General features: G+C 40.1%; 2 protein-coding genes across 3 annotated transcripts in view; both read right to left on the reverse strand.

Annotated features, from left to right (window-relative positions):
* Positions 1-2,737: 2,737 nt before the first annotated feature.
* STK33 (serine/threonine kinase 33) lies at positions 2,738-69,021 on the reverse strand. Its single transcript, XM_075065159.1, has 16 exons — positions 68,893-69,021; positions 67,491-67,549; positions 60,568-60,657; positions 49,316-49,593; positions 44,710-44,826; positions 42,908-43,021; positions 41,301-41,405; positions 40,056-40,194; positions 38,504-38,592; positions 23,409-23,493; positions 19,051-19,126; positions 15,473-15,585; positions 15,113-15,198; positions 6,427-6,672; positions 4,799-4,882; positions 2,738-3,557 (listed from the first exon to the last, which is right to left on the reverse strand). The coding sequence occupies exons 4-16, from the start codon at positions 49,523-49,525 to the stop codon at positions 3,390-3,392; spliced, it is 1,632 nt and encodes a 543-aa protein (XP_074921260.1). The 5' UTR covers positions 49,526-49,593; positions 60,568-60,657; positions 67,491-67,549; positions 68,893-69,021; the 3' UTR covers positions 2,738-3,389.
* Positions 69,022-108,518: 39,497 nt separating this feature from the next.
* Positions 108,519-144,179, reverse strand: part of TRIM66 (tripartite motif containing 66) — a 76,998-nt gene continuing 41,337 nt past the window's right edge. For both annotated transcript variants that reach the window (XM_075065151.1, XM_032796808.2), the window contains 16 exons: positions 142,948-143,064; positions 139,663-139,777; positions 138,729-138,875; positions 138,146-138,263; positions 135,108-135,997; positions 132,688-132,849; positions 122,297-122,569; positions 121,853-122,078; positions 118,909-118,969; positions 117,325-117,499; positions 116,119-116,423; positions 114,256-114,388; positions 112,841-112,915; positions 110,572-110,724; positions 109,686-109,904; positions 108,519-109,378 (listed from right to left, as the gene is read on the reverse strand). In XM_075065151.1, the coding sequence (XP_074921252.1) occupies positions 109,319-109,378; positions 109,686-109,904; positions 110,572-110,724; positions 112,841-112,915; positions 114,256-114,388; positions 116,119-116,423; positions 117,325-117,499; positions 118,909-118,969; positions 121,853-122,078; positions 122,297-122,569; positions 132,688-132,849; positions 135,108-135,997; positions 138,146-138,263; positions 138,729-138,875; positions 139,663-139,777; positions 142,948-143,064 (3,229 nt within the window). In that variant the 3' untranslated portion in view covers positions 108,519-109,318. The remainder of the gene's footprint in view (positions 109,379-109,685; positions 109,905-110,571; positions 110,725-112,840; positions 112,916-114,255; positions 114,389-116,118; positions 116,424-117,324; positions 117,500-118,908; positions 118,970-121,852; positions 122,079-122,296; positions 122,570-132,687; positions 132,850-135,107; positions 135,998-138,145; positions 138,264-138,728; positions 138,876-139,662; positions 139,778-142,947; positions 143,065-144,179) is intronic.

Consider the following 144,179-nt stretch of genomic DNA (forward strand, 5'->3'; position numbering starts at 1 on the left):
AGCAAGAACCACGTGGTACGGTGGCTTCAATGGGCATGGCAACACCGCAATGGTACCCGGACCTCCTATTTTAAACAGTTTTGGTCTCGCACCAATAGGCCAAAATTTGGCTGTAATTGTGCTTGGAAAACAGGAGCTGTGGCATGGAAATGTGATTACTGTGATTCTGATGGTTTACCATCAGCAATAACGGGAGGGTCCTTAGGAGGGCCCTTGGGGCCAGGTGACCATCTATATTATAAACAGCCAGCGGACCCCAATACCTGGGATGGCCCTTTTGCCAATGGGGCTTGGGCCCTGAAAGGCCATTATTGGATCTGTGGGTCCTACGCTTATCGCAAATTGCCTCCAAATTGGTCGGGAGTATGTTATGTTGGATATATTAGACCCCTGTTCTTTCTGCTATCTCAAATACAGGAAAATAAATTGGGAATCAAAGTATATGATAATCTAATTAGGAAAAAGCGGTTCGTGAACTCCACTTTAGCCGCCGGGAGCTCCCAAACCTGGGGAGCTCAGGAATGGCCCCCTGAAAGGATCATAAAACATTATGAACTGGCCACTTGGAACCCAAATAAGTGGATAGCAGGGGCAAGAAAACCCATTTATAACCTAAATCGAATAATTAGGTTACAGGCTGTTTTGGAAATATTAACCAACCAAACAGCCGCGGCTCTTAACCTTTTGGCCGATCAGTCGACTCAAACGAAACATGCAATCTATCAGCACCATATAGCTCTTGATTATTTGTTGGCGGAGGAAGGAGGAGTTTGTGCAAAATTAAACGCGTCTAATTGCTGCTTGCAAATAGATGATAATGGGAAAGTGGTAAAACAGCTAACAAGGGAAATAAGAAAGTTAGCCCATGTTCCAGTCCAAACATGGGGTGGGTGGAACCCAGACTGGTTCACTTCCTGGCTGCCACAATTAGGATGGCTCCAAAAAGGTTTTCTCCTCTTTGTACTCTTTATTATAGCCCTACTAATCTTAGCTTGCTTTGCTCCCTGTTTAGTTGCGTTAATCCGACGAATGGTTAGTCAAGTTGCCTATCAGCAAATGATGGCGCTATACAGGCCGGTAAAGGCCGACGATTGGGGGTCCTAAGTGCTCTCAAAATGCTTTTAAGGGGGGAATTGTCGGATCAAAGGTCAACCATCCTGTTTGGTCAACTATTTTGTTTTTCAGAAACCTGACAGGTCAGGGGTTGACTGCCTGTTATCTTAGTTGCTCCCTCCCTATAAGCACGTATGCTATTTTCCCATATATGTATCCACAATAGCCGGTAGCAGATGTATCCTGATGACCCCTAGAATGGAGTTCACAAAATGTATAGATTAACAAAATGTAAGCACGTAAGGTTGTTTGTCACACAGTATAAAAAGGCTTGCTCTGTGCTATTACGGTGTGTTTTCTCCTCTCGCACTAGCTGAGGGAAACACCCAATCGGCTGATTGACAATAAAACGTTGGTAACCGTCCCTCTGTCTTCCGTGCCTCCTTGGGGTAATTGAGTAGCTCCAGGGAGAAACGAGCCTATTTGGCTAACAAAGGAGGTAAGGCTTTGTGTGTGCTGTTAGATTTGGTTGTTGTTCTGTCTGGGTGCTCAGAGGACCAGACGTGCAACCAGGTTTCTCTCCAATCTCTCCGATAGAGGCTCTTATAAGTTCAGAATAGTGAGTACTAGGTAGATAAGGCGAGTTAGGCTTATGTTTGTTTTCTTTATTTGCAAATGTGTATTTGGCTGGAAGGAGTTCAAATTTGTTTTTTGCTGAAAGGATTTTAATTCGTACTTGTATACTTGGCTGGGAGGGTATTCCCAGTGTCTATAGCTGAAAGACCCTGTAAAATATTTCATTTAAATTTACAAAGATAATTTTTACGTTTTTCTCTCTTTAATTAAAAGTTTCTTGTTTAAGAACCTGATTATTTTTTATTCTGGTGTAGACCCCAGGGATGGGTCCAGATTCACCAGGAATTGGTGGGGAGAAGGAGGGAAGGGGGGAGAGAGGCTAATTTCCCTCTGTGTCAGGATTACTGTCTCTCTCAGGGAGAGGGAGGAGAGAGAAGGAGGGGGAAGGTGCATTTTCCTCTCTGTTTAAAGATTCAGAAGTTTGAATCCAGTGAATCTTCCAGGGAGGGGAAGCCTGAGAGAGGCAACAGTGGGGGAAAGGGTTTACTTTCCTTGTGTTAAGATCCAGAGGATCTGGGTCTTGGGGGTGCCTAGGCAAGGTTTTGGGGGGACCAGAGTGTACCAGGCACTGGAATTCCTGGTTGGTGGCAGCGCTACAGGTTCTAAGCTGGTAATTAAGCTTAGAAGAATTCATGCTGGTACCCCATCTTTTGGACGCTAAGGTTCAGAGTGGGGAATTATACCATGACAGTGTGACATCTAGGTTCTGACAAGAACAAAAGAAACTCAAGTATTTTTGTGGGAAATAAGAGAAAAAAATCTATTTGGTCCCCCAATACACAGTGAATGTCCTGAGCATAAGTGATTGAATAACTTCTAATATAAAGTTTTAACTAACCAAGAATTTGTATAGTTTGCTTCCCCAGTGGAACAATGTGAAGGTCTACAGGTGAGTCTTACCTTCAGAGAGAGGCACTGATTTTTGAACAATAGAATACATTCTTATTTTACACAAATGCACAACAAGCCTTAGCTTAACAGCACACTTCACTGTCCTTTTGAACATTAAGATAAATTACCATGTAAAGGCCATTATTCTAACATCTGCTTTTATTAGTATTTCATCAACACATCAGAAGTTTATCAGCAAGAACCACAGCAATTTCATCATATTTCAAAAATAAATCTCCCATTTGTCAAGTTTAAAATAAGTTTTGTAAGCAATCTACAGTGACCTAAAATAGCAGTAACAAATTTCATTGACCCAAGTATTTGTGCTGTAATGCCTAGAGCAACTTTATAAGCCATTTCCTAGAAAATTCTTATAGTGCAAAGGGCACAATGTTATTAGGAACTCCCCATTACAGATTCTGGCCTCTCATTTTTTCCCCATATGGGTTTGTGGCAAAACTAAATAATCTAAAGTAAAACATAGCAAGTGGATTCATATTAGTGAGCTACTCACATGCACAGTGCCTGCTAGTGTAGAACAAATAAGTTACATACCTATTTAGACAATTTGATAATCTGCAGTCTGACAACAATACTACCAGTGGATGTCCTCTTACAGGTTACGAGTTCACACTGCTTTGGAATCTTCTTCAGTGTTAGAGGAAAGCCAGAGCTTTCTGCTGATTACAGGGCTCAGGAGAGCATCAAGGTTAACAGTTCAGGATGTAATTGTCCATTTTTAAGCAGTGTCCTCACTTTGGCACAAGTAAGTTGCCCCATTTGTATGTTGTTCAAAGTTGATGGAAACCCTATGATTTCTTTTTGGTTCTAAGTACGGTAGCGGGTTTTGATATGTTTTTATTTCCCATTCCTTGGCTTGAAGACACAAAGGACTTTTCTGTCTCCCCCCTCTTTTCTTGACTGTCCTGATTTCGCCTTGAATTTGACACTGGAGATACTGACCTACCTGCAGAGGACTATAATTAAAAAAGAAGTTTAATATATATGTGTTTTTATGTTAACAAAATAATGGTAGACATCATAGTACAAAAAGCAGATGAGTTATGTAGTGGTACCATGCCAGTATTATTCTACCGCAATGTAAGTTATAAAAAAGTGGTTAAAGACAGTAAAGGACATTATAAAGTGCAAGAGAAGCTGATCTATGAAAAATGCAATTCTTTTCTTCTTCTATGGTATATTTGCACAGCTTTCATTCCACTAATCTAAAATCCCATGCTTTGGGGACAACACTACATTCCTAATACCTGTTTAGGACTACTTACATCCAACTGTAATTATCTGATATTAGTCTTCACTAGCCAGACTTCTGTAACCAAGATTTATGATTTTAAGGAATATAAGAATCACTATTATTGTTATTCAATTATCATAACAATCCAAATAATTTTAAAGCTCTTACCTTTATCCTTTATAAATGTGGTAACAAGGACTATTTTTTCTGTTCTGGGTCTTGATTAAAACTTGGCCAATGCATGAGTGTACCAATACTCTTCAGTTCACCAAGTTTTATTCTCTAATTTCCAGGTTTCTCATCTAACTAGAACTGATTTTTTTAAAAACCGGCTAAACAGATAAAGCAGTCAACAGCCATCCCATAAATCTCAATCATTTTATTTTTACTTTCTGACAAAGTGCAGTTAACTATTGTAAGAGCACTCTTTGGGCCACAGTCTCAGCTAGTATGAATCGGCTGATGACTTCAACGGAATGATGCCAATTTACACCAGCTGAGGAACTAGCCCTTTATGTTAATCTTTATAAATTTTCATTTTTCTTCTGCAAAAATCTCATCCTTCACTCACTTGCGCTGTACCCTTTTTAAGTCACAGAAACTTTAACATAGATAACACAGGATTTACCACAAAAATTTTAAAAACTAGGTGCTTCTTTAGGAATCTATACCTAGGAACCTACAACAAGTGGTCTGATTTTCCAAGATGTTAGGCACCCAAACTACCACTGATTTCAATGGGAGATGGTAGGTCTTCAAGCACTTTTGTTTCATAAGAGAAATCAATTATAAATTTTATTGCAAAACACTATTTTAAAAAGTGAATAAGAACTCACCTGTCCCTAGTTAAACACTATTTTTTCTCTTATTCTAAAAGTGTCTTAAAATAAAATGTCAGCAAAGAAAACAAACTAAGTAAAACTGAAGAAAATTGGAAAAAAGTGTTTCTGAGAGAACACTTACAGCAATGGATGGCTTGGGGGTTATACTCTTCTTTTTAAGTGTCCCATTTGGTAAAGCACTTGAGTTATTTTTTTTCTTGTTGACCTGTGAAAGAAAAATCAAGTGGTTGGAGTAATAAACCAAGTATACTTAGGAGGCTAGAAAAGGGCCTACAATATGTCTACGCTGTGATAAAAAGACCTGGACTGGAGCCTTGGCTCTGAGACTGGTGCCACACACTTTTTAATCGTAGCGTACACATACTGGATAGCCTCAAACACAGCTCTTTTGAGAGACAGATAGATTGATTAAATATTTAACTGACAAAAGTTAGACCCATTTATGAAGATTTTTATATACATTTTTTACTTGCAAGTTTACCAGCAGTAAACTTCGTACACAGCTCAGCTCTTGTGTGTGTGTTAAGCACACCTTTCCCTTCTGGCAAAATCCAGCTCCTTCCTCCAGTGGGGACCCCAGATCATATGGTTTTGGGAATAGTTCCACTGTATGGACAAGAGGGGGTTAGCATTTGGGGAGCCCAGCTCTGCATAGCTTGTGTATGTGTCTCTAGGCAGTTGGTTTGGAGGAACATGGTGATCTTGATAAGTGTGTACTCCTCAAATCCACAAAGCATTGCCACCACCCCTCTTCCCCCACTGCAGCAGGGGCGAAGTAGCAGTAGGAGCTACCACAGCATCCAGGCTACAGTTGCAGCTGAGGAGCAGCTCTGCAGTTTGAGTGAGGAGAGCATTTCTTCCCCATATCCCTATGGAGCTACCTATGCAAAGTCCAGTTATTCAGGGGGGTGGAGGAGCTTCTAATTCAAACAAGAATATTCTGCTCTGATATAGTCACAGCATTGCAGCTCCATATTCAAGGCGGATTCTCTGCTAAGTGGAACCGTTTCCAGAGCAGGAACCATCCTGTATAACAGTGAAGACTTCAGCGTGCTGCACAGGAACAGTCTGCATTTTGATCAATAAATCTAAGACACAGAGGTCATAGCTAATGCAGAACCACCGGCATTTGCATTATGGCTTTTAATCTCTTCAGGCCAGGGATTCAGCTGCATGCTATGAAAATTCAATATTTTAAGCAATAAATCATCTGAGAAGTCAAAGCAATGCCTATTATAAGCATTATACCTTGGGTTTCACTATGTCACTAGTGGTTTATACATATGTTGCTTGCGAACTATTGTTTACCTTACTTCCCCCAGGATGGTTTCATGTGACTCCGACTTACAGAATGCAGAAGGAATGTGGAAGAAAAGAATAGAGTGTCCATCAGAGATTTTTCCTCATCTGCCCATAATATAAGTTTCTTAATATCCTATTCCTTTTCTGTTAAGTTTCTGCATACACACCAGCTTAAGGGAGTGAACAGGAACAATAGATTCTTAAGGAATTGGTATTCTGGGTCTGGTTTTGTTTCTCTTCAGAGGATAATTGTACAGTACACAGCTCATCCTGTATCCTTGTATTTATTCAGATTCTGTACTCTATGTATAAATCTTTCACTAGGTTCCAGTGATCCTCTATGGCACTAGGTCATGTTCACCATTCCTTACCTTACCGATGTATTGCCCCCTAATAATACTTAGCACTTATATAGTGTTTTATTTGTTCAGAGTATTGCACATATACCTGTTTTGTTGGTGTACAGGGTTTACTGCTCCCACTCTCTTTTTCAGTCTCTGCACCAACATCTGAGTTGCCATTGCTGCTAACAGGACTTTCCAGCTCTTCAATCATGTTATCCTGATTCAATGCAGTAGATGGACTATTCAGTTCTTCTTCCACATTGCAAACTTCACCAATGTCCAGGTTGTTATTCCATTCCTTCATCAGCTCTAGGACATTAAATGGTCTCTGGACAATATGTGTTTCACCCTACATGGTAACAATTGGTTGTGTTTTTTTTTCACTTACTGACTCTAGAACACACAACATTAGAAAATTTAACACCAAAGTAACTTGCCTATTTGCTGTAAGCTCTATATCTGAAAACATGTGTTTTTGTATTGCTTTCTACCTGACCCAGATCCCAAATACAGTAAATAAATGCCAGAATGTCCTCTATTTAATACTATGGCACTGTTTTCTGAAGAGAGGGGTATGGTTTGAACCTCACCCACCCCAATGCAAGCAAAATATTAGGACCAGAAACAAACAGTAGAGCCTGAACTTCTATGGAACCTCCACAAAGAGTGGGGGAACTTCTATGGGGTCAGAGGAAACAGTGCTGTGGAGGCAGCACTGCCCCTTTTTAGATGCATCAGGTTCTTGTTCCCTCTGCTCAGGCAGGCAGAGGAGACTATAGAAACCTAAATAATTATTCTATTTACCATCACTTCACCTTGCTTGTGCAACTATGTAAAGCCTATACCATTCATTCATACATTCTCTCTCTCTGTGTTGTGATTCTGAAAGTCTGGAGAGAAGTTCAAATGTATGACGTGTGCGAGGCAGATTTGCTTTGAACAGTAAAATCTGTCTTTCTGTTGAGTTTTTGAAAAGAGTTCTAATAATAAATAATACTCTGTACATATACCACCTGTCTTTTAAGAATCTCAGTTTTACTAGCATTAATTGGAAATACAGAGTTGTTGTGTAGTTTAATTACCTCCTCTGAACAGATAGGTAAACTGAGGCACAGAGCATGTGATTTGTCCAAAGTCATATAGTGAATCAATGGCAGAGTAAGAAGTAGAATGCATGAATCCTTACTCCAAGTCCTCGATCTAATTGCTAGACACAATATGTCGATTAAGAGTTCTGACTAAGACTTTATCTTTTTACACTTGAGTGATAGTGCCTGGAATGAATTTCTTTTGTGTGAAATAGGGCACATGTGCAGAGTAAACTCGAAATGGATTCATTTACTTAAATCTGCAATTAAATGTGGGCAAAATGGATAGCACAGACACTAAACTAACTACCTCATTTGCAGGCACAATCAGGCAGTTAAATATGTAAGTATATTGAATTGTACCCACAAAATCAGGCTGAGTTTAGGCCTTTTAAAAAAAAATCTAGGCCTTAAAGAGCTCCAGATAATTATATAGCACATAAAGAGAAGTGGGAGTTTGTATTCTGACAATTTTTAAGAAAGTGGAATCATTTAAGTTAATTGTCTGTGTTGGCTCATTTGAACACCTGTTGAGTTTAATTGGCTAGCATCTGGTGCTAATTGTGGGTAAAGAGAGTCATGGATTACTAATTGGCTGTCTTTCCATTGTTTCATTTTCTTTCGTCTTCCTTTTCAGCTTTTTCTGTTCGGGTTTTAAGAGTGTGTATTTCAGTAAGATTCAAGACAAAAAATGAAGAGATGTCCAGTTATTTGTGAATAATGTAAGATGCGGTATTTCCTCCAGGAAGACACCCAGCACATATCTAGAAGGACACACAGTTTCAGCTTAGTGAGCACCACTAGACTGCTGATCTTAAAAGCCAACTTGCCCCACTACAGAAAACGCAGGAAAATTAAAAGCTCATCAGTGAGAATTTTCAAGAGGAAGCAGAGAGGTCTGGAGAATGTTAATCAGAAACCACAGTGGGAGATAAAATCTGGGTTACAGTAAAAAGAATGAGTCACAGATATAACCAGAACTAACAATTTCACTAAATGCTTTTCAGTTTAACTGGTTCTGTGAACCTGAGATTTAAAAAGAACAAAAACTCCACACAAAAACAATTAAAACACTGAAAAATACACTTCTGCACACAATAAGGGCAACAGAACTGGGCACAAGAAAAGGCAATGGCAGAAGGGAACTCGATAGTTCAAAACATAGGCTCTGTCCCTCTGATGATAAAAAGAGCCACATATCTGCAGCAAGTGCTGAGTTCCCTCCATTCCTATAAGTCTTCAAGTCATTAGGAGTTAACACAGGGCAGCACTTCTTTGGATGAAAATATGGAAGAAGTCATGACTGAGTCTTTATAAGGAAACAAATTGTATATTGCCAGGGTAGCAAACTCCTGTCAGCTGTTGAGTCACATTATAGAAGCAACAGTGGAGTCTTCAAATCAGGTTCGAGATGTAGTAAGTTGAAGAAAAAGATGTCTAAACGCTACTGACACCATGAGGAAAGTTGACAGAGGCAGCTAAAAACTTTAAATAGACTGATAAATGCGGTGAACCCTGAGGAATTTTACAGTTAAGAAGCTATGGAGCATTTTTTTTTAAATAACTAACAGAATACCTGTATAACCAAGCATGGGGGAGCAAGAATGTTGCCTCACACATACTTAATATGACAAAAACACTCGTTTTTATGATTTTCCATTCAGAGTGAAGTGAGAGACAATGATTAGCTAAGAGAACTCTGACTACATCTGTAAATATATAAGAGATATGTTCATTAAAAAGGAAGCAGGAGCTTCTCACCCACAGCAAATGCAATATAAACATAAAATAACTAACATGGGATAAACTTGCAAGGACAGCAGTAAAATCAACTAGCAAACGTAGTTCATAAAAGCAGAAGGGAAAGTAACTGGAAAAATTATTGTAGAGAGCACTGTAAAACTGCTTCTCTTCTTGAAATGTGTTATTAATAAAATACACTATTTTGTGTCTAGTGGAAAAATGTGGAAACCAAGTTCTGAACTCAGTTGTAGCATAAAAGATGTCTATGAGAGACCAACCCCCATCTCTGTTTTAAATGCTTTGACCCTCATCACTCTTTTCAAATGCATGCTCTATAGAATCACAGAAGTCATAGGGTTAAAATGATTGTCAGATGGGTCATTTAGTCTCTCTGTAAGCTGGTGCTATTTCACCATCCCAGGAAAGAACTTGTGCCATGCCTGAGTCTATTCCAGGCGTCTGCTTCCGGGCACAATTTATTGTTCAAACACAAAACTTGTAACACTAAAACAAAGCAATTTCCCTGACCAACACAGGATGCAGTCCCCAGAGACTTTTCCTTGGCCTCTCTCAGCCCCCAGAAAAAGGACATACCTTTTCCTTAAATACCTGGTTGGGCTATGTTGCAGACAGGTAGTCCTTATCCCTTTCCTGGACATTTTACCCTGTCACATCACTCCTTTGCATTTTTCCAGAACTGATAATGTCATGATCATTATTCCTGATAGAGATGGATCAAGTCTAGTAGTAGTAAGTATCAGTAATAATGGCAATTCCACCAACTCCCTTGGTAATCTGTCCCATTAGGTAAAGGGTTTTATTATTTAAGTTTTCCCACTTCACTTTTTGTTACGTTCTCTTTAAGTATTATGTAATTCTTTATTGCTCTCTGTCCATCTGTCTAGCATCCATTTGATATATAGGGAGAGGGTTTTTTTTTAACCCGGCATTTTGTCACTTCCTTCTGATCTGCTGTTTATTTGATATAATTGTCTGTTTTCATCATCTTAAACTCTGTTAGGACTATTCCAGCAATGACTGCACCAGTGTAAATACAGAGGTAAAATAACCTCTCTACTCCTACTCGAGATTCTCCTGTTTTTGCATCCCAGGATTGCATTAGTTCTTTTGGCCACATTGTAACATCAGGAGCTCATGTTAGGCTGACTATCCACCACAATCACCAAATCTTTTTCAGATTCACTGTTTCCCAAGATAGAGTCCGTTGTGCTGGAAGTGTGCCCAATATTCTTCGTTCCTAAATGTATATATTTGCATTTAGCCGTATTAAAACACATACTGTTTGCTTGTGCCCAGTTTACTAAGTGACCCCCTGAATCAGTGACCTGTCATCTTAATTATTTACCACTCCCCCAGTTTTTGAGTCACCTGAAAACTTTATCAGCGATGATGATGTGTGTTCTTTCAGGTCATTGATTAAAATGTTAAGGATAGGGCCAAGAAACAATCCCTGTGCGACCCACTAGAAAAAGACCTGCTTGGTGACGATTCCTCCTTTACAATTAATTTTGAAACCTATCAGTTAGCCAGTTTTTAATTCACTAAATGTGTGTCAGGTTAATTTTATATCCTTCCTGTTTTTTAATCATCATGTTGTGAAGACAAATGCGTTACAGAAGTCTAAATATACTAAATCAACACTATTATTTTTAGCAACCAAATGTATAATCTCATAAAAAAAAATCATGTTAGATTGAGAGGATCTGTTTTCCATAAACCCATGGTGATTTACATTAATTACATTACCCTTCTTTAATTCTTTACTAATTGAGTCCCATATAAGTCACTCCATTATTTTGCCTGGGATCAATGCCAGGCTGACAGGCCTATAATTACCCTGGTCATCCCATTTACCCTTTTTAAAATTTGGTACACCATTAGCTTTTTTACACTTCCCCAGTACTCCATGATTTATAGAAAATCAATATTAATGGTCTTCTGAGCTCCTCAGCTAGCTCTTTTAAAACTCTTGAATCTGGACCTGCTGATTTAGAAAGCTTAGAAGCTTTAGTAGCTTCTGTTTAACATCCTCCAGAGATACTAGTGGAATGAAAAAAGTGTTATTACCGTATGATGAGACTATATCATCTGTTTCTTCCCAAATAAAGAACAGGAATATTTATTGAACAACTCTGCATTTTCTGTATTATTATTTATAAATCTACCATTTCCATGGACCAATATCATTGTCGGGATTATTTTTGTACCTAAACTATTTAAAAAACTCGTTTACTCATTGTTCTGCTCAGCATTGCAAAAACTAGCTGATTTTGGAGACTACAGTATAGGCTCCTAAATCACTTTTGAAGCTCACAGTTAGGCTCCTAAGGCAGTTAAATGCATTAATTGCCATAGGAAAGCCACAATTTCTCTGTGGTTCAATTTGCCCATCTATATAATAGATATAAATAATACCAATCTATTTTACAGAAATGGTGTACGAGTTAATCAGTTACAATTTGATCCTTTAGCTTCCTTTCTGAGGCAATGCCTAAATAATTTAAAAATCTGGGCTTTATGGCATTGTATAACTTTAGGAACATGCTTAAATGCCATTGACTTAAATGGGAGTGAAGCACACCTTTATGTAATCTGCAGAATAGGGATGGGTTTAAGCATGTGCTTAAATGTTTTGCAGAATTGGGGCCACAGATTAGATACCAGAGGTTTTTTTAATGAAGGTTGATTTTGAGAAGTTTGTAGCCAAAAGAAATAAAATATCTCATTGTGTGTGTGGAAGTTTATACTCAGAAAAATGCTGTGCGTCCTTGTTCTGCGTCAAGTAAGATAATGTACTGGTAATTTCACCACATAAAAATTGTATCGCAGTACCAGAAAATGATAAAACATCCAAACTGTGGAAGAGTTCACCTTCAACAGTGCTCACAGACTGAACCAAGAAAAAAAATATTAATAGCAGGGGAAAATCCAAACCCCTTGTTTGAAAGGAAACAGCACCCTCTGCCAGTCTCAGTGCTGAGCAAACACATCAGACATTCTCACAGTGGACAGTGAAGCAAAAAAGAGATGTAGTACCTTCGAGCTTAAAATATACAGCACTAGACAGAAAGGAAATGGAATATAGGTTATGTGCAAGTATCAAGGTTGAACAGTTGATAAGAAATTATAGGATTGCACTAAACTATACACATAATAATAAACTATATTGGTTCTAAAAATTCCTAAAGAGAATTATATCAATGATGTGCAAAATATAATGTACCAGCAGATCCTTTAAGCACAACATCCTAGTTGCCATACAACTATTCTCCTTCATCTGACCTTAACAAGATTCCTCTACTCCGGTCTCTTTTTTGCCTATTTTTTCAGACGATGAAAAGGGAAAGTGAAAAGGGTTGGGAAAAGCAGCAAAACGATGTATATAAAAAATAATCAAAACTAGAAATAAAATTGTATTAATAAGTATTTGTAAATAATTAATCAGCAATCCTTTGCACAGCCTGAAGCCAAACTACATATCGTCTGAATCAAACAGATAAACTTCTGTGATAATTACTATCTAAAACTGGTTTTAAGGTTTGCTGATTTAACTGTAAATGCAATGTAATTCTACAGTGAATTTTGTTCATTATTTTGCCACATTTATCTTTGACATGTCTCTTTCTGTTATGCAGGATAACTTGTGACTGTATAATTTCTGGGTACAGGTGGTTGAGATTTTCTGGTGGGAAATTGTAATGCCAAATGCATTAACTCTTACGCAGGAACTCATGTGTCACTTGGCACCGAGGGGTTAATTTTTTATTTTTTTATGCACTACAAATCTCTACATGATATTGCACTTTCATGTTACCCATCTGGACACTTCAAAAATCAAAAATGCTATCAATGCACAAGCATGAAGTAGAAACTAGTGGCCTGATTTTCAGCATTGAGCACCTACAACTCCCACTGAAGTTAAACAGGAGCTACAGATCCCTCAGACATCTTAAGGAACACTGAAGACAACACATAAGTAGTATCACTTATCACTGAAAGTCCTCACTTCCTCACTCTACACTCCTTAGCAAATCTAGCGAGTTTCTTATTGGAAACTGAAAAACATTTAACTACTCCTCTTCTAATGCCACAATATCAGAGTCTCATGTACAAGACAACAAATGTTTGGGGCAAATTAAATAAACAGTTTACTAATAAAAAATAGTTGCAGGACTCAGGTCTGAACAGAGATAGCATATATTCAACAGAAGTCCCATCTAAGTTTAAGGGAACAGCCATGTTAAATGCACCCATTCTTTAAACAGAGTCAGTTAACATGAGTATTTTCTTAGAGGTCAGTTATGCATTCCCACAGCTTGATTTATAAGAGGTGGTAGGAGAGAGATTGCTGTCTGCAGCACTACTGGTTCAAGAGAGTTTTGTCATGAGAGAACAGCTTTGTATTACGCTTGGAACCTTGTAGCTGGGATTCTCTTCAATCAGCACATCCCCTGGTCCCTACTTTTCAGTACACTCATCCTTGACAGAGGAGTGATTGTAGATGCCTTCTGTAACTACACTTCCCTGACCAGTGGACTTCCTTCAGGTGGGGGGTTGCTGTCAGGGTCTGTGATAGCAGAAGCCAATATGATCTTGGGCTAAAAATCCATCCCATTATCTATAAAAATCCAAACTTGACAGAGAACCTGGGTTACTGCCCTGTGCTGAAACTAAATTTGCAGGTGTTGGACACATAATTACTACCAGTAATTATAAAAATAATTTACATGGAGCTTGTTTGTGGAAAACGCATAGCTAGATCTGAGAAAAACTAGTCTCCTGCCTACTTTTTACATGAAAAAGAACACAGTAAATTAAGTCTAGTGTTCAAGAAACATATAGTATGAAAAGGAAAGGTTTATTATGAATTAGAGGAATGTTCTGTTTGAATTTTGTAGCTCCTATACATGATTTACACTAGAACTCCACTAATGTACAGTTTGGTAAGCCACAAACCAACAATGAAAGCAGATTTCCAGGTCCACAGTTTACTGATGCACAGAACAGAGAGGTTCTCTTGGTATGTCAAGGCAGAATTAATATAGGTGTCATCACATTTCACAGGCCACTGAGGGAGTGTCAGGGTCAGCCACCGCCCTGCCCCAAGAATTCACATGACAGCAGTTGGTTGTCTCCTCTGAGATCTCCGTGCTGAGCTAGAGCAGGGCCATTTTATTGCTGCTGGAGTGGCTCTGCTGTGGCTGAAGGAGTGACGAGAAACTGGTAGCTCATTCTGAGTAATGTATAGAAGTTCTACTTCCCCTACAGAGCCAATGATTCTTGATAAGCGTCAGATGCCTCTGTGTCCTCTTAGCATTGAGCCCAGCTACAAGAGCAAATAAAGATGACTATCACTACTATTTTGTTGCTATCTCCCCATCTCCATCCCTTCTGACCTTCCAATGAGCTGCATAATGGGGTGCATGTGTTTTGATAACCACCTCAGTGTTCAATATTCTCATAGTGTAGATGTTCTGCATCATAGTGCAGTGATAACAGAACTTAGAGAATAGGTTTGGAACTCCTAGGTTTTCTTCCTGGCTCTGTAACTCATTTGTCTAGGGAAAGTCACTTTTGTTCTGTGGCTCAATTTGCCCATCTAAAAAACAGGCATAATTATATTGACCAACATTACAGGAATGATGTGAGATTTAATCAGCTAGGACCTGATGCTGTACTTCCTTATGGAGATAAAATACCCTTTGAAGTCAGCATAAATTTGCCAGGGTAAGAAACACGGTCTCAGACCCTGGTAAGAAACTAAGGGCCTTATCCAAAGCCCACTGGTGTCAGTGCATATACTCCTACTGACTTCATTAGGAATTGGATCAGACCTAAATAGGAGGCTATGTCTGTTTATTTATTGGAAAGGACAGAGGTGACACAGCAGGCATGGCTGGAACGTCAAAATTCAGTTAGAAAAAACTCAAAACTTACTGTTATCCACAGGTTATCAAGCAATTCATTAGCAGTGATTCGGTGGGCAGGATCTACTCTCAGAAGTAGCTGCAGTACATGTTTAGCTATAAAAAGACACTTTGATAAATCTCCTTTCTGTTAATTATAACAAACCCAACACATCTCCCAAATGTCTCTGAGTACTTTAATTCAGTAGAGAATATCTTACTTATAATGAGATGAAGTTAGCTCATGAAATCATTTAAGTTAATTTTTTTTCTTAGACTCACTTTTACTTTTATGAGAAAATTAGTTAAGGACATCCAAAATACTGTAATTGTTTGCTGAGTTCATTGTTGTACTATTGGTGTTTGTTTTGTCAGATAGTTTAGTACTTACCAGCCTCACTAACTGTTTGCCAGATTGGATTAATAAAGTGCAGTTCTCCTTTCTTTATTAGTTCAAAAAGTTTTTCTTCTGAGCTTGCTATAAAGGGTGGGTCACCACATAATCTACAACAAAAGTAAGGTCAATTAATAGATTCTTACCATTGTCCCCTGACAAAATAACAGATAAGCAAGATAAAACAGACCAGTATGACTGGAGAAGGTTCAGAAGGGATCTACAAGAATGTTTCAAGAGCTGAAAAATATATTTAACTAGGCGAGATTAAGGGGTTTATCAAACAGCAGGTTAAGAGGTAACTTAATCACAGTCTCAGTCACAATCCACAAAGGCAGAAGATGACTAATATCTCATAGATTTTTAACCTGGCAGACAATGGTGTAACAAAATCCAATGGCTGGAAACTGAAGTTAGAAAAATTCAAATTGGAAATAAGGTGCAAATTTTTAACAACGATAATAAACTATTGAAATAATTGACCAAGACACGTGATTGATTCTCTATCAGTTAAAGTCTTTAAATCAAAACTGGATGTTTTTCTAAGAGATATGCTTTTGTTCAACCACGAGTCATTGGGCTCAATTTAGGAATTATTCTTCTGTGGTCTATGTTATGCAGGTGGTCGGACTAGATGATTATCATGGTCCCTTCAGACCTTTAAACCTAATAAATTGTTTTGCATGAGATTGTTCAAACAGTGAAAAACACAGTCTCAGCCCCCAAAATGCATGAGTTAGAAAGAGCCTAGTTCAGTTCTCAGAGCCCAGGTTGAGTTTGTGGCACTAACATTTTTTTAAATCTCTAAATTGAAAAAGATTGACAAAAAGTCATTGAGAGAGAGAAACGTGAAAATTCATGATGTACTTTGAGCAAAGTCAATTTTCAGGAAAGAACTGCACTATAAGAAATTAAGTAACTTTGATCTTTTTAAATTTGACATTTACTATATGTAGTCATATCTCGACACTTTATTGAGCTACAGAATGTGGATAATCTAAACTAATGTGTCAACAGAAAAGTGATTTAAGAAAATAAATCTACAAAAGTGTCAGAAAAATATCTAGGAGATATATGTATGTGTGTGCGCGTGCATGAGTGTAAATAATTTGTGAACACAGACATCCCTGGCATTTCTCTGCATCAGATAAATTATATAACAACTTTCTTGATAGTAGAGTAAGTACAATATTAAAACAAATGACTAGACTACATGGTATTGGACTTCATGTCTGCCAATTCAGTTTACACTTAAAGGAAATAGTACAACACAGTATTACTACATTGTGTTATTTTTATCTCCTATATTCATTATATACTGACTTATGTGGAAAGAAAGAAACAAATGAACACATTTAAAACAACGCTGGGCAAATAGTATGAAAACATTTGTGCAAATATTAAAAAAAATGAATTTCCTTTGCCTATGTTCTTGACCCTTTTGTGTTTGGTTTCTGTGAACAATCTAGTTCACCGGCAGGAATGTTCACAGAAACACCAAATTCTAAGAGATCACAATATAATTTTCATGGAAAGTAAATTTTGGACTTGTAAATGCGAAGTTTTTACCATGGAAACTAAAGTCTACAGAATGATGACCAAATCAGATAGTTTTTATTCAAAACATAGGTCATATATTTCTGCTAACAACGAGAAATTAAATTTCAAATATTCATAACAAGTTGCTTGTGAACAATCTACAGACAAAGATTTACATGGCAAATAATTTCAAATAGTGATTAAATTCTGCTCGTGGACTATTTGAAAAGAGAAATAAAGCCTAAATTCATCAAATAAATTATTTGCCACAAATTAAGTTTTTAGCTCTATCTCAAAACACAGAAATAGCAACTGAAATGTAGTTGGCATCTCCTAATGAAGGATGTCTGTCACTTTGTATCAAAGTACAGAATTATTATCCTGGGATTTTTTTTACTTTGTTTTAATTTTTAATTTTGTTAAGGTAAAACATAAGATTAATATTTTAGCACTTTTTCCTCCACTAAAGCTTTAATCTCAAAATCACTTTTAACAAAAACTGCTCTGTTCTCTTTTATCCTCCACTATTTTTTCCTCTTCCTTCCCCAGCACTTATCCACATAGAACTCAATTTCAAGTAAAGAAAGAATTTTAAGCATGACTTCATTTTAATCTATGATGCTATAAGTACTGGACAGTGACAGGGTTTGTGTACCCCATATCTGCTGTCAACTATTGGTTAGCTATGAGCAATGTATACACTATCCATGGGGCATGGACGAGAGAAGGAGGGAGGCTATATTTGCCTCCTTAGGTAAAAGCCTTACCTATAGGGTAACATGTTAGCTAGCTGTCTATATTAGTACGCTCTGAACTGCTTCAAAGCAGTGCTGATTGCAGATAGGAAAGAAAATCGTTACCCCTACCCAGTACACAACTGGATTTAGGCATACACTTAGCATACTGAGCAACAAGAATCCTTTATTCATTAATAAACTAACATATTTCTACACGTTAATGGACTCTCCTCATTGATTACTGTTGTACATGATTCTATCACTACATGTTAAAATAGAAACGAAACGGAAAGTTTAAAGTACATCTCCACTTAAATTATATATAAAAATGCATCATGCTGGCATTGTGCCTTTATTCACAGACAGTCCTGTGCATTATCATTCATGAAAACTGAGTTCATGAGTCACCTTATTCCCTCCAGATAAGTAGAGATCAAGCCTGTCGTGGCAATAATACACTTGGTGTCAGGATGGAACATGTCAAAGGGAGGCATTAATAGTAGCCTAGAAGGGTCAAAGTTGTAACAGTGGCAGTAATAGTTGTAATAGCGTCTTCAAACCCATTAAGGGAAGACCAGAAACTTGTGCCATAAGGGAGAGGGAGGTGCCACTAGCAAAAACAGAGTTAACAGAAGAATATCCTACTGCTTTCTCTAAAACTATTTTCAAATTAAGCAATAAAAAGAAATGTGAAATGGATTCTATTAACTCACGTACAGTGTGTTCAATCTTGTGCTGTCTACACAACTAGGTGTGAATTAATGCTACATTGGTCTAACATTGTTGCGATTATAAAATGCTAATTTAAAAATATTTATATTGCTAATTAAGGAATAAGGTCAGAAGTTCTGAGCTGTGACTGTTACCAACACAATTCACTATTCTGAATTTTACAAGTTCTGAGCAGTGGATTGTGCTGATTGCAGACACAGCTCAGAATTCTTATTAGCCAATCAAATCACCCAATTTCTAATGCCCATTTTAGAATACATTCTATCGTATTGAGTTGTGCAACTATAATTACTGCCATGCCAACATTAACACCATAAAGTAGGACCATAAAACTGATGATGCATAAACATAAAAAAGTTCACATAACACAATACACACTAGAAATTAAAATAAGAATACAGGAATAAAAACTACGATGAGGCCTTCATTATGTTGCAAAAAAAACAAAGGTGGGTTAGTTGCAAAGTAAAAAAAACAATTAAGTTTACTTTTTATTTTAATGAAAATTCATAAGCAGTTTTATTATAAAGGGACAGTAGATTTATATTGATTTTACAAACTACTTACAGCATGTACATAATGACGCCTATGCTCCAAATATCACACTGTTGGCTATAGTCATGGGCACTGATAACTTCTGGGGCTACCAACCAAGCAGAAAAAATAATATTAATAATAGAAAAAATTACTTTTAAATGCTTAAACACAAACATGAAAAATGTGCTGGTGTGTTATAATTTATTCCCCTATGAAAAAAAGAACCAACAGCAGATATTTAAATGAATAATGTACAGGCTTTAACAATTCATGTTGATGTGTCCTCACTTTTATCATTTAGCTGCTAACAGGATTGTGACATTGTGACATTAACTTGTGACTAAATGTGGTATTGTTTTTCAAGTCGTAAATTGTTAAAACATTATTTATAAAATACTGATTTAAAGTACTGCATGATACCACATAAACATGTTTCTTTTCTGAAAAATAAGTGTAATATATAAGAATATTCACGTTTTCTTCATAAGGCATAAGGGTTTTTTTGGTAGCATATTGTCTAAAATATATTGTGTACAGTGTACAAAAAATTGTAAAATTAACAATCCTGAAAATAAAAATGTTTTTGAATACTTCATTGGCTTTACATCTTTATTTCTGTGTGTACTAGATTACAAAATGCATACACTGTAACCTATTCACTAATCATTTTTATGTTGATATAGCCGTATTTTTAAAAAAAATGCTGCTTTGGAGCCAAATTGGTGGTGGTTTATCTACTACACCATGGGACTGAAGGTCATGAGTTCATTGCACTCATTCCCAGAACCAATGAAGATGACATGTTTTGGCCCAGAAGAGAAAGGAAAGCTAAATGCTTCATGCATCAGTACTCCAACCTATGCAGCACTGAAGCAAATTGACACTGGCTGCCTTAGTAGCTATTCTCCCACCATTTCAACAAATTCTGATCAACTATCTCAACCTCAATAACATTTTAACATACTATTTAACATTCTGTTGTCATTTAAAGTATCCTTTTCAAAGCATTTGCCTCTTGGTTTGAAGATATCAAGCTACAGAATGTACCTTAAAATACTGTCATATCATCACAACTGGTACACAAAATGTTAAAGGGAGTATTTCCATTGTCAGTATTTGCCAAATTTATCAAAAGCTATAAATCAAAATATCATCTCATCCTTATATTAGCTAATCTATTATACTTTAAGAATATTTTAATACTACCATTGATCTATTCTATTAAAAGCAGAGAAAAGATGGCTACATTGCAAAGTGCAAGAGCTGGAGAATTCATACAGTTTCACGTCTCCAAGAGAATAAAATATAGAGGGGCAGATTCTTCGCTGGTGTAACTCCAGTAAAGGCAATGAAATAACATCACTAGAGGATGTGGCCCAAAGCATTTCTAAGTGCCTAGCTTGTACTTGTTACACACACTGAACAGGAAGAACAGCTATTTCTAGATTAGCTATAAGGGTTAGCTACTGATCACAAAGTAATTTCATCGTACACAGAACCCTCTTTTTAAAAAATATTTTGAGATACCATTTTTTGAAATGCCGGTGGGGCTAAATTTTTTATTCTTCATTATCTTTCCCAGAAGGAGATCTGTTTTTACTTTGTTAAACAATTCACAGTCAGCTAATCAATCTGTGAAATTCATTGCCTCAATGTATCATTGAGGCCAAGAGCTCAGTAGGATTTGAAACAGAATTAGATATTGGATGATGAGGACATCCACTATATACAAGATAAAAAAAATGTTTAGACGGTCATAAGACATCTACTAACTGATTTGGGAGGAAGAAGGGAGTTTTAACAAATTTGACCTACGGGCAGGTTACTCCATAATTACCAACTTCAATATTTCTTTCAACGTCTTCCGAAGCACCAGATACCAGTCACTGTCAGAGATAGGAACTACCTTATGGGTGGTTCTATGTGAAGCAATATTAGGCCACGTCTACATTAAAAAGGTAAGTCAAACCAGTTATATCACTCAGGGGTGTGAGAAACGTATACATTGATCAACATAGTTATGTTGACCTAAGTCCCAGTGTAGACAGCACTAAGTTGACGGAGAATTCTTCCGTTGACGTAGCTAGCGTCTCTTGGGGAGACAAATTAACTACAGCAACAGGAGAACCCTTCTTGACGCCCTAGTGAATGTTGACACTAAAGCGCTGCAGCGGTACAGCTTCAGTGCTGCAGCTGTGCTGCTGTAGCAGTTGAAGTGTAGCTAAAGCCTCAGTGTTTAATCCTTTTTCCCTTTGCATAGTTTAGGAAGATTAGGGTCTCCATGTCCTCCCATTTTATCTGAGGGAGGTTTGGGGTGGTGGTGATGTACGTGAAATTTTAGAAGCACAAGTTTCCTGTTTCTAGTTAGGACCTTTAATTTTTAACAAGTAATGAGCATGCTGAAGGCCCAAGAAAGGGTTGGGATTCTGCTTTTGTGGGAATGGGGGATAAGTCGATGCCTCTTTCCCTTAGATCCACAGTGTGAACTCTCTCTGCAAGACCTCAGACCTTTCTAGCCTGCTCTCCAGCTGACTGGAGAGAGGAAGGACATCTGAACAAACATTAGTCATGTAATCTGTTAGTATCCAACAGCTGTGTTACCTTTGTTACACTGGGTGCAAAAATTCAGCAAAATGCATTTCTAGCCTGTGGAATTCAGTGCTACAGGAGAAGCCATGTGTCATAAACAGATAGCTAAGGGTTAATGTCTCTTTCACCTGGAAAGGGTTAACAAACAACACCTGACCAGAGGACCAATCAGGAAACAAGATACTTTCAAATCTCAAGGGAGGGAAGCCTTTGTTTGTGCGTTTTTTGGGTTTGGCTTTGTTCTCTCTGGGTCCTGGACAGGACTAGAGGTGAAACCAGGTTTCTGCAATCTCCCTGCTACAGTCTCTTATCTATTCAGAATAGTGAGTAAGTAAAGGCGGTTATAGTCTTGTATTTGTTTTTTCTTTATGTGCAAATGTGTAGTTTGCTGGAAATATTTTAAATTGTATTTTTCCTGGATAAGGCTGTTTATCCATTTTTTGTAAGCTAATAGACCCTGTAATATTTCATCTTGAGTACAGAGACAATTTTTATGTTTTCTTCTTTTTATTAAAGTTTCCTTTTTTTTTTTAGAATCTAATTGATCTTTTGGTTATCTTGTATAGGACACCAAGGAATTGGAGGGAAGAAAGGAAGAAAGACAGGGGGGAGGGAAAATCTGCTCTCTGTGTTTCTCTCTCTCTACGGAAGAAGAGGGGGGAAGGGAAGTGGGTTATTTCCCTTTGTGTTGAGACTCAAGGAATCTGAGTCTTGGGGTCCCCAGGGAAGGTTTTTGGGAGACCGGAGCTAATCAGGGGCTCCACCCAAAGTCCTGATTGGTGGCAGCACTACAGGATCTAAACTGGTAATTAAGCTTAGAGGATGCATGCTAGTATCTCATTTTCTGGACGCTAAGGTTCAGATTTGGGAAAGAATAAATACTATGACACCATGAACTTAGTAGGATTAAAAAAAGTGAATTAAACATTTATATGGATACTGTGAACATTTACATTACGCAAAATAGGATATGAAGTTTTTAAGGAATATAAAGCCTCATGCTTCAGGACACAAAGTTGGTCACTATAACTGCCAAGGGTTAGAAAGAAACTTCTCCGCTATTATTATTATTATCCATTATAGTTACTTGCACCTCTTTCTGAAGCATATGGTACAGACTACTGTCAGACACAGGATATCAGACTAAACCAGGGGTGGGCAAACTTTTTGGCCTGAGGGCCACATCAGCGTTCCAAAACTGTATGGAGGGCTGGGTAGGAAAGGCTGTGCTTTCCCAAACAGCTTGGCCCCTGCCCCCATCTGCCTCCTCCCACTTCCCACCCGCTGACTGACCTCCTCAGAGCCCCCGACCCATCCAACCCCCCTGCTCCCCATCCCCTGACTGCCCCCTGGGACTCGCTGCCCCTTATCTAACATCCCGCTCTCCATGCCCTTACCACCCGGCCTGGAGCTAGCCACGCCACCACACTGCCCGGCAGGAGCTCGCAGCCCTGCCGCCCAGACCGCTGGCAGCACGGCGAGCTGAGACAGCAAGGATGGGGGGACAGCAGGGGAGGGGCTAGGGGCTAGTCTCCCCAGCTGGGAGCTCAAGGGCCGGGCAGGACGGTCTTGCAGGCCAGAAGTGGCCCACGGGCCATAGTTTTCCCACCTCTGGACTAGACTGGCCTGATCTAGTATGCTGTTTCCTATAAGGGAAGGGGAAGCACCTGACAAAAGGAGCTTAGAAATAGGCACCTCTACATGGCTATTTGTGGGCAAGAAAGAACACAGAGCTATAATTGCATTTCTTCATGTGATAAGAATAAACATTCATAAATTGTATGAACTGCTGAACTTACCCATGTAGGTAGGAGTCCCACACGTAGACTGAAACATGCTTTCGCTACCACCTGCTTTCTGTACAGCTAAACCAAAATCGGTCACCTACAGGAAACCAACACAGTAGTGAAACTATCCATACTGACATGAAGCTGAAGTTCTTCTGTCCAGCTTACAGTTCATTGTTTGTTGCAAAACTGCTGTAGTCAGAGATAATGGAGTTTGACTGGACCTCTCAAATCATCCCACTCAATCTCCTACCTCAAGCTGGAAGGACTCTACCCCATTCCTTTCATACATGTCTGTTACTTTGTATCAAACACTGCTAATGTTTGTTACATAACTTGCTAGGCAACCTGTTCCACTATCTAAGCCTAAGATATTTAAAAGGTTTTTCCTGATATTCAAGATAACCTTAGAACCAGAGGTCATCAAAAAGGAATACACCAAGGACAATGGACAAATTCCTGTTAACCATTTTGCTTTCACTGTTGATAGGGCAGGCTGGGAGGCTAACCTAAAATCTAGTACAGATAGTAGAGGCAATAATCAGATACAGTCCATGGTGGGGGTAAGTAGGGAGAAGGCCAGAAGTCTAGAAGGAAAGTCAAGTGAAGCAAAACCAAAACTTCTGGAAAAATCAAAGAGCTGTTTATTAAGAGCCGCACAGAGTTTGGACTGCTGCAAAAAACAACTCCTTACTCTAGCAGTGACTAGATCATGCTCCCATGTGGGTCCACTCCTTGCAATGATTGCATGTTCCTTGCACAGCAGTAGGAAAGTTGAGAGGGAGGAGGCAGCAGCAGGGGAGAGGGGCTGTTGAAAGCACACTTCAGCTGCCTGAACCAGAGAAAAGAGGGCGAAGGCTCTTCTGCAGCTCTTCAGAAATAGTTGCTTGGCTGGTCTGCAGCTTGGGTCCACTGCACTCTGCTTTGCTTAACACATTCTGCACTGTACTCCATGTGTTTATGCTTGCCTGTTAAGTCACTGGTGGCTCCCTTAACCTCACAGGCTGGCTCTTTAACAAAAAATGGCAGGAGATGGAAAAATAACAATTTTTACAGGAAGTTCTGTGGGCAACGTTCTGTTGGTCTGATCGAGACCTCAGAGTGGGATCCCAGCATTTCTGTTTTAACCAAGAAATGAAGACAGAAGCTGGGGAAATTGGTCTGGAAAAACCTCAAACACCTTTTTATTTATTTAGTTAGTTAATTATTGTTTAAAAAAACAAATTAGAGGTGTATTCTATATGAAAAAGATGGTTACTCACCTTTGTAACTGTTGTTCTTCGAGATGTGTTGCTCATATCCATTCCAGTTAGGTGTGCCCGCGCTGCATGCACGTTCGTCGGAAGACTTTTACCTTAGCAACACTCGGTGGGTCGGCTGGGCGCCTCCTGGAGTGGTGCCACTATGGCACCGGATATATACCCCAGCCGACCCAGCCACTTCTCAGTTTCTTCTTGCCGGCTATTCCGACAATGGGGAAGGAGGGTGGGTTTGGAATGGATATGAGCAACACATCTCGAAAAACATAAGTTACAAAGGTGAGTAATCATCTTTTCTTCTTCGAGTGATTGCTCATATCCATTCCAGTTAGGTGATTCTCAAGCCTTACCTAGGCGTGGGGTCAGAAGTGAGTGTGGCAGAGTGCGAACCACTGAGCCAAAGGCTGCATCATCTCTAGATATGTTGGACAGACATAGTGGCGCAAGCAAAGGTGTGCAGGACCAGTAGCTGCGCGGCATATTTCCTGGATTTGGTACCATGGGCCAGGAAGGCGGCTATGAAGCCTGAGCTTCTTGGTCAGAATGTGCAGGAATGATGGCACCGAGGAAATGAGCCAAGTCATAGCACAGTGCGGATGCATGCCGTCACCAGAGGAGATACCTCTGGGAGGGGACAGTAGGCTCTTTCATCTGGTCATCACATGCAACAAAGTAGTTGGGGGGATTGTACAGAAGGGCTTGCATCCGATCAATATAAAGAAGCGTGGAGCGCCCTACGGACATCTAAGGATGTAACTGTCTGTTCCGTCAGTCGTGCTATAGAATGAGGCTTCGGGAAGAAAACCGGAAGAAATGTCCTGATTGGTATGGTCAAGAGCCGACACCATACTTAGGGAGGAACGCCGGATGTGTCGCAACTTCACTGTCCTTGTGAAACACAGTATAATTGGTGAGTCGGACGTAATGCCTCGAAGGGCTCGGGAGAACTCATCTGGCAATGTTAAGTAATCTAGGAAAAAACTGTCTCCAGGACAGGATGTAGGCAGCAAGCACTTGCCAACAAGCCTCGAATGGGTAAAGCATAAGCCTGGCTTTATTACTAGTGTGGTGAGGGTCCCAGCTAGGGGCAGCTCGGTCATACTGAGATCCGCTCAGCCTTGGCGAGAAATCTGAGTAAAGACTGTATAGGTGTAGAAAACATGGGAGTAGCCAACTCCTCCTTGGATGGAATGTGGAGTATTGGCCGGCCAAGTGCTACCTTCAAAGAAGATACCGCCAGGCCTGCTGCTTAAGGACAAGAGGTAGTCCAAGATAGTGGGGATCGAGACCTCAAGAGGGAGTAGCATCTGCGTTTCACACAGCAGGAGAAATGGTTTCCACTTTGGCCAGATATGTTACCGATGTGGAAGGCTTTCTGCACTCAGGAGTATATGTTGTATAGGAGCGGTGCAGCATAACTCCAACTTGTTTAGCCATGCAGTAGCCACGCTGTGAGGTGAAGGGCCTGCAGGTCCGGGTGGCAGAGATTGCCGTGGTCCTGCGTTATGAGGTCTGAGTGGAGTGGCAGGGTAATTGGGCTGGCTATGGACAGGTTGAGCAGTGTGGTGTACCAGTGCTGTCTGGGCCACGCTGGAACGATCATGATTAGATGCGCTCTGTCCCTGCGGAGTTTTATCAGGACCTTGTGAACCAGCGGGAACGGTGGGAAGGCATAGAGCAGTCGGTGCTTCCACGACATGAGGAATGCATCTGAGATCGATCCTGGTGAAAGACCCTGGAAGGAGCAGAACGTTTGGCATTTCCTGTTCGTGCGAGAAGCAAATAGGTCTATGTGGGGAAAGCCCCACTTCTGGAAGACCAAATGAATAATGTCTGGTCTTATTGACCATTCGTGACACAGGAAGGATCTGCTCAGCTGATCCACCAGAGTGTCCCTAACCCCTGGGAGAAAGGACGCTACCAGGTCTATCGAGTGGGCTATGCAGAAGTCCCAGAGTCAGATGGTCTCCTGACAAAGGGGGGAAGATCGAGTCCCTCCCTGTTTGTTTATATAATACATGGCCATTGTGTTGTCTGTCAACACTGAGACACAATGGCCGTGTAGATGCTGCTGGAATGTCTGGCACACCAGGTCGACTGCTCTCAGCTCTCGGACATTTATGTGAATGGCTAGCTCCTGCGATGACCAGAGGCCCTGAGTACGAAGGTGTCCGAGGGGAGCCCCCCATCCGAGAGATGACGCGTCTGTCATCAGGGACAGTGAGGGTTGGGGCAGATGGAACGGTAACCCTGCACATACCAGGGAGGGGGTTAGCCACCATTCAAGGGAGCGTAGGGTGCTCGGGGGAATGGTGACCATTGTGTCTATTGGGTCCCTGCCCGGACGGTATACCGAATTGAGCCACGTTTGGAGAGGTCGAAGGTGGAGACTGGCATATTTGGTCACATATGTGCAGGCAGCCATGTGACCTAGGAGACCGAGACAGGTGCGAGTCGAGGTCGTCGGGAAGTTCTGCAGACCTCGGATGATTGTTGCCATTGCCTGGAACCACGGCTGAGGTAGGTAGGCCTTGGCTAGACTGGAGTCCAGGGTAGCTCCTATGAAGTCTAGCCTTTGGGTGGGGACCAGTGTGGATTTCTCCCTATTGAGCATCAGGCCTAAGCGTGTGAATAGGTCCCTGACAATGCCTACATGTTGCGTGACTTGTGTCTCGGAGGTCCCTCTGATAAGCCAGTCGTCCAGATACGGGAATACGTGTATCCAACGTTGGCAGAGGTGTGCGGCGACTATGGCCATACACTTTGTAAACACCCTTGGGCCACGGAGAGGCCAAAGGGAAGGACCATAAACTGGAAATGCTGACAGTTGGCTACAAAGCGAAGATACCGCCTGTGCGGACGAAAAATGGTGATGTGAAAGTACGCGTCCTTCATATCGAGGGCAGCATACCAGTCTCCAGGATCCAAGGATGGGATAATGGTCCCCAGGGAGACCATGCGGAACTTCAACTTTATCATGAACTTGTTGAGGCCTCGCAGGTCTAGGATAGGCCTGAGGCCTCCTTTCGACCTGGGGATCAGAAAGTAACAGGAGGAAAACCCTTTGCCCTTTTTGTCTTTTGGTACCTCCCCTATCACTCCTATGGCAAGGAGCGTCTGCATCTCTTGTAGGAGGAATTGCTCCTGAGAGGGGTCCCTGAAAAGGGACTGGGTTGGAGGGTGGGAAGGCGGGGTTGAAACAAATTGGAGGTGGTATCCTTGTTTCACCGTGCGTAGGACCCAGAGGTCTGAGGTCAATTGGGACCACGCCGGGAGGAAGTAGGAGAGACGGTTGGAGAAGGGAGGAAAAGGATCCTGTCCTGAAACTGGTACTCCGTCCTCGGGCGTACCTTCAAAAGGCAGACTTTGGTCCCGCTGGTGGTTTGGAGGGACCGTGGTTTTGGCCCCCTTGGGGTCCTGACTGGCGTCTACGCCCACCCCACCCACGCCATCTGCTAAAGTCTTGCCTGTGTCTAGGCACAAAGTACAGGCAGTGAGTCTGGGGACAGAAAGGTCTGCTTTGGGTCACAGGTGTATGCATGCCCAAAGAACGCATGATGACGCTATCGTCTTTCAAGCTTTGTAGCCTGAGGTCAGTCTTCTCCAAGAACAGACCCTTACCATCAAAGGGTAAGTCGTGGATGGTATATTGTAACTCTGGCGGGAGCTTGGAAACCTGTAGCCATGAGATGCGTCTCATGGTGATACTGGAGGCCAGAGTTCTGGCTGCCGAGTCGCCCGCATCTAGTGAAGCCTGGAGGGAGGTTCTGGCCACCTTTCTCCCTTCCTCCAAGAAAGCAGCAAATTCCTGGCAGGAGTCCGGGGGGAGTAGTTCTGTGAATCTACCTACCTCTGCCCAGGTATTGGAGTTATATCGGCTCAGTAGAGCCTGTTGATTTGCCACCCGGAGCTGTAGGGCGCCTGCCGAATACACCTTGCGTCCGAGTAGGTCCGTTCGCCTAGCCTCCTTTGACTTTGGGGCTGGCGCCTGTTGGCCATGGCACTCCCTCTCGTTGACTGATTGGACAACTAGTGAGCAGGGAGGAGGGTGGACATATAGATACTCGTACCCCTGAGAGGGTACCATGTATTTACGCTCGACCCCCTTTGCCGTAAGGGGGATGGAGGCTGGGGACTGCCATAAGGTGTCGGCATTGGCTTGGATTGTCCTGATGAAGGACAAAGCCACTCTAGCGGGGGTATACGCTGACAGGATGCTCACTACAGGGTCCTCGACCTCTGGGACCTCCTCCACCTGAAGGTTCATGTTGAGCGCTATCCTCCTGAGGAGGTCATGATGGGCTCTTAGGTCTATTGGAGGTGGCCCCGAGGAGGAAGTCTCTGCTACTGCCTCATCAGGAGAGGAAGAAGAGGAAATGCCAGGGATGAGTGGGTCCTGTATGCCTTCTTGCTCTTGCGCCGGTTCCTGCTCCAGCAGTACCGGGGAAACCGGTGGGGGGACTAGCGCTTCTTCCGTCCCAGGTGGAGAAGGACGGCTAACTGTGGCCTCTGGTGCTCGGTGCTCTGATGAAGCAGAGCGGGCAGGAACTAACAGAGCACCTTGGGCCTGGTGGTACGCCCAAGGTGTCCAAAAGAACCACTGGTGGGGTCCTGGGTCCTGAGAGTGGGCTTCTTGGAAAACTCCGGTGGGCACTTCCGAATCGCGGTCTTGGGCACAGTAGCAGTACGTGTGGGACAACATCGAAGTGTGTCTGGATGGCCATGGAGGAGTGGAGAAGCCTTGGGCAGATGTTCCAACCGACCCTGCTCCACTACGTATCAGGGACCGGTGCCAGGAAGCATATCAGTACTGGGAGTGAGATCAGGACCTGCGACCAGATCGGTGCCGGGAGGTCGACTGAGATCTCGAATCCCGGCGTCGTGAATGGCTTCGGGAGACACGGTGCCTGGAGCGGTGCCGAGATCTGGAGCGGTGCCATGAGTAGTGAGCCAGTGAACGGATACCGACCGGTGCTGCAAGTCTGACCAGTATCGTGTCGCGGAACGGTGCCGGGACTGCGAGTGGCGTCGAGAGCGGGAGCACCGCCGGGACCTGAAGCCTCTGTGGGACTGCGATCGTGAGCAGTGCCAGTCCGCTGTGCCGACAGAGGGTGGTCTAATCAAGGTCGGTTTACCTATGGATTGAATTACCCGCACCGGCGGTGCCGGAGGTAGAGGCAGTGCCGAGTCTGTCAAGGCGATCAGGTCCCTCGCCGCTGAGAACATCTCCAGCGTGGACGGTATGGTGAGCTCTATCGCAGAACGCGCCAGGGAGCTAACAGGCGCCGGACTCGACGGCCCTTGTGGGACCGGAATCGACGGTGCCGACTTAGTCGGTGCCGCGGCAGGTGTTGGCGCCGGGCGATTCAACTTAGGCGCACTCTCTGGCTGCGGTGCAGGCGGTGCCAAAGCAGCAGGAGTCTTGGCCTTCCTCAACCTCGGGGAGAGGGAGCGGCGTGGAGCCGACTTCGGTGCCGGTGATGTCCGGTGCCGAGAGACTTTGGCCATACCAGTGCAGTCCAGTGCCGAGGACGCGCTTCTGCTCACCGACTGACCAGCGCTCAGTGCCGAGGGTGGAGGGGTGAGAGCCGCCTCCATGAGAAGCTGTTTAAGCCTGATGTCCTGCTCCTTTTTTGTTCATGGCTTGAAAGCCTTGCAAATGGGGCACTTAGCTGTCAAGTGTGATTGCCCAAGGCACTTCAAACAGAAGTCGTGCCGATCTCCTGTCGGCATCGGCTTGTGGCAGGCCGAGAACAGTTTGAAACCCGGTGAGCTGGGCATGGGCCCCAGCACCAGGTGCGGGGAAGGGGCTAATCCCCGAACCCCTCGAACTATTACTAAACTAACTATGCTTTTAAAGAAGTAACGTAACTATATAGTCACCATCACAGTAGAAGACATCCAGCAGCGGGTCAAGAACATGAAGAGCTGGACAGCACCTGGACCAGACATGATCCACACCTACTGGCTAAAGAAACTAACAGCAGTGCATGAACGCCTAGCAGCACAGATGAACCAGCTGCTAGCAGCAGGCTCCCACCCAAACTGGCTAACACAAGGAAGGACAGTGCTGATCATGAAAGACCCCTGCAAGGGGACAGAACCGTCCAACTACCGGCCAATAACCTGCCTCCCCACAACATGGAAAGTCCTATCAGGCATCATAGCTGCCAAGCTACAGGACCACATGGGCCAGTACATGAGCACAGCTCAGAAGGGCATTGGGAACAACACCAGAGGCTCAAAACACCAGTTGCTCATAGATAGAGCAGTCGCCCAAGACTCAAGGTCTAGACAGACCAATCTGAGCACAGCCTGGATTGACTACAGGAAAGCCTACGACTCAATGCCGCACACGTGGATCTGTGAATGTCTGGCGCTATACAAAGTCAACAGGACACTAAGGACCTTCCTCAAGAACTCAATGGGACTATGGAAGACAACACTGGAAGTCAACTCAAGGCAGCTTGCACAAGTGGCCATCAAGTGCGCCATATACCAAGGTGATGCACTGTCCCCGCTGCTGTTCTGCATAGGCTTAAACCCCCTCAGCCAGATAATCACAAGGACTGGATACGGGTACAGGTTCAGGAGTGGAACTACCATCAGCCACCTCCTCTACATGGATGACATCAAGCTGTATGCTAAGAATGAACGAGACATCGACTCGCTAATCCACCTGACGCGGATCTACAGTGAGGATATCGGGATGTCATTTGGACTGGAGAAGTGTGGCCGGATGGTAGTGAAGAGAGGGAAGGTAGTCAAGACTGATGGGGTGGAACTACCAGCGGGCCACATAGCAGACATACAGACCAGCTACAAGTACCTTGGAGTCCCACAGTCACATGGAAACCACGATGAGGAGGCAAGGAAGACAGCAACATCCAAGTATCACCAAAGGATAAGACAGGTCCTGAAGAGCCAGCTCAGTGGGAAGAACAAGATCCACGCCATCAACGGATACGCCCTGCCGGTCATCAGATACCCTGCCGGTATAGTGAGCTGGCCAAAGGAGGACATGGAGGCTGCCGATGTGAAAACCCGGAAGCTCCTCACAATGCACGGAGGTTTCCACCCCAAGTCCAACACCCACAGACTGTATACCAGCCGGAAAGAAGGCGGGCGGGGCTTGGTGAGCGTCAAGGCCACTATCCTGGATGAAACCCGGAACATCCAGGAGTACATCAGTAAGATGGCCCCCAAAGATGAGCTGCTGAGAGAATGCCTGAGGCAGCAGCAGACATGGGAGGAAGACCAAGCAGAAGAAGTGCCATGGCAAGACAAGACCCTGCATGGGATGTACCATCGACAGATAGCTGAGGTGGCTGACATTGGGAAATCCTACCAGTGGCTGGAAAGGGCTGGACTAAAAGACAGCACTGAGGCACTGATCATAGCAGCACAGGAACAGGCACTGAGCACCAGATCCATTGAAGCAGGGGTCTACCACACTAGAGAGGACCCAAGGTGCAGACTGTGCAGAGAGGCCTCAGAGACAGTCCAACACATAGTGGCAGGATGTAAGATGCAGGCAGGAACAGCATACACTGAACGGCACAACCAAGTGGCTGGCATTGTGTACAGGAACATCTGCACAGCGTATGGGCTAGACCCTCCCAAGACCAGATGGGAGATTCCACAGAAGGTTGTGGAGAATAGCAGGGCTAAGATTCTGTGGGACTTCCAGATCCAGACGGACAGGCAGGTACTGGCCAATCAACCAGACATCGTGGTAATAGACAAGGAGCAGAAGACAGCGGTGGTGATAGATATAGCAGTGCCAAGTGACAGCAACATCAGGAAGAAGGAATATGAGAAGCTGGAGAAGTACCAGGGCCTGAAAGAGGAAGTAGAGAGGATGTGGAAAGTGAAGGCCAAAGTGGTCCCAGTGGTGGTAGGAGCACTCGGGGCTGTGACTCCTAAGCTGGGTGAGTGGCTCCAACAGATCCCAGGAACAACATCAGAGCTCTCTGTCCAGAAGAGTGCAGTGCTAGGAACAGCTAAGATACTTCGCAGAACCCTCAAACTCCCAGCCTCTGGTAGAGGACCCGAGGTTGAGGAAGACACATACCACCCATAGGGGTGAGAGGGGAATTTTTTTTTTAAAAGGATTATAACTATATACACAATAACGAATGAGAAACTACGAGTAGCTAGGAAAGTGAAGGTCAGCTAAGCCGTGCTCCACTGTTCTAACGACCGACACGGGCGGTAAGAAGGAACTGAGAGGTGGCTGGGTCGGCTGGGGTATATATCCAGTGCCATAGTGGCGCCACTCCAGGGGGCGCCCAGCCGACCCACCGAGCGTTGCTAGGGTAAAAGTCTTCCGACGAATGTGCACACAGCGCGCACTCACCTAACTGGAATGGATATGAGCAATCACTCGAAGAAGAACTAGTGAGTGTGAGTAGGTTACAAAAAGAGAAGCTATTAACCACACTTTAGAAAGTCTCTCTAATAGAAAGTGAACTAACATGGAGACTCTTCACTACTGTTTATTTTAGGGAGTAAGCGGCATTATATTTTGTGGTTCCAAAGTACACCTGAGGTTACATTTATCTCTGCTAACTGCTTTGGACTCTCATGGGAATGAGAGGTGTATCTCATGAGATGTTTGCAGTGAGCAACCTTTTAATTTAAAAAAGCATTTCCTTTTATTTCTTTAAACTTAGCTGTTTGCTCTTTTGCATTCTGAGTGTTTAACACTGGGAATCATTTTCACAACTTTACGTTAAATACTGAAAGGGTAACATTATATTCTGTCCCTTTGCCTCCTCACACAATATTTCCGAGCTATACAAATGACATAAATGAGGGTCAAACTCTCTGCAGTGCTTTGCTGTGGGGAGAGGGTGCAAGAAGTCCCTTCTTTCACAGCACAGCCATAATGTGACATCCCTGAGAACAGGGAAGGTTGCCTTTGTATATTGGGGCCATGTTGCATACCGCAGAGGAGGTGTGCTGGGCTGTGAGAGACTCCTGTCACCTCTGCACATCAGGATGCGACAGCACAGCAAAGGCAGCACACTACAGCTTTTTTTTTTTAAATTTGTTATAAAAAGTGCAGCAATTTCTATTTTCCATATATCATCTCTATCACCCTTGGGGCATCATCTAATTCAGTAAAATCACAAATGGAATATTTGTTACTTGATGATTTCTTTTCTGTGAGTGACCTCTCTCTCAGTCAGAGAAATGTGGACTGTGCAGCTTTTCCTGGAAATATGGGGGGCAGTTCAGACTTGTCCAGTGGACTTTGGGAACTGGCCGTATCCTTCATCCCTGAGTTAAGTGTGATGATTTGAGGATCTGTCTGTATACCTTCTGAATTGCTGATAATTTTATGAAATTATATCATGAAATTACTGTGTCATGGAAAGCCTACATGGATGTGGATCCATCAGGAATTAGCAGGCTGCGTCATGTCTCTCCCAGGACAAAGACAATGGGGAGTGATCAGCACTCAACTATCATCATCTATTCAAAGTAAAACATCTTGGGCTAATGGCTTTATTGTAGCTGGGAGAAGACACTTCCTCTATTTCTCTGAAGGGATAGGGCTTTGATAGCAGTGGAAAAAACAAAAGGCAGAACAAAAGAAGTAGGTGACCCCAGAAGTTGTCTATAAAGGGACTCACAGAGAAGGGGAAGTGGGAGAGAGCCATCTTGCACCCAAGTAAGATAAGGGAGGATGTTGCTAGGCCAGGGTAGGCAATGGGGTGAAAGATCCTGTCTGCCAGAACACAGATGATCCCCCAAAGATTCCCAAGGAAAGGGTAAGTTAGTGAGGGACATTGTGTTTATAGTGTTTTATTGTTTTGTGTGATCTGCACTCTCCTATGCTTACCATGATTAAATATAAAGAGCATAAAGTTGACAGACTGAACAGAGAGAGAGAGAGAGTGTGTGTGTGTGTGTGGTACCACAACTACGGTGTGACCCTGAGAGTTACACTGTAAACCAGAAGCTTCGCACCTGTTGGATGGAGTTCTGGGCGAGGGGCATGTTTAAGTATTGGGTAACCTGAAGGGTCAGTGCTCTGCCCAGAGAGGCTAAGTAGGTGGAGAATGGGTTCCAACGCTCCAAAAGAAGAATGCCAGATACAATGTCTGCACCCTGAGAGCATGCATAAGGACTCCTAGATCGGGGCAGTGGCTGAACTCCATTCAGGTTCCAAAACTGTAACACACCCCTGGGAATCCAGACCATAAAAGCTTGGACTCCCCTCACAGCAGTGGGTGGCACCTGCTAGGATCTGTGAAAACAAGCACTTCCAAGGTGTACTGAAATATTTAATTTCTACTAGTTGATAGATGTAAAACTCCTGACAGTAACACCCCAATACAACTATGATAGTTATACACAGTGACCCAAGGAGAGGCCATCACAAAAATAACCCAGTGGGATAGGTCAGTATCAGAAAGGAAATCATCTGGTAAATTGTTTTCCATTCTGGATCCTCACCTCTCCCCTAACGGAAGACATTTGGCATTCAGAGAAGAGTAGGGAAAATTACAGGGAGGAGAAGATATGTAGGACAGAAAGAAGGTTCCTTCTTCCCTAAAATTAGCAGTATTTATCTACTACAGGATCATCACCTAGAGCAACTTTCTGCCCAAGAATGAGACTGTGGAGAATTAAAGATGAAGCTCAAAATGTTTTCTAAAGGATGAACAAGCTAGTTCAGTATCTGGATTGTGAAGGAAGGATCTTACATTACATGGGCTTCATGTAGATAAGCCCACCAACTGAGGGACTGCATCACTCTGGATGGTATCTTTACTTTCCTTTACATCTCTTGTAGACAGATTCTAGGTCTCTAAAATTAATCCCTGAAGCTCTCTCGTTAATTCATATCCATATAGGAATCTCCATGTAAGACTGTCGAAGATGCATGTAAGGATGCCTTGGTGACTCTTGGCTCTGAATCACCTTAAACATTGGTGCTTGAATGTTGCTGAATCGCATAAGGAAGACTGGCTCTCCTTGTGCTTCTCTCAACCCCCAGATTGGCAATCTTTCAAGAGGGGGATTAGAGAATTCTTCATATTACAAACTTGTTTATCCATAGCATGGAGAGACATTAAGTAGTTCCTTCTCACGAGGTGCCTGGTGCTGACATTCTGTCAAGTACGCCATCAGTGGATATGTTCCTAGACTCCTCAGTGGATAGTATCACTGCCAGTTCTTTCATAGACACTCTTGGGGATGCAGACAGAATGAAAGGTAATGTTTTGTATTAGTGACTGACAATGAGAAGGCCTGATGCTAATATGCCTGCCAGTTCCACCAATATCAGTAGAACCCTTCAAGAGTCTGCTATAATCCTGGAAGTTAAATTCTCCATCCTGAATTTCAACTTTTTCCATCAACTTGTTCAGCCTTTTGAGAATTTAGACACACCAAATTCTTCCTGATCTTTTTCTTACTATATGGTATAGACTCCTGTGCACCTTGTGTCTTGAGGGACAGATTCTCTATTCCTAGTCCTAAAACCTATTAAATGCCTTCAGAATGATTTGACGTTTTTCCTTTTTTCTCCAAGGTTGTGTAAGAGCACCTATCTTCACAGCATACTGCCTTATCCCCAGTGTTCATATGTCTGAAGTTGCCAGGAGAAGGAATATCCTGCCCTCTAGTGCTATTTCTGGATGGATGCAAGTCCAGCTGCAGTTTGGAATGGAAGGAGGAATTGGTCCTGTTCCTGGGTCTGGCCTTTCTCCTGGTGTCCCTGGCCCAAGTTTTACCCTGGGAACTTTTACCCAGCAGAGCTCCTCCTTTTGTATTTTGTGGTGGACAGGAATTAAAGGGAGTTTCTATCCTTATACTCAGGACCCTCTCTAAATCCAGGGGTGTGTGGGACTCTGCCTTGTGCAGGCATATACCATACACTGAGCAGAACCTCTTCCTTCACCAAGAAGCATCTGTCTCCTGGCTGCTGCAATAGGCCTCCACACTCCTTCCATAGATGTTACTGTTCTGTCTAGTGTCAAAGGAATAGTGAAGGTTCAGGCAGACACCATTCCTTAGGGCTAGAGAGAGGGAAGTGAAGATCCCAGCATCCATACTCACAAGTCTTGAAAGTCTGGTGATGAATAGAGGCAGAGTATAGATCACAGCAGCTCTCCCACGTCAGGCCGTGGGCTGAAGGAAGCATGTAAAAATCTCAGGAGAGGAACAGGAGCAGCAGCATGAGGGTCCCACAGAAAGATGATAGAGGTTGACAGCAGCTGTAGCTGATTTTGTTGGGTGAGGGGCAATTAATTACTTTTGTGGGGGAAGAGGCAGCAATGGCAGTAATTGATTTTGAAGGGGATGAGAAAGAGAGAAGGAAAAGGGTGAGGAAGGTTATGATTGAGAGGACAAAGGGAAAATGAGGAGCAAGTTTTTTATAAGCCACGTACTTGCTTATACATAATTCCTGCAAAAGAGGAGAGCTGTTCTCCCCTGGTCTCTGTGGCTCCCCTATCCTGCAACCACTTCTACTGCCACTAACTATGAAAGGATCTCCACAGCTCAATCTCTCATTTTCTCCCTTGGTCTTCAGATTGTTCCATCAGACCTATTCTACCATGAGGAGGATAAGGTAAACCGAGGGAAAGATCTCTGTAGATAGCCCTATTAAAGAATGGAGCCTAGAAAAACCTTAGTGCCCTGAGGGACAAGGGAGTGGGAGAGAGACAGAAGGAGAAGAAAGATCTTGCTTGCTGCAATTCTAAACTGAGGTATAAAAGCAAGACTGTCACTGGATAAGCTAGGAGGGCTGAATCACTGCTCTATTTGCGCTGCTGGAGGCAGAGAATTGGGCATTAAGAACAGAATGGATGTTCTGACTCATGACAAGTCTGAAGTGCCTCTGTCATTTGCAGGAAGAGAGGTGCAGCCCACATGTCCCACACTGGAGGAAGAGATCAAGATCCAGAATTTTATGTTTCTCAGAATGAAAATAAGTTATGCAAAGTGGAGACCAAGGTACATGTAGGCTGGATTTTGTACCATGGAATTTTCCAGAGCATTTTATAAAAGCATTGGTATTACACAATGTATGAGATATGATATAGATAAACACAATATAGAACATACTGATTTATGTTTATACAGATAAGCAGTATGTTCTATATTATATATATGTGTCACAATATAGAACATACAACTTTATCTACTGGAGCAGATTAGCAATCCAACACTTCAATTCTGCGAGGTTGTAATAACACATAGCAGCTGCTATTAAAATGCTATTAAAATGGGGAACAACTAGTATATGATCTAACATATGATTTATTAGCCTTCAAGGACCAATTATTACAATTAAATTCTATAGATATAAGTACATGGTACATTAATTGTGTTTAGTTAGTAAATATTTAGTAATATCCAACAAAGCCTAGAATGGTATATAATTTATATTTAAATCAAGGGTTTAGACTACATGTGCTTTTTTCTAAATTACTAACATACTTACATTAAATAGGCAATACACATAATTTAAAAATTATAGCTTAGAATTCCTGCTAATGTACTGTTACTAAGAGTTTGGAACTATTCTAAGGTAGAGCTAGATTAATCAGGTATGCTTTCTTTAAGGTTTGTTTCAACTGAACTAAAGTTATACCACCAATATCTGACCCCCAAAAAAAGTATCTTTCAGGAGTTGCACTTAGCTTCCAAAATGATTCATTTCAATAATATTTGCATTAGGCTGGGCAGGTTTCTTAGTGTTCTTAAAACACAATATAGTGGCTCTCTTCAAAAGCTACAAACAGGCATTACTGGAGGGCTGACTTGGATACCTGGGTATCTAAATCATTGCTCAAAGCAAAAAGTTGCTACAATTTCTAGTCCTACCTTTATATTTAATTTCATTTCATTTTCTTCATCAGTTTCGCTGCTTTTAACTAAAATGTTTTCCAGTTTTAGATCTCTATGAACAATATCTGTCAAGGAAGAGAACAATAAAGAAAAATGTGTTTATCACTTGTAGTCAAAATATTCTGACAAATGTTTTTATCTTGTGGAAATTACTCATTCAAGTGAGTTTCAGTTTCAGTGCATTTAGGTTTCCATTACTGAAAACTTAAAAGTTATTTGCCCTTTGATCCAAGGAGTCTTATACGAAGATTCCAAATCTGGATCAAATTTGGATCTATCTTCCTGATGATCTGTAATAAGAAAAACAGTTTGCATTGCTCTGTGTTATACAGTAGCAGACCTGTGAATATCTTATAGAAAAAAAAAGAGTAGTGGATTACAGATTTACAAAATGTGCATATACACCTCTACCTCGATATAACGCTGTCCTCAGAAGCCAAAAAACTTACTGTGTTATAGGTGAAACTGTGTTATATCGAACTTGATTTGATCCACCGGAGTGCGCAGCCCTACACCCCTGGAGCACTGCTTTACCACGTTATTCGTGTTATATCAGGAGGTGTTATAACAGGGTAGAGATGTATTTTCATAAATATAATCTCGTTTCATATCCAAGAGACCAAAGGGGATGGGACTGTAGATTTCTTTATTCCCCTTTCTCTGCCCACCAAAAATAAAGAGAAAAGAACGAGGAGTACTTGTGGCACCTTAGAGACTAACAAATTTATTTGGGCACTTTGGGTTTTAGCCCATGTAAGCTTATGACCAAATAAATTTACTAGTCTCTAAGGTGCCAGAAGTACTCCTCATTAATTTTGGTTTCAGAGTGGTAGCCATGTTAGTCCGTATTAGCAAAAAGAGAGAGAAGACCAAAGCCCATACTTGCCTTAAAGAAGGGGCCATTCCACAGACAAGGAATCATATGTCTGGGTGAGAGAAAAAGAGGAGCTGCTAATTCCTCCAACTAATTTCAAAATATAGACATGAATAAAATTTTCTGTGTTATTCAAATACAAATCTTCATACTCCTACAATATAGGGAAAAATAACTGGATACACTGAACTCTGGTTTTCTGGCTGAATTGGTTAACTCTGTCATGGACTGTGCAGGATTTTAATGCTTCTCTGGGGTGAATTAAAATGCTGGTGTTGACTGCATCTCACCAAGTGGAGGACAGACAATTAAGGAATATCTAGAGCACTCCATGCCTGCTTCTTTCTCTCTGCTGTAATAAGACTATTTACTTAGCTGCTGAAAAAAGTTAATGCTGTAATGCAAAGTGGTTGAGACACAAGAAGAAATTCATGTTATTGTCAGATGGATGGTGCCAGAACAAAGAAGCAAAAGGAAATGTTAACAGTTTAAATAGTGGGGGGGAAAGCACTAATGTAGGATGCTTCACTTCTAGGTCACAGGGACGCCAGTCTAGGAAATAAATAATATATATAAACAGAGCTCACTGTTACTCTTAAACAAAAAACTGACATTCAGAGCCAATTAATAAATGCAAGAAATGAACATCCTTGCCTTTTTTGTGAAGATACGCTATTGCCGATGCAAGGCTTTGAATTATGTGCCTTGTCTCATTCTCTGTAAAGCATCCTTTCCTGTGAAGAATTTCTTTAAGTTCTCCATCCTCGCACAGCTCCATTACAAGGAACATCCGCTAACATTAATAAAGAATCAAAATAGTGATTTTCTTTTATATACAAGATTGAATATTTTGAGTACTAAAATAAACTCTCAAATTTTCAAGAACATGTACAACAAAAATAAAAAAATACGGATTTTAAAGACTGTTCTAAGAGTTCATTCAGCATATTGTCAACTTCTTAAAAAAGAGAATCTTATAGCAGCATCACTAAACCTAAAGACACAACATGATCTTCTTTAATGACTACAAATAAAGCTATAAATACATATCACTTGAGCAACCTTTGACTAATTAAATAAAAACGATCAAATATATTCTTACAGTTCATCAAAAGTGATCTGTGCCACTGTAATGGACATCATACAGTGGCATCATTACAGTGTCCTTGAGCTTTGTGCTGTCCAACACAGCAACAACCAACCCCCTTTCACAAACTGTGAAGTAAGTGACTAAAAAAAATGACACTAATTCACTCTCAAAAAAGCTTCCATCAAGCTCTGGTCTTCCAGCAATTTCTGAGAAAATGGGACAAATCAAAACGGAAAGCTAGCTTCCGGCTAGGTGTTGTCTGCCACACTACAACCAGTGGTCTTCCCCCTTACACAGTGCTACAACAAACATGACAAGAACAAAAATAAACTTCACTATGACAGTACCAGACTATAAACTAGCTAATCCTGAAAGAAAAAGAAATAATTGGGTTGTGAATTTACAAAAGGGAAAAAAAATGTAAAAACCAAGGCCAAATCTATGCTGGCCAAACAGAAGACTTATCTGCTCCTATTAGAGACAGGCACATAATTAAGTAGGCCCAACAAGCTAATTCCTTTAAACAAGAAATGACAACACATGGACTTTGATTATCTTTTCAACTGCTGGCAGAAGGATTTATATTTACTGCCTAGAACAGCTTAGGAAAAAATTAGGAAGAATTAAAACGTACATTTCTTCACAATTTTCTAGTCACTAGGTGAGGAGAAATGTCCTATAAGAGAGGACAGTGTACAAGAAAGCAAGAGGAATTATCTCAGAATGCAGAAAAGAAAGTTTCTATTGATCTCTGCACCTTTCATTAAATATTAATAGCATTCAGAATATTGCAATTAATGAACCCTTACCTTAGGTGTCTCAAACACCTCTTCTAAATGTATTATGTGCTCATGGTTCACTCTTTTTAAGATGCTCACCTCCCGTTCAAGTAGCTTCACAGCAGAGCTTCCAGCCTTAATTTTAGATGGAAAATGTATTTTACAGAGCATGACAATATTCATGATATGATCATATATATTCCACAATGGTAATTTCTGTTAAAGAAATCTACAGAACATGTTAAACAAATGAACATGTCTTACATTTAGAAAAAGAGTTACAAAATAAATCCTATTGTACTTTGGGGTTGCTACCATTATATTTTAGCTTTTTCAACTAATATTGTCTTATATTTATATATAGTCTTTCCATCATAAACCTTTCTGAAACACTTCATAAAATTGTGTGCAGGTTTACACACATGCATACATGTGAGAGAGAAAATAGTAATTACTTTTCCTAAGATGGGAAAAATGTGAGAACACACATATGTGTGAGACACACAAAAATGAATTACTTTACCTAACATGGAAAGAACATGACCACTGTTTAACATACACAGCAACACTACACAAACATTCAAGACAGAAAATGAAGAAGAGTATCAGGGGAATGCAGATAAACAAAATGTAATTACTCAAGTTGGAAGCTGGCCAGCTCACTGGAGCTAACATCTCTAATCCTGTGAACATTTGCAAGGGGATCTCAGATGAACGTAAATGATTTTTGTCTTGTTCATTAGAAAGTAACAGACAGAACAGCACGTCTTATCACCACACTGGGCTTTGGCTTAGTACCAACTTGGATGGAAGAGTACAGTCTACTCGTCTTGGAGGTCTCCCATCCAAATACGATCAGACCTAAGCTTACTATTCTTGTCATATGATAAGACATGATTATAAGAACCATATTTTCCTAACTTGTTTGCAGTAACTTAATTAAGGAGAATTAATCATTGTCAGTTTAGCAATGTTTGATAATGGCAAAACTATGAGCAGTAATACAACAATAGCTCTAAATCTGGAACAGCTAGTAGCCTGTCACACACCAAAATAACAGGGGCTACTAATATTAAGTTTTAATAGTATTGCACCTTTTCAAGGTCTGTCATTCAGCCATAAAAAAGAGTCGGTTGCTGGCTGAAATTTGGCACGTAAGCTCTCAGACTATGTTCATATAGTTTTTTTTAATGTAAATCATCATTAAAATCAGTTAAGCTAATATTTTGTTTTATTTAGGATTTTAAAAAATTATTTAACAAAAAAGAAATAAACTTTAAATGGTATTCACTTAACATCCAATGTTCTCTAAATAGATCTGGATAATTAAGGGTCTGATCCAGCAAACTTTTTCTTCAATTGTGACTCCATGTAGGAGTAAAAACCCCAATTTCCATTTTTCAATTACATTTTTAATATTTAAAACTTGATGTGACTCACTTTCTGCTACAAGGAAGAGATAATGAGAATATCAGCTAAACAGTGAGAGTAAATACAATCACATATTGCAATGTGAGTTTTGGATACACAAAGATATTGAGGAGAGGCACAAAGATACTGCAGAAACAGATTGGATAGAAAATCAAAGGAGAAGTAAGACAGGTTTAAAATAAATCAGAGATCTACATACTATTTACCTTTTCCCTATTAACTTTTTTTATTGCCCATTTTTTGCCGGTTTCCTTGTGTTTTACTTCAATTACTACCCCAAAGCTGCCTTGTCCTAATTTTCTTCCGAAACAATAGATTTGCTAAGGAAACAGAAACCAGAAAAAGAGATTTTGTTTTAAAAACTTTGACGGCAAAATATAGTTGTCATTGTTAAAAGTATCTGAATTGGAATGTTTAAAAGATCTCTTTAACAGGAGATGATGAATCCTGCTCATGTACACCAAGATTCATTTTTAAGAAAACACTTGTTCCAATTGTCAATACCATTTGATATAAGAGGCTAGACTGTGATGAGTTATGTAGATCTCAGTATGAATTCTCCACCTGAAAATTCTGTGGGCAAATCAATAAAGAATTTTGTTTCAACATCTGACTATTTATTATCCCACAAATTAGAGTGCTGGACACAGTTACAAAAGAATAATAGATAATGTAGGTTAAAACAAACATTATGCAGACCTAACATGGGCAAGACTCCAAGCATGTTTAATGGTAGTTTAGCCTTAGAACAGCAGCATTCAAATATGCTGTGAAATAAAATACATAAAAATCACAATTCTTCTATACTTACAAGAGGCAAATTTAAGTTTCCTGTGTATCTGTGATTTGTAAAATTATATGTAAATAATATGATAGGTTCTCATTAAATGCCTATTGCAATTGCTGGAAGCCTTTCAACAACTTCAATGGTGATTGAATCAAGTTCTTAGTGATGAGATCTTAAACATTTTTTTCTTTTAAACAAAAGCTTAGTACTTCAAACGTGAGCAACAAAGGAAACTACTGGGTTTGTGCTCCAGTTTTATTTCTATTACAAAGATACGATTTCTAAGACAAGATATTTCTAATGTATTAAGGTCCAGTTATGTTAATTTCAACACATTTCCAAAAAGTAACAGAAACAAATACAAGAGAGAACAACAAATGTCTGTTGCGAACCCTTTACAGACTTCTCAGCACACCTACAGATGGATCTTTTGGTTAACTTTTCTGCACTGGCATATAGGCCCAATCAATGAACTGTTTATTTGGGTCTGTTCCTTTTCATAGAGGGGTGGGGGGCAGGAATGTTCTCTTAGTTAAGAGTAAATTCATTGCTCTAACAAATTAATATCCTGAGACACAGAATGGACTGCAAATGAAGTGCTGCACTTCTGACCACACACAGCAGGTCATTTTAGAGCTCTGGTTTCTGCACCTTTGAAGCAAAATTCATGGAGAAAACAAATCTTCATTAACCAAGCATTTTGAAGTTAGATGATAGGTGTTTCTGTCTCTCATCAGGTGTTTTCTTCTTTTAGGTGTGAGATAAATGTGCAAGAATAGGATTCAAAAATAGCAGGAATACCCCTTTTATTTTGGTACTTGTTAAAAAAAAATAGAGTTATCCTCTCACTTAAACAGGAGGAGAAAGACTTTTGGTATTGGCTTTTTCAAAAGGTCTCATAGCTGTACAGTGGTAGCAGGGAAAGGATCTGGACTCCTGAGTAGAGGCGTCTAGCTCCTTGTTAGCTAAACATAGTCAACAGGAGCCTTAAGACAGAAAATCAGGACTCAGGTTCCCTTGGATGAAAAACAGCTGCAATCTATTTTAGGAATAAAGTGCTGAAATATCAAATTGTTCTTTTTTGGGAAAAAAGGGAAGCTCAAATTCCCAGAAATGATTAAAATGTTATACAAACAAAGCTAAAAGTCTGTATCTGCTGACACAAAACAGTTAAACCTAAGGTTCAGTAGGATATTATTAATGATAAAAGTTGCTACATACCTGAATAGCAGCTCCATCATCTATTCGTGTGTGAGGAACTTTGCTTTCTGCACTACTGCTGCGAGTTGACTGGGTGAGCATTTTTCTATAAGATTCTATTAGCTCTGATTTTGGCATCTTTATACAAAAATATGAAGCATGAAATTAAACTACAATTCACTATTTTAAAAATTCTTAGATATTTCAGTATTTTAAGATATAGAATACACTAAATCACAGTATGTAACAGTTTAAAAGATTAACAAGATTTAAAAATCAATTACAGGATTCCACATAGCCTAAGATTAATAGTCAATAAATTGAAGATGGCAAAATATCTACTCAGAATTACGAAAAAACCAAGAATACGTTTTGTCTTTTGCAGGTCTCTATTGCTTGTATTCAATGGGCTATATTCTGTCTTAGTGTAAATGGAACTATTCCATTAAGGGCAGAAGACTTGTATCTGCTTACAGAGGGGCTTAACTGGACAGAAAGTGGCTCAAAAACTTGATCATAATAACCACATTTAGTAACATGGCACCATTAGACACAATTTACTTTACTGGGCTGTTCAATGTGGGGCCAATATATTATGGAAATATCATATGGTCCTATACTGCCAATTTTAATGTGTGTTTTTGAATTTCTCTCACACACAAACAAAATGATCACGCTAGAGTTCCTAGTGAAGCTGGTCAGAAAATTTTTAACTAACCAGGTTTTTGTCAGAAAATACATATGTGTCGAAACCAAAACTTTTTGTGGGAATGCACCAGTTTTGACAAAACTTTCATCAGGAAATGGTTTCACAGGTCCAGGGTGAACTTTCTAGTCAAAACTAGAAGAAGGTTGCGGGGGGAGGGGAAGAGAGAAACCAAAATGGGTCAGGCACTCGCTTAGGATGTGGGAGACCCAGATTCAAGTTCCTAGTCTGAATCTATTGGCTGTTCTAATTGGGTCTCTCAATCTCTCCTGTTACAGCTATTCCACTTTGTATAAATAAAATATTCATTGGGCCAGAGAGAAAAAGGGAGAGAGACCGACTGTAGCCCAGTGGTTAGAGCACTCACCTAGGATGCAGTAAATTTGGCTTCAAGTTCCTGTTCCAGTAAATATTTAATTTATACAAAGTGGGACAGCTCCAATAGGAGAGATTGAGAAAGACCCACCTCAGAAAACCAAATAGTCTGGTGGGTAGGGCATACATCTGGGATGTGGAAGATCCACGCTCAAGTCCCTGGTCTGAATCAACATATTCCAGGATGATGCCTTCTCTCTTCTTTGAAAAACTTCAAAAGGTCTTGGTTTCCTCCCAGTACCGAATAGGAAAATTTCTGAAATCTCAAAGAAGTTAATGGAATGAGCAAACCATTTCCTGTCCAGTTCTAGATCCTAGCAGTTTGATTCTCAAACATTTAATTTCTTGCGTGGTAGAGTACAGCAGTGCCACAGACACATTTAAATCTTTTGTGGAGGTAAACATTACAGCCATTAGCCAAAATTAATGACCAAGGCCCCATTGAGCAAAGCACTTAAATACTTAGCTGTAGACATTCACTGATGTCAATCATACTACTCACATGCTTGAAGGCAAGTCCTTACTCATGTGCACAAAGTTAAACATTTGCCTATGTGCTTTGCTAAATTGGGACCTGAATGAAGAGGTCACAATACTGTTAATCAGAGGAGTTTTAATTGTGTTTAAAAATTATTGTGTGTTGGGCACAGCGCCGTCCTTAGGATTTATGGGGCCCGATGCAGTATTACTGAACTGGTACCCTTAAGCATGACAGCAGCCCGGGCTCGCATGTGTATTTTAAGGGTGGTCTTTTGAAGGATTTATTTTAAAAACTGTATGTCTGAAGATCCAAGCATTTAAGACTAAAGATGAATACTCAGATTGTGCATTTAAAAATCTATGGAATGATTTTTTAGAGATGCGATTTTATAATCTTCAGCAACACACTAATGAAATATTTTAAAGCAAATTTTAAACTAAGGTCCTGTAGACTAACATGTTCTGAGTAAATATTACAGTAATGGATAACTGTTTTTGTCAGTAAATTCAGAAACTGATAGTATATACCTGGGGGTTGGCAAATGCCTATTAAATGGCTTCACTACCACTTGAATTGCTCTTTAACAGTTTAAGTGTTGTACTAATAGATCTGGCAGGCTAGAGGGCTTTTTCACTTTTAAGTTACTAGATCCACTCTGGAGGAAGACTCACCAGGCTGCAGCAGCCAGCTGTGGTGGGAGCCTGCAGGAAGGGTCAGAACAGGGATAGGAAGAGGTGGGCCAAATATTCAGGTGCCCTACGCAGCCATGTATGCTGTGTATGCCCAAGGACTGCCCTGGTTGGCGACACAAAAATTCTTCATATAGAGCTGGTGACTGAACAGGAGGAAAATAGGGATAAATGCTGGCCTTAGTAGGAATGGGTGAACAAGTGCCCTTGACTTTCCTGGTCACAGACTGACCTACAGAAACAGCTTCAAGTGGTAACAACTCTAGAAGGAATTCATTTTACTCACACACTAAGGTGATGGACACTATATAAACGCTTGTCATAAATAAAATAAATAATTATCTGCAGTAATTATGCCTGATAAGAAAAATATGCTTTCAGTTGATGAGATATGTTACAAAATTGTTTGAAGTAAAGTAATGCTATGTGAATCTGACACTGAATTAAATAATAGAAAGGGTTTCTTATATTTTAGAAGATGATGGCCATTCTAATGCAATGTCCTCATTTATTTTCAAGCACCACATATCTCCTGGTAGGTCTAGCATTGGATATTTCCTATATAACAGTGGCCAAATAGTCAGCTACAGGTTTACCATATATACAACTGCTATTACTAACAGAGATTATTCTACAATATTATCAGATACTCTATACTATTTATACAGTGAGGGAATAACTGAGGCTGAATGTATTTTAGCTTTCTTTGCTAAACGCATTTCCTGTTTTGTCCCCCCACTTACAGAAATGCTGCAAAATAAGTCACTGATGGTATATTAAGATATGACTCACTTAAGAGGATATTGAGTTTGCGTCCATCAATTTAGAAGTGCTTCTTTAAAGGGGACTAATTTATGTTAATAAATCTCAAATGATGGATTTTCTTCTGGCATTCAGTTTAAAGTGCTTTTTTATTTTATTCTTTTCAGATATATATTTAATACACACTCCTCCGATAAACGCTTTAACACTTCCAATTGTCCAATTTTAGAACCTTCAATATTAGAGAGATTATGTTCTGAGATAAATATGTCCCCAATCAATGCATTAACTACTGCAGGAACAATAATTAAAAAAAGAAACTCTGTACATCAATAAGAATGGCCTAAAGAGAAACTAAAGACAGATAGTCAACTTAAAAAACATACTTTTGTCTGAATTTTTTACCTACTATTATATAGCATACAATTATTATGATGTACTGTTAAAACATTTAAGGATTACTATAATTGAAAGATATTAGAGGGGAAAATAAACTGACCAACATATTCAAACCTGGATGCCTAGATTCCTAAATCAAAAGCCTGATTTTCAGATGTGCCGAACACAACAGTTCTATTGACTTCAAGGGAATTTGTGAGTTCTCAGCTCTGAAAATTAGACCACTTCCATTTAAAGCTTTGCTTCAGCACAAGCTACTAAGCATGTGCCTAAATCCATCCTTGTTCAGGACATGATTCAACAAACCATCCTTTAGAAAATAATTTCAGCATATGCGTTACTGAATTGGGTCAAGGGGACCTACATATAGAGTTCCCTAGATTGTTTACTACATGTATTACCAGCACCTCATTTACAGTTAATTGCACTGTATAGTCTGACAGACATATTTCTTAGGGCTATAATATAATTTGTCTCAGAGTACTACAGCTCCTTGGCCTAGCTCTTAGGGAGCAAAAAAAGTCCTCTAAAACAAGGGTTTGCTCAACATTTGTTTACAACTTAGGTTAAAAATGATACAATTCTGTATTCACATGGTATAATCTTCACTCCAAGTAAAATGTACATCATAGACCATGAATAACTTAGCACTTATAAACCACTTTGCAGTTTCAAAGCCTTAACTAATTAATCGCATTAAATCCCTTTAATATGTAACCTTTTCGTGTCTCTTGAGGTAAGATATTAACACTACATTTCTTTCAAAAGAAAAAAAATCAGGAATTTACATGTTTTAATATATTACCTTAATTTGTTCTGCAAATGTTCTAATAAATTATTAGATTTTTTTATAATAACTTCTTCCATATAATTGGTCCTATATGAGTATGGTCAAGCATAATGTGTTATATCATACACTTCTCATGAGCTCCACAATTTCTAGAGAACTAGGGATTTTTTAAAAAACATTACAGATTGTTACATGCAGTATATAAGAGCTAGGAATTATTATTATTAGGTACAAGGCTTCAAAAACATTGTGAATAGGGAAGATGTTTTAGAATGTAGTTAGAATCTGGGCCATTCTACTATACACACTTATGAGGGCACACTGGGAAATATAGTTCTTATTGTTCTAAGCAGAAATGAGCACTAGTCATTATGAAATAAAACCTGGGTGGAAAGGAATGGTATCTCTAAACCCAATCTGCTCACCTCTGTTACAAGAGAGATTTGTTCCTCTGACTGGTGAGGCAAGGTGTCATCATGGGACCTTGAAAACTCAGATGTCTCTAGCAGAGCACCTCCGGAGCACATTGGACCCTTGTTGCAACTGGGGCAAAAAAATACAACATCGCTTGGTTGAAATGAAGCGGAGCACTTGGTGCATTTTATGGTTTTCTTGCTCTGGCTGAAATCAGTCATCTGTTCAGTGTTGTAGAACTTGCTGTGCAAATTAAATGGTAGCACAAAGACTGGCAGGAATGTGTCCACTGTTGGAGGAAGAACAAAAAGCTGAGAAGTCTGGGAAGGTTACAATTAGTGAATCTGTGGCACAAAAAAACCCTTATGTTCTGATTATGAATGTCTGCCACACTCACAAGGAACCAGACTGGTACAACAAAGTGTACCGGTTTGTACAGCAGATCTGCAAAAACAAAAGTCGTAGTTAAGAAAATTTTCCTTCAGCTTTTCTACCCACGCCTAGCACATTCAGGGAATCATAGAAATTGGAGATGGGAAAAATAAATTCCTGCTTATTACCAATGCAAGGTTGTTTCCCACATTTATTTTCCAGTTGTTTCTTTTTCATAAATGGATATAATATATTTGTTAAGATACTTCAAAATACTTAATTAAACCTAAATAATTATAACTGGCATGATTATGTTGTTATTTTGACAAATAAATATGCAGAATTTTCCAATATTGTGTGCAAAATTTTAAATTCTTTGGCACAAAATTCCCTCAGGAGTAACTAATGGCGGCGAAAGGGGCATGAAGGAAGTCCTTTAATAGGGGTCATGAAATAGTTTTGCTCACTTAAAAGAAAAATATTTTGCTAATTTTTTTTTTTTAAAAAAAAAGGGCCAACATTAAATGTTATCCTACATTTCCTGCCTGATTCAAGGTTTTTGCAAGCTGGCATACTGTGGAATGGTTCTTATCAGATTAGAGTCCTTTCTCAGCTGATCAATGAACTGAAAGATAAATTTCTGGTTAACATTATCAATTAAACTATGCAGAAAAGGAAGGATTCGGTTTTACAAAACCTTCATGGATCTTTCTATCTGGCCAAAACAGACCAGAGGAAATAGTTTAAAAAATGGAACAGAAAAAGAAAAAAGAAAAGGACCTGCTGCTGCTGTAAATCAAAGCACTTCCAATGGTGGAAAACATTGATCCTACATTGGCTTCTTACTCGAGATGTGTTTTTCAATACACTTTAATCATGTTCTAAGAGTCCTGTGACCTGCCATGCAGCCTTTAGGATATCAATAGAATAGGCTAAGACAGGCCAGCCCCAGAAAGTTTCCAATGCTTTATTAGTTCCTTAAATCCAGGCTATTGCAGGGGATCTAATCAGCCAATTAGAGAATGAACAATAAGTGACAGAGAACTTTATTTATCACAGGTAGAAAAATGAGAAAAGGTGAAAGGGGAATCCATGGGACAGCAATTCTAGTAGAAAGGGTGTGACATTACACTCCATATTCTTTATGGAAATATCCTTGTGATATGGATAAGACATAACTGAGCTGTACTTTATGCAACATGGCTCATGTATGATATCATTGGAAAGGTTATGATTTACTGAATGCAATTATCCAATTTGTATGCCTGTATCATTTCTGCATCTAAAGTTAGGAATATTGACTATGTATCTGTATTTCAAATGGGCTACTTTGGGCATCACCCCCAACTAGCCCTTCAGGTACCACAATGAGAAAGCAAGATAGTGCTAATGGCCCATTAGCAGAGACAATTGACTGTAAGAGAACTTAGACTGCCTATGGACTCTCCAGACAGCTTAAGAGCACCGGCGGCCACAGCCTTGCAGAGACATAGGTCCGAGTCACTTGGTTGTGGATACCTCTCTTCCCCTTTTGGAATACCAGGGTTTTTCCACTGGAAGACAAAGGGTTCCCACCTTACACAAGAGCTATATATGGCTGGGGAGTAACATCATCGAGGTTCTCCTCTGCCTCCCCACCCAAAGAGACACTGAAAAACACCTGGAAGCAAGAACTGAATTGGGGAGAGAAGGGTTGAGCCCAAGCTGGAAGGGCGTTTAGCTTATGAGTCTCAAGCTGGAGACCAGTGCAGCTGCCTTTCAAGACTTTCTGTAATCTGCCTGCAACAGTATCTAGAGTGAAAAAATACTATTTGTAACCAATTTCTTTAGTGAAATAAGCTTAGTTTCTGTGTTTTGTTTTATTTGCTTAGTAATCTGCTTTGTTCTGTTTGCTATCTTTTAACCCGGGGCAGGCAAACTTTTTGGCCTGAGGGCTACGTTGGGTTTCCAACATTGTATGGTGGGCCAGTTAGGAGAGGCTGTGCCTCCACAAACAGTCAGGTGTGGTCCAGCTCCCACCCCCTATCCACCTCACTCCCCACACCCACCCCGCTTCTCGTCCCTTGACGGTCCCCCTGGGATTCCTGCCCCATCTGACCCCCCCTGTTCCCAGTCCCCTGAGGACCCCCCCCAGGACCCCTGCCCCATCCATGCCCCCCCTGCTCCCTATCCCCTACCGCCCCTGGATCCTCTGCGTATCTACCACTCTTCCTTCCTGACTGCCCCCTGAGGACTCGTGCCCCCATTCAACCCTCCTGTTCCCCTCCCTCTGACACCTATCCACACCTCTGCCCCCTGACTACCACACCAAACTCCCTTGCCCTCTATCCAACGCCCCCTGCTCCCTGCCCCCTTACCGCGCTGCCTGGAGCATCGGCAGCTGGCAGCGCTACAGCTGTGCCTCTGAGAACACCAGGACAGGCAGCAGCACCACCCGGCTGGAGCCAGCCATGCCACTGCGCAGAACAGAGCATCGGGTCAGGCCGGGCTCTACAGCTGCACAGCCTGGCAACAGCTTGCAGCCCCACCACCCAAAGCATTGTGTCGGTGGTGGGGTGAGCTGAGGCTGCGGGGAAATGGCTAGTCTCCCCAGCCAGGACCTCAGGGTCTGGGCAGGACAGTCCCGTGGGTCAGATGTGGCCCACGGGCCGTAGTTTACCCACCTCTGTTTTAACCACTTAAAATTCACCTTTTGTAGTTAATAAATTTATTTCTTATTTATAATATAACCGCATTTGTGCAATTCATAATTGTGCATACCTTCCTCCACACTGAGGGAGGAGGCAGATTTCATAATATATCTTTGGGTCTGCACTCCAAGGGAGGTGGACACCTGAGTGCTGGGGCAAGTCCCCAAAGCAGTCTTCCCAGAGCTGATCTCAGTATCTATGTCACATCAGGTTGCATCTCGAAGGTGGGCAAGCCATCACACAGGGTATTTGTTAGATTTATCTATTCTCTACTCTTACCAATAAAAACAAAACATGAGGATTTAAGATCCAAACTCCTAATTTAAAAATATAATGTAATCAAGTCCTCAAATATTCTAACACACAATTCCTGGCATTAATATCCGCTCCTGTTTTTATCAAATCATGAAGAATGTAAGTTTTATATAACTGAAAAGGTTTTTGTAGAGAAAGAAGAGAAATTTGGTTTATTTTTTTAAAATATAGCAGGGCAATGGGGTACATGTGGTGCAAACAGGGAAACAGCAGAGGGAGAAGAAAAAGTAAATAATTCATGTGTGAGTATGCTAGCAATGGACACCTAGAAGTAGGGTGACCAGATGTCCCGTTTTTATAGGGACAGTTCCGTTTTTTGGGACTTTTTCTTATGTAGGCGCCTATTACCCCCCAGCCCTGCCCCCCGTCACGTTTTTTCTCAGTTGCTATTTGGTCACCCTACCTAGAACCATAAGGAACATTTTTCTCACATACTTGTAGCTGTCTATTTTTGCCACTGTGAATTAAAAAAGTGTGATAAAAGCATAATCTGAAATTACTTTTCCTTTACAACTCAGAAGTGTTTTTAAGTGCTTTCGATCAAAGTTAACAACTGTGAGGGGTCCAGGAGAGACTGGAACTCAGGGATACATACAATTGTTATTTGGCAAGGCAGGTATATTAATAGCCAGTTTTTCTGTTTGTGAAAAGAGGAAAGTTCACACACTTGAAATTTCAGCTTTCTAGTGGGTAAAAGTATTAACTTCTAGTTCTCACAGGCCATGAAACATTGGATCTTAAACAGGCATCTCATGAATATGTTGTATTTTCTTTTACTTCAATTCCAACACGATTTTAGCAGCTATGGTACTCAGAACTGAGATTTTCAATGTTATTGCTTTTTAATCTCTAATCTGAGGAGATCTGCTTCTAACCCTCACAACTGCAAACTCATCAATAACTGACTTCCTCTGTGGCCTCAAGAAAGTCATTTCACTTCTCTGCCTCATTTTCTTTATCTGTTAAATTAAGATAATTCTACTTCCCATACTATGTTGTTGTCAATGTTTGGTAAATGTTAATGTCTGCAAAATACTTTAAACAGAAAGTACAGTACTGGTGCTCTATATTATTATTTTAACCTGCTATTGTTATTTTAAATGTAATATGACAGCACTTGGAAACCCAAATTACTTACTAAGACTCATACTAGTGAACTTGCAAATACTTTTAGGTTCAATATGTTTTTCTAAACTTTGGTACTGAGGCATTCATTAAAAAGAGAAAAACTGGATCCTTGTCCCTTGCTAATGAAAAACCTATCAGATGTTCAAAATAAAGCTAGCAATAATCATAGAACTAGCATTCTCTCAGCAGGCTGATCCAAGCCAACAGGGAAGTTGACAAAAATCTTCTTCTCTGAAGCACTGAACAGGAAAAAAAATGCATCTAGTAGCATTTGTTTATCAGTGTGTGATCATGCACTGCAACAGCCGATCCTGCCAATTAATAAAGTAATATATAACCATGCACAGAGGAATACCTGCATTCACGAGTAGCTATGGGGGTGCCTAGTGACACATACCGTATGTACACCTACAGAAAAAGACTGTCCAACTCTATTTTAAAATAAATGTGAAAGTGGCATTTTTATAATAGACACCAACATAACTTCTCCCTTACTTACTATCCATTTTTCTTAGAGGCTTGCAATTTTCCTCTTTCATCTTGGCTCCTTTGTAGGCAGCACAGGTAGAACGTTAGACCAAGAAGATGAAGCACTTCTATATTACATTGTACAAAATCTTTAAACAGGTTCACTATCAGTAATTCACAGCCGTAAAAGTACGTGTAAAAATACCATTAAAACCAGTGAAAGCAGGCCATCCAATCTTTTCAATCAAGCAGGTTAAATTATCATACTTAAGAGATATGCCGAAGCCCTTTAAGGTGCTGTTACTATTCACAATCAATTTTTCTAGGGCAACAAAAGCCAAATAAAAATAACCACAGACAAATCCTGTCATTGATTCCCCTGATCTGTAACAGACAGTCAGGACACGACTCTTGAACTGGAAGATTGTCTACTTATAGTATAATATACTTATTGTCTACTTATAGTGCAACGAAGACTGTCTACTTATAGTGCAATCCTTTGTTGTTAATTTGACTATTTTGATGTCATCACAATTTTGTTTAAAAAGTTGTTAACTGAGCCAAACAAGTGGCTCAGATAGCTGCACCCACAAATCTGTATGACTGGTTTTGAAATGAAGTGCACTGTACTGCCAAGTAAAAGGTTAGGTTTGGGAGCCACACTTTGGTTCCAAGTTCACAAAACCAGAGAGACCAGGCAAATTGTTGATGTACGTCACAGGATGGTTTTGCTCTTTAACAATCTGTCTTTTTTATGTTGTCCCATTGGAATTCTGTTCTTTCCTGTGTTTTTTGTTTTGTGCGGTGTGAGGGTGATATGAAGTGTGCAGTGCAGACAGGGGTTTTTTTCTCCCATTAGTCACTGCAGTGTTCATCTTTTCTCCTCAAAAAATAAGGAAAAATGGCAAATAGGCAAATACATCCTCCTGTGTAAAAGCTAATGCTGGTGGTCAAATTGCTAATGACTGGAACAGCCATTTCAGCAAAGCCCTGGGGTACTAGCCCTGGGGAAAGGAAACTAGCAATAAAAGCTTTAGTTCAGAGCTGACTAGTGGCCATCAAATTATTTTGGGCTAAGATTCCTTTTTCATTATTTAGGGTAATCTTTGTTGTGTCTGGGTACATTTTGGTTTTGGTTCATTTCTCTATGGTGAGATAGAGATGGATTACAAAAACCTATTTTCTTTTCTGGAGCACCCATTTTCTTTATAAGCCACCACCACTTGGTCTCTGTGACCATGATGTCTTTGGATTTCAAAAGACAAAAGACCATTGTCTAAGTGCTGTTTACAAAGTGATTGTTGAAGCAGTATTAACTGCAGCCCAAGATGACTGCTGAAGAAGCATTATCTGCAGCCTTAGCAGAGGCTATGTATTCCACCCTCCCGTAGTGAGTAACCTAACAATACAGGTGATACTATTATGGAAGGGGTTAGGACCAATACTTTGGGGAGAAGGAAATCATTGGCCTCAGCTCACCATCTACAGCTAGAGAGAAAAACAAAGAAGAAAACCCCAAAAGGGGGGAAATGATTAGCCACAGCAAGCCAAAGCAACTAAACCTACCAGAAACTAATTTTATCTTATTAGAGTACCACTTTTCACATACATGCTAGATATGGAATTATTTCCCTTGAGCACCTACTTATTAACTATGCTTGCAAGTGTGCTTGTTACTGTCCAAAAATGACAATATTTTAACTCCAACTTAAATATAAAGAATGCAACACTCAGCCATACAAAGCAATAGAGTGGATCGACCACACAGGCACAAATGAATAATTAACTCAGAGACTTCAACTAATAACTTTTCTCCTACAAAGTGTTACCGTCTGTAGTTTTATTTAAAGTACATAATCATGTCAATTTTTTGTCTGCAGAGATCAAACATTTTAGGGTGCAACATTAAGAATTCCCTAAATATCCAGAGAAGAAGAATAACCTGGCAGTCCAACCAAAAATGAAAGCCATCATCTAGACAAAAAAGCAACACAGAGAACTGACCGTCTCTTCTGGGCAGATTTGTTTTTAGAGGGACAAAGTGGATGAGGTAATATCTTTTATTGGACTAACTTCTGTTGGTGAGAGAGACAAAACTTTTGCGCTTACACAGAGCTCTTCTTCAGGTCTGGAAAACATACTCAGAGGGTATGTCTGCTCTGCAATTAGACACTCACAGCTGACCCATATCAGCCGACTCGGAATCATGAGGCTTGGGTGTAGGAGCTGTTTAACTGCAGTGTAGGTTTTGAAATTGGGCTGCAGCCTGAGCTCTGGGACCCTTCCATCTCACAGGGTCCTAGAACTCAGGCTCCAGCCAAAGCCAAAACATCTATACTGAAATTAAATAGCTTCTTAGCCTGAGACCTGAGTCAGCTGGCACAGACCAACAGTGGGTTTTTAATTACAGTGTAGACATACTCAGAGCGTCATCGCTAAATACAAGGTGGAACAGACATATCTATATCTGACCTATCGGTCCCTGTCCTCAAAGGAAACCTGCACAACATTTTCAAAAGACAAGCCTAGAAGCTTAAATTCAAAACTTTGCTAGACACTAAAAATCATGGACTGACTAGACACTGGATTTATGGCTTACTACAACAACCTGTAACCACTAACAACCCCCTGCAGCTGACTTCCCTCCCTTTCTTTCCCCCTTGACTGGAAGAGTGTTAATGGGACACTTCACCTTGAATGGCTCCTTGAAATATGTGTTAGCTACTTATGCTAAACAATCTGTTCTACCTTGTATTTAGCTGTGACACTCTTGAATACATTTCCCAGACCTGAAGAAGAGCTCTGTGTAAGCTTTGAAAGCTCCTCTCTCTCACCAACAGAAGTTGGTCTAATAAAAGATATTACCTCATCCACCTTGTCTCTCTAATATTTGGGGGCCAACACAGCTACAATCACACTGCATACACTAATAGTTTTTATCCAGACACTGTTAAGTGCCTAAAAATTAAGGAGATTAAATAGAACTGAGGGAAAAGTTTATAACAATGCAAATCTGGAAGGGTTATTCATTAAAAGTTTGTTACAGTGTTTTAGTAGAAGGTACTTTAAACACAAAAATGCACTTAAAAGCAGCTACTCTTTATCTCTCTTTTGTTGCTGTTGCTTTGTTTTACATCTCTGTTTTTTTACATCTCTGTTTTACATCTCTATCTCATAGAACTGGAAGATACTCTGAAAGGTCATTGAGTCTAGCTCTCTACCTTTACTAGCAGGACCAAGTACTGATTTTTTGCCTCAGAAAGGTCATTGAGTCTAGCTCTCTACCTTTACTAGCAGGACCAAGTACTGATTTTTTGCCTCAGAGGGTTAAGTGACCCCCTCAAGGATTGAGCTCACAACCCTGGGTTTAGCAGGCCAATGCTTAAACCACTTAGCTATCCCTCCCCTGGTGCCCCTCCCTACTCTAAAGATGGATTCAAAATTAATATGATCAACTTATTCACAAAACTATTAGAAAATACAACTACTTTACATTTTTGTACAGTAGTACCCTTTATTCAAGCATCTCAAAAAACCGAAGGGGGAGATTTTCAAAGGCACAAATGTGAAATTGTTCCCAGTCACTGCTTATCAGTCAGTGAATCATCTTTTTTCCTTCTGCCATATTTTCACAAGTGGTCTCCAAATTTATCCCAGAAACTTCACCAACGCATTTTTTCAATCTGCAGAATTCCAACAATTCACTCAGTATGTGCAAGTTTGAGTTTTGCATAGACAAATGGTTGTGGGCAAAATACTAGAGGCCAGAGTAAAGCAACTTTCAAAAATGTCTCTTCAATCCCAATTCTGCTGAGCCTAAGTGGTTCAAAATGCAGAATGGAGACTAAATATTAATCACTGCAGGCCTGATCTAAAGCCCACTGAAGTAAAGGGAAACGTATTAATTTATGGGGCCTTTGGATCCTGCCTTCAAGCTGTTCATATAATATTAAATTTACAGTCACTTTGTCAGGAAAAACAAATAAGGTTTATAAAGCCATTTTATAATCTATGGATTTCTACACAGTTCTTGTAAAAAAAAAAAAGTAGAGAGTTTATTTCCTCCTGATATAAAAAAGAAACATCAGAAAACATGCATAAGCAAATAATCTCAGAAAAGTACATAATGAACTTTTATCAGATGATCTTAGGGACAGCTTTAAAAACCAAATTGTCAAACCTCATTAGGCAGAAGTGGATTGAAAAGGTAGGGAAAGAAGAATAAAAAAGAAAATTGAGATATGGAAAAAGTAGGCAAGAGGCAAACTATGTAAACAGGTTATTTTTTCTTTATCCCTGAGTTATATTTAAAAATGTAGCCCGAAATGTTAATAAATTAAGGCCGTTTTTCCATGTAGGGATCCTGTTTGCCAAATCAAACCACTCACACTTCTTTTTTCACTTTGTCACCAGAATTCTTCACTAGAATTACAGCCCTATTATGTACAGTGAACCTATGCTGTTCCTAGATTACAAAATTACAGCAATATTCATAAATGTAATACAATAAGATTTTCTTTTATTTGTAATTTGCATGTATCGGGATACAGTAGTGTATGATATATTTAACTAGAATACCAAAAAATTACTATATTTCAGAACATATCTATTTATTTAGCAAAGTACTTTTATTTAGTGATTATAGTTAGGTAATTGTATTCTATGTCTGGACAAAATTGAAGGATATTTTACAGATTACACACATTCTGCAAATTTAGGAAAGCATTTGACATTGGCAAGCATTGTAATACCAACACTAAGAGAGGGAAAGATATTTCAGGGATGGCACCAAGTTAACAGCATGTTTTAATAGTTCTCATCTCAGTCAATTAAAAAATAATAATTTACAGGTGAAAGTTTTTGGCTAGTTATACTTTGGAATATCTAACTGTTTTCAAAAACAAATTTACTATACTGGAGAAAAAAATCTACATTACACAGACATGGTACAGTCCTCTGATACACGTAACAGTTAGGATGATATTACTAATCAACTCTGCTATGAATTAGTTAACACAAAATTACTGAATTGATGGATTGTAAAAACCCATCCTGGCGTAACTACAAATGCAAAACTTTTGTTGACTGCAATATGAATTACTGCACCCCAAGTTTCAATACAGTTTATTCTTGCATCTTGTTACTTATAAAACGTATTTAAGGGCTTGGCTACACTGGCACTTTACAGCGCTGCAACTTTCTCGCTCAGGGGTGTGAAAAAACACCCCCCTGAGCCCAGCAAGTTACAGCGCTGCAAAGTGCCAGTGTAAACACTGCCCCAGCGCAGGGAGCCTGGCTCCCAGCGCTGTAAGCTAATCCCCACGGGGAGGTGGAGTACGTGCAGCGCTAGGAGAACTCTCTCCCAGTGCCGGAGCTGTGACCACACTCACACTTCAAAGCGCTGCCGCAGGAGCGCTCCCGCCGCACCGCTGTGCAGCTCTAAGTGTAGCCATACCCCTAGATCACTTCCAATTAGTCTACATATTCAAATACATGTAAAATATGTTGGTATCTGATTCAAACTGACTCTAAATTCAGCAATACAGCTAATGAATAATCAGGAATTCTAGTAACAAAGTCCAAGAAACTACAAGCAACTAAGATTGGTTATGATGTAATGAAAAATCAACTACTGTGTGCATTTAGCACAGCAATGACCTTGAGTCCTCTCTACCAAAATGTTGATAGCTACATGACAATTTTAACCATTACCCAAAGAGGAATGCTACTTCAATAAGTGATTTTCATTAAAAGATGTGAAAATTCACCCATAAATTTCTTTGGTGACTTTCTAAAAATCTTACAATGGAACCATAAAAAAAATGAAGCTAGATTCTGATTTCATTTACACTAATATAAACCTAGAGTAACTGTACTGAAGACAATGGAATTACTCTGGATTCACATCAACATAACCAAGATTAAGATCTGGCCCAATATGATTAAAATTAATAGAAAGCATCATTTGCTGATACCCTTGCCCAGGAAAAGGCAAGAAGCCTCAAGCATGCTATTACTAGATTACACAATTTCACTGACAGGTTGAAGGGTTTAAAAGGTAGTTGAGAAGTGTGGAGAATTTCATTTTTCACAGGCAAAGGATCTTCTTCCTCAATTAAAAGGACACTATCATGTCATTTCTTCAAAGTTAAAAAAGTTCTGTCCTTTGTTTCTAAGGAGCTTGACAATAAAATTTTCTCCCTTTATTTCCCCCAAAAAACATTTTCTTATTTTACTATGGTTAGAATATAGCTGAACAGGTATTTTTGTTTAAGAATAAAGTACAGTATCTTATCATGCAAAAATATCCACAGAAACCAGCAACATTGATAATACCATCACAGATGTGGTAACAGTGTTAATAGGTTCTGCTGAGGCAACTGACAAAAGACAAAGCATTGTTTTAGTGCATCCCATAAAAACAGTGTCCACGATTTTATTTACATTTCTCAGTGATAAGTCAAATACCATGTTGCTCACTCTGATTTTAGTAGAGTTTTGACTGAGTAAAGAGTAATGGACTTATTACAGAAGTAGAGCAGCGGCTATATATTGAGATTAAGTCTTGTTTTTGCACTTCAAATAGGGTTTCAAACTTCTTTGTTTTGCATGAGGAATACAGTGTATATTTACAGCACATAATCTGTGACTAATGACATTTCCTTGAAAATATAATGTAATTTAGTTTATAAGTTAAAATTAATTTAAAATGAGACCTTTAAGATAACTTTCTCAGTTGTCTCACCTTTTGCAGAATTCCGTTTGCTTACTAATGAGTGATTCATTACTATTCATACTTTCCATATAGTTAAAATTCATTGCTAACTAGTGATTTATGCACATTTGTAGACATTAGGATGCAGTTAAAATTAATAATAGTTTATTTCCCATTATATTCACCATTTTCCCTTACTCAAAAAGGCCACCATTTCCCATAGTTTACATTGGCACTGAAGTGACCTAGTAAGATTGAATCTACTCATATCCTCAGTAAGGATTTTGCTGAGGCAGAAGGGTAGTACGCCCTTAATAAAAATGGTACCATCTCCCATTCTTGTGATAGACCTAAAGTCACCAGCTATTCTCAGGAAACATGGCCACGATTTCATTAAAACCTCCCTTCCTCAAAGTAAGGCTGTCCCTTATAAAGTTGTCTGTCATTTTCCATTGTCTTCCGTAGAACTTACACATATCTCTTAATCTTCTTACCTGCTGCTATTCAGTACAAGCAACCAATATGTGACAATTGACCAAAATATGGAACAACCAGGGTGGATAAAAATCGATGATTTAAAAAACAAAATTAAAAAAATTCGGATTTTTTGATAAAATGCTTTTAGATGAAAAAACCTATCTAAAAAGATAGTTTTAATTAAGATACATTGCAGCTCAAAGATATCTCATTATGGAATAGGAATTCTACATTCTAATTCTATAGTATGAGACAATATATTCATGTAATGTTTAAGAAAAGTTTTGTAAATGAGCTCCAGTAGTTCATGGATTAGGGACCTAATCTTATGGGGTGCCAGGGGCTTCTGTATAGATTAATCTTTCTATCTACCCAATGGCACTCAGTGCTCAGTCTAGAAGATACCATCAGAGATGCTTAGTTTTGAAGTTCTCAAACTGCAGATTTGTGTCTCCAGAGATAACATACTTGCTAACAGCAAAAATATTTTAAATAAATAAATAATATATAGAGGTGAGAAATAACAGACCTCAACCCTATTGTCCCTCTGCAAATTTGTGTTCACAGAGTCAATCCCTTACCTCTCACTAAAAATGCAAGTTTCAAAAAGTTCAATGAATAGAAGATTGTTGGGGGCGGAAAAGATCTGGACAAGAAGTCTGGAGATAAATGTGAGAAGAAAGGGACAGGCAGTAGAAACAAAAGTGAACCTGTTTGAGCAGCATATTCCAGAAGTCTTTCTGAGTCTAGCATTTATTGATTTGAGATCTAACATACCATTCTCTCACTAGAATGGAAAACCTATAATGGCAGCAGGCCATAAAAGAGACCCAGTTTGGGAATATTTTAATGAAGTTCCTCTCCTTGTGGATAAGACAGGCATGCATGCAAAATACAAATAGTGCAACAAAGAAATGCAAGGCCTGGTTGCCTGAATGAATCATCATTATGAGAAGTGTTCCTTCTCACGAGGAAGCTGTGCTGAAGATGATGAAAGGAACATATCTGAACATGCAGGATCTTCAGGTTAGTAAACTTCTTTATTTCATACTTCTTTCTTAAGGACTGCCTGTCTTGCTCAAACATGAGAATGCAAAAATAGTCCAGAAGGAAAATATATCCTTGTTACTCTATGGTACTATCATTTGAGATGCAGTTGTGATAAAAAATAAATAGCTGAAATTGGCAGATCTTCCTTTTACAATTTCACCTTTAAAGTAGTACTGAGTGTCAGTGAATGCAATGAGTAATACTAAAGGAGCAGTATGGTAATAATAATTAAATAACTGCATTGACTTATTTTATTTAGGAGAATCCATCCTCAACATACAGGATTCTGAAGACTATCCACCTTCAAGATTACCATTATTTTCTATAATTTCAGAGTTACCTGCCAATGACAGTGTTTCAATCACATCATGTATGTCACATAGACACAGTATATTCCCTGTAGGAAAAAGAAAAAAAGATCTCTATCATCCAGAAACTACCATAGATAAGTTTCTGAGAAGAACCAGCAGATTACAAAAAGAGGTAACTGATGAAAAAATTGCCCAGTTTGTTTATGCAACAAACTCTCCTTTCCGTATGATTGAGAACCCACACTTCATTAACATGGTTCAGTCATTAAGACCAGGAGACAGTCCACCCAACAGAACAGATATCACAGGCAAATTGCTGGATGAAGTGTATGAAAGAGAAATTGATCAGTGTGCAAAAGGTCTAGTGGGTGAAATTGTTAACGTGAGTCTTAATGGGTGGAGCAATGTCCACAATGATCCAGTTGTATGTGCTGGTGCGACAACAGGAGAAGGGAATGTCTTCATTACAGAAACAATTTAGATATCAGGAAATGAACACACAGCAGAATACTTACAAGCAGCAGCAGTAAAAGCTCTAACAAACTTAAAAAAATTCAAATGTCTAGTACTCAGCTTAGTCACAGACAATGCTGCAAATGTATCCAAGATGAGAAGAAATTATTAAGAAGAGAGGCCCAAGCTAATAATATACGGTTGCAGTGGTCATTCGATGCACCTCCTAGCCAAAGACTTCAGTGTTCCAGAAATAAAGGCTAATGTTGAAATTGCAAAACACTTCCCTAACAACCACTTTGCAGCAGCTGCTCTGAAAAAAGTGAGAGGAACCAAGCTAACTCTCCTACAAGACATGCGATGGAACTCAGTGGTGGACTGTTTTGAGCACTATATCAAGAACGGTCCTAATTTGATGACCATTTGTGAACAAAATCATGAAAAAATAGGTGACATTGTCACTGTCAAAGTTCTCAACACTAGCCTTAACAGAAATGTTGAATACATGCCGAGTACCTTGAAGCCTATTTCTGTAGCCTTGAACAAAATGCAGGGAAATAGCTGTTTTATTGCTGACGCTATTGACATTTGGAAGGAACTAAGTGAGATCTTAAAAAGAGAAATATGCAATACTGCACTTAGCTGGTTGCTTACACCAATTTTTGTTAAACTGCAATAGAATCTTGGGAATAAGGATTCCTACTTTTTGTTCCTGACTCCTGGAATGCAAGTGACTTAGAGTAGTGGTTATAGCTATGATAGACAAGCTCACAGATCACACAGTCTGAAATGCTGTGTGGCTAAAAAACTTAGTCTGCCAAATTAGACATGATTTTTATTCCCAATTTCAGCAGAAGTGACCATGTGCAACCTCTCAATCAACTTATTTCCTAAGGTTAGGTATGAAGCCTTGATCAATAATATGGGTGACGTAGAGTATGTAATGAGTAAACAAAAATGAGTGAAAGAGGTGTGTTTTTAAGTCATGATTTCCTGACTCCAAGCTCCCCTAAGCTAAAGGCTATTTTGATAGAGATCTCCGCCTCTCTCATGAATTCCAGCTCAGTCAGGAGGAGCAAGTCCCACATGGCCAGCGAGCCAAGTGAAGTGGCTGGTGGCACACACAGAATATTCACTGTTTCCCACTCCAACTATACAGGTTGTGATCTTGAGACCAGACTGGGCTAAGAGAAGAGCTGAAGGTCCCAGGGCCGTTTCCAGTACCAAGCCTGAAAAGCCAATCTTATTTTGAAGATGACCAATCACAATTTTTTTAATCAACTTTTACATTCATATATAACAACATTAATTCAGACCTAACCAAGCCGAGACTCCTTGGAGGTCATTCTTCACACCAAACTTTCTTTTCCTTCTAACTCTCTTGACATGAAACCTTCACTAAAGCATTGCTAGAAATTGTCCTTTCCTTAACTCTGCCTATGTGGAAAACCTTACTCACATTCTAATATTTTCATATTTTGACTATTGCAATTCCCTTTTCTCTGATCTTCCTAAATCCTAACTCTCTAAATTTCAAAGGTCTAGGATGCTGTGGCCAGATAATACTCTTGCTCCAGGCAATTAGACAAGACCACTTACAACTGTATTCACAACTTCCTAGCCAGCTCTGAATTCAATTCAAAATTTCCCCCTGGTTTTCAAATTTTTATATCAAGTTGTTCGATCTGACTTCCCAGTCTTACATACATTCACTCCGCTCCTCCAGCATTAGTTTCCTGTCTTTCCTCAAATGTGACAGAATTGCTGCAAAAAAGTCAGTATTTCCCCTGTGTTGAGCCCACCTTAGCCTGGATCTTTGAACCCTTCTCTCTGGCCATTCCTCTCTTCAGTAATATTTTATTATGGACTACGTATTAAAGCCATTTTAATAGATGTATTATTTACTGAACTGGTTTACTGTCACTCTGTACAGTAGTATCAGAATTGTGATGAGCACAGTGTTTGCACGGCAGGGGGAAATACAGTATTTTTTATCCTAGTTCACTTGATGAGCTACCCATTAGCAATATTTAAAAATGAGTTATTACCAAAAGCACCTGAAATGTATATTTTTTCCATCAGTGTTACTTAAACAGCCATACTTTTGATTTTTTAATGTGTTTATAAAAGAAAGCCTTTACAGTTCAGTTATAATTATAATACCTAAAAAAAAAAAAAAAAAAGGTTTACAATCAAATGTTGACCACAAAAAACACAAAAGCAGGTGCCAAGATTGTAACAGATACATAGTAGTGAAAATTCCAATTATTGCAGTTACTTTAATGTTCTAGAGAGCAGAAGAACGAACATCTAAAAATTTGTATAATGAAGAGTTCATCAACTGTCAAAGCAAGCAGGATGATGCTCACAGAGATGTCTATCAAAAGTTATTTAAAACATGTAGTTCATCAAATTCAAATTATATAAACACAAGATGAATTCAAGATATGTAATATGCACTTTCCCACTCTCACAAAATTTAGCAAAACAGGGAGTCAAATCAGAAAGTGCCTTATTATGAAGGCACAGACACAAAGGGCTGTTTTTTTCGCAGAGATGTCTAAGATATGTGGCTACTTTCATGCATCTCTATCTGGCGACACCCCCAGTTTTGTTGTGCACATGGACTAGGCACTCATCCCAAAGTAAATGTTAAAGCAACCTTCTGATTCTTAAAAATCAGAGCATAAACTTGTATCTATGAAGAAAAATTTATTATGACGTTAAAACAGTATTAGACAATAATAATAACAACATCCTTAGTGGCTACTAACCAACACATTAGAAATAATCGGTGAAGCATATTAAAAAACACACAAGCACATACTCCCAAGGGAATGGGCAACAAACTAATAGAATCATGTTAGAACATGAAGGAATCCTATTGTTTGGCAGCCAAGGATAACAAAAAATACCCAGCTTGGACAAGTGAAATGTACTTACTTACTGCCTGTTGGTTACCTGGCAGACTAGTGCTTAAAAAAAAACTTGGTGGACTGATTAACCAGAATGCCTTAACCTCAGGCTGAGACTAAACACTGGCTTCCTGCCTCATCATTGCAAACTCACATCCCAAGGTTTGACATTATAATATTTATGGAATGTATTTTGTGTTTAACTAAAATCACATGAGCCTGTAAAAAGGATATTCGGCCCTCCCCATCTAGTGTTCTATCTTCAGCTGCTAGGGATATTTGTGAATATCAGTCACAGATGAGCCATACGCCATAGTAGGCAATCTCATCATACCATCCACTCCATAAACTTATCAAGCATAGTCATGAAAAAACAATATGGTTTTTGCCCCCAGTACTCCCCTTGGAAGGTTGTTTCAGAACCTCATGCTTCTGAGATTAGAAACCTTTGTCTAATTTTAAGCCTAAACTTATTGATAGCCAGTTTATGTCCATTTGTTCTTGTGCCAACATTGGCCCTTCACTTAAATTTAACTCCTCACTCTCCCTTATTTGTAGAAAGCAATCCGATCTCCTCCTAGTCTTTGTTTGGTTAGGCTAAACAAGCTGAGTTTCCTCCTTAAGTCTCCTCTTGTAAGATAGCTTCTCTATTTCTCTCATCGTCCTAGTAGCCCTTCTCTGCACCTGTTCCATTTTGAAATAATCTTTCTTAAACTTGAGAGACTAGAACTTCACACATATTTCAGATGAGTATTACCATTACCTGTGCCTTTTATCATGGTAATAACACTTCCATATTTTAACTGGAAATACCTACCTGATGCATCCTAGGATTGCACTACCCTTTTTCATGGCTGCATCCCATTGGCAGCTCACAGTCATCCTGTGATCGACCATACACCCAGGTCTTTCTTCTCCTCTGTCCCTTCCAAGTGATATATCCATAGTTTATAGTAATATTTGTGTTGTTCGTCCCTAAGTACATGACCTTTCATTTTGACTAATAAATTTCATCACTTTTCCATTACTCCAGTTTTCAAGGTCATCCAAATCACCTTGTTTGATATTCTGGGCCTTCTCTGTATTAGCAATTACCTCTCAATTTTGTGTCATCTGTGATTTTGATTAGCACACTCGCATTTTTTGTGCCAAGGTCATTAATGACACTGTAAAATAACATTGGCCCCAAGACCAATCCCTGAGGAACTCCATTAGTAACTTCCCTCCAGCCTGACAGTTCACCATGCAGCATGAGCCATTATAGTCTCTCTCTATATCAGTTCCATACCCACCTTTTGATTTTTGTATTAATCCCCATCTTCTCCCATGTGGAGCTGCATCAAATGTCTTACTGAAAACCAAGTAGATTAGATCTATTGCATTTCCTTTGTCTAGAAAATTGGTTATCTTCTCAAAGAAAGAGATCGGGTTGGTCTAGCAAAATCTAGACTTTTGTAAAACCATATTGTATTTTACCCCAGTTACCATTTATAGCTTTCAAAATTTATTCTAAGAGTTTGCATACAACTGAGTTCAAACAAAAGGGCCTGCAGTTTCCCAGACCCTTTCTTAAATATAGGTACTATATTTGCAATCCTTCAGTCATAGGGTATGACCCATAAATTCACAGATTCATTAAAATATTCTTGCTATTCAGCCTGCAATTTCATGTGCCAGTTCCTTTAATATTTTTTGATGGAGATAATCCAGGACCCCCCGTTTGGTCCATTAAGCTGTTTGAGTTTGATTTCCACTTTCAATGTGGTACTTTCTATTTCCATATCCTTGTTCTCATTAGCTACATGCCACTGTCCCCAAGCTCCTCATTACTGTTATTAAAAACTGGAGCAAAGTAACATGTTGGGCCATGCCTAGATGTCTTTAATTTCCACCTCATCCTCAGGTGTTTAGCAGTCCCACTTCTTCTTCCCTTGTTTTCTTTTTATATATATGGCTAAAGAATCTTTTACTATTTTAGTTTCCTTTGTAAGGTACAACTCTGCTTGGCTTTTCGCAGTTCTCACTTTTCCCCTACACTCTTTTGGGCTCTCTTCTTTCTCTGGATAACCTGACTGAGATGCTTGCTAATCCAATTTGGTCTGCAAGCCATCCCTACAACTTTTTTCCCTTGCTTGGGATGCAGGCTTCAGATGGTTTCTGCAATTTTGTAATTCCAAACCTCCTCCACATTCAGGTCCTTGAATTCCTCAGTCCAATCCACTTTCCTAACTAATTCCGTTAATTTTTTTAAGTCTGCTCTTTTGGAATCAAGGACCATAGCTGCAGACCTATTTTTGTTTATCCTTCCATTCAATTTAACTGAATTAATTTACTATCACTCAGTCTCAAACCAAGATTGCTGTCGACAACCAGTTCTTCTGTGAGGTCCTCATTGCTTACTAGTATTAAATCTAAAATGATATCACCTCTTGTTGGTTCAGCAACTAGTTGGTGAAGAAATCTGTCAGGTATCACAACCAGAACTATCTGGTCCCTATCATTATTAGTAGTACTTGTCCTCCAATCTGTATCTGGGAACTTAAAAGTCTCCCCTAATCGCACAATTCCCAGTAGTATTTATTTTACTAAAAATACTAAAGAGGTCTCTGTCAATATCCAAATCAGATCCTGGGCTGGGGGGAAGGGGATGTCTGTAACAGACCACAAGGACTATCCCTGTGGAGCCTCTGTTACCTTTCTTCTCCAAAGTGATTTTGACACAAACAGATCTCTGTTCGAAATACTTCAAGCAGAAACCTCAGCAATCTTAAATCTGTCTCTCCCTGGACATAATAAGCTTTGAAGCTCTGAATGACTTTTCAGAGTACATTTCCCATATCTTGTTACTTCTGAGCAGAGTCTAGAGAAGTAGTAAGCACAGAATACCAAGCTTCAATAGTAAAGCCAAATACCAAACACATTCACATATGCCTTCAAAAACAGATACACACAACTGAACATTTTAAATCAAGAAATAAGGTATAACTGTAATTGTAAATTTGTCTTGCTGTATATTATTAAATGTTTTAAATATGTGCAGGGAACATAGAACCAAAGACCACCATGTACAGTGGACTATAAAAATGAAGACAGCACGCTTAATGATTGTGCAAATCCAAATACAAGGAAAGCCACATTCTTAAATTGTGGCTCTCAGATACCATACATTCACACAACTTCTGTTATAGTCAAAAGGGAATTACATGCACATGCAAGAGTAGTACTGGACACAAGGTTCCTATAGCAACGTTATCCTGCCACTTTGCACATATGCCGTGCAACAATATAGGTCACGAACAACCATTCAGGACAGTAATTATTAGATGTTGTGAACAGGGTGTTTATACTCTGTATCAGGCAAACAGTTTAAACCCCTTCATGGTGCAGAAAAGTGGAAATTGGTCTTTAAAAAGACTTTCTGAGCTGCCAGACATGGAGAAAGCAGCTGGCAGCAGTGGCTGGTTAGGCTGTTGAGAGGTGGAACAGACTGCTAAGTCTTCTTGCCTCCTAAGTCAGGCAAGTCATACAAAGAAAATAGATGGAGTGGATAAGAGAAGCTGCTTTCTGCCTAACCTATAAGACTCCTGAATGAAGACCCAGCTAAGGGAAAGGAGAAAATGGGGAAATTATTTCCATCACTTAAATTAAAGATTTTACTGACACTCAAAAACTAATCACAGTAAGAACTGGATTAGTGGTTTGTGGCATTATCTGGTTTGTGGCGCTACATCTAGGGCCATGTCTACACTATGGGATAATATCGAATTAGCTAAAATCGGTTTTATAAAACTGATATTATAAATTCGATTTTATGCGGCCACACTAGGCACAGTAATTCGGGCCATAGCACGGCAACCATGGAGCCCGTTCAGCTTTTTTTTTTTTTCCGGCACCGTATGTGTACTGGATGCCGCGGACAGAGAGGCGATACTCCAGCGCTACACAGCAGCATTCACTTGCTTTTGCATGATAGCAGAGATGGTTACCAGTCGTTCTGTACCGTCTACTGCCGGAGTAAACTGGCAATGAAATGACGGTTATCTCTCCCCTCTGTACTGTCCGCTGCTATCATGAGTGCCCCTGGCTGAAATCGGCCGGGGGCAACGCAAAAAGCAAAATTGGGATTGACTCCCTGAGTCAATCCCTCCCTTATGGTTTCTAAAAATAGAGTCAGTCCTGCCTAGAATAAGGGGCAAGTGTATTAGAGGACCAGTGTATCAGAGAGCACAGCTGCTCCGTGTCAGTATTCACAGGGGGTGCCCCTGCAACAACCCCACCCGTTGCTTCCCTTCTCCCCAACCTTCCTGGGCTACCGTGGCAGTGTCCTGCCCATTTGTGTCATGAAGTAATAAAGAATGCAGGAATAAGAAACACTGATTAGTGACATAAAATGAGGGGGGAGGCAGCCTCCCGGCCGCGATGATAGTCCAGGCAGGACATTAAGCGGTGTGGGGGAGAGGAGCACAGCATGCTGCTGCTATGACAGTCCAGGCAGTACAGAATCTTTTCTTTACACAGGAAAGGGAGGGGGCTGATTGAAGCTCAGCCCCCAGTTGCTATGATGAAGACGGTTACTAGCCGTTCTGTCCTATCTACTGGGAGTGACCAGGAATCATTCCTGTTTTACCCAGGCGCCCCCCAGCCTTCAGTTAAAAAGCATTGAGCACTCAGGGGTTCATGAGGACAGTTACCAGTCCTATTGCACCGTCTACCACCGGGGAGGGGAGAGAGCGGATACTGCTCTTCACTGCTGCAGCATCGCGTCTACCAGCAGCATTCAGTACACATAGGGTGACATTGAAAGAAGTCAAGAAATTATTTCTTTCCCTTTTCTTTCACGTGGTGGTGGGGGGGGGGAAAAGAAACTGAGGAGCTATTCCCTGAACCACGCCAGACACTGTGTTTGAACCTACAGACATTGGGAGCTCAGCCAAGAATGCAAATACTTTTCAGAGACTGCTGTGGACTGTGGGATAGCTGGAGTCCTCAGTACCCCCCCCTCCCTCCATGAGCGTCCATTTGATTCTTGGCTTTCCGTTACACTTGTCATGCAGCGCTGTGTAGCCTGGAGATTTTTTTTTCAAACGCTTTGGCATTTCGTCTTCTGTAACGGAGCTCTGATACAACAGATTTGTCTCCCCATAAAGCGATCAGATCCAGTATCTCCCGTACGGTCCATGCTGGAGCTCTTTTTGTATTTGGGACTGCATCGCCACCCGTGCTGATCAGAGCTCCACGCTGGGCAAACAGGAAATGTAATTCAAAAGTTCGCGGGGCTTTTCCTGTTTACCTGCCCGCCCACTGCATCCGAGTTCAGATTGCTGTCCAGAGCGGTCAGTGGTGCACTGTGGGATACCGCCCGGAGGCCAATAACGTCGATTTCCGTCCACACTAACCGTAATCCGATATGTTAATATCGAATTTAGCGCTACTCCTCGTTGGGGAGGAGTACAGAAATCGATTTAAAGAGCCCTTTATATCGATATAATGGGCGTTGTAGTGTGGACAGGTACAGCGTTAAATCGATTTAACGCTCTTTAAATCGATTTAAACGCGTAGTGTAGACCAGGCCTAGGTGGAAAGAAGCTACCCTGTGCTAGTTTTGTTTTATTTGGAGCTGTGGCTAAAGGATGCAGCCCCACGACTGTTTCATTTTCCTTTGGCTGAGCCTAGAATTTGATTTTAATTCACTTTTTTGTTAGGTACCTGACCTAAAGAGCCCACAGCCCTAGCCTTCAGGATGGCTGATGGTCCAGTTACAGATGTATATAGTATACTTAATATTGCATATAGAATCCCAGGCATCATTACAGTCAAAGAAACAAGGAATCTACCTATTCTAAGACTAGCATCTGAAAAGAATTTCAGATTTTGGGTTTTAAATCCAAATTAAACCTAGGAGGAAAACAAATATTGTATATTCACTCATACACTTGGATTAAAAAAATAAACTCTTCAGTACCAACTGCCAGGCCTGCAAGCTCAACCTGGGATCCTAAAGTCAGACTGTGTTCTTTCTGGTTAATTCCTCACCACTGGTAAAGAGCAAGAATTTTCTAGAGTGGAATGGCACTGCTCATTGACTGGGTTATTGGAAGATTTAAAAATTGTGTTGTGAATGCTAATTATCTATGGATGTCAGTATCAGAAGACTGGCCTGCTATTTAACATATTATTCACACCTGAACAGCAAAGGGACACCAGAGCATAAAAGACAAACATAAGGAGAACCACTAGAAAACTGGCTTTTCCATTTTGAGCACCTGTATAAGGCCAGGGGTTAACTGGGAAGGCAAGATCTCACTTGAAGAAGAGTCTAGGTCATAATACATAAAACCTTTAGAGTTAACAGGACTAGTGCAGAAAAAGTGTCCAACATCCTTCATGAAAATTAAACAACAGTTTATTCCATGAAGCTGCAGGGGCCATACTCCGCTCTGTCAAATGTTGTGTTTGTGTGCAAACTACTGTTCTTTGTGCATTTAGACTATAAACTCATCAAGGCAAGAACCTAATACCTTTTTGGCACTAGCCTACTAGTAGATGATACTGTGAACATTTACAGTGTGATATATTACTTATCATTTTCACTGAGTTAAAAAAATTATTAAAAATGTCACAGAATTTACAGAAAAAAATCAAGGGATGTCATTCTTGGTCTCTTTCTTTTATAATTCAGGGTACAGTGTGACGCTGGTAGACCAGTGCCAGCTCATGTCCAGGCCCCAGGCCTCACTGAACACTTACAAATAAATGCATAGCTGGAAAGCAGTCTTGTTTACCTGTGTCTTAGCATTATCAAAATAAATATTAGATGTAAAAAAGAGTGTGTGTAGTTTTTTACAGGATACTGCATGTACTGTTCTCACTCAACTATACCCCGTTATAAAGTAATAGCAAACATTTGCATTGTATATACCCCTGTAACTAAGTAACCCATCAAAAGAAGCCTTGTGTAATGCAAATAGTTAACTGTAACAGGAAAATGCTAATTCTTGAGCATAGAAAGCAAACGGTCATTGCCTGTGAGATCAAAGTCTCAAAGTACATTCCTCTCTCCCATCCATGAAGGGACTTTCAGCTTTGTTTTATAAATAGAAGCTATGCATATGGATTATCCCTGGGTTTGCCCTGAAATACTTTTTGAATGGACAGATCACTACAATTTTGTCACTCTTTGGATATAAATTGCAATATGTTTGTGTTATATGCTTGCTTGCTTTAACATGTAAATTACTCTTGTATCTCTTTCCCAGTTAATAAACCTTCAGTTAGTTTATTACAGAATTGGCTACAGGAGTTGTCTTTGGTATGAGATCTAGGATACCGATTGATCTGGGGCAAGCGACTGGCCTCTTAGGACTGCAAGCACCCTGAATATTGTGTGATTTTTGGTGTAAGTGACCACTTATCACTAAGTCCAGCTTGCCTGGGTGGTAAAATAGACTGGAGAGTCTAAGGGGACTGTCTGTGGCTCTGTATTCGCACTGATATAGTGATCCAGGAGTTCCCATTTGTTAATGGATTGGTGAAATCTAATTGTAGAACACACCACCAGTCTGGGGTGGCTGCCCTGTTTTTGACACTCATGATCAAGAGCCACTCCAGACAGAATGACATAGAGAAAACAGAAAAACACCTATCCCCTGATGACAGTTTGTATATCAGTTTGTTTACCTAGGTCACATAGTGATGCAAATATTTGTTTGAAGGTGGAATATCAAATTGCAGGAAAGAGCAAATTCCCAGCTACACATACAAAAACTGGGACTTCTCTACCTCCCCAAGGATTATCTTCCTCCCTCAAGGGCAAGTTAATCAAATCTCTCATCATTCCTTTGAAAAGCTACAATAGTGTAAAATATGAAAGAATGTATATTGTTGAAATGTTTATCTATACAATTACTTTTTTTAAAATCACATTTACAACCAAGGTAAGAAGACACTCCCCTCCAGTGCAAGCACAAAAAGACTCAAGATGATGCAGGCCATAACCTGGCACAAACGCTAAAAACAAAGTAAGCCTATACCAAAAAGAGAGTTTATCACAGGTGGAATCAGATAAACTGCAAGGCCCTGTATTTACGGAACAGCATGCCTTTTTCCAAAACAACAGACCTCAAATGAATCAATTCCCAAGAACCAATGACAGAACAAAGAGACAAGGGATTCATGATATGTTCAGGCAAGTTGGACACAATAAGCATAGCTTACATTTTATATAGAGCCTTTCATCCCAAAGTGCTTTACAAACTATATAAAGAGTTGACGCAATAGAAACTATTTAAATAGTAAACACCACACAATAGTTTAGGAAAGGAACTGAAAGCCAATTTCTAACTGAAACCGCAAGGGGAACTTTGATGAATTACACATGATCTTAGCCAATTCTACATACCATGTTGGAATTTGGTCAGGATACCCAGGTTCCCATCTCTGCTCTTATACATATTCCCATGTGACTTATAACACATCATGACAACCTCAATTTAATATCTCATCCAAAAGACAAAAGAATTGTGTTTAACAGTGACTCAGAGAAAAGAACAACCCCTTACTGTGAATCACCAACATCACTTCAAGTGCAGCAAAGAGTCCTGTGGTATCTTATAAACTAACAGACTTACTGGAGCATGAACTTTCATGGGTGAATACCCACTTTATCGGATGCATGTGACATGCATCCAACGAAGTGGGTGTTCACCCACGAAAGCTCATGCTCCAATATATCTATTAGTTTATAAGGTGCCACAGGACTCTTTGCTGCTTTTACAGATCCAGAGTAACATGGCTACCCCTCTGATACTTGACAACATCACTTCCTTTATGAAGGAAAAAGCATGGTGCTGCTGGAAGGAAGAATGATCTTTTGGTTACCACTCAAGATTGGGAGTGAAGAGATCTAGGTGTAAATCACAACTCTCACAAACACTTGCTGTGAGACGAAGGGCTGGATTTCAGGGCAGGCAACTCAAGCAGCCACCTGGGCTGACGAGCCTGGGGGGCACCAGGCTCAGAGTGCTGTCCGGAGTACTGCAAAGGATATACATTCTGTTTTCAGCATCAACTACCAGGTGGAAGATCCTCATGGACAATGTTACAAATCTGGCTGTGAAGCCATTAAGGGACATTCACTGGAAGAGCCGCATTAATAGCATAAGGTCAGTTAGGTACCAAGTGACTGAAGTTTACAACGTCCTGATTGAACTGTTGCAGTCGAGTAAAGCTGAGGCCAGATTCCGACACGAGACACAAAGCCTGGCAAACCAGATCATTGATTTCAAATGTATGGTCTCAGTTGTGGATTGGCACGTATCCTTTTCCAAGTAAACACTGTAAGCAACGCATTACAAACTCAGTCAATGGACATCACTACCATGCTACTTTGATGAGAAGCTGCCTTGATTTCACTGTGGCCTACAGAGACAACAGATTTGAAGATGCCATCACTGCTGCCAAAGAAATGGCAGAAAACTTAGGAGTTGAGCTTCTTTTCAAGGAAACCCATATTCATCGGAAGAAAAGACAGTTTGGTTACAAGGGAAGAGTTCAGGTCATGAGAAGCTTGGAAGAAAAATTCAAGAGAGAAGGAGGTTTTTTTGCTCGCTTATTGACACTGCTCAAGTGTCCATTGAAGAAAGGTTTGGACAAATGAAGCACCACAAAAAGACTTGTTTTTTTTATGACCTTAGTAAACTGCTGGCACTTGAACAATTGTATAGACCTTCGCTGGGTGTTGACACATGGGTAATGTTCAAATGTTAATGATAAAGACCTTTATGTCAAATTGGACAACAGGTCATATTTTACAATTCAGGAAGCACAATCTATTCCAAAGTTCTCCAATTCATTCAGTCATGAGGTAGAGCTGAAGGACACTCTTCCTAATGCGTGGATAGCTTTGAGGATTCTGCTCACACTGCCAGTCACAGTCGTGAGCACAGCTTTTTGAAGCTCAGGCTCATTAAAACATATCTTCGATTGATAATGGTCAATGAGAAACTGACCTTGCTTGCTATTTTAACACTTGAAAATGCCTTTGGCCAGTCTTTGGATTTCTCTGACACTGTGCTTCAGTTTTCAAGGGCAAAAGCGAGAAAAGCGACCTTTTCAACTTAAGGACTAAGATTAACATTCTAAGGCTGTCACCTACTATAACACTATTTAGTACTGGCCTACCCAATGTTGGTGCATAGTTCAATTATTGAAATACTGATCTGGCCCAACTCTACTGAACTTGTGAGATTAGATGGGATCACACCATAAGATAGCATTGCTGCACATTACAAACAAAGTTACCTATTTAGGGAAAAAGCATGCATTTCTCCACTCCCACCTTACATTACATCTTGTGGCTCCCAATGTTTCTGGAAATTCTGGAGGCAGATGCAAACTTGAAGAAGAGAGTTAGAAACTAGTAACTATGTCACCCATCTGTGAACCTAAAAGTTCATAAGCTCAAAGTCATATTATTCACTAAACATTTGAGAGAGTTAGTAATACCATAATTGTGACACTCACATTGGGGTAGCGGGCATGGGGAGTTCAAAAGTCAGAAGGCAGACCATAAAAACTCAGTATCATGATTTGGGGGCCAATATAAAGATTTTTGAGGGTTCGACTCTCAATTTTTGGTGTCAGCAATACTGGAGCCATTTCACTTTGACTCCATCCCATCTAGGAGCTAGATGCTAAGGCTGCAGTTATTTCCATGGAGCATCTCTGCTACTGTTCTATTCCCTTGGGTAAATAGCATGTGAGGGAAGAGGGAGAGGGTTCTGTGATACTGGCAGACCAGATGCCAGCTTATGCCAAAGCTTCTAGGCCTTACTGAGCACTGACAAATGCATAGCTGGAAACCCGTCTGGTTCATCTGTGTGACAGCATTGTTAAAACAGATGTTAAGTTGATAAGAAGGTGTTTAGACTTGATTAAATGATTTTAGGATGCTGCATGTATTGATCTCACTTATAATATCTGTAGCCCATGGCATAAGGTTACATTGAATTTTTATATTGTAAACCTCTGTAACTCATCAAACAGGAGAGAAGCTTTCTGTAGGAAGTCTGCACTTGCATTAGAGAAGATGCTAGGTCATCCTGCCCAACCAGAAGACCTTTGAAACCAACTGAGACATAGACTCATCGACTTTAAAGTCAGAAGGGACCATTATGATTTTCTAGTCTGACCTCCTGCACAACGCAGGCCACAGAATCTCACCCACTCACTCCTGTATCAAACCCCTAACCTATGTCTAAGCCACTGAAGTCCTCAAATCATGGTTTAAAGACTTCAAGGTGCAGAGAATCCTCCAGCAAGTGATGTGTGCCCCATGCTGCAGAGGAAGGCGAAACTCCCCCAGGGCCTCTGCCATTCTGCCCTGGAGGAAAATTCCTTCCCCGGCCTCAAATATGGCAATCAGATAAACCCTGAGCATGTGGGCAAGACTCACCAGCCAGACACCCAGGAAAGAATTCTCCGTAGTAACTCAGATCCCACCCTATCTAGTGTCCCATCACAGGCCACTGGGCATATTGACTGCTAATAGTCAAAGATCAATTAATTGCCAAAATTAGGCTATCCCATCATACCATCCCCTCCATAAACTTATCAAGCGTAGTCTTGAAGCCAGATATATCTTTTGCCTCCACTGCGCCCCTTGGAAGGCTATTCCAGAACTTCACTCCTCTGATTGGTTAGAAATCTTTGGCCAGGTCTACACTACGAGATTAAATCGATTTAGATACGCCAATTTCAGCTACGAGAATAGCGTAGCTGAAATCGATATCTAAAATCGATTTACTCACCTGTCTTCACCTGCGGGGGATCGATCCGCGCCGGTCGGCGCTGTCGAATCCGGAAGTCCGGTCGTCTAGCTGGAGTTCCGGAATCGATCTAAGCATGCTCTGGGATCGAGATATTGCGTCCAGACCAGACGCGATATTTCGATCCCTGAGCAATCGATTTTAACGCGCCGATCCAGCACGTAGTCTAGACGTGGCCTTTGTCTAATGTCAAGTCTAAACTTCCCGATGGCCAGTTTATATCCATTTGTTCTTGTGTCCACATTGTTCCCTGATGTCTCACAACCAAAGACTTGTTAATTGCATTCCTCACCCATTCCAGGAAAAGGAAATGTGCACATGAACTCATCAAATGAGCTTGGACTCTGGGAAGAAGAAACTGGGTTCTTTTTTCTGCGTGGACTCTACAGGGGCAAGAATCACCAAACATAAGCTAAAGGTCCCCAACTGTTTTTCCTGGGTTAGCCCTAAAGGACATATGGAGTTTGCTTATTATAGAAGATTCTATTACCTTTCGGAATCTAAGACTGTAATTCATTTGTGTGTGCATGTTACCTGCTCTAACCTTGTAAATAACTCTCACCTCTTTTTTTAAGATAAATCTTTACCTTATTACAGGACTGGCTGCAAGAATTGTCTGCAGTGAGAGACCTGGCGTGCAACTGACCTGGGGTAAGTGACTGGTCCTTTAGGACTGGGAATAACCAGAATATTGTTGTGATTTTTGGTGTAAGAGACCATCTATCACAAAGGCAGGCTTGCCTGGGTGGCAAGACAGACCAGAGTGCCCAAGTAGATGGTCTGTGACCAGACGGGGTTCCATGGTAAAACTGTTATAGCACTTGTGGAGTTTACTCGTGCCACTTGGTTAGTGAAATCTAATTATAGAACATACAATCAATTTGGAGTTTGTACCTTGCTTCTTGACCGTCTTCCCTGAGGTTGGCACCCACGTTTGTGAGCCACTCTGGACAGCCTGACAGGTTTTTCCATGAATTTTCCCTTCCATGGACCCTCACTGCCTACTTGTGTTTCTTAGCAAGTGAAAAATGGATAACCCCTTATTCTCCCAATACATGCTATTCCAAATTCGCTGGGACCACTTTGTTCTATTTTAAATTAATAAATAAAAGGCTCAAAGACTTAAGAGCTATTCCCAAACTCCAGGTTTAGGACATGCAAGTAGAATCCATGCCTTTATCTGAAAGCCCTGATGTGTTTAACTTGGAGCACAACTCTGTGTTGGCCTATATTTTCTAAACATTTATAAAACAGATAATATGAAGAAGTCAGACAATTGCAGTTTAACACAGAAAAGCAAAAGCTTAAGGATTTTCGTGCCAAAATTATGTGGTGATCAGGGAACACAGAAGAAATTACATTTAAAGATTTCGGTCATTTATGTAGTATATGAGACCAGAAAGAGACAACTGCAGTTATTATATAGAGATACATCATTCAAAAAGCTGAGTGTAAAATAAAACTGAAATGCAACTGTAAGTGCTTACGATGAAAACAACATAAAACTTAACAAGCAGCCAACGATACCAACTAAATTATCTCCCACAAGGTGGCATCTTTGTTCCATTTTCTTTCTATAACAGCATGGATGGAATTGACCTATTATTTATAAAAAAATACTGTCTCTCCTCAAACAAAAATTGTTCTTGGAGGTCGATTTACAAAGACATAAATTAGAGTTTGTATTCAGCAGTTAGCAATTATCTCTAAAATTATATCTAAAAATCAAACACTTACTGATTCCACATTTCAGAAATGAACCAATTTGCAAGTTACGACTTTAATCTCAAAATTTCTCCATTTCTATTTAACTACTAAATGTGAAAAGACAAACCACTTTCTAAGTGGCTGAAGAAATAAGCTCTTTGGATATTCTGTCATTAAAAACCTACACGTTTGTGTAAGATTTACCTTAAAATCATGTATTTAAATTTTAAATCCAAGAGATGTCAGGCTTGAGGTGCTCTATTTTTTCTGGAAAAGGACTGGGTAGAAAAGAATAATGAAAAAAAACCCAGGATGGTGGGCTTAACATAAATTCACATTTGACATGCATGTTGGACTGCATGCCTTTTTCTTGTTTCTGATACAGATACTTGATGGTCTTGAATTACTTCAGTACATTTCAGTGGATTTTCACTCCTCCTATAATGAAACTTCACTTTCCTACAACCTGGCTTTTCTGCATTAACTCCATAGAACAGAGGTTCTCAAACTGTGGTCAGTGGACCACCAGTGGTCCACGAGTTCCATTCAGGTGGTTCACATAGTTCCCTCTAAGGTGCGCGCCTGGGCACTAATTAGGTGCCTGGAGAAGACACACATGTACGTTGAGGTGGTGGCCTTGGGGGGAATATGGGGTAGGTGGGAGGGGGCAGAGGGGTGAGAAGAGGGGGTGGGGGAATTTGGGACATGTAGGGCTGCAGTAGCCAGAGAAAGAGGCGACCTTCCCCAGCTCCAGGTCTGTGGCTGCCGAGGAGAGACGGCCTTCTTTCCCAGCCCCAGCTTGGGGGCTGCTGCAGTGGGGAAGAGGACACATCCGTGGCATTAGAAAGATAAAACTACTGATATGAAAATATGAGCTGTGCACTTTTATTTGTAGAACAAAAACAGTTAATTATTAAGGGTTTTGTTAATATAGCGCTTTTATCCAAAGTGCTTTACAATAGTTAGCTAATGGTACAAACAACATTTGGAAAGATCATTAAGCGGTCTTCCGAGACCCCCAGCAATTTTCAAGTGGTCCGTGGGAAAAAAAAAAGTTTCAGAACCACTGCCACAGAATACAGCAAGGAATATTCTGAATTTCTGGAAACTCTGTCTAAGTTCTAAAATCTTTTTCAAATGGCCTGTTTACTATCTGGAATACATTTGGATTCCTATGATTCACATATCATTTACACGCCTTTGTATTAAGCACAAAGGTCAAGCCATCTGCTTCTCTAGTGTAAAATATACAAAACCTCTGTCCACCAACATTAGTTATACAGTACATAATGAAAACTAATCCAGAACATGATCTTCAGTTCACAGCTTGACAAAAGGATACTGCATGAAAAAAGGAACTGCACCAGCAGGAATGCAAAAAGAACTTATGAATAAATAAACAGGAGTGTCAAATGAGCAAACCAGAGCAATTCTCGACACAGGATATCAAAAATATTAGCTCTAGAGTTTGAAGAAACTTCTTGCACAAACCTGTTGTCTTCAGTTACTTTCTAGATCATTTTAGCTACAAGCATACCTTCATTTTACATCAGGTAGCTTTCTTCTTCCTCGCACCATCAATTTTCTTGAGTTGAATATATTAAGGCAAATGTGAACTATTTCTCACCGTGCACTGATGAACAAGTTTCACCACTTCTCATCTACCAGGAATACATTCCAGGCTAGAGGCAAAGCATTTGCAGCATAAAAGTTCGTTTGCATTTGTATTCCCTATTATGACATCTCAAGGCTCTTAGTTTAGCACAAGAATGAGTAGTTTTGGGTAACCAGCAGCTTTACCTTGTACTGAAGTTAGGTTTTTTCTTCATATCACAAAAGAATCCTGAGGTTGCCACATAACGCATTATCCAGATGCGTCAAGTGGCAAAAACAGCAGAAACAGCAGGTTCTCCTTCCACACCAAACACTGCAGATGCTGAAGTATCAACTGAAGTAAACTCTGAAAACAGTTCCTTTGAAGACACATGCTTTTATTATGATAAATACAGTGTAAATTATATTTGGAATAAGAAAATGTATATTGTTACATTATTAACAAAAACATGATTAAGTTCCTCTAGTCATATCAGAAATCACAGGCCCATGCATTATTTACTGGACTTCTTTAGAATTCCATGCAGAAAATGCAGCGGTTTGATGGTAGAGAGTATATGTATAAATTTGAACATATTAGGGGTTCAATTTTCACAAATGTTGAGCACCCACAATGCCAACTGAAGTCAACAGGAGCTGTGGTTGCACTCTGAAAAACAGACCCACGGTAAAAATATTGATGAATGAGGTCTTTTGAGGTCAAAAGAAGGCACAAACGCTAACAGAGACTACTTATCCAGATTGCTAATGTCAGAGTTATTTAAAAAAATTACAGACCAGGCATTACAGCTATGATTTCCCCATAGTAAGCACCTATAGACCAGAAAAATCTGTCTCTGGTAATACATTTTTATAATATTTTAGAAGTATTTCAGTTCCAAGAGAGAATGTAGTAAGTTGCACTGAGAAATGTGCCTTTTCCTGACAAATGTACTGATTGTGAGACTGTCAATAAATAATAATAAGTTTACTAAACACATCCCTGCTTAAAATCTGAGTCACAGAGCATATATTGCATGCAAATCTTTGTTCCTTTGGGAAAAGATCTGTTACTTAATGACAACTACAAATACAGAATTTTGCATATTTCCTATACCAAGTCTCACATAAAAAGTAGATTTTGAAATGTTACATACAGCATTTAGAAGTGCATTCTACCTTCTTGCAAGGCAATACTTTTAATATGCCAAGAGAGAAGAGCACATACCTTGATATATATTCTAGTATGGGCAAGTATGCTGTTATTGTTATTTTCTCCTCTGTTTAACTTTGTTATACCATATATTATACGTGTCTTGCCTGTATCTATGCAAAGAGAAGCAACAACTTTTTGAAAAACATTAAGATTTTGCTCCTACCACCATTCTTTGTCAAAGGAAGCCTAGAAGTTCTGGGTCTGACCCACCTGCGTCTGACGAAGTGGGTATTCACCCACGAAAGCTCACGCTCCAAAACGTCTGTTAGTCTATAAGGTGCCACAGGATTCTCTGCTGCTTTTAGAAGTTCTTAAAAAGTACAGAGAACATTCCACATCACCTTTGTAAATGATCGTTTTATTTTTATAAAGACAACTAATAAGTGAGGGACTACATTTTCCCAACTTCTTGCTTGTTTTCCTAATATGAATAAAATTATAATGACAAGAGAAAGAGAACAACACAGAGCTGTGTAAAAAGGATGCTGGCCTCTTTTAACCTGCTGAGTCAAACAGTTACACTAAATATACCGCAGCAGGCCAGGACAGCTAATTTTACAAAGAAAACAAGTATACTATTGGAAATATTTCAAAATGGTAATCTATTTTAATACAGTAAGTAAACAAAATCAAGAGACATTAAGATTTATGAAGGATACGTTCATTTCCTAGATGGAACAGTTAGATATTTTGGTTAATGACATGGAACACTTCTTACACTGTGAAACACTTGAGAGGTCTGAGGATGCCAAGAGGTATAATTAAAAGGTATTATTTTGTCCACAATTATAAATGATATAATTTATACTATTTCCTAATTAAATATGCTTTATTTTCTTTTAAAAGAGAGGAAGAGAGAGAATCCTTTCAGAAGACTGCAGTGCATATTTCTCTACTTCACTAGCTAACTAATAAAAATTCTCTACACATACTCAAGAGTCCTTCCAAGTATTTTCCAGAGTAGGTATTGTTTAAAGAACACGCTTCTACTTTGCAGAATGGAAGAACATCACAACCACACATTCTTTCCAATATTGTATTATATGTATATTTGTGATTAAATTTAATGCCATGTGATGTAAAGCATGTCCATAGGATGCAGAAAGGTTTTTCCACCCATTAGAATGCTACGGCCCACTCCTTCAACTCCTTGTTCACCTACATTTTCAGTTGAGGAGAGAAGCAAAGAATGCAGAGCACTAAACATCCTAATATGATACGATGGTATCACAAACATACCAATCTATGAAACGCACACTGGATCATTTTCAAATTGCATCTGAATAGTGTCCAGCATTTCTTCAATTTTCTGCACAATTTAAAGAGTTAAACAGTTTTTGTAGTAGATAACAACTAATTTATATCACAAGAAGATGAGCCAGATACATTATTTGCCTACTAGAAACCATGGACTGAATCTTAAAACTAAAGATAATTTTGTATATCTAAAAAAAAGTGAAAATTAACAAATGATATCATAAAGAACACTCAGATGCCTTCATGAAGGAAAAAAGAATGGTCTTTGGAGAAAAGGTATAAAACTTGTCCCTGTTCTCCTTACACATATGAATCCAATGAAATATAACCCAGTTCATTTGAAATGCACTAGAAATCTATTAATGAATAAAGGCCAGGGGGAAATTTTCTGAGAGACAAAGGCCATAATCCACCTTCAGATATTCAGAAGTAATCCCCACATATTCACTGTCATTTTCCCATATTGACTTAAGATATATATTAGAGTAGAATTTAGCTCTAAATGTGTTTTATAGGCAATGAAAATATTTTAGAAATTCAAGTCATTTGCATTTATTTCAAACAAGTTCTTAAACTTCATTCTTATCTCACTAAAATCAGTTTTCCCCAAGTCAGAATTATGATAATTTATTTTAAAAACTAAAACTATAATGCTACTTCCAACTCTCCAGCTGAAGTGTTTTCCACAAGGTTTCAATAAAAGGCAAGTTCAACAGAGTCTAAAATCTATTTCAGAATGACTAACTTAATTCCTCCAGTGGAACTGAATCCATTTATACTGAATATGGCTCCATGAATCCTTCAAAGTGGGGGGAAATTTTGTAATACAGATAACGGCTGAACCAACTGTCTTCAACACTGCAGTAATTTGAAAAGTGCCCATATGCTCATGTGCCCTGGACATATTCTGTCTGTACTATTGCTGGAGTCATGTTGGTCGCAGGATATTAGAAAGACAAGATGGTTGGTCAAGAAGTTGGTCGAATAAAAGATATTACCTCACCCACCTTTTCTCACTATGGACATATTCTCATCTCCAGAACATCAGACAAGACCAAAACTCCAGTATGTGTACAGTGCAATGAAGGTACGTGTAAGTGTACCCTACGCTATCTTTAATCTAGCTAGCATAAGTAACAATAGTAGAGAAGACACGGTGGCACAGCCTTCAGCGTGGGCTAGCAACCCAGGTACATACCCATGGTCCCCAACAGATACTTACTGGGGCAAATAACCCCAGTGGAAGCCCATGCCACCACGTCTTCATTGCTAGTGTTACCGACTCTAGCTAGAGTAAAACTAGTAGGTGTACACATGCTACAATCACACCTTCACTTGCAACGCAGACATACCCTATGATCTTGGTTAGTTTCTCTAGTGATCAGGGCAAGCTAATTTTTTTAGACAATCCAGGAAAGACACTTGCTATCTTTGGTCCCTGGACAGAGAGAAACTACCAGACCAGAAACCTAATACATAATCTCATCCTACTCCCATTGAAGTGAAAGGTGATTTACTTTCCTCAACTACTGCATTAGATCAAAACAATACAAATTTCAAAATACAAAACCCTAGTCCAGCCTCACACAATGGGACTAACATACAGTAGAATCTCAGAGTTACAAACCAGAGTAACAAACTGACCAGTCAACCACACACCTCCTTTGGAGCTGGAAGTACTCAGTTAGGCAATAGCAGAGACAAAAAAATCCAACAAACCAAATGCAGTACAGTATTACGTTAAACATAAACTACTTTAAAAAAAAAAAGGGAACGTTTAAAAAAAGATTTGACAAGATAAAGAAACTGTTTCTGTGCTTGTTTCATTTAAATTAGGATGGTTTAAAGCAACCTTTTTCTTCTGCATAGTAAAGTTTCAAAGCTGTATTAAGTCAATGTCCAGTTATAAACTTTTGAAAGAACAACCATAATGTTTTGTTCAGAGTTATGAACAACCTCTATTCCCGAAGTGTTTGTAACTTTGAGGTTCTACTGTAATATAAATATTAAGTTTAAAAAATAGTTTAAAAAAGAAACAGTTAAAGGATTGGGGAGGGGGAGGTTGTATTGATATTAATAGAGGATTCAACATCAGGAAGCCTAAAGCAAATTTAATTATAATCTCAAGGAATGACTCAATTCTCTAGTGACCCACAAAAAGCTTCAATGTTGTTTTAAATGAAGATTTTTGATTAATCAGGGTTTAGGTAACTAAGGTTCCACTGTAGAGTAAAAAATGGACACCATAAATATGCATCTCGGAAAAGAGGCTCAATAGAAATCATTTGGAAGCTATCGTACTTTTAATTTTTATATCCACAGTTGCATATTCTGTATAAAGAGGAAAACACAAACTGCCATGAACACCAACAAGGCAGGTGTAGGAGTGAAAGAAAAAAAGAGTTTGCCATTTGAAAACTATTTGCATAACGAAAAGTGGCAGTAGAAATGTCACACTCCATCTCAGGCAGGCTTTAACTGTACTGTTCCACTGAGTATCTGAACAAAGCGCAAAGAGCAGATGCTAACACTTTAATTAATTCTTAAGATCCTTTTGGTTTATTATAGAGAGAGAATGTGAAATACTTAGGGTGAACTAAATTGAGCATCAAGTACACTGAGCTTTTTGATTGCAAATTGATTTTCCTCACAGCAGGCTATCAGTGTAATTTCAGACAAGCATTGCATTGAGATACATACCAACTCTTCATAACTTTTAACTATGTTCAACAAAACATTGAGATCAGAAAGTTAGTCAGATCTTTTAGGCTATTCTTAAATTCCAAAAAGGGCATTTGACACCAGATGATCAGGTCAAGTAATGTACAATAATCGAAATACGAATTCATACACAAAAAGCTTTCTTGTGCACCAGTTAAAGTTGCTATATTACAACATAACTGGCACAAAAACACAAAAGCAAATCTACAAATAGTTAAGCTGTCTAATGCGACGTTCTCTCAACATATTCTGTGTGGAGCAATATTGACAACTGCACATTTTTATGTTTTTAATGTTTTAAGCATTTGATGTCACACACATGCAAATCTGTTTCCCTCTTCCCCCAGGTTCCCCTCAGCTCAGAATAGTGGCTGGAGGCAATCTTGGGCCAACTAATTTTCAGCGGTTCATCGCAGTGGCTTTCCTTATGTGTTGAATCATGATCAGACACAAGAGCCGGTTAAGCACTGGAAGACAGCTCAGAGCTCTGTTTGGCAGGGGGAGTGAGTTAGTTGTCCTCCCAGTTAGCTCTCTGACTTATAGCTTCTAGGGACTGAGACATGGAAAGGAAAACAACAGTGAGAGAGCTCCTGACAAGATGAGCTCTGAGCAACGTTCCCGGGACAGCCCCAGGGTTCCCATGGTTCATCACGGCAGAAGATCCTCTGCAACAAACCATGAGAAGTTTGCTGGTCCAAAGACTGCCACTGATTGCCTTCTGAGGATGGGAGATACCAGGTCAGGAAAAATGAGATTGCATTGGGGAATAGAGGGAGGAGTATTGCCAACCACAAAGGTTCAAAAATCATGAATCAGAGCTCAAAAAATTATGAGACTTATTTTAAAATCATGTTACTTAAGAGCTATAAGTAAGTCTACATTATTTTCCATCTGACATCTGATGTTTGAGCCATTACGGAGAAGCTGCCCAGCTTCAATTTGTATGCAGTCATTTCTTGTTCAAAATTCCACTTTGAATGCACACGCATATAAGCCTTCCAACTGGCTGCTTGAAAGGGTACGCCACTTCCCCTCTATTAAAACCTGGGGTAGAAGAGGGAGATGGCAGCAGGATAGCGATAGTTACTAATCAGCTATCATCTGACCCTTCCTGTTCCTCTCTCTGTTCTATCATGCTCCTTCCATGCTCCCTCATCATCTCCTGCCTCCCAACAGCCCCAAATATTGGCTTTCCCCAGTGTAGACCAGGCCTTAATTGAGGGGAGACTGTGGTCTATGTCCTATCAAGAACAATGGTGGAGTTTCTGTAAAAAAGCATTCTATCTGCTAGTCTCTTCTGGCGGACAAACTTTCCATTATAAAATATAATTGGAAATGAGTCATTAAAAATATTTTGAAAATATGAAAAGTGGCTTGGGTGGGACAGATTCTCAGAATGATGGTTAAGTGAATTTTAGTAATTGTGGGACTGTCTTTTCCCCCAGATGAGTTTTAAAAAAGAGGGGCCTTCTTATAAGGCCTATTTCTGATTAGGTTTAACCCAAACCAATTAATAAATGTACTTGAAAATGTTCCGAAAATTCCATCTTTAAGCACATAATATGTTGTGTAAATCTGGGGAAATACAATGTATTCTTCATACAAAACAAATAGTTTGGATCCCCACGTTAAGTGAAAAATTCAAATAAATTTAACTAGGAAGTCACAACCAATGCCTTCATGATACTAGAACATATTTTGCACACGCCCTTAAAATTATGAAACAACAGCTAAATATACTATTTGTATACTATTTGTTTCTAGCTGGTTCTTTCTTGTTGCCTTTTTATACAATGCTGCATTACCCGTGAGATATAAAATAAGTAATTGAAAATTAGGGGAAAATTAGTTAATTATTCTACAGCAATGATACAATAATAATTATATTAGTTTATTGTTCCTTACGTTCTAAAACTGCAGTTATGAAATTATTTTAATTTAATATTTCAGAAAGGATTTAATAATCAGAGTTACACAGTTCAATAAATTGCTGGAGGAAAGCTGTACTCAACTAGTGTAACAGCCGAGTAAAACTTCTAAGTTGTCTACAATAACCAAATGGCATGCTGACCAAGGCACAAGTAAACAAGCATTTCAAATTAAACAGAAAAATGATGAGGAAGAGACGATCTTGGGGTGGGTGGGACAAAGTCAAAAAACTGCAGACTAGTGAGCCCTGTTGGAAGGCAGTCATTTTCAAATGTAACTTTAATTTTACAAACACCTACTAACTATACCAACTTCATTTAATTGCTTTTGAACTGCCCATCATCTTGGAAACCAGGACATTTTCTAACTTCTATTGAATTTGTCCTTTTCCAACTAGTTCTTTTTTGGTAAGGATCAGAAATTAATAGCTATTTTTGTTTACATAATAACTACCACATAAAATTCACTAACCTCTGTGTTTTTTGAATGACGAATTTTAGAAAAATTATTTCAATTTTGAGGATCCTGCTACAGTCTTGATGGCATAAAACACACACATGCAAGCCTTCACTTCCATTGTAGCCTTAGCTGAATTTTTACAGCTTTAGTAAATATTTCAAATGTCTGTTTTAAATCAGCAATAAACGTTTTTAGTATATTTAACTGAATTTAGTTTTTGCCTAAGATACTAGATTGAATTCTAGAAAATGATATCCCTCACAAACAGATAAAGCAATGGCAGCAACAGTTTACCAGATCAATTTATCAATGTGTCCCAGCCTTGGCCTATACCATGTCTAAAAAGTCTCCATGCTAACTCAATCCTTAGCCTCTTTGCTGCTACTAGGGTGACAACAGAAGTAGTTTTTCTTTGATGTGGAGGGAGAGCGAGAGGAGACTCACCGTGAAAAATTCAAAGGAATTATTTTTGTTAAGAGTATATTTAAAAGTTCCTATAACGCTTTACATCACCAAAAATTTGCAAGTTTAGATTTTTGTCTCTTACCGCAATCCTCCTTTAACAATATGACTCTCTGCACTGTGTCCTGCTAGTGAAGGAGTTTTCACAGCATCTGGGAGCTCAACATAGCTCTCCTGTTTTTGACAGTTAAATGAGGTTGCAGAAGAGCATAAAACTTTATGGCCTCACAGTCAAGTAGATGGGGGGGGGGGTATTTTTGTTTTTAGTTCAATGACAAATGAATGGTACATTTTAAATTAGATATTTAGAAAATAGATGATTTGCTCCATTAAGTTCTTTTAAGGAAGGGACATTTTGCACAAAACTTTTAAGTGTTCCTTTAACATACAATATACTTGCCTCCTTTCTCTGAAGACTTATTATGCATTCTGCACACCTGTTTTGAAGATGACCTCTCGCTTAATTAAAATATTGCACATCTCTCAGCTGAGTACATTGTTTTCATGATTTTTTTAATGTTAACCTTATTTCAAAACAGATACCGAGTAAAAGTCTTTATACCATTCAACTGATTTCCCAATACCTCCAGGTGACAGCAGTATCATCTTCAGCACTTAAATCTGTTTTGAAGTCTGCTTTCCAGATCACTTAAAAATAGTTTTAATAGTGCAATGGAATTTACCATTTTTACTGGTAGAAGGGGCTGAAGGTAAATGAGTTAAGAGCTCTCCGGTGCCATATAAAACCAGAAGCTGATGATTTGACCTTCACAATACCTGTACAGACGCAGGACTGCACTGGCAACAACACTGTCAGTCACTCCCAACAACTGAGAAACCAGAATGAAGCAATGGTGCTCCCGAGCTGCATTTTTAATACAGAGTAACTTTTAACTACGAAGACTACAGATGTATCCCCATTTAAAAAAACAGCACCAAGGAGAGGGACGTGCCAAAACCAACCTCACTTTCTAGGTTTACAGATTACGATCAAGCCAGGAAATCGCAGTCCCCCTTGCCACAACTAGCGCCGTTTACCTGCAAACAGCCGTCCCCAAAAAGTTAATGGCACAAACAGGGAATAAGCCTCTCTCGCGGACCCCAGCTCCCCCTGCTGATGGGGGCAGACCGCGCCGCGGGCCGTGCATTGCCGGGACTCTGCCGAACTCCCGAGAGGAGGCGGCGCCGCACCCGAGCCCGGCTGGACCACACAACCCCGGGAGCCGGTCTCAGCCCCATAACTTGCGGACGTGCCCAGGCAGCCGCGGCCGCCGGACGGAGCAGAGCCTCACGGGCAGAGGAGGCCGATGCGATGCGATCCGATCCCAGAGCGGGGCCCGCACGCCGCTTTCTAGCCCACACTGCGCGGGCGGGGGATGGAAACCCCTCGGCCAGCTGCTGTGGTGGCGGGCGGGAAAAGGCGCGAGCCTGAGCTGCGCTTACCTGTCCGCGCACGGCCGGGGCCGGGGGCCGCCCCTGCACTGTCGGGGCTCAGGGCAGGGCGCGTGGCGGTGCGGCTGCCCCCACGCTGGCAGGCGGGTGCAGCCCGGGCAGGGACCGGGGCGCCGCAGGGGGCTGGGCCCGCCTCCGTCGCGTTGCCATAGCAACCAGACAACTTGCGAGCTCCGGCACTGGCGGCTCCAGCCCCGGGGAACTCGGCCCTGGCCGCCGACCTGGGCAGGACACTTACCCGCCGGCCCCGTTCGCCTGCCCTCGGGCCCCGCCGCCCAGCTCCGCGCCGCACAGACACTTCAGAAACTTTTCACCCCGGCCCCCTGCCTAGGAACTGCACAGGGTACAGGGGCCGCGCGGGGACAGCCCGCAACAGAGCGCGGAGCCGCCCCTCCCGCCCCTTCCCCCCCCGAGGGGCCGGACAGCGCCCCGCGGCGGGGTGGGGAGGAAGGAGAGACTCCCTCGGAGCCACAGACACCCGCTCGGGGGAACTCCCCGCATAGCTACTGCCTCTCCCAGCCCCACACTCCCGGGGAAGGACTGGAGTTCCCCCCCGCAGCTACTGACCCCTGCCCCACACTCATCGGGAAGAGACACCCCCCCCCCCACAGCTGTATGAAGTTAATTCCTAAAAATGCATCCGAAATTGACATTATGAGCTTGATTCGGCCTAATTCAAGTCACTGTCAAAACTCTCAAGAGTTTGAGACCAGGCCCCACCTGCCCTAGCGTCAGATCTTGCCGCCAGATCGGTGTGAGCCAACTCCCGCTGCCGGACACCTTGCAATACTTCCCTTTGCTTAGCAAATGCAATACTTGCCGGTGCTGGGTTTGAGAACTTGTGCAAATTCCTGATGTTGCAACAGGAACTCACACACACAATCTTATCAAAGGTAAGGTGACCAGACACTTAAGCAGAAATTTTAGGCTCATCCTTACACTGTAATCTATGTTAGTTTAGTACATTATCAAAATCTAGTTTTTAAAAGTAAAAGAGGTGTACATTAGACTGAATTATCAGCATATTTTAAGAGTCCTGAAATATTAGACATTTATTAAAGCGCTGTAAGAAAGTAAACTTGTCTTGGATTCTATTTTCTATGTCCAAAAGCACTTTCTTATAGAACAAAAATGTGTAGATTTGGCATTTACTGTACTGCCTTTGTAGGAATTAATGAATCATATTATATATGCACATACACACATGTATGTACAATGGAGTATTACTCTGAATTATTATAGGCAGAAGATATCACTGAAATAATAGATCGTGGTACTGTGACCTTTCACAAGATCCAAATCCTTGTCACCACTAGAGTAGGTAAAATATATTTTCATTAGGTAAATTTACTGTCCTAGATCTAGTCAAGTAATAATTAATTTACAGTCAGATAATATATTGTGTACTGTTTACTAAAATCTACTATGGTAACTGCAGTGATTACACTATAATGTTTAATTGTTTAGCTATTACAGATGACAGATGAAAACTAAATACTGTTGTCAGTATACTCTAACACTAGCAACTACGGCATTATGTCAGTTCTTTTTTTGTATGCTATAGTTATGGTTAACTAAAAAAATGGGTTGATTTAACAAAAAATTAAATTAAGAAATATCTTTATTCTTATTGTCCATTCACTTTTAATTTTTAAAACATTTTAAAAACATATCTAACTTTGGAAAGTGGCTACACTGCATGTAGTAATTACTCTTCTTTAACAATGATTATTTTGAATTGTGCATATGCTGGACTATTGGCACGTTCTTCCTCCTAATGGTTTACATTTAGTCAAAGGGAAAGACTAAATAACATTTTATGCCGCTAAGCATAATCCAGGTACCATGGAGATGATTGCAATAAACATGTACCTCAATAGAAACTATACAAATTTCTCTATATCATTCTGCCAATGCAACTCAATCCTGGTGCACACCATACCTTATACTTCAGTTCTTGGCCTGTTTAAAACCGACAGTGTCAATAATGTTAACATGTGCAGTGGTTTTGTAACTAGAGCAAAAATATATTTAGGCCTGAGATCTTCAAGCTTATTTTCACTTGGGATCTATACAAGATTTGAACCCAGAAGTGAAAAGTTCTTCGTTTAGGTTAATCTGAATACGGAAAATAACTTTATTTTTAAAGTTTCAGAAGTAGTCTCTGTCAGATATTAATGGAGGGCACATGTATTAAATTTGGAATTAGGGGGAATATTATTGTTTAGTCTAGAGAGAAACCAAATGAAATGTGAAGAGAGAACACTGCAGTTTTTTAGGAAGGGAGCATTTTAAAATGTTTACTCTGCAAAAGTTACTAAATATTTTAGCAAAACATTGCACAGAAAATTCATCTGTCCTCCCACTTGTTTCAAATTTGGAGACTAAATTTAATTATTAAAGTGTGAAACAAAAGGATTTAGCCCAGCTTTTTACATGCAAATCTCAACACAACCTTAACTATGGAGTTGCTACTTCTGTCTCCATTACACTCAGCTGAGATACAGTAGATTCTATTAATAATTCTCATCTGGAGGTTTTCTATTGTCTTAGAGTGTAGGAATGCTGTGTAGTTATTGAAGCATAACTGTGTATTCCCCATCCGCACCCCAACTTTGCATTAATCAATTCTGGGTGTCCAATTTGCTTAATCATTGCACAGCTCTCTCTCCATAATCATACAGCATGTGAATCCCTACATCCTGTCTGACAGGTATTATTAGCCAATCAGAATGCAGAGATTTATATACTCACAATATGGTTATTTTTAATTTTTAATAACAGCACTGAAAATATGCAAACTTCTGTACTCTGATTACCTACTGTAATCCCTCTCCTCTGATCATCTCTTCTAATCAGAATTCTTTAAGCTTTCTGCCAGCAACAATATCTCAATTTTTTCCTTCCCTTAGAGGACACGTCAATTCCAAAAGTCACATTAAAGTAAAATAAGAATAAATACAAAGCTGTTAGAGAGTCCATTTTTGTTTTTTGTACTTCTTCCTTCTTTTATATAAAATTTAAATATTTTAAATTGCAGTGTTATAACATCAGCATATAACAAAGGATTCTTCCTCTTAGCTCCACTGCTGCACCCAGGTGGATCCAAGTTGTAGTGCTTAGCCTAATATTCTGGACTAGTAAACACTGGTCCACTTATAACGTTAGGCAGCCTTAACACTAGGAGTAGATACCAGATCTGCGTATAATACACACTTTAGCCTTTGGTCAAGGAGTTTATTCAGGCAGTTTATTTAACCCAGGAGACTTTATCTTATAAAACAGTAAGTATTCTCCAGTTTCATAATATTCATTAAGAATGTCAAATATAATTGTATTTTATTAATCATTAGAGATCCTTTATTCATTGTATTAAGGAAGCGGCAATAGCAAACGTAGTCAACTACATTATTAAATTCTTCAGATTTTTACTGCTTTTATGGTACTGGCGCTGCACATACAATTATATTTCTACAGTCTTTTACTCAGTTAAGTTATTTTAGCCAATGTTAGAAGTTTCAACTCTATGGGACACAAGGTAAAGTTAATATTTATCTGATAACCTATAGATGGAGACTAGAGCTTATAGAAATACTGCATCTTCATTTATCTGGTGATTGGTAAGACCTTTTGTTATTAAAAAAGCATATACTGAACTAATTACATTTGTTTTCCCAAAGATGTTCACCACTTTGAGAGATGGTAAAACCACCAGGTACTAATCTCATAGCAACACTTAACCAGTGCAGTAGCTCTCAGCAGAAGAGAAAGCACTTTTGGGACTAATAACTAAATGAAAATAATAACTATGCACTCTTGTTTGTGGATTTCTCAGTAAACGTTCCCCATGCTAAAAATATTAATCTGTTTCACTTACATGGATACAAATATCTTAAGTGCAGAGCTTGATTTTTTTTCCATTAACACTTTTTAAAGAAAATCATATTTGACACGTTTTAATTGAAGGGAAATCTATTTTAGATGAATATTTTTCATCAGCTCCTATCTTGATTGCTTTTTGCCCTGAGGGCATTATGCAATACATACCTACGGCTACTGCACTTTATACTACCTAATGCAATAATGGATTCCCTGGACATATTAGTTGGAAATGACTAACTTCTAATGCTGCTCCCCTTGTAAGGTGCAAATATTTTTTTTTTTTACCCTAAATAGATATATAGGTATAAAACTCTCTTTACCCACCTTTTGTCCTGGAATATAAATATACACATTATAGTAAACGGATGCTGCCAGAAAAACTGACCAGTAGAATTCCTGCATTTCTATACAGTATATGACAATAGTTTTGATGAGATTGTCTTTATTGCAAACATTTTGTTTGTTAAAGCTTAAGTATTTTACCTGAACCATGATCATAGAAGATATAAAGAGCCAAAGGTAAATATAATACTAAATGAAGGGGCAACTAGAGCAGGAGAGGGAAATTCCACACTTAGGGTCTGATATAATGCCTCTTGAAATCAATGGAAGTCTTTCCTATGGTTCCTTGACTTTTGGGGATCTTTTAAAGGGCCTGACATCTCCCATTGAAAGTAGAAAGACTCCCATTGACTTCAGTGAGAGTTGGATCAAGCCCTTAAAGAGAGAAATGATTAATCAAACCTTAAACTTATTCTGTATGTAGAGTATTTAAAATGTTGAAATTTTATATAAAAGGAAGAACTAAAAGTGTTGATACATTCAGTACATATGGCTAGCATTTCAAATTAGACTTCAGATATGCACCATTCAGTATCTGAGGTTTTAATTATTATTTAGCCTGAGGAGGAGAATAGTTAAATTAATTCCCTCATATCAATTAATAATCACTGTTCCTTAAGAAGGCCAGTTTGTTTTCTAAAAAAAGCAATACTCTTTTGAGTCCAGCAACCTGTGTCCCCTGGGTACATTGTTATGTCAGCTCAGGAAGGACGGGGCCTTGGCCTGTAGTCCCCTCGTACTCACTGTGGATAACTCAGTTTAGTTCCTGCAGCTCTATTCCCTCTGGGAGCTGTGAAAGTGGTGCCTAGTGACCAGCCTGTCTTCTTAAATCAAATAATTGTTTATTTAAAACCAAACCATTTCAGAGAGAAAGGTCTCAAACAGTGAACAGACTAGATACAGGTCTAGCTTACCTGGAAGTTTGGGATGGGCCCACCTACTTCTGACATTCTGGCAGGACTGACTTCTGCATCCCTTTCAGATTGTTCTCTCCAGGAACCACTCACTGATAGTAACCACATACCCAATCTTTTTAACCATTTAGTGTCCCTTTGATCTCTAGGCTCCCAGACTTGGCAAACAGCAACATAATTATGTCTGGAACCTGAAAGTAGCATCTTCACCACTAATAACCCTGCCATTGTCCTGTAATTGCCCCTTCTCCCCCATTTTTTTGGGAGGCTTTTATATACAGCTATTGTGTTGCTTTCCTGCTCGTTTTCCCAACAAAACTTCAGTGTAGATATGGCAGCATATATCTAGGCTCCCCGACAGGCTTATACTCTGGTTGTTAGCCCATGCTGCCTCATCTACACTACCGTTACCCATGTGAGGTAGATTAAAGCTAGTGTGGATACGCCTACCTGTGCTACAATTACACCACTTGCAGTGTAGACATACCCACAGTGACTAGTTTATTGACCAGGTCACATATAGTATTCATAAAAATATTACAGATTAGTATTCCTAGATTATTACATTGTAGTTTCATGTCAGTCACAGGCCCATGCCCTCCTTGTCTTGGGCTTCGAAGGGTTCTTAATCAGTATTGCTAACCATTGGGCACTTCTAGTTCATTTGCCAGATTAAAGTGGCACAAAGGAACTTTAAAGTTGCCCTAACTTTAAATGTTAATTAATCTGAGAGAAGTGAACATTCATGTTTATTCCTAGAGTAAAGTGACTTATTACCAACAGTTAATGGTGTGACATTATTAGGTAGACTAGGAAAGAGAATACACCAGAGTACTGCATGGAAAATGACACTGTCTTTTATTGCATTTCATCTTTTTAGTTCTAAAGGTTAAATACAAGTGACAGGTTGATCTAACTGGCTAGCCAGCAATGTAAACTTCCACTCGCTTTTCTGTCAGTGCACCACATACTTGACCCTCAGACTGCCCCAATACTGTATTACAGTCTTCTGTCATTTCAAAAGATAATGGTTTTGCAAGGCCTAGTAGGGACTAGCCTGAAACCACTGAGCTTGGGTCACATTTGACATGCAATATTTAAATTCATATATTCTGAGGTGAATTTTCAGAATGCTTTAACCCCACTGTATTACTTAGCTCCACTTTTAACATAATCTATTGCACATCTGTTTTTAAGGAAAATCTCCAGCAAATCTTTACAATAAAGTCTCAAAAGATGCAGTATTAAGAAACCCCCAAGTTATATAAATCTGTGTAATCACTTTAGTTGTGATCTGTTAGTTTACAGAGTTCTTCCTCTTTGAAGCTTGCAGACAGCTATTTTTGTCTGTTATAGGTATGGTGCTACATACGATGCTCCTGCAGCATCTGTGCTCACATATCACTAACTACATTTCAGGAAATAATCATAAGAAATAGGGGTGAATGTGCTTTATCGCATGGTAAGGATAAAGGGGAAAACTATATACAAATACATTAAGCATTTTTATATTCTCATTCACAACATTGTAACGAGCAAATAAAATGCCAGAGCCTAAATCTGTCATGAGAGAGAAAATGCTACACAATCTCATAACAAGATATCAGGTGACTCTCAAAAGACTTCCATTAGCTAAGACCCCAAAAACTTAAATGCGGATTTAAACTTTTTGAGGCCACCAATCTGAATATTCAAATCTTGTAAGATTACCCACTTACACATTCCATTTTATAATCATGTTAACTTGAAAAAAAATCATACAATCTATAGCATAGAAGGGCAAGTGTCCAGCAGCAAATAAAATGGGCAAAATCTCCACTATCAAATTTACCACCTCTTTAATTATCAGGATCCTTCATCTCCATCTACTGGTATCATTCACCAATTGCAATAACTGTATACAATGCTAGGATGTTGGAATAGAGTGCTAGATGGAATGTAAAAAGACAGCATTCAACTAAATAAAACAGAAGAACAACCATGTAAAAGCCATGTAAAGTTGTGCAATATGAAGGTAGAATTTGAAAAAAAAAAATCCATGTAAACCCTTTGGGAAAGCTATTGCAGTATTTGAAGATCCCACAATATGTGATCATATCACTTTGTGATGACGTTTAACCTTGCTACAGCTGGACTTTCCATACAGCATATTCTGGGAGACCAGCCAATGTAATCAATCTGTGCAGTGAGAAAGATCTGAACTAGTATGGGAGAGAGAGAGTTGTGGATTGGAAATATTTTTCACTTGGCTAACGAGAATCTTCATTACCTATTTCAAATGTGACTCAAAATATCACTGAGAATCCATAATGACTTCAAGCCACCTAGCAGTAAAGAAATCAACCTTAAAACGTAAGAGTTCTGTTTTCTTCTCAAGAAAAATACATGGTTTTAATGGGAATTACAAGATCATGGCAAGGGGGAAAAGAGACCCCTGTAATAAGGACTAGCAATCATCTAACAAACATCTGTACAATTAAGCAATTTTGAGCTATATTGCTGGATGAATATATAGATCAAAAACACTGAAGCAGCATGAAAATGCCATTGCTAGATTTCCACAGAGAGGGCTGATGGATGACATACAGCAGCCAACAGACAAGAAAGGGGCATTACAGAGAAGGCTAATGCAGGAAAACAAGCAAAAATTATCAAAACCCTATTAGAGATAGGATCATCCCTCAAACACTAGTAGGAACAGAGGGGGGGGACAAGGGGCTAAGACTGATACTTCTAGACATTGACCATGTTATGCAAAATGTCTGAAAATAAGGTATTTAAAAGAAACAGGAGCTGAAGTCCAAATTTTATCTAACTTTTTTTTCTCCTTTACCCATTGGCAAAGTCCTTGGAATTCAGGGTGCGGAAGGGAAAAGGGTTGAAATAAATGCTCTTTTCCTGTTTTTTTTTCCTCTTAAGAAAAAAGTCTTGCAGCCTGCAGATGGGAGCTAGTGTGCAGTAGAAGGGGGGGAGAAAGTTAGCAAGGAAACATTTTAGTTTGTGGTTAGAACTGGTTGTTGAGTTCTAATGGATTGTTGAATTCTAAGGGATTTGAAACTACTAAGGCCTTGTCTGCAACAGAGTACGGGTAATTTACTATACTAAGCACCTGGAAACACAGTGCATCCACTCTCAGAAGTACTCCAATCACAGGACTCCAGGGGCTAGAGTTTTTAAAAAGACACCAAATATTTTATGATTTACAAGAAAATTGCAGAAATAGGCAATACAGCACGTGTCCAATACCCTTTCAGCAGGCCAGTTTGGCTTCATTTGTGTCAGTCTGCCCCAGTTGGTTAGTATCCAAGTAGTCCATCAACTAAACAATTCGGCTGAAGCAGTTCAAATATAACCTCCCACTACTGTCTCACAGTGCCCTGCTGGCTTTTCAAAGTCTCCTGGAATCCACTACTTCTAGGAGCTGTGCTAGGATCTGTGGGATAATTACCTAGCAGGTAGTGCAGCGAGAAGGGTAGTATATATGCTATGAGGTTATCGATCAGAGGATCTGTTCTTCAGGATCTCTGCTTCTGCAATCAGGACAGACCACCAGCTGTGGCAGGCTCCACATTGCAGAGGCTCTATAGCTGAGAGTTTCCACAATAGTTATTGGATTTATTAATAATCATGTATGTGTTTGCCACCTCTTTGGCCTTAGAAAGGAAAAAAAAAAAAGGTACTGCATGCCAGGAGTACAGTGTATTTTTCCTTTCCCCACTCCTAAAAGAATGTTCTTCTTTCCCATGTATCCTAGAGATGTGAAAGTATTTTTTTTAACTTGACACAGAATTCACAATCATTATATACACTTAGAGCTCTTCCAGACAGAAATTAAAGTGAAGTAAAAGTCAAAATGAAGGCACTGATTTATGACAAAGCAATTTCACACATTAAACTTGTAAAACATTTGCATCTTTTGTGAAACTAAAATCAAGGGAGCTCTTAGAAGGGAGGTTGCTGAGTGCTAATTTGAGAAGCATTGCTGTATGAGCAGAATATAATTTTTCAGTTGCCATCCAGACACTATTAGAAATGTTTCTCTGATTGTGATTCAGCTGAGGAAGCAGGACCTGCCCTCACATAAGAGTCAGGAAACTGCTACACATGTTCATCATCTATACAGATGTGGGGACAAAACAAACAATTCGGAGCACAATGAAGCCTGGCTGGAGTGGAGTCACTGAATCCTTTGTGTTGAAACCAGTTCTGTGCTACTGGCTCAGTTACCAAGAATCAGCCTGACCAAAGAGGCACAGTGTGGCCAACAACTGGAATGCATCCTTTCCAAGAAGAGTATGGACAGAAGTAAAGCAACCGGGTAAGATACTGTAGTGCTTAGGCATGGGAAATGTACATTGCCAGACAATTCATTTTTAGTAAGGAACGACGTTTCTTTTACAGAAGGATACCTCTTAGGCTAGGTGCAAGTGCTTAGGTAGTTCTTTAGTTAGAATCAATTTGACTATGTATTAGGAACGGTCAAATCCCATGACATGCTGCTGCAAATATGCTCTTCTGTATCAGAGTTGTAAGGATATTTATATTACATATCCCTTTACAGAGATATTTGAAGTATTCTAACTCTATCACACCTGCAGTTGGGGAAGAGATATATAAAACCCCAAACAGATGAAAAAGAACACACCAAAATAGAACTGATTAGCAGTTGGGAATCTTCAGATTGCACTTGCGTAATTGCTATATACAACAAAGGGACATATTATAGTCCAGTTTTTGGCTGAGCATTCTTATATAACATCTGTTTTAGAATTAAAAAATCCCTAAATCATCCAGAAGGCAGTCACCTCATTTTTCTTTTTGTCATCTCGTCCAAAGTCATTTCTCATGTGTCTACAAACTAGCAGTGCTTTTGGATAAGAATGCTGGTTATCATCACAGACAGGGGCTCTCCATCTGTTCCTTCAAACAGTATTGAGTGAGATTTTCCATTTAAATCTATGGAGTTATGCTGATTTACTCCAGTTAACATTCTGGCCCAGTGATAGCATGTCAACAGATTATAATGCCAAGACTCATTATTTCACCATCACAGTAAACAAACATCCTCTTCTACATTTTATTTGCAAAGCTGCTTTTATATCCGATGTCCAGTAAAAAAGGTTTTAATGCTATAGCAGATATATTTGATCTACTGGATAGGTTGTTGCTATAAGACCAGAAGTTTATCCAGAAATTTGAATCTTAGGGAATATAAAATAAGCATATATGGGTGAGACAGGATTTTGAGGAACTCAGCTATATTTAGACTTGATGCAGTATACTGTGATCTCAAACAGGGTTTGAGCTAGCTTGGCAATAATTATACCAATATCTATGGGAGAATCAGGTTTCCTCAAGAAAAGGTGATGGGGGGAAATGTTTACATTTAAATTCTTTTTGCAAAATATCTGGCCAGTACTAGTATGGAGAAATACATTGTGCAGCATATAAATCATCTCTATTTTCTACAAACTATTTCAAAGGAAACAAATTGAAACTTGCATAATTTTAGGACACACACAAAAAAAATCTTGGTACCCAGTGATATCATACAAGACCTCACCTAACTGCACTGAAATTTTTGGCATGTCCTAGAATGCAGAATGTACATTTTTCCTGCAATTCATTGCAATTATAATTTGATTCCCCCTTGTATATATGTTATGAGGTTCTTAGTTTGTTTTAGTTTTCAGTCTGGCCTTATGGAGGTCTCTCCTAACAGGCTTATGTTTGGCCAAGGTTCCTTATTACAGTTTTATCAGCCGTTATACACCTATTAATCTCAGTGAAAGTTGTTACAGATTTTAAACTAATGGAAAAGATATAAAATTAGAACTACTTCATATGAAAGAAATCTTATTAAAACCTGAAGAAACAATTCCCATATCATCCTGCAGAGGAAGAATCCAGCCTGTGAGGCATGGGAACCTTCTGAACACAAGCTAGAAGTGCTCTTTCCATTCTGCGTACAACAACAAAAATCATGCTGCAGACCAGCAGAAAACAACTGCCTTACTTTAGAATTACCAGCAATCCTTGCTACCATTGATGTCTGCAGCAGCAGCAGGTTGAAAGCCAAATGTGTCCAGCATTTCCTCTATAGTCCTGCTGTATGTCCTGCATATAGGTAAGTAAAAGTAGCTGTGTTTTCCAGATACTGTATCCTGAATGAGAGAGGTGTAATACGTAGCAATAAGGAGACAATCTGAACAAAAAGCCTCTCTGGTGTCGATCCACTCCCAGGATGGTACTGGCTGAATACAGGATCTGCAAAATCACCTAAGACCGTTGGTCTGTCCAGTCCAAGCCATTGTCACCAGCAGTGACCAATACCTGATCTTCAGGGAAAATTGAAAAACACCTGGTCAGATATACAATGAACTAGAGTGAAAAAAACTGACCTCTAGAGTGATCCTCTTACACTCTGAAGTAACAGATTTGATTGCATTTATCTTAAATGAGTAGGAAGAGCTGCAAATGGTATCAGAATTATCTGCTGCTCATAAAAAATCCCAGTAAAGTAGCCAATCCAATGAGTTGCAACTTCAGTGCTTTTCACAGGCTGGTTGTGTGTCACATGAAGCCGAATTCCCTTTCCTATGTTCCACATGTACCTGCTATTGTACATACATTTCCCCCTTTTTCTCATACTGTGCAACAGTATAAAGGAGGCACCAATCTGTTTTCACTATGTCCTTCTTAATCATCAAGTGTAGTTTTGCCCTGGAAATTTGACTGTGAAATAATGGCATCTTGACATTCCAGGTTTATTGCATCTTGCTGAATCCAGATTCATTTTGTCACTAAGTAAAAATATGTTTAGTTTTTTCAATCCTACAAACTCATCCCGAGTTCTGACAGTCACACTGGGATTTTTCCTTCTTGTGCATCACCTCTATTAATGGAGGGTCTGCAGGATAAATCATGCCTTCAGTGACAGCTGTTAAAAAACCATTAGCCATATGTGGGTTTGGATGGGTGTTGCTGAGGGAATAATTTGACCTGGAGATCATCTATTATTGGTGATGATGTATGAGGAGGACAGATCCAACTTTGACTGTCAGAGTGCAAAGTGGGTTTGCAAGCCTGGAGGGTGGGCAGACATATTTGTCTTGCAAAGGGAGCACATTTTATCCGGAAACAGTGAGACACAATAATCAGAGAATACTATTATGCTATTTTTACAGTCATTTTCCAGCATATAACCACACTTTGAAGACCTCAGTCAAGTCCCCTCTAACTCTTTTCCTTTCCAGGTTAACTAATCCTAGTTTTTACAATTTGCCATCATATGTAAAGACAGCCATTCCTCTAGTCAGCCTCATTTCCCTTCTCTGGATCTTCACTGGCTCATGAAAAACAACCAGTTCAGAGATCTGATCATTTGATGCCTCCTGCAGATAAAATTGTTGCTTAATGCCCCAGAGGAGATTTCCCATCTTCTCTTGTGCAGATTTTAGGCACCAGTTCTGCTGCAAAGAGAGTCAGTAACACAGGGGGATCTTGAAGTCTGTGCAGAGTTCCACAAACCTCATTAGGACTCCATGAAGGCTTAAAAATGGGCTCATATGGAACCTATTGCAGGTTCAGAGGTTTGGGCCAAATCTATCCCTGGAATAACTCCAATAACTTTCTCTCCTCCCTGGCTAGCGAAAGCAGATGGGATTGGCTCTGTGGAGATTAAGCAGGCTATCAGCATTATAGGATGCAATTCTTGAACCCACTTTTGGAATATTCAGGTGGTCAAAGACTTCCCTACTTAAAGGACAGTGAAAGGAGAGAAGCTAATTTCCTTCAGGACACTGTGCCTCTGCTTTGCTAGCTGTCAAGCAGTTTTCCCCACTCAGGGACTGAATGGCACCAAGCTGATCTCTGCGTCTCCAGCATGATGCAGCAACAGGCTGGCAGCTACTCTGCTTGTGAGCCCACTCTGGTTCCTTGTCTATGGTACTATAATAGGGCTCCTATTATAAGGGGTCTCAAGTTGACATGATGCAATACAACATAATACGAGCAGTAGGGGAATACTATAGAGCGTGCATGATGCAAGAGCTAAAGCCAAAAAGATCAATAAACAGATCAAAAAAATCACCAACATTCTTTACATCTGAAATGCTAGTGCCAAATAGTAGCCTGAGCACTTTGGTGGTGTCTGTGGAATTTGAAAGCCAGATACAGATAGCAGATTACTCTAAACTTGAATGGGGTGGAATATTACTGTCAGGAAGACTTTCTGAGGCTCGCGCCTCTGGGGGATTCCCTGGTGTGTAATTATCACCACCTGAGTTTGCCATTACAACATTATCTAAAATCCTTGCTGTCCAGGCCAATGTAGTTTCACACTTGCTGTAAAGCAGAAAAAGGCACTTGTAATCTTTGACCAGCCATGTGAGCATTGCCCAGTGCCCTCCAATCCAACCTTCCTTATGGCTGAGCAGAGTTCAGAGTGACTGACGACCCGAGCGCCCATCACTGCTGTCCTGGAGTCAGCCAAAGAGGTTCTTGCAGAGCAACACGAAATACTCTTCCTCTCTTCATCGAGGTTGAGCACATCTTCCTACCCTATAGTGAATGACTTAGCTTTGGTTCCAAATACAAATACTCCACATAGCACATTGGTGATACTGCTGAAGTGTAATCTGTTGGCCAGAGCAGAGGGCTGGGAATCAGTATTTCTTGATTCTATTCCCAGCCTGCCACTTATTTGCTCTGTAACTTCTCTAGGATTTCATTTTCCCATGTGTAAAATGGGGATACTACTACTCAGCTACTTCACAAATATGTTCGGGGGCTTAATTTATTCAAGTTTATTATTCATCTCAAAGTAAAACACTTGAGATCCCTTGAAAAAGTAACATATGAACTGCAGAGTATTGTAGCAATAATTTTTAAATGTGACTTCTCACAGCCTGATACACACCACACTGAAAATGCTAGAGATTTTTCTAAATAGCTACATTATTATGCAGCGTAGGGCTATTTTGAGTCAGAATGGGAGGTGAGGACTATAGTTACTCTGAATATATTTTTATTTTATTTAAGATACAGATTGGTGCTTTATTTATATTCCAGGAGAATGGACTAAAGTAGATGACTTAATAGGTCTTTTCCCATCTCTAATTTCTGTGATTTAGAGAACATTTCCACAGTGCCTTGTAGGTATATCTCCATATATTATAACATACTGATCTCATAGAACTGGAAGGGACCCTGAAAGGTTATTAAGTCCAACCCCCTGCCTTCACTAGCAGGACCAAGAACTGATTTTGCCCCAGATCCCTAAGTGGCCCCCTCAAGAACTGAACTCACAAGCCTGGGTTTGAGCAGGCCAATGCTCAAATCACTGAGCTATCCCTCCCTCCTGTATACCTATATTATTTTCCTTAGAAAGGTTTTTCATTTGCCATTCAAGTTCAGGACAGAATTGTTTAGCTTGGCCTTCTGATCCTCTAGGTCAGAAATGCCCCATGATGCCTCAGAATACAGAGAGTTACCTCTGTGCTATTAAGTACATTTAAAGGGCTTCCTGGCATAAATTCAGGGTCATGTTGGTGATGTTGAACAGAAGCACTAACAACAGAGTTAGCAGCAAAGGTATATTTAGCTATAGAAGGATCACCACCACCATTTGTAAGTATAATGTACTCTATAAACAACCAAGGGAAATTTTTCAATCAAATCAGTCGACTGCTATGGGATTTGCTACTTCACAAAATAACAGACGTCACAAAGACTTCACAAAGAACAACCTGGAAGGAACTAAGCCTTGAGCCTTCAAACCCAGAGAACGAGCGTTCTGAGGTTTGATTTTTTTTTAGTCCACTGTAACAGAAAATGGGAAGGGTCTAGCATGTTAGAAAAAAACACTTTTGTTTGATTTATTTAGAATCAAAATAATTTTGCTTGCAATTTTTTTCTAAATGTAAATCTAGCCTAGAATCCTTCTTAAATTTCTACAGTGTTCTAGAGTTTAAAATACCCTTTAAGATCCTCCTATCCCTGGTCAAAGAGACCAAAGGAATGATTTTCATGTTATTACATGAGTAAGAATAAAGGAATGTTCCTTACTATTGTAATGTCCAATAAATGTAAACTTCTGCCAGTATTATTTGCTGAACCTCAGCAATGTACTTGGGTCTGCACAGTGCATAGACCTGCATTATTCTGTACATATCTCAAAAACAAAAGGCAAACTTACTAATTGTTCTAGATTCCAGCACACTTAGGAAACTTACTCTACAAGTTAACATACCATACGTTTTCTTATCCGTTCTGCTCCGTGCCACAACAGTTGGGTATTCAACAAGTTGGTTGATACTTTTTAAATGGTGTTAGACAATAACTCTGTAATTGAAGAGAGCTGGAGCAACAATTTCAGATTAAGACATGCACACAAATACACTTCACAAGTTTTATTGTTCAGCAAAGCACATTATCTTCATAAACATGCAATCAATCTTAAACACCAGCTTTTATTAATTTTATTGTCATTCATGCTGTTCTAATCATATTAGGAATGTCTCTCTGAAACTACAAGTTAGGGGAAATTCAAATGGTAGGTATCTTCTCTTCAGCAGACCTATTACTTAAATGTAATTAACCTGTTTTTAAATTGCTTAAGCATGAAGAGAATTTTCCCTCTTCATATGTAACCTAGTGCTGAAGGCAAGGGGAGAAATTCTGACCCGTTATATTAGTATGAACCAACTGGGATTTCTTGGATGTTTCTGGGACACAATTTGGGTCATGCTTATTTTCAATAGCATGCAGTTAATACTTGGAGGGGTTTCCCCCCTCAGATCTTCCAGACTTTGGGATTGGCTGTGAGATAGAAGAAAAACATAACCCAACATTTGTGTTTGAGTTAAATGGATATAGCTGTTCTGATGGCAAAAACAAGAGCTTCTTGCTTTCAAATCCTCCATTCTTGGTGCCACTGTGTTTTTTACTTTTCCTGAAGAATTTCTAGAGTAGACATGAGCTCTAGAGATGTGGAGCCACTCTTCACCCATGCCCAAAAGGGTAGATTGTAGAGAAAACAATTTAAAGGCAGCTGCTGTGATAGAAGATGCTGGTCTCACCACACATTATGCATTATGGTGGTGATGACCCCTGGACCGAGACTTAAAGATGTTTTCAAGTCACATGAGATCTAAAAGGTGCATTGTCATGCTGTTAAATTCAGCTTTCGGTCTGAATGACATTATGTTTGAAACCCATCGTTTAAACAGTTGTTGTGTCTGTTATCCAAGTGAAAGCACTAGGACCAAAGCACTTGACCTTACACCCAACTAAACTAAACAAACTCATTAGAAAAGTGCTTGGATCTCAGAGCTATATCCTGCCAGCTCCACTCCTAGAATTTACAGTAACATCCACAACAGACCTTGACCTAATTTAAAACAGGAACAATGTACCTGGACTCTAACTGATTAAAAGTCAAATTTTAGAAAACTAAACAAATATTAAATTACACAAATATAAATTTACAGGACCTAAGAATCTTAAGTAAATTCTAAGCTACTCTGCCTTGGTAGGACAATGGACTTGATAAACCAACATGTCAGTCTTTCCATTTCTATGACTCTCTATGAACATTACAGAATAGTATCGGCCACTGGAGCAGTAATGGTGGAGGGATAGACCTTTTGGTGAGAGGTTTAATTACCAGCTGGGAAGAGCCGATACTGGAGGTAGCACAGGTAAGGGTGGTCAGTCACTCATAAACCTGCAAATCAGTGCCCTGTGCCATGGCAGTTATAACTATAAGGAGGATGAATCTGATGAAAAGGACAAGCACATGAATTTTTCTTCAGCTGTTTCAGCTAGTACAAACAGGACATGCTTACAGACATATGATGCTGTATATCAGTCCAGTGACTTGATTCATCTCTCCCCCGTTCATTCAGCTTATAACATGCAGTCTTTTATAGTGCATATTTTATTATGTCAAAGCAGAGAAGACACCATCTCACTACTGAGTTAACGGCAAACAATAAGTAACACAGACAACAGAATATAGCATTTGAGTCTTGTTATTCCATAAATAAATTCTTTGTTTAGAGTGTTCTCTAAAATCACATACATGGTGACCAGACAACAGCCATTAGAAACTGTGCTGAAAATATCTTCTTTATTTTCAGGAAACAGATTATAGCTCAATGAAATCAACTAGGTGTGGGATTTGCAACAGATCTCTCCCTGGGCCAGATAATGGCCCTTTCTTCCACAGCTGGGCAAGAGCACAAGGAGGAGGAAGACACCCCCCCCACACCCAATGTTCTGGCCAACGTAAAGTCTGGTTCCTAGTTCTCCTCTAGGGAGGCAACCTGTGACCTCTGGACTCCAGGTCACCATTCAGAGCCTGCTCAGCACAATTACACCTTGGTCAGGGAAATTGGAAACTACAATCTGGTCCTCAGAGTTGTTCTGCCAATGGTTTGGGCAATCTGAGAAAATGAAGAATTAGTGATAATTTCATTTCTCCTGTGAGCTCTGTGTGTACACTGGCTAATACCATTTTAAGGCATTGTTGTTAACCAGAAGTAACCAAACAGGAAATCAGCAAGATATCACTTTATTTTATAGGCACTTCTATAACCATATAATTGCTTTGTCATTAACATGGCAAACTCCACTGCACACTTTAAAGGACAAAAACAGGATTTGGTTTTGCTGCCTTTGATACTCAAGGGATCCCCGATGCTATACAAAGCATTGAGTTAGATACAAGTGCAGTGACTCTTTGCAAACTGAGCATCCACTGTGCATTCAGAAATAGTTCACAACAGCATGTACTGTTTTGTGATTTCATGAGAATATGCCACTTCAAAAGAAACAACTAACCAGATAATTACATCCTGCAGGCCTGACTCAGTCAGAGTTCCCAAAGAAATTGCTGAATAAGACTGCAGGATTTGGTCTTTGGTGACTAGCCTCCATATTTAACATACATCATGGTCAACATTTGCATTGCAGATGCAAGATTACATGGTTAGCTGTGCTCTATAAAATGAAGGATTGTATTAAATAGATTATGAAATTGTACAGAAGTATTATAGATTATTAGCATCCTACTTTTATGATTAATCATTATATGTCACCATAACATTAGTACTTCAGTGTAAATGCTGCAAACATACAAGCGATTAGATAGGCAGAGTGCTGGGTAGATTAAAAATGCTCAGATCTCTTAATCATCTCCCCAAGTCTTTGAGTGAGGCTGGTGGTCAGCAGATGACAAATGTTTTAGTTTAACAACCCAAATGTTTTCTTGGTTTTCCTCCCACACACCTTAACTCTGTCAGTTACTTTGCTAGGTGTTTGGTTCCTCATAGCAAATCCAGTAGCACTCCGGCAGGTCACACCTGAGGCAGGCTGTTAGCTGGCTGAAACATCGTTCTTTTAGTTTTTTCACTTTCCTGCATACAAAGGAAACAAACAGTCAATAGCTAGAGGGTTTAATCTTTTAAAAAATTCTCTACACCATTTTCTACTAGAAGATAACCAGGTAGTTTGAGAGATTTCACTCATGCACATTTATACCACTGACACTTTATTCCACTGAGAGCATATTGCTATACATTTGTAGCACTGACTGCATTTATGGGATAGAAGCTTGACAGCTGATTCCCACAAACAGTTGTCAAAACTTCACATCAACACTTGTAAACAGAATTAGCAGTGTGGCCACTTAGCAATCAAATGCCTTTGCTTTTGCATTCTTACAGCATGGCGCCGCCTCCTTTTAGGCTGAATGCACTCCTGTCCATAGGATGGCCATGGGAACCCTTTGGGGGCCATTTGGCTATTCTCCCTCTCCACTTCTTCAGAATCAGAGTCTTCTTGTTGCATCAAAGGAAAATGCTTGTCTGGATAAATGTCCTTCAGCTTGCCCTCAAAGAACATTTCCAGGCATCTTCCAGCCTCTGCAACCTCTGAATCTGGCTGTAAGAGAAGAAATAATAATCCGGTATCATTGTATGCCCATAACTCGCCAAGGCTAAAATAGCAGGTCTGCCTAGCCTCCTGTCTGAAACAAGAGTGTCCTGTATTTGGAACTTGTCTCCTACATCTCCAGTAGCTTCCTCTGCTCTTCCCACAGTCTGCCAAGTTCCTCTGCACTTACACCATACATTTAATCCAGGTGCTGCTATTAAGCAGCATTTTCTGCACCCATTAGAAAATGGATCTGCTATTGGCTATAGTAACTGAGAGCATCCTCCTCCAGTGCTTTGGAATCTGTTAGCTCTCCTCCTGCAAACCTTAATTCTCCCAGTTACTTTGCCGGATGTTTGGATCCTTATAGCAAATCCAGTAGCACTTCAGTAGCTCACATCTCAGGACGTCCATTAGCTGGCTGACACATCATTCTTTTAGTTTTTATATCCATATAGCTCTACTCCCCAAACACATATTTCTGGCATTAACTAATCTATAGAATTTCTAAGAGTTAAGGAGTCTCATTATCCACTCAGTTAGACCAGTTTATTCCAGTGTAACTCCAATGGAATCAGTAATTACACCAGTGTAATAAAGTGGTCGATAAGACCCACAATTTCTGTTTCACAGATTGATGGTGGTGGGTGCTGGTTTCTGCATAGCAGATACTTACATAATTGAACTTTGCACAGTTCCAGAACATGAGACGCACATCAGCTACCAGCTCCTCTGGTACAGAATAGTGTGATTTGTCCTTCTTTTGGAGTTTTTTCCGCATGATTGACAGGTCCATGGGCCTTTTGATGATCTGGTAATAATGACGAGCCTGTATAAAAAGAGATTGTTAGGCATAACCGTTGTCAAAATGGGAACCCAGTTAATTAATACTACTGCTCTGGCTATAGTGCCTTCCATCTAAGATCTCAAACATCCCTCTGAGGTAAATAAGTATTATTATTTCCATTCTACAAATAAGGAAAGTGAGTTACAGGACAACAGGAGTGATTCACCCATAGTTACACAGGAAATCTGAGGAAAAATCCAACTCCTAACTTAAAAATAACCCTCCTCATTCCTTAGTTAACAAATATGAGGCTGGATTAAAGACCTATATGCTTGCAAGATTGATCTTCAAACCACTGCATTGTGGTGACTGTTCTTCTGCGATTTCCAGTCTCTGGAGTTCCACCCCATTACAGCATGATGCTCCTGTTGTCATTTAACCCTTATGGATACAGTAATATGTGTAACACTGACAACAAAATAACGCCTCCCCCCAGTCAGCCTTAACAATAATATTCTGAGATGATGTCACCTTGCAGTTTAGAAAAACATCTGGCACTGGCCACTGTTGGATACAGAATCCTGCGCTAGATGGTCTGACACAGCATGGCCATTCTTATGTTCTTAACAAATGTATCTAATAAACTAATCAGGACCCTTCAATGGGAACAAATTGCAGGTTAAACCGTAATGGACTGACATTTTTACACTACTTTTAAACCAAAGCACCATTGTCAGGGCTCAGCCTGTAGTGACTATAAAGTGTGTCACCACAGAATTTTTCTGATGCCAACCTCAGCTTCTTGGGTGGGCACCAGATATTAGGATCTCTCTCATTTAATCTCCCCAAAAAGCAACTTGCTTGATGGTAATTCGTTCCACAAGTGCTTGGTGATTTGCTTTGAGTTGCAATTTTTTTCTTATATTATATTACTATACGGGTCATTCATTCTGCTTTTCTCTAATTTTCTCCTCCAAATTGCTTCATGCTGCGGTCCAGTATCATGATATTTACCGTTGTGTTCTCCTCAACATACACAGTAAATACTGGAGAGACAGTATGGTGCCTGGATCAACGAACAATGGTCTTAAGAGACTGACACTAGAGAATGGCATCACCTTTATCATGCATCCAGTTACTCCAAAGTCCAGGTCACTCTTAGGTAGGCTCGCCAGAATTCAATTTTTATATTTTTATAATTTTGGCAATTATCAATGTTTATTTTTAAGCATTGATTTTTATCAATTTCAGTTTTTATAGTTGTATAAAATTATGGGTTTTAAGCATTTTTTCTATTTCAATCTTCAAATTTTCACAGTTTTGGGAAATTAAGGGTTGGGTGGGTCAGACAGACAGACAATTTAATGACAGTAGACATAGAGATTCAAAAAGTTACAGTTTTATGATCATTAAAACACCAACTGTAAACATCATATGTCAAGCAGCATTTTTCTTACTTTGCCTACCTGTAAATTGTTGTTATAGATGGAAATATTTTTTGTTGGTTTGTGTTTGTAAGGTGCAATTGATGTTTACTGACATTTACCAGTAAAAATGTAATCCTTCCAAACCTACTCTTATGGCAGCATAATATACTGCCACTGCACCACTGGGCTATCTTGCATTTTCTACATAACCAGTAAATGGATTAGAGTTTGTGGGGGCCCTGCACCAGAGCAAGTGGGCCCCCCACTTTCTGCCAGGTGGAGCAGGGCAAGCCCTCACACACCATCCTCCCTCCCACGCAAGAGTGCCCATGGGCGGGTGGAGCAGGATGGGGCGCCAGGGCACCCATTTTTCCAGGGCCCCTGGATACAGGCTCCATTGACCCAGTGGCTAATCTGCCACTGCCAGTAAATCTATAGTCCTAACTTAATGTGACACCTCCCACCAACCTGGCATTTTGTAAACATCTTACACTAAACACCCAAACGTGCTATTACAAAATTTGCTGGCATGTTGTATAGGTCATCAGTGTTTCGGTTTCTGATCTGGTACCTTAGTGGCACTGCACAAGAGGGAACACCTAACAGTAGGTGACTCCACTGTTTAGTTGGAATGTCAGTGTTTATCCTTTGAGAAGACAAGAAGAGAGTTGTGAGCAGAGGTCGATTATTCTTTGGATTGTCTCCTAGTTCTCTGTGTATGTAGCACTTACCAGTGGACTGACAGGCTCATGGAATGGAAGGCTCAGGCTACTGCAGAACAGGGCAAGCACCAACTTTTCACATTTCTGTAAAACCCAAAATTAGAATCAATGCTGAGACTATTGGGAGTTGCTGCAGAGCCATGCACTTCTGAATACTGAAAGGTATGCTTCCTAACCCTGTGTATAATTAGCCTCATTTCATAACCAAGTACTTCAATACCACACACCATGCTGATGATAACACTACTTTTCTTCTTTAAGATCCATATTATTTTGGATGTTTCTTTCTAAATAAATATTTTATTGTATTATTAGACTGACTCTTGGGAAATCCCCACACACACACTTTTTGCACTCACTCCTTCCATACTCTCACTTCTTTCAGTCACTGACTAAAAGAACAGCAGCAACAGTAAAAAACTATTTAGTTGAGAACATTTCACTATCAGAGGCACCTGCTGTGATCCACATGGAGGTATCATATGTACAGAACATGGGATAATAAGGGCCAAATTTTCAAGAGGCCCCTGAAAATGTGGCCTCCCTTTTAGCTTTTCTTTTTGCAAGTGCACAAATGGCTACATCTGTGAATGAAGACTAGCACTTACGCACACAATTGTTTTGTGTGCACACATGGGTATACTTACTCATCTCACATGTATATTTTCAAAAGCCCTTTGAAAATTTGGCTGTGGGTGTCTGCTAAATGACATTAATTTATTGACTCTGTTTCTTTAAGAATACAGAATCTTAAACACATTAAATCATTTGATACTTCTTAGAATTTTGCAAACAATAAACTCTTTGCTGCTTCCTATTCTGTCTAATCCCCTTTACAAATCTTTTCCCAATGCATCCACACATAGCTACAATTAAAAGAAATCTTTTATTTAGAAAGTTTGCCACCAAGGACCAATTAACAGTAGGCAATCAGCAGAAATCTCTGGCAGTAGTTGGCCAAATGTTCCACGTTAATATAAATGAATATATAATGGTGAAAGATAGTTAGTAGTACAATATAAAAAAAGCACACAGTTACATGGTAACTTAAGAAACATTTATATTATCATTCTTTCCTTTTCTCAGTTGGTGCCAGGAACTTTGTTTAAGAACTGCCAGTGAGCCATTACATTTCAACTCTGTTCAGTAACCAGCCAAAGGAAATCTTTGTAGCCAATTCCTTTTCCCTACAGAAACTTCACTGCTCAACTCCAAAAGATCTGAACAATTCCAGATATCACTGAGATGCACAAGCTCCATCTTGTATTTGTGATGCTTGGTTCATGGTGCAAGCTGCTGAGTAGACTGAAGTTTACTGCACAGACTTTCAGAATAGAGTTATATTTCATAGGGGATTTAATAGCTGAGGAGACTGGCAATGGGGAATTCTGTGTCTATATTTATTGGTATATATTTGTACCCACCTTCTGGTCAAGGTCATCAAGGCCATGCAGTGCTCTATCCCCTTTGTTACAACGGCTGTGGCGTGTGTTTTCACAGTCGTACTCTACCTCGGGCTTCAACAGGTTACGGCAGAGTGTACAGACCCATTCTCCCCTGCAAGATAGCAAAATGTCATGTCCTGAATTGAAAGGACAAATGATACCTAATGGAAAGCTTTGGCGAAAACGGTATTTAGAAACAATTCTGGTCTTTTATAATACATCTTCTCTACTGATATCTATTATTTGCATTAAAATAGGCCCCAATCAGTCCCTTCCCCAAAGGTTTACCATCTAATTTAACACAAGATGCTTGCTACATCCACTGTGGCAACAGGATGGAGCAGAGGGAGGGAGGAGGAGGGAAATTGTAATAAGTGCATGTGTGAGCATACCCTATTGAGTGCACAGCTAGATGATTTCCAGCATAGTTTTTTTAAAAAAAATATAGGGAAAACAAATCAATGCAATAAATATCAGAGGTCCCTGGGACCATTGTCAGTATTTCACTCTCTTTGATCCTTACTGATCAGAACCTTTCCATTGATTTTAGGGGGGACTGGTTCAAGCCCTTATAGATTACAGAATCAGTTATTCAAAATATAGAAAGGACTTATACAAAGAGATACTTGTCAAGCCACAGTAAATCCTCAATAATAGCTGAAAAAGAAGTGGTTCAAAACATCAATGGGCAAAGAATTCAAAGTTATCTCCATGTGTGTTTGCTGGGATAAATGGCCCCAAATGATTGAAAGGGACTCTGCATGGATGTAAAGGGTCCTTACTGGCAGATCCTTTAGCAGGAGCCCCATTGGTCTCAACAGAACCCTGACAGATGCGACTTTTGTAGAATCAGGCCTAAATATCTACCATTAAAAAAAGTTACAATGACAGGCAAACAGCATTGCCATGCCTCCTTCCCCTGAAAAAGAACTAGCTACATTTAGGGACTAAATGGTTCCAACAGGGATGAATCTGAAGTTGGCCCACCATGTTTATCTTATAGGGAAAGTTTGCTTTATACAATGTTTTGAAACTACGTTTTAACAATTTAGCTATTTCTAGCAACAACAACAAAATGAAATCTTGCAGGCTTGGGAGGAGAAAGGATTGTCCATACCCGTTACATGAGTACCCCACCTTTCAAGGGACTTCTGTCATTTTAGAGGCAAATTTACCTGCACTCCGCACAAATGTGGTGTCTCTGACTCTTCCTTTTGTAAATGACCTACATCTGAAATTCAGAATCATGGAACTGAGATTTACAGATGTTGGCAGGTTGAGAGATATGAGAAGGACCCCGGGGCTACTACAGAAGCACTGGTTCTCTGCACAAAAGCCCCAGCCTTCCACAAATCTCTTAACAGTCATAGGTCTGAAGTTGAGGTCATCCACATACTGTATTTAGACGGCCTTGCAGCCTGCCTTCTTTGTGTGAGGGGGGGACAATCTCCCCCTAATGAAACCAGGAGGAAACTCTACAAAATGAAACTCACTGAGTTTCCTGGTCCTTGCACTGTTTTTTACCCTGACAGAGGGTAATCTGAACTTTACCACAGATTTTATACAAAATCTAGGGATTTAGTTGTCTCCAACACACTGCATTCATGTTTATAAAATTCAAGTCAGCCTCTCCTTTATAGTGCTGGCTGGAGGAGATCATAGATATTGTTCGTAATTCATCTGACTCCTGGTATAAGAGAATGGGAAAATTTTCCTGCCTTTTGTAAAATGACCAAGAAAGGCAATACAGAGCGAGAATGTGATAGAGCCCTTGTAACACTGACATATATGTCCTTCAGGCAGAATCAGAGACAGAATAAGGGAAGTGTTATATGTACTCACACTGGAAAGCTGAGCAGAGCTGGAACATGGCATGAGAGATGGAACACTTTGGGGCAGTGATCACAACACAACAGTTCTCCTCCATTTAGACAAACGGCACAGAAATCCTCATTCTCAATTGGATTGGCTTCCTGAGCGAGCAGAGATTTTTTCATGCTGGGGATGCCATTCCCATTGCTAAGCTTGTGATCAACAGGAGGGATATCTACAAAAGCAGATGGTGCCTGTCCGGCTGAGCGGCTGATGGGGAACTTCCTATCTTCGTATGTGGGAATTGGTCCTTCAGGTGGATTATCTTGATTGACCTTGGAAGAAAGAAATCCAGAATAACAGAATCATCTTTTTCACATCTGATTCCCTAACTGTAACAGAGGCCTGTCTGAAGTGGACTCTGCTAGATACAGCATTGGACTGGGACTCCAGTCTCTGCCACTGGCCTCAATTTCCCTATCTGTAAAACAGGGATAATGATACTGACCTCCATCATAAAGTCCTTGGAAATCTAAAGATGAAAAGGACTATGTAAGAGCTGGATATGATTAATTATTTATTATTATTATTATTAAAAGTCTGTCACAGAAACCAGTTCCAGCTTAGATGTCAACTCTATATTGTTTTTCGTGACAACTAAATTCCATGCAGTATCCCTGGTGGAATGCAAGTTTTAAAGGAAATCCACTTTTGTGTCAAAAAGGGACTAGGTCTTTTGCTCTCATCTACATCAATGCCAAACGTACACTGATTTTAATGGGAACAAGTTCAGGCTCAAAGCTATGTTGAGGAGGCAGAAGGTTCCTTTTTAAATACTATTAAATTGAACTTCAGTTCTAAAGCATAGGTCTGGCAGGTCTTAGATTTGTTTTTAAGCAGTTCGCCCTGTATGATGGATGGATCAAAGCGGCCATTACAGCACCAATATACAACCACTGCTTTGGTGTCAAAGCCCATCGGAAGTATTCTTGAAAGGGAAGTAACAAGGTAGTGGGGGATACTCTAAGAACACAGCTAACCAGTGCTGCAGTAGTTATTAATCTTGGGGTTTTATACTGCTACCCATCACCAAAGTATCTAGAGTATCTTAGAATAGTAAAATCCATCAGTAGAGCAGTTCCAAGTATCACAAGAAGCCTAGCAAAGTCAGTGGGGGAAGAGAGAGAGAGCAAGCAAGCAAGCAAGCAACCAACCAACCATGCAAACCCAACTCACTTTTATAGCCATACTTGAAGACTGGGTACCACATTCAATTATCAGAAGGAAAGTCTCATCTTGGTCATCTTTCTGGGGCTGCAGTTTGAACACTGGAAGCTCCCCAGATTCTGATGCACATATTTTCAGCCGTTCCAATCGCACATAGGGGATCTTCAGCTCTTTAGTACAAGCTCTGAAATTATGATCAAATTCATTAGCATTGTACAGAGTCCTCTTCTCTTAATTTAAGCATCTTTTCCGTATTACTCTGTTTGTTTTTTTCTTTCAGGCAAAGCATTAAAGCACATGCCTAAGGTGAAGCCAGTGGAATTTATGCACACACTGCTGTGCTTTGCTAAGGAGGAACAGGACACCTCACCATTTTGAATTTAATCATGTGCTTAGCTACTTTGCTGAATTGGGGGCCTAAATCTCTGCCTATAATGTCTGCCCTCCTACCTTTGTGCTTCAACTGCCCAAAGCCAGTGAGGGCAGACACTCTTCAGAGTGTGACTGGCTTCAAGAAATATCACACTAGCCACATCATTTCAAAGTGAAAATATTTGGAAAACAATATTTGAAAGCAAAATTATGCAAAAATGGCAAGATTAGTTAGAGTCCTGCACTCCTTGTTCTGTTGTATCTTTCTGGACTATACAGGACTTTTCATATATAATTTGGATTATGTGGCGTTTTAGTAGTTCCAGTGGTATAGTCTATAAATAGTGACATGTTCATGATCATAAAGCGTGTCACAGAAGATGTACGAATCCAACATTGCTTTGAAAATGTAGTTTTCCAATTTATGAAAACGCTTTTTAAAATGTAAATCTGTCTGCCCTGAGCTGGGCTGAGACCTCCAACTCATTTCATACAGGTGAATAAAGTGCTATAAAATGGTAAGGACCTTTAGCTGTAAAATGCGTATGCATATTTTTTATAAGAAACCGGAGCAGAATAATGTTGTATTTAAGGAGAATTAACTGATACTTGATTATAAACGAGACAGCTAAAATAAAAATGAACTTCAACAAGGGTCTGGAAGTGTCTTTGTTTTTCTGCCAAGGTGGTAACGTACCTTCACTTGCACGTGATCTTATTTAATCACCCACTCCTCCCTGACCCCATACACTGCTAGATCCCTATTATACACTGCTAGTATCGCTGTGTTAAGTGTACATTCCACTGAAATTAGGAACACAAGAGGGGTTGGTAGATGTACTTGTTTTGTTCATCAGTGATATGCAGGCCCAGATTCTCACCCATATCAGAGCTCTATGCAACATAGCTGCAGAGGTGGAGGGGGTGATGTGTGCAATAGGAGACACCTTTGTGCTCCCTCAAGTCCCAGTATGGCTGGGGCCCATTTCACACCTTTTAAAAATACCAGTGCAATTTCAAAAAGCCCTTGCAAATACCTTGAAGCAACTGGAATATATGGCATTAGCCATGGTGGTTACTTTATGTCTTCTGGAATTATTAGTTACAAGGCAACCTGTTTTCTTTTAAAACAGCCTGCCAACAACACTAAGCTGGATACACTCGGACTATGTGCATCAAATTTCATGGCCAATACTTCTATGCAGAAAGTGATTCTATTACCTGATGTTCTGATTACTTTTTACATCCATCTCAATATTTTCCTTTTCATAATTACTGGACTCTGGAACAGAAAAGAAAATTAAGAAAATATCTATAATATCAGAGTCAGATTAGGGTAGAGAGGCACTTTAATATTCACATAATGTGACATCATATTTGCAATCTGGAGTAACTTCATATCTGTCTAAGGTAATTACCTGCCCCCCATCACTCACAGTATCTGAGCACCTCACTAAACATTACCGTCTTTGTCCTCACAACACCTCTGTGCGGTAGAGAAACACTATTATCCCCATTTATAGATAGGAAACTGAGGCACTGAGTTAGGCACCTAAATACCTTTGAGGATCTGGGCCTAAATGACTTGCCCAAGATCACACAGGATATTTGTGGTGGAGCAGGAATTGAATACAACTCTCCCACAGCCCATCCTTCCTCACACACGCAAGCACCATTTTTCTCCTCCCCATGTGGCACCGTGCGTGTAATCCTCATTACAGAATTTAACTACATAGGATTAATTTGGGAACAGGGGGCTCTATTCTACTGTCATTGACTGAAATGGGAACAGGATTGGATCCATTATGAACACTACCATTTTCCTCCTTAAATAGGACAATGTTAAAGAGAAAATAATCGGAAGCCACAGTTTTAGGGAGTAGGGTGACCAGACAGCAAGTGTGAAAAAATCGGGACAGGGTGTGAGGAGGTAATTGGTGCCTATATAAGAAAAGCCCCAAATATCGGGACTGTCCCTATAAAATTGGGACATCTGGTCATGCTATTAAGGAGTCAACACAGAAGTGCAAGGTAAATGTTGCCGGAGCACTGCATTGGATCAGATTGTGAGAGGCCCTTTTGTGGCCACCAAGGGGCGAGTGTAACAGAACGTACCTGTGTCCACACACTACATGCTGTTGTAATAATCTTTGTACAAACTATGCTTTGTGAGGTATCATCTGAAAACTCAATTTGCTGATCAATAATATCATGGCAAAATGTATGTTAGGGGCATTATATGCAGGGGTGAAAGTAAGTTAAAGGACTTACCACTACACTGAAGTCCTGAGTGGGGGGCGAGGTCTCAACCAGAAGAGGCAGGTCCTTTAAAGCCCCAGGCCCTTTAAATCAAGATTTAAAGGGCCCAGGGCTCCAGCTGTGGTAGCAGTGGCTGGGAGCCCCAAGTCCTTTAAATCACCCCTGGAGCTATGAGCTGCAGAGGTGGCTGGGACCCCCCGGGGTTCTGTCAGCAATTTAAAGGGCCTGGGGCTCCCAGCTGCTGCTACTGCAGTGGAGTCCCGGGCCCTTTAAATTGCTGACAGAGCCCCAGGGGGTCCCAGCTGCCACTGTGATCCCAGGCTTGGGGCTCTGATGGAGATTTAAAGGGCCCGGGGCAGGGAGGAGGCATGCTCAAGGCTCTGATCTCTGTATCAGCCTGCAGACTGGGGCCAGAGCACCAAGGGCAGCAGTGGCACTTAAATTGTAGCTGCCTGACACACAGTCTCTCCAGTGCTCCTTCTGGAGTGCTGAGATCCTCACTGCCTGTACAGTGTGTTGTGGCATAACTGCCAGCACCTGGTTCAATACAGTAAGACGAATGAGTTCTCTTGTTTCACTGTGGTGGAGCCCTCTTTGTATCAATTATAATCTGAGTATAACTACACTGCTCTGATAGTAATATTAATTTAGCCATTATAGAGAAAAACAGCCAAATATGGGTATAAGTCACAGAATAATGGTTTGATCCTGCAATCCCTTTCTTGCGTGAACAGTCCCATTGACTTTAACATTTGCAGCACTGAGCCCTTACAGTGTTGGCAATTTGCCTGTGAACGCAGTTAGGCAAAATCTTGTTCTCCATTAAGAATAGAGACATAGTCCTTGGCCGAAGGGAATGTTATGCAGTAAAATGAGCCAAGAAAAAAAGCCACACTGTGCAATATGCTAACTTACCCAATATTTGCTATGCTACTTAAAGTGTAGCACTTAGCAGTAGTCACCTTACATTTTGGAAGTAATTTTAAAAAAAGGGAGAATTTGGACTGTTCAAATCAGTTCTTCACTAGTGATCCCTGTAAGTCTCATTAACAGGAGATCTTCTAAGAGAACTAATCCTCCGAGCACTTCACATCAATAAACCACTTGCAAGTTTTCAGCCCTTTCTGATTCAGTGATGTGCTAGATAACTTGAGAGATAAGCTTTCCATGTTTTTCCTCTACAAAATGAGACTAAACATTTCTTTCCACTGTGTTAGGTACTTAGTAATGTTTTAAACAATGCTGAAGTAGTCTGCAGTACAATAAAATGAATTACATTTAGTTAAGTACAGAAATGACCACACTGTACTGCAAGGCCTGCGAGTATGGCAGTGTTGAGCTGTGTGAGATCTTGTCATGAGTTGGGTTAAAATCCCTATTGATGTTGATACGTGTGAACTTATGCTTCAATTAACATAACTAGAAACATAAGCCCCACATATGACATAAGTATGTGCAAACCTGTCCAGGAGCTTTGGGGCGGAGCATTGTTTTTGGGTAGGGGTATGTGGGAGGGAGAGAGAACATATACAGGGATTGGGGTCACAAACAAGACTGAGGCAGAGGAAAAGAGGCAAAAAAAAACCAAGCAGGATCCTGTGAACACAATATGACCCTGGAAAAGGCTAGAGAGTGTGCTTTTGGGTCAAGTGTTGGCTAAAGGGGCTTGGAGGGCTGGTAAGTTAAGAAACTGCTCTATTCTGTTCTTGCCTCCTGCATTCAGAGACACAGGACTTTGTACATGCCTCATGAATAAACAAGACTGCATTAAAGTAATACCTATCTATCACCAATTTCTACTCCCAACTGTAACACCCACTGAGCCCCAAACTTTGACTAGCCACTTGGGTTAAAAATAGGCAACAGCAGTTAAAAAAATAAAAGACGATAAAGAAAAACCTGGTACCTTCTTCATTTCTAAGTTGTTTTACACTGGTCAACTGCAGGCAAGCAGCACCGCTGATAGGTGCAGAAGGAGAGGCACACTGTTGCGATTTCTTGACTGAAAGATTAATAGGCTCTTCTAGCATTTTTTGCATAGAAAGAGCTAATTCATTAATGGTGTTCAGTCCAGCAGTGGCTGAGTCATTTCCAAGAGGGTCATTCATGGTACTAAAATCTTCATTTTCCAGCTTGAGAGGAAAAAGAGTAATTCAAAATTTACTGTTTACTTTTTTAAATTTCCACTCCAAGAAAATAACTCTAACAAGTCTTCACATATCATTAGAGGAGCAGGATTTCTTTTTTCAAAGTAACAACCTTCAACCTACTGACTATGACAACAACAAGCGTTATTAATTAGAGTGCATTCGTTAGCTATAAAGTAGCCAGATATGTTAGCAATTCTTACCTTGCACTTAGTGTTCCCCAGGAGTAAATCACCCATTGCTAGGTTATCAGTTGTCCAAGGGTTCAGGTCATTTGTAGCTCTGTCTAATGCCAAGCTATAGCTAGGCACAGATTCTGGCTGAACATCAGAGGCATGAAGCATGTTCTGAGATTGGTTAAGCGTTACAGTAGATACACCTTGCATCTGTGGATCAACCGACCTAGATAATCTTGTAGAAGACGGTTCCATTTCTAAAGGATTTGAAAAGCCCACAATGTTCAGTGAAGCCGAACGCTGAAAAACAAATATGTTAATCAGCTTTTAAAACAGTAAAATGCTGCTGTTATTTCTAGAGAGCATGAGATGCTGTATCTCATAATGTCTAATGAAGCCATGTCACAAGGGCTTTGAAAGTATCTATGGTAATTTCATGTCATTTACCAAAAGGCTTTATAATTTCCATGATTAAAGCCAAAATCTGGAAACATAGATTCCTGAGACTCTCCCCTGCAAGCTACCAGACCCTCTTTTATCACTATAACGGGTCCTGATTTCTTACTCCTTATAATGAATGAGAAATCTAAGCACTAGAATATCGGACCAAATCCATCCCTCGTGTAACTGTGGTGATTTCAGTGAGGTTATACTAAAGATGATGTAAGAACGGGACCTAGTATAAGTGAATGCAACTTTAGTGACTTCTGTGATACAGAGCACATTACACCAAAGGATGAGTTTGGCCAATTGAGCTTAAGGCACCTCTTTATAACATCAAACTGTAAATGGAAAACATACATGTTACAAATATCAGACTGTTGAAGAAAGGATGACCTGTCTAGTTATCAGAGAAAGGGGAAAAAACCTACCCATCCAAGCAAGGTCTTTGCAAGAATAATTTCAATGAAATGTATCTGCTAGTGTTTCATGCTTTCTTGGGACACTTCACTGTCAAACACAGAAATAAGGATATGCAAACCAAAGCAAATCCACTCATCTGTGTGACTTCTTTAAGCTGTTTTACAGCACTGTATGTGTGACATGATTGAAATCCTGACTCTTGTGTAGTCCCTATCAAACAAATGTAAGTAGTCTTAAGAAGTATGCAGATCTGCATTCTTTGAAGACGTGCTTCCACATTTAGTTTCTCACAGTTCAGTGATATTCATTATGCCTGAGAATTCACTGAATAAATCCTTTAAATTTAACTGCAATATCATGTTTTACTTGTTATACAGAGTGATAAAGGAACAGCCATTTGTTTTTTGCATTTAACAACTATTATTAGTCAATTTTGAATTCTGATAACTTGTTCCAAGTCAACAGGGCAATAGTGAAGTAGCGTCAAAAGACAGTTGTCCAGATTCTGCTCTCTGTTATATTTGTGTAAATTCTAGTATGGCACAGAACTGGGAATCAGCAGCTGAGCGAGCACTCTGGTCACTTAAACACCATTTAAGACTCCTTCAGGTAGACACTTGTTGGGGCCTAATTAGTGGCTTAGAATGGGCTGGGGGACGGACTAATGACCAAATTGGTCCAGTAACATAGGAGGTATAAGGTGGCACAGGAAGGATATGCAGGGGAGAAAGAGGCAGGCTAGCAGAGCTGAAAAGGATCTCTGGTAGAGATCCCTTCCCTCTCCTTTAGCAGAGATGGTGTATGGATCGGTAAGGTGGTGGAAATGCAAGGCAAATGTAAACAAACTGTGCTGGGATATTTAACAACTGAAGGTCTCCGAGCCTGTGTATACTAAGAAAAAGACAGGAGTGGGACAGGGCCCTGTCACATCTGGCTAACTCCAGTAAAGTCGGAAGAGGTACTTGAGTCTTACAATGCAGGCCAGGTACCTGCTGAGAACAGAGTCCAGCCCTATGACTTATTTTCACCTGAGCATGCAGTCTAATTTCCCTTTAACCATCCTGGAACTGATCCTATCATGGGAGTTTTGCCTGAATAGGACTGCAGGATCAGGCTCCTATTAAACAAGATAAGACACCTGCATTTAAGATAGAAGGGACCTTATCTTCCCCAGCATTAAGGTAAATTTAGGTCACTCTATCAGCACAAAAGTTCACTAGAGCTGTCTTAACCAGCCACAGCAAGATTCCCCTCCCCCCTTGCCACTGCAGGGGGGAACCTCAGGTGATGTAGGGTCACTAGATCAGCCTCTGTGCCACTGTCCCTCCTTGCGACCAGAGCAGAGAATGTTGCTTGGGAAAAAGGGAAAGTGGCTGAGTTTCCCCTGTATCTCAGCTGCTGTAACACCCTCCACTTAAACCAGCCCTCAGGTTGTCTTAACTGGCACCTGAGGACCCCATCAGAGCTGCCCCAGGACTGAGGGAATGCAATGGTGGCTGAAATCCATTTTTTTGCAAGCTAGTAGTGGAGTTGGGAGTAGAACCCAAATGTCCTCACTTTTTGTCTCCTGCTGTAATAAATATGTACATCTTTCCTCAAGAATATTACTACATTGTCACCATCCGTTACACACTAAGGCCTCACTCTGCAAAGACCCATGCATGCTGTGGGTGAAATCATTGCCCCACTGAAGTCAATGGAAGTTTTGCCATTAACTTCAATGGTGCCAGGATTTCATCCGGTGAGTTGTCATACTGAAGACAATTGGACTATTCACAGTGCATACAGTTAAAAATATGCATAGGTCTTTGCAAGATGAGGGCCTAAAGCATTTACAATGAACACATCTAGAGAGCTGAAATTCAGCAGTTATATACTTACATACTTTTGACTCTGTCAGCTACAGTAGATTTAGTGAGGAAATTTTTTAGATTGTATAAGCCAGTATAAAACATTACTCTTGCTAAAAAGGAAAAAGAATAATGAGGCCATCAAACTGCCATCTGTCTCTCCCTGGTGGCAGAAGTTAATTTTTGCGGTTATTTTAATAATGGAGAAACATTATGATCTTTCAGTACAAAATATTAAAACTCACAGTAAAGAACAGACACATTCCATTCTGATCCATGGAGCTGCTGTCAAGTGTGAAGTGAACAATGCACTGGGAACAAGGCTCATTAATATCCTATTAATTCACTCCCTAAAATAATCATTTCTTTTGCCATTAGCAAAAAATCTCTCTTTTCCCTTGGCAGCTCAGCTAGGGTTTGAAAATGTGATGGCTTCAAAGAACAGACCTTTGTTTTATGAAAGCACTATTGTTTTTACAGTGCGCCCTTTGAACAACACCAAGCATTACCTATCATCCTGGGTAGACGGAGGTTTCAGGTGTAGGAAAATCTTTAGGGTCTGACATTTTAATGCACAGCTTGGCACACACAAATAGATCTGTGTCATTACAAATGGAATTCTTGTTCTCTAATAATGAAATTTGGTCTGATGACCTTTGTGATATAATGGCTGTCTGTATCCACTAATTATCCAAATATGCTCTCTGCTGAAAATTTCATACCTATGGTAGTTTAAGGTAAGAATAAATAACATGCAAAGTAACCGTGAATAAAAAGTAATACATTATTTAAATATTTCTTTGATCACAGTAGCATTCCAAGAAGGTCCTATGCAAACATGCAGCACTAACACAGAAGAATTCTGAGATGCAAATACTTACCTTGAAAGACTGGGATTAGGATTTGTTAGGATTGTTTTGGCAAAGTCTCAAGGCTGTTGACATTAAGTGTGATTTATAAAGAAGGCTAAAACTATGAACTGCCAATTCTCTTTGCTATAAGAGAAATAACAGAGCAAATGGTTGCAGAGTAATGAACGACTGCTATTAAGTGGAGCAATCCCCATGGCAGCTCATTATGCTAGTGAGGTTAAACAAATGCACTGCTCCAATCCAGCTGTTTAACTCGCCACTCACAGTAGCACTGATAAAACAGTCCATGCATGCTTCCTATTTGTATTGCACAATTACAGGGTATAATCCAAAGGATCTCTTTTCCCTCCTATGAGAAAAAAATCCAAATCTTTCTTAACCTTCTATCTTAACAAACAGGACCTTGTTTAAAGTGGAGGAAGAAAGATTTCATAGAGCAGGTACAGTCACGTTTTATTTAACCTACTTTTCAGGTCAAAGCAATGGATTTTGTTAAATATCTTTCTATGAAATATAGCTAATTGAATTAAGCATGAACATGTTTGTACTGTAAACAGCTCAACTGTTCATCCAACACACTGCAGTACCTTGGAAACTAACAGGACACTATTACAATGATTCATTCCTGAGTACTGACAACAGTCTCAGTGCTGTCCTAATATAAAGCAAGATACCCTCCAAAACATATTCTTCATCAACCCTCAAATATCACTGTAGGAAAAAGCACCATTAGACATGTGGGACGTTCTATACCTTGGGGGAGCACCTTGTAACCCCCATATTCCTCATTTTCATATAATTGTGATATTGCATATAAGGTATGTCATGTGAAGTATCATAGGAAAGGTTATGATCTGTTGAAAGCCAGTCTTCAATGCATATGAAGTTATGAGAATGTGCTATATGGTTGTGACTAAAATATGCTGTGGTTTTGGGAAACACTCAGATACTAGCTCTCCAGAGACAATGCCAAATAAAGTAACCAACGCCAGGGTGGGTGTCAAACAACCCATCAACAGCTATTGTCCAGCAAGGGAGCTACAATTCAATGACTCATTTACAAAAGGCCACATCAGGGGAATTCCTCAACCTTGCCTGGAAACTCAGCAATGCCCACCAGACATGCCTGGACTCGTGTTCTCCAAGCACACGGAGTAAGGGTATAAAACAGAACACAGGGGCCCCACGCTTCCTCTTTTCTCATCTCCACATCTAAGCTGCAAGCAACAACGACACTCAGAAGACTAAGACTCCAACAGAGGGGACTGGCCCAGGTTTCCAGGGTGAAACCTGTATGTTATAAACTGCAATATCTAGTGGGTTGAGAAAAACTGCTTAATCTACATGTGACCCAGTCTAATAGGGTTGAGAGTTTAGACTTCATTCTTATATTTTATTTTATTTTGGTAACTAAGTGACTTTTTGCCTATCAATTATAATCACTTAAAATATATCTTTTATAGTCAATAAACTTCTTTTACTGTTTATCTTTACCAGTGAGTTTGCCTGAAGTGTGTGGTAAATCTGCTCAGGTTTGCAAAGGCTGGTGTATATCCACTTTCCATTGATGAAGTGGTGAAGCAATTAATAAATGTGCACTGCTCTTTCTGAGGCACAGTGCTGGGAGCTGGTGCCTTTCTCTGTGTGTTTCATGAGCGGCTCTGGGAGCATTCATGCAATCAAGCTGGGTGTGGGGCTCCACATGTGATTGTGCTGAGTGATAACAGTGTCCGGAGGGGATTGCTTCTTGTCACTAGCAAAGCACTGTGAGAGACAGGAAGATCTCCCAGGAAATGAATTCCACCTCAGGGATCCTATCACAACATGCACATGAGCAGTAGACAGAACAGAGGTCATCAGTAAAGCTTAGGACAAACATGATGTGTTGGAGACTGTGAAAAATTCACAGCACTTCCATCTGTAGCAGATAAAATCCAGTTTTATCTCACATGATAGGAATATTGACATGACAGAATTAGAGGCATTAATGTTCATTACATCTCAGGAGAGGTAAAGAAGTTCCATCTTGAACTACCAAGGCGCAGTCCTATCATAAATTCCAAGACAAAGGTATAAGATACAATGTTTGGAAGTTGAAGCTAGACAAAGTCAGGATGGAAATAAGGAGTAAATTTTTAACAATGAGGGTAGTTAACCACGAGAACAATTTACCAAGGATAGCGGTGAATTCTCCATCACTGGCAATTTTTAAATCAAGATTGGATGTTTTCTGAAAGATATACTCTAGTTCAATCAGGGATTATTTTGGAAAACTTCTCCCGCCTATGATATACAGGAAGTCAGAATGGATGAGCGCAGTGGTCCCTTAGAATCTATAAAAGACTACCTGATATGGGAGTAAAAGAAAATGTGATGCATTTGGAAACATCACTCTGATGAGAAGCATTTGAGGTATTTCTATACCTGTGACAAATGTGGAGCTGCTCTGTAATAATGAATACTGTATGTTGAGTGGGTTATTGAGATGTTTACTGTATGAATATATTGGTTTTGTTTAATAGGGTACTGTCCTGCTGTAAGGAAAAATAAGCAGGAAGCAAAACAATGGCTCAAGATAAGCCAATCCTCTGGAAACATTTATGGGTTGGTAAGAGGCAGTCTGTGACAGGAAGAGACTATGGAACACAAGAAGATCAAAAGGACTATAGCAGTTTAAGAAGAAACTCTCGGGGCTAGGGAAGGCCAGGAGTTGTTTGCGATATATTTAAGAAACCAGACTGACACAACCATGCGCTGGGAAGGTCTGAAGAGGTTAGGCCTGTCCAGGTCACTACGAGGAGATGGTAAGCCTTAAGTGGGATATACATGCGCATAGACTATTTGTTTTAAAAATCATTTTTTCTTATGCTTTGTTCCTACCGTGAGAATAAAGAATAGTTTGGTTTGAGGAAGGCTGTCTAGTTATTATACTCATTGCTGGTTACATACTCACAAAAGGAAGATCTGTAAACATGATTGTGCCTATCACTATCTGAGCTTCCTATTAAAAGATGCACATGGTGCATCTGTACAATAACAATAGCACTTCTTCCCAATTCTACATTTTATCTGCTTTAAAGTTACACCTCTAACTGATCATGAGCATGAAGGAAAATGAAACACATTCAAGCCAAGCAAATGTCATGCTCAGTTTATCACCCCCAAAATCATAGTTACATCAAAAAATCTTACAGAATTGGCATCTGTTCTCAAATAGATTGCCCTCCCCGATCCTGTTTGCAAATAAGTAACTCATCAATGTACCCTGCAAAAACAACAGGAGGACCAAATGATTTAGGTGGCTGGTAAACTTCACCTCTAGATTCCTAGTTAGAAGTAGCCCATGTTGGTAGTGATTGAAAGTTACCACCATCAGACAGCTGTTAATGGCTAACGTATAATGAATTTGCTGGCTCAGTCCAGTACCCAACAGTGAAAAGTCATTATCACAAAAATCACTAAATCAACCTGTATTTAATTCACTGCCTTGTTGGGATTCTCAACAGAGAACACTGAACAGGCCGGGAGAGACAAAACTATTCTTTCACCCAAAATGCTGGCTCCCTCCAGAACAGAAGTGGAGTATATTGACAGGGCAGTGTGGAGAACCTTAAGCCTGATTTGTGGCTAAAAAGAGAATTTCCATGCTCAGTGCTGTATTCCTAAAGGGAGCTACACAAACCCAACATTTATATTACTTGGAATAAGGAAGATTTACACAAAACACACAACTGTCTGAACATGAATACATCCACTAGCTAGATAGTCTTCAAAAACAAATGCGCTCCCCTCACAGGGAAAGGCTAGTCAGAGGCAGGCAAGGAAAGACAGCAAGGCTGACAGAAATGTAAATACTCCCACAAGTGTTTTTAAAAAAAATAGCAGGGCAAAGGAAGATGAGAGAGCATGCAGACATTTGAAGATATATATATACAGGCACTAGACCACATTCAACAAGTACACAAAGCACAGATCGGCCCAAACAGGAACGCTTCTGAACTTTGGGAAAGTGATAGCTTAAATGCCAACATTCATGACATACCCTGGCTAGCAACACTTGCTTTATGTAAAGAATATCTAGTGATGGGGCATAGTATAATGGCTTTACTATTTACCAGCCCTTGTTTGGAATGACCTACATGACTTACTTGAGGTTTTGCCACCTGCAAATAATGTGGTTATCCCAAAATATTATTAGCATCAGTTTTGTATAGCTTCACACCCAAACAGATATGATCCCATATAGTGACACACAGGGTAGTTATTAGCCAGTAGGCTCAGATACACACCATAAATATGTTGCAAAATTAAAACACAGGTGTCTAATCACATGAGCAATCAAGCCTGGCAAAAAAACCAAAACAAAACAAAAAATCAACTTAGGGCTACACGTCATTGGAATGGAAATTTTTAACTCTCTGTTAACAAACTCTGCCCAATTTATGACTAATCAGTTTATTCTGAGTTACTGCTACATCCTAGCTCTAAAACTTCTCAATTTTCCACTGCTTCCTCTTTAAACAGAAGTTCTTGGCAGCTCAGAAATCACCATGCTCCATTAGGAAAGCAGTGTGTGGAGAGGGGGGTACTGGTATAATGAACTTGAGCAGAATTGGGAAGCACCATTTAAATGTCTAACACCAATTATTACTTGAAAGGGAGAACAGTTTTTCTTCTATTAAAGAATGTTCATATTTGCCTCCTGTCATTCTATCTATGTTTTCTGACTGTAATGTTTTAGGGCTCTACTCAGTTAAATAAAATATATTAGCATTTTACAGTGGTCTCATATAACTTGTATGTGGAAAATGAAGAGGCCCAACACTACCTGTACCAAGGCAAATGTTGCCAGGATGGAGATTTACATAGAAATGTACACTCAAATGCAGCCAAAATAGACTGAAACCACCATGGTGTCCATCTCTCTTTTTAATTATGTGGGAACCAATCTCCCATTCAAAGCAAGAATAAGCATGTCAGGAAAACTGCCTTCCTTATTAGAAAGCTTCCACAGAAACAGTGTTTGCAGGGGACCTTGCCACACACTTCCCTTTACATTCACTTTGAAATCAGCGATTAGCAGGGTCTTGAACATGTCATGACATCACTCCCAAAATGGACAATTACAGTATGTTAACAACAGGAACAACAAAGCTTTGTAGTACAGGGGTGCTAAAATCTCAGCCACAGCTAACCAGTATGCCAGTGACATTGAGAGAACTTAGCTTTCTTTACAAAAATATTTACACCAGTCAGGTCTGTTAGACACCTGTCATTCTTTTCTCTCTCTCTTTCCTTCTACAAGTACCCTTCTTCTCTTCTCTTCCATTCTCATATTCAGAATCCTCCTTTCATTTCCTCTCCTTGCCTTTCCATCTAAGCTACATTCTGCTCTATACCTAGTTCTTTCTGTCACCTTCCCAAGGTCTTAACTCCTCCTGCGTCTCTGACTTCTTTCCATGACTACTGTACCTCTTCACAGATAATTGGGCACTTCAGGAAGCCTCATTTCCTTAGAGACAGGTTTCCTGTTAAGCTCTAGAGAAGATGACAGCTTCTCAATATACATTAAATAAGCCTCAACTAGTTAGACGGTTGTAGAGTTACCATTTATGTTCAAAAATTACTGAGAGTCTCTACTTATACACGTTATTTGGTGATCAGGGGCTCATTTCAGGTCAGGGATCCCAAACTGTGGCTCTAGCATGTGCATAAAATGTTTAGGAGTAAAAGAGACCACTATTTTTCTGCATAAATATACACAAGAAAGAAAATTAAAGCAGATGTACAAGACAATTATGTCCCTTTAATCCATCCTTTCCTTCCTTCCCCCTTTTCTTTCCTTAGGTCACTAAGGCCATGTTTACACTACAAAATTTTGTCGATCTAAGTTACATTGGCGTATAGCCACTGCAGTTATTAAATCGTTTGTGTGCGCGCACACTTGGATCCTTGTGTTGGTAGTTTGTGTCCTCACTACGCTTGTATTGATGTATATTGTCAGCGAGAGGCACTGTGGGACGGCTCCTGGAAGCCAGTAACAGTTGACGTAAACAACGCAATGTCTACACTGACATTGCATTGACCTAATTCCATTGTCCATGACTCTACACTGCTCGAGGAGGTGGTGTTATTCAGTCGGCATAGAGAGGCACTTACATTGGTCAGAGCCAAATTTAAGTGAAGACACTTCCATAGCTAGGTTGATGCAAGGCAGCTTATGTTAACCTAACCTGGTAGTGTAGACCAGGCCTAAGGCACTCTGCAGCACAGTTTATAAATGATAAACAACCATCCAACCATTTCCAAGATTGATTGCCAAGCATGATTCTATCAGAACACTGCTTGTCAACTACCATAGCTGTAGCACGTCCATTGCTGTATTTATTTATATATTTAACAGTGATGTTAGATATATCCAGGCTATAGATGCCCCATAGACAGTTTATAGCAAAATTACAAGTCATGATTGTAAGATGGCTTGTAACCAAGTTAGAGGTGGATGTAAACTATGTTAGGTTGCCACCATTTTTTTTAATTTATATTTTTTTAATTATTTTTTCCAAAATGCAACAAATATACCAAAATACCAGATTCATCATAATACATAAAGTAAATAAAGAAGGTTAGGATACAGAGGGAGGGGAGAGGAAGCAGCTGTAACCAGCTTTGAAAATTGCCTGGTTACTTGCAAGCCATTGTGCTGACAGAACATAAGCCAGATATTTAAATCCTTCAGCTTGGATGTGAACGCCAGTAGAAGTGTCACATGACATTCAATGCTATAAAAGTACATGTTCTTTTGAAAAGGGTTTTGAAAAGCTTTGTGTACCTTCCTCACTGGATTCAAAGAAGGGTGTTGCAAAGTGCTCTCTGAGGAGGGACTGCTGACAGTGGTTTCTTCAGCTAATGGTTGTGACAGAGGTGGAACAACATTTCTATCAAGAGGAAGCACTGGCTTTTCACTTTCTAGTTCAGCAGAATCCTCACAAACCTATGATGAAAGGATAAAATTTCAGTGTTTCCAGGAACTCAGATCCAGTAATCATAGGAAGATAACATCAGCACACTGTATGTGAAATATTAAAACAATGAACATTCCTTATAACAACAACACAGTTGTTTTAAAGACACTCAAAATAACCCAAAACAGAGAGATAGACAGACAGACAGAAACTGATCTCCCTCTTAGGCTTTGTCTATACTAGTACTTTTGTTGGCAAAACTTTTGTTAGTCAGGGATGTGAAAAAAATACAACCCTGATCAATACAAGCTTCACCAACAAAAGTGCTGGCATGAACAGCGCTATGTCGGCACGAGACCATCTCCTGCCGACATAGCTACTGCCACCCGGGAGTGGTTTAATTATGCCATGGGAGAGCTCCCTCCTGCAGGCACAGAGCAGCTACACTGGAGACTGCACAGCAGCCCAGTTGAAGCAGTACAGGTGTGCTGTTGTCAGGTCCATCATGTAGACAAAGCCTTAGCATACCATGGGGAAAATCCTGCACAGAATCTACCTCAAATGATCTAAAATTCAGGTCTTCCCACACGCTATCTGCCATGACAACTAAAACCAATGTGAGCACTTTGGAAGATGGTCAGCGTTTACAGTACTTGCCTGGGCAGAGCTTATCGAGTGAAAGAATCATGACTGTGGAATTCATTTCCCTGGGAGATCTTCCTGAACTCCCACCACCTTTTGAGTGCATTGCAAGAGCCATCTCTTTGTGCAGGCTTTGCCTAATGTGGTCTGGGAAGCTCTCAGCCATATTGCCCTGGGTGGCCACCAGGGCCGCCAACAGGCTCAGTTCTAGACTTTAATTATATGGTTCCGATTGAGGGCAGGCAGGGGAGGATATGGTTCATTTTATAGCATTCTAGTGTATTATCTAGTGTGGTCTCCTGCTGGATGAAAATCAGCTAACAGGGAATGTACATTTACTGTAACCCATCACCAGGGGCATCTCTAGGTATTTTGCCACCCCAAGCACGGCAGGCAGGTTGCCTTCAGTGGCTTGCCTGCAGGAGATCCCCAGTTCCACGGATTTGGGGAACACCTGCGGGAGGTCCGCTGAAGCCACAGGACCAGCGGACCCTCTGCAGGCATGCCGCCGAAGGCAACCTGCCTGCCGCCCTCGTGGCGACCGACAGAGCACCCCCCGTGGCTTGCCAACCCAGTCACGCGCTTGGCATTCTGGTGCCTGGAGCCACCCCTGTCCATCACCTATACAGCTCTGACTCTGTTTTATTCCCTTCACTTGTCCATGTGACGCTGTCATTTACTGATGATATGTAGCAGGCATGGCCAAACTGTAGCTCCTGAGCTGCATGTGGCTCTTTTACAGTTAAAATGCAGCTCATGGAGCCCCCTGCACACACCCCATTCTTTGACTACCAGACTGGGTGGGGGGAGCTTGGGGATTCTGCCCTGCTGCGGGGTGGTGGGACTAGGAGCTTCTGCCCTGCAGCAGGGTGGTAGGATAAGGAGCTTCTGCCCTGTGGCGGGGTGGTGGGACTAGGAGCTTCTGCCCTGCAGGGAAGGACTTTAGCCCCACACCCCGGCAGGCATTGGCCCATGGGGCAGTTTGTGCATGTCTTGCAGCTCTCGAATTTCTGAGGATTATTGTATGTGGCTCAGAGGGTCAGTAAGTTTGGGGTCCCCTGTATGTAGCAAAAGAAAGGTAGAGTGGTTTTGTGATTAAGGCTCTGGACTTCGGCTCAGGAGACCTGTGCTCTGTTCCCAGCTCTGCAACAAACTTCCTGTGTGATCTTTGGCAGGTCATTTAATATCTCTGTCCTTCAGTTCCCCATCTGTACAATGGGGATAACACCACTTATTTTCTCACCCCTTTTGTTTGTATTGTCTATTTAGAATGTAAGATCTTTGGAACAGGAACTACTTCTTGTTGTCTATACACAGAACCTAGCACAACAGGGCCTTGATCTCAGCTGAGGCCTTGAGTCCGCACTGTTACACAAATCTTCACAAGAAGAAAATAACTTGTACTGTAAATAATAAAGTTTTAGCCACCCAAAATGGTGGTAAAGTGATTTCCACACATTTAATTAGCATATTCAAAAAATAAAATCTCAATACTCACCTGAGTTATGCTTCACAACTAAAGCTGCGATCAGATCTAACTTGGTTAATAACACTGAAATATCTACATTTATAATCTCTGTCTCAAGCTCTGAGCCAGTGCTGACTAAATGCATTGAGGGGGGAAGGGATGCTCTGGAGAACTTACTTGTTGCACTTCGTCTTGGATTTGCTGCTGAACTGGGGCTGGTTGCCTCACTATGTAGTTTATCTGTCCAACAATGGTTTGCTGAACATGCTGAGGTTGTTTGGCTTGATTCAGCTGCAAGCTTGGTTGCCCTTGAGCCTGAAGGAGAAGCTCCAAATCCTTTTTCATTTCTTCCAGTTCAAACTGGTGGTGCATTATGTCCAAACTCTGTTGTATGACTTGTTCATGAGCATTTTCATTCTGACTTGGTGTGGGAGGCGGTGGCTGTGGTTGCTGCTGCTGCATGTGGTTAAGCTTCAGCTTCTGAAGATGACCAAGCTGCACTTGCACAGTTGGAGTTTGCAAAGCAGGCTGTGTATGCGATTGTTGCACATGACCGGAGTGAACCTGATGAATATCTTGTGGGGGAACCGTGTAAACTGGATGTGGAGTTTGCTGTGGCTGCTGAGCTTGCAAATGTTTTCCCATCCTTCCAGATACATTATCCTGCTCTGAATGGGATGGCTGCTCTAGACAAGGCTGCATTATTTTCAAAGGCTGAGGTGTGCCCCTCTGCTCTTTTTCATGCTGCTGAACATTGTATTGAAGTGGAAAATGCGGTGGCGGCTGCTGCTGCATTTCAAGAGGTTGTCTAAAATTCTGATGATGGCTCACATGGTGCTGAGGACGCTGACCCTTATTCATGTGAGGAATGTTGAAGCAATGGGAGCAACACACTGGTGTAGGAGACTGAACAGAAGGTGGAAAGTGATGCGACTGGTTATTGATAGCGTCAAGCTGTGGCACTGGTGAATGTTGTCCATGATACATTGATGTCTGTAATCCTTGTATATTTCCATAGCTTGGGACATCTGAATGAGGAGTGTGTCCACCTTCCATTGTTAAGCTGCCTGTGAAAGCAGTACAATTACTTTTGCTACAATTAACTGTTACCTTCACTTGTTCCTAGCCAATGAACTGGGATCTTGACAAATTGTTTAATTTGCCACTTTATGGGTAAATTCTACAAAGTCAATTTCTTTTTCTCAGGTTCAATTTTGAAATTACTCACATCCTGTTTAAAAAGCCCTTCAGGATAACTTCTCATTTTCTTCTATCTTTTCCACTAAACAAAACCATCACGGACACATTATCTAAGAATTTTGCATGATTTTAAATCACACAAAACTCCCACTAATGTCAGTCAGACTCATGGTTAAAACATCAGTCACTTCTTTGAAAAATTGTCACTCAACTCCCATTATTTTAGCTGATGGATGTGGCCAAAGCTACCATTTTTTACTAACGTATAAACATATGTTTTCATCCATAAACATAGGCACACAGAACATTTGTTTCCAGAATGAAAGTAAGACAAATAAATTGGATGAATGTCATGTAAAAGAGAATCATAAAAATCGCAGAGACTGACATGGCCTGTGAAGTGATCTTGTCAATCCCCCTGAAAGTCTAGGATTATTCCCTGCAGTATATTTTCTAGTGCTTTATGCAGTCTAGTGTTAAATGTCTTTAAATGGGATGAGGGATGACCTTTCAGAACTTTGATCAGAAGACTGAACTGGAAAAACCTACTGCAGCCAGCAAATGTATAGCAGGTGGAAGGCACAAGATGAAATATATGTATATATATTATATAAATAGATATACAACAGGCTGGATCCTTAGGTCCATCATGTCTTGTGCATCCACTGCAGCGTGTCTGAGGGGAACAAAATTGTCTTTAAGCCACCTTTGTGCCCTCCAATCCTGACTGTGCCAGGCACTGGTCAGGTCCCAAGGCCATTCTGGCAGCATAGGGATGCCCCAGCCAAGGCCACTCGGTGGAAGATAGGAGGGAATGCTGTAGGACTTGCTACAGTGGTTCTTTTCCACCCAGGGAATCCTCCACTGGCTGACTAGGCTGACTTTAGGGCCACTGGAATGGTACAAGGTTTCCACTTGCTAGGGAGGATGGGGGCCAGTTTGCTCGGAACAGTATTTGGCATAAAACAGGCAAAGATAAAACTCACGATTTGAATTTGGTATTGAGTGTTACTACAATGTATATCATTTCATTTAAATGTTTATGGTCAATCAAATATATAGCATGAATAACAAAAGGCATCTACAGAGTGTAACTTATAATTTCTGGTTTGGGTTTTGTTTTAATGTACTCTAATAAGAAGTGGAATTAACAGGTCCATCTCTTACCCTTCACTTATTTCCTTCTCATAATAACCTTTCAAATAATTGGGACACAATCATATAGCCGTATTGGTCCCAGGATATGAGAAATAAAGTGGGTGAGGCTAAACCTTTTATGGGGTGTCCTGTAGTGCCCATATAAGGTATTACCACACCCACCTTGTGTATTACATAATAAAGCACACAAACAGCTTGCTATGTCATTATATTCTGTATACTATCATTATAAAATAAGGTAAGTAATGTTCCTGAAAACTTGTAATGTCTTCCTGTGTCTTTTAATCCTCTGAGTTACATGTATATTAGCTGTTCTGTTTTCTGACCATAATTGGTGAAATTTACACAAAGACACCCTGACTACCACTCTTTGCAAAGCCAAAGTAATGTCAGTTGCATAGTTTATTATTGTGAAACTCCCATATAACCAAAGGGGTCATATTTTGTCATGACCTTATCTAACTAAGTCAGCACTTACCACCTGGGTGCCTCCTATTTTAAAGGGGATTTTATTATTAATGACATACCATCACATAGTATTCTGTGTAAGTTCTTTACATCTACAGTGCCACTCAGACATCATTTTCTTGGACAGCTGATATATTGTACATCACAATATAATAATACTTAACATTTATTGCTGTTCAGCTGGTTTGAAGTGCCCCATAGCAGTGAAATAAGGCTTAACAAGACACTGTATTTTACACTATCATGCCCTGTACAATTTCTTAACTAAACTAAGGAAAGCTCTTTGAGGCAGGGCCTTTCTTTATCTGTGTGTCTAGTACAGCTTTGAGCACTTTACCAGGACTTATCTAATGCAGAAAATCATAGCCATCATGCTGTATTTTTCTTACCTAAATTGGACAGTTGTTTAGTCCAGAAAGAAGGGTCCCAAGTGAATCTGATCTTCCAAGGAGGGCCTACTTCTGTGGTACAATTTGTCTCCAGCAAATGCTGTATCTGAAACACGATCTGGTGAAAAATCAAAGGATCATTGTTTCATCCAGTAGATTTAAAATCATTATAGTTTAATGTTGAAGAAACATTAAATCCTTAAAAGAGTCATTGACCAGGAATGAATTTAGCCTAATATCATGCAAAGCTCCTCTAACCTCGGCTCACAGACAACATTCAGATATATTTTGTGCTGCACAAAAATATTTTTTATTTGCGGGCAACTAGAGCCCCATTCTGAATCTGGCTTTCCCCTGTACTCCGGCCTTGTGTGGTAGACTCCTATCTGCCCTATCTCCTGTGCCCTGGTAGACTCCTATCTTTTTAGGGCTCCCTGATCCCTGACTTATGGCTCCTGCACGGTTCACGAGGCTTCTCCCACCCATTTCTTTCTGATTCACTATTTTCCTAATTAAGTTACCCTACTGGATCTTGTACCACTACACAATTTCCTCTCACTCAGATAGTGGGTATTACTCTTACCAGCTCCTTACTGAAGAGGAATGGAATGCTGTTTTTACTGCACACTGCCCAGTTGATAAAGTTCTGCACGTGTTCAAACTGCCTGTTTAAAACCATGATGCCTTGAAGTTGTTGCTCCAACTTCTGTTTCCTCTCGCTGGTAATTCTCTGGTGATAATGAGAAATAGCATGTTCTGCATAACTTTAGCCAGCATTCAGATATACTTACTACACACAGTCAGTGTGTATCATAAAAGGCATTGTCTGGATGGGCACTTGCTGAAAATTTGAAACCTCTTTGAACCATCAAATAGAAAGAGACAGCAGAGCTAACAGATAGAAGTGTCTGTTGCATAAGAAGGGAACCTAAGTTCCACAGGAACCGACGGGAGCTCAACCCTGAAAAGTGCTGAGCACTGCGACCCTGATCAAACAAAGCGTTTAAGCACATGCTCAGCTTTAAGCTCAGAAGCAACCCCATTGGTATCATAGACAGACAGGCACAGAGATGGTATCAAAATGCCTGAAAGCTAAAGCATCCAGAATTGAGGTCATGTTCCAGAATGTGGACCAGAGAGTCTAATATTCGAAGGATGGTGTTACAGGTGCCTATGCAAACTCCACATTGGTACATGAAAACAGGAAGTCAGCGGCAATAGATTCAAGGGCATCTCAGGGTGCCATGCATTTTGTAGGCACAGACATTGTAACCACACATGAAAATATGGCTGGCCCACAAGTAGCAAGTAACGTGCCATTTTTCATAGTTACCTTTCTGACTATGGTCCCATTTTACGTTTGAGAGAAAAAATATTTTGTTTAACTGATACACTATAACTTACACAAGACGTATTCTTTCTTCTGGCTGGGGTTAGGATTTAACTTGCCAAGGCGATGTCAGAAAAACTCTCTTGTTAAACCAATTTTCTGGGTCACTGGTATCATTCTCACTTACCTCAAGTTGCTCTAGAAGGGTATTTGTTCGTTTATTGATTTCATTCATCAAAACCATCTTGGCCATTTTGATCTGATTTTCCACTTTTCTGTGCAAATGTTTTACTTCAAATAACCTGTGGGGAAAGTATAAATACACCTTCATGAATCAATCAACATTCCATTTATTCAGCATTTGATAGTTATTAATGGCAAGGAGAACAGATCTGAGAATTGATAACAGACTCAGGGCCTGATCCATTGTCCACTGAAGCTAATGGAACGATTCCCACTGATTTCAATGGAACTAGATTGGGCTGACGTATCTATCCAGCTCTGCTTCAGCTTCAGCTTCAATCTAGCCACCACTAAGTGATGGTCGGACGCCGCATCTGCTCCTCTTCTAACTCTAACGTCCTGCAAGGATCTTCTGAACTTCTTGCTAATGCAGACATGGTCGATCTGATTTTCTGTCGTGCCTGGTGGTGATACCCAGGTGCTCTTGTGGATCTGCTTGTGAGGAAAGATGCTACCTCCTATGACCAGGTTGTTAAGTGCACACAGATCCACAAACCTCTCTCCATTCTCACTCATCTCTCCCAGAGCATGGGCCCCATGACTTGTTCGTATCCTGTGTTGTCAGGTCCAATTTTGGCATTAAAGTCTCCCAATAGGATGATGATGTCTTTGTCTGGAGAATCTCTAATATTTTCTGGAGTCTGTTGTAAAATAAATCTTTGTCCTCCTCTTCGCTGTCATTAGTTGGAGCGTAGCATTGAACAACATCATCTTAATCTCTTCATTTTAGTTCTGAAGGATGCTGTGATGATCACTGTAGAGTGATCCATGGAGAGACGCTCACTAACAGCTTCCAGTGGCGAACTGGAGTCAGACAAGGATCTTGTTGTCACCACTTCTCTTTCTCCTCGTCATCGATTGGATTATGAAGACATCCACTTACGAGCGTAGGAACGGAACCAGTGGACGTTGTGGACCAGCTTGATGACGACTTTGCTGACGACCTTGCACTCCTTTCGCACAGTAAAGAGCAGATGCAAGAGAAGACAACACTGTGGCAGCCACGGCATCACAGGTTGGCCTCAACATTCCAAAGGACAAAAGACCAAGATCCTTAGGATTAATTCCATCAGCAACGACCCAGTCACACTGAATGGAAGCCCCTTGGAAGAAGTGCAGTCCTTCACCTATCTAGGTAGCATCATCGACCAGCAGGGGGCAAGAACGCAGACATCAAAGTAAGGATTGGTAAGGCAAGAGCAGCCTTTTTACAGCTCAAGAACATCTGGAGCTCCAGAGAGGGTCTTTGTAACAAAAATTCGACTGTTCAACTCCAATGTGAAATCAGTCCTACTGTATGGAGCTGAAACCTGGAGGACAACCAAAACAACCACCAGGAAGATCCAGACCTCATTAATAGCTGCCTCAGAAGATTCTCCAGATCCGCTGGCCAGACACCATCAGTAACATCCACCTCTTGGAGAGACCCGCCAACTCCCAGCAGAGGAAGAAAAAGAAGGAGAAGGTGGGATTGGATAGGACATACACTACGCAAGCAGCCAACTAACATCACCAGACAGGCACTGCGGTGGAACCCCCAAGGCACGGAAAAGAGGCCGTCCAAGAAACACCTGGCGACGCGACCTTCAGGCTGATAGCAAAAAAATGGGCTACACCTGGAACCAGCTAGAGCGAATGGCCCAGGATATAGGACTCTGGAGATCTGTGGTTGGCGGCCCATACCCCGATTGGGGTGACGGGCATGAGTGAGTGAGTGAGATTAGGCTCTCAAACACTTTCCCACTGGTCCTCTAAAATTGCTTCATATACACAGCACAAGTCAAGAACATTTAATGTTGGCAGAATTCAATTTTATTTTTTATAATTTTGATGGATAATATCGATTTTTTAAGCATTTTTATTTGTATCTATTTAAATTTTCACAGTCGCACAAAATTATGATTTTTAAGTATTTGTAAAAAAAATTCATCCATTTAAATTTTCACAGTTGTGGAAAATTATGCGGTGGTCTGACAATAATTATTTAATAATAGAAGACACTGAGATTCAATAAATTAAACCTTTATAACCATTAAACACAAATTGCCAATGTCACATGTCAATGTACAAAGTAAATATAATTAAATCAAACTCTCATAAGTTCTCAAGCAGCATTTTTCTTATTTGCCAATCTGTAAATTTCAATGATCATCGCTGGAAATGTTTTGGTTTTGGTTTGTACAGTGAAATTAATGTTTACTGACATTTCCTGATAAGCCTAAGAATATTCTACATGCTTTATTCTTCTCCCTAGAGAACAGAGAAAACTACATCTACCCTCTGCATACAAGAAACCCTCACATGGTTCAGATGGACAACTGACAAAAGAAGGGCAAAATAAAGAAAAACAATAGTCTCAGATAAATATGTTTAATTTACCTTCAGAAAAATTCATGTCTAATTAATTGCTGCATACTACACTACAGTATAGGTGGATTTATATGGGTTTGAGGGTTTTAAAAGTGATCTCAACTTTTCCATTAATTGGACTGACAGCAAACAAACCCAGCATAAGTAACTGAACATCAGTTCATAAAATGAACTATCTTCTACTGTTACACCATTTAGGCTACGTTTACACTAGAGATCTTACAGCGGCACAGCTGTACTAATGCAGCTGTGTCACTGTAAGATCTCTCGTGTAGCCACTCTATGCCAATAGGAGAGCTCTCCCACTGATACAGTTAAACCACCCAGAACGAGTGGCGGTAGCTATGTCAGTGGTAGAAGCTCTCCTGCCAACACAGCGCTGTATACACTACCACTTATGCCAGTGAAATTTATGTCATTCCAAGAGGTGTTTTTTTCACACTCCTGAACAACATAAGTTTTGCCAACATAAGTGCTAATGTAGACATGGCCTTAAGTTCATGTCTTTACTTGCAGCTTGGTTGCCAGGTTTCTTGAAAAAAACAAGTACTAGAGTTTTATATAATCGATAGCTCTGATCTTTTCCTGTTCTACTTCGGTATTACTAGATAATATCAAAATATCTTTGGAAGTTGCAATCAATTGTCATATGCTCCTTCAGCCTGCCCCAGTTCTGTAGTACTGAGAAATGGCATCTTTGCGTGTTTAACTGCATATGTATATTTCAGATATTTAATCTACCTATTATTTTCTACTTTTAAAGAAAACAAATCTAGCATCTTTAGGTACCACTGGTTAGCTACATTTTTAGCTGAAACAGGATTTTTACTGAATACCTCCTTTCATGTGCAACAGTTACCTGTCTTCAATCTGTTTAGCTGAGACCCGCATCCCAGTTTTTCTCTCTTCCACTTTGGCTGTTACATTTTCTAGGATAACCCTCTGATTTTGCAAAGCCTCTTCAAGATGCATGAACCTGGGAAAGGAGGGAAGTTTTCACATGGTTTCCTGTTCTGTTCACAAATTAGTCATTCATTAAGTCTTTCCTAAATATTTTTCCTTCTTTGCTAGCTAACAATAAGGCATTGTTGTTACTTAGCAGATTAATAATAAATCAGAATAGAATTAAGAGCTCAGTTGCACCTGCCCGGACACACTGAAAGCTACACCAATCCCAAAAGAATTTGCCCATTGTTATTTTCCACCTGCTGCTATACTCTTTTACTGGATGAAGTTTACTATTTCTCTCTGTGTGGCCAGCAAGCTCTGCTGGTGAGCACATAGAGCAGAGCAATGGGCTTTCCTCCACAGCCTCTGGAGTGCTAAGAACCCCCAACAAGGGATTGGAACAGAACAATACCTACACGCCCCCACAAAGATTCCTGCTATGCCTGGCTTTTACATGGGTCCTTGCACCCTTCTTCTCCTCTACACAAACGTCCATGCACGGTCTTGCCTTAAGTAAGTGCATGTGCCCAAGCTCTAGATAAAAACATAGTTGGGATCAATCTATTTAGGAGAGGAGCAACTAGGGACACACACAGACAGTTAGAGAAGCCAGGTTTGTATTTCATATGGATTTATTTCAAAAAAATATTCTTTGCTAATATATGCCATACAAACCTTACAGGCCACATTACTAGCTCACACCCTGAGCTGCTGGACTACACTGATGAGAAACTAGTATTTATAGAAAAATTTCAAAGGCACCTCAATCTGAGCATCCAAAATTGTGCACCAAAACCTCAAAAAGCACCCATCCTGTATTTGCACATGCAAACCACATCTACCACCTAAACACACAGACTGTCTGCACAAATATAGGCTGCAGTAAAACAGATGTGTCAGTTTCACTGCCCACATTTACGCGCTTCCCATATTCTGCTTCCCTTCTAACCCCTTGCCATGCTCCCACCTTCCCTTCCAATCACAAACCCTCTATATCCCCCCATATCCAACACCTTTGTATCCCACCCATTAGTACCCAAACAGTCACAGACTCACCTCACAAAAATCTCCTTCAATTTCGACATAAGAACTTCCCATGGTGTGCACATACCTTCTCACAATCACAGTCAAACTCAAAATGTT

Source organism: Chelonoidis abingdonii, chromosome 4 (genome assembly GCF_003597395.2).
Source record: "Chelonoidis abingdonii isolate Lonesome George chromosome 4, CheloAbing_2.0, whole genome shotgun sequence".
Classification (NCBI taxonomy): domain Eukaryota; kingdom Metazoa; phylum Chordata; order Testudines; family Testudinidae; genus Chelonoidis; species Chelonoidis abingdonii.

Excerpts from the sequence above, each read along its gene's own strand:
- STK33 (XM_075065159.1), bottom strand. The coding sequence starts at position 49,525 with ATGACTGATTTCAGCCAGAGCAAGAAAACCATAAAATGCACCAAGTGC. Across the intron at positions 23,494-38,503 it reads AAATGAAATTAAATATAAAG|GTGACCGATTTTGGTTTAGC; the intron begins GTAGGACTAGAA and ends GGTTTCCTGTAG. Across the intron at positions 19,127-23,408 it reads TGGGACTCCTACCTACATGG|CCCCAGAAGTTATCAGTGCC; the intron begins GTAAGTTCAGCA and ends CTTGGTTGGTAG.